The 144179-nt window shown below is 39.3% G+C and overlaps 5 protein-coding genes across 5 annotated transcripts; 3 read left to right on the top strand and 2 right to left on the bottom strand.

Moving 5' to 3' along the window:
- Positions 1 to 33924: 33924 nt before the first annotated feature.
- Positions 33925 to 50188, bottom strand: mfng (MFNG O-fucosylpeptide 3-beta-N-acetylglucosaminyltransferase). Its single transcript, XM_079264863.1, has 8 exons — positions 49606 to 50188; positions 43521 to 43566; positions 42519 to 42621; positions 40089 to 40242; positions 37340 to 37425; positions 36283 to 36448; positions 36095 to 36180; positions 33925 to 34306 (listed from the first exon to the last, which is right to left on the bottom strand). Exons 1-8 carry the CDS (start codon positions 49978 to 49980, stop codon positions 34255 to 34257), a joined length of 1068 nt encoding a protein of 355 aa, XP_079120989.1. The 5' UTR covers positions 49981 to 50188; the 3' UTR covers positions 33925 to 34254.
- A 14156-nt stretch (positions 50189 to 64344) lies between these two features.
- LOC306773289 (E3 ubiquitin/ISG15 ligase TRIM25-like) lies at positions 64345 to 74570 on the top strand (the record flags this gene model as incomplete). Its single annotated transcript, XM_079263060.1, has 8 exons — positions 64345 to 64944; positions 66985 to 67080; positions 69390 to 69470; positions 69740 to 69892; positions 70290 to 70449; positions 70529 to 70567; positions 72265 to 72435; positions 73849 to 74570. The coding sequence occupies 8 exons, from the start codon at positions 64345 to 64347 to the stop codon at positions 74388 to 74390; spliced, it is 1842 nt and encodes a 613-aa protein (XP_079119186.1). The 3' UTR covers positions 74391 to 74570.
- A 1628-nt stretch (positions 74571 to 76198) lies between these two features.
- man2b1 (mannosidase, alpha, class 2B, member 1) lies at positions 76199 to 92154 on the top strand. Its single transcript, XM_079238149.1, has 23 exons — positions 76199 to 76301; positions 76537 to 76639; positions 78711 to 78884; positions 78957 to 79150; positions 79906 to 80038; positions 80145 to 80290; positions 81200 to 81399; positions 81510 to 81630; positions 82061 to 82139; positions 82412 to 82521; positions 82767 to 82874; positions 84286 to 84402; positions 85755 to 85937; positions 86445 to 86542; positions 86693 to 86810; positions 86976 to 87094; positions 87279 to 87380; positions 88251 to 88338; positions 88535 to 88615; positions 88893 to 89117; positions 89342 to 89491; positions 89666 to 89768; positions 91365 to 92154. Exons 2-23 carry the CDS (start codon positions 76561 to 76563, stop codon positions 91466 to 91468), a joined length of 2832 nt encoding a protein of 943 aa, XP_079094275.1. The 5' UTR covers positions 76199 to 76301; positions 76537 to 76560; the 3' UTR covers positions 91469 to 92154.
- A 421-nt stretch (positions 92155 to 92575) lies between these two features.
- On the bottom strand, positions 92576 to 105379 carry trmt1 (tRNA methyltransferase 1). Its single transcript, XM_079265190.1, has 16 exons — positions 105271 to 105379; positions 104181 to 104526; positions 103532 to 103721; positions 102079 to 102266; positions 101037 to 101152; positions 98939 to 99051; positions 98080 to 98228; positions 97624 to 97707; positions 96918 to 96987; positions 96537 to 96671; positions 96242 to 96327; positions 95195 to 95303; positions 94972 to 95048; positions 93609 to 93728; positions 93329 to 93443; positions 92576 to 92770 (listed from the first exon to the last, which is right to left on the bottom strand). Exons 2-16 carry the CDS (start codon positions 104513 to 104515, stop codon positions 92696 to 92698), a joined length of 1962 nt encoding a protein of 653 aa, XP_079121316.1. The 5' UTR covers positions 104516 to 104526; positions 105271 to 105379; the 3' UTR covers positions 92576 to 92695.
- A 14841-nt stretch (positions 105380 to 120220) lies between these two features.
- nacc1b (nucleus accumbens associated 1, BEN and BTB (POZ) domain containing b) lies at positions 120221 to 129952 on the top strand (the record flags this gene model as incomplete). Its single annotated transcript, XM_079265041.1, has 7 exons — positions 120221 to 120361; positions 122616 to 122858; positions 124005 to 124214; positions 126802 to 127255; positions 128788 to 129085; positions 129344 to 129441; positions 129624 to 129952. The coding sequence occupies exons 1-7, from the start codon at positions 120236 to 120238 to the stop codon at positions 129950 to 129952; spliced, it is 1758 nt and encodes a 585-aa protein (XP_079121167.1). The 5' UTR covers positions 120221 to 120235.
- Positions 129953 to 144179: the final 14227 nt, after the last annotated feature.

The following is a 144179-nucleotide window of genomic DNA, read 5'->3' as shown; positions in this document are numbered from 1 at the left end:
TTCTTTTCCTATTTTTGTTTTAAAGGAGAATTGTCTGACAAGGGTCATGATTTTCTGCAATTTTTCATCTCATATAAACATAAGTCTAGAACGAAAAAAAAAAAGTTAGATTAAAAGATAACCCCCCCGGAGATTCTGCAAATGTCATCAACACTGCAGTCAAATAAAGTCTGATGAAAAAGTAAAACCAGCTCTTATCAATTCATCATCCATCCATCTGTTAAAACCACTGTAACCTGTCACAGCGCTTTGAAATCCCAATGATCCAAGTCTAGAGAAATATTTCATAAGCTTCCACAGGAGCAGTATCATCAAGTACTCTCAGCGCCCATTAATGCTGACATGTTGGCGTCATATCAGTTCATTCAGACGGCTCTTACAGGTGCTTTATGGTATGAGAAAGTGATGCTTTATGATGTAGTGAATTATGCTCCAGTCTTTGCTGAGAGTTGCTTTATTTAGCACAATGTTTTATCCATGGTCAGGGCCTTCACTATCTTTCAAATTCAGTGGATCTTAGAAATGTTGTATTATTATGCATTTAATAGGCACCACCAGCCATGTGCTAAGACACAGTAGAGCCAGACATTTGATGACTAGCTGATGGCTTACTCCTTGCTATAAACTGTTTCACTGTGGTTTTGAAGAACTACAGGGGTAGAGCAATTAAATCCCTGATTATTTGTCTTTGAGGTACAAGATAAGCTGTGTTTGAGATCCAATCACCCCCTTCATATGTGAATAGAAGCATGGTCTCATTGAAAACTCATTCTGGATGGACCGTGCTCAAAGCACAGAATCACTGCATTTTATTCACAATGTATAATTTCTTTATAGCTTAAAGAGCTTTAAAACACTTTACATTTCTATTTTCTGACAAGAATGTGAATTAGTTAGAGGGTTTTCAGATGAACTACAGACCCAATAGGCAAGTCCCAGTGGGCAAGGCCCGCCCATTCATAACTCAGCTCCTCCCATCCAGGGAGCTGTTTATTTAACAGCTATTAGTGGTATTAAATCATCATAATTCCTGTCTCTGCCTTTTTGGCGCTGAGGAAACGAATCTGTCCAGGTATTTGAAAGTTGAGTGCATTTCATAGACTGTGTGTATGTGTGGTTGTATATTAAATCGTTTACGTGCCTAAGCAGCTATCAAATTTTATGATAACTTAAAAGACACATTTTTTCTGCATTATTGCAATGGATGGATGGGTAGATGGATGGAGACACTGAGTTTATTCCTAATTAAGAAAGAGGAAAAAAGTGCCCTCCAATTTTTTTTATAATTAGAAGCCATATGGTTTTTAACACAGCTGCTTTTTCTCTTTTTATCTTAATCTAAATTTCTAATCATGTACATTGAGTCTGCTACTTGCATTTGATGCTTTCTGCCGAGATGCTATGATATGGAAGTTGTCTGAAGTTTTATGGAAAGCTAGCTCGGTCTTACATCGAACAGTCTTTTCATTTGAATTGATTCTGAAATTATCCCACAATTAGAACACACACACACACACACATATAAATATAAATATAAATATTTATTTATATATATATATATATATATATATATATATATATATATATATATATATATATATATATATATATACATTATATATATATATATATATATATATATATATATATATATATATATATATATATATATATATATATAATATATATATATATATATATATATATATATATATATATATATATATATATATATATATATATATATATATATATATATTATATTAAGGGCTAGGTTCCACACCACATTGACAGGACCCTCAAGGCACTGTGACAAGGGCAGTAACCATGGCAACAACCCTGGATACTAAGCAGGGAATCCACTGGTGTGGAGAATCCCCAGGAGGAAATCACAAGAGTTAAAAAGTAAAAAAAAGATCAAATAAATTTAAAAGTAATAAGAGGAGATGAGAGCAACAGGAATAAAGATACAAATAAAATTACAAAAAAATATTGATACCCAAATCCATTTGATTCATCACTTGTGTATTATTTAATTGTCTCAATCATGTTTTCAACTTGTGACATTAGGTAGTGCCTTCCGTTGAGAAAAAAAAGGCATTGAAAGCATCTGAGGCCAAACTTATGTTAAATGACTTTGCTAATTTAAAGTTAGGTGAACAAAGCAACATATTCAGACTTATTTGCACTTGCAGAGACCTCTTATCTAAGGCTAAAGGTAACAATGGACCACACAGATCTGAAAGACAGTTAAAACGTGAAGAAAAATTAGAAAAAAATTAATTAAAGTATGCGAACTAATGCAGACACAGAGTTAATTATCAAAGATTGAATTACTGTCTGAGGTTTTACAGCAGGAAACTTTCCAACATCCAGTAGAATAACCAATCCTCAGATCGGAGTGACAAAACATTTCAAAAACACACAGCAAGTTCAGTTGTCTTCAGCCAGCTAAAGCTAGAAATTTCAAGGATTAGGCAAAAACTGAAGTAGATTGAGGGGAAAATTACGTAGGAATGTAATTGGTTTGGGAACGCATAGAGGATAGAAAGGAGGTAAAGAGTCCAATTCATCTGGAATAAAGGAGACAGAATTAAAAAAAGAAGCAGCAACAAAAGGTAAGAAAGTGTGAAGGTTGGAGGAGGAGGTAAACGTGTCACAGGAGCTGTCAGGGTGAGCCCTGTAGGGTAGCTACTATATCATCATCCTGCAGGTGAAGAGGGTGCAGAACCAGGGGGTGAGAGATGAGATGGAAGAATTTATAAAAACAGAAAAGGAACTTTTTTTTAAAAGTAAGAAATGCATGGGATAAAAAAAAAAAAGCCTTATGTTTCTAAATTGCCTTATTTTTGTGTGTAGGAATGATAACTTGTACTACCTCGAGGCTTGCTGCTGTAATGCAATCTTACATGCTCCCACCCACGCATACACACACTCTTATAAAACGTGCTGTAGGTGAGTGGTGGAGGAACTGGGGAAGCAGTGCAGTTTACTGGGTCATTGTTGATTCCTCGCTGGTTGAAATATGTTTTAATTTGTAAACTGCTAGGGGGACAGTTAATAGAAAACCTCTGTTTTCTCCCCAGAGAGCAAAAGCAGGGTGAATGAGAGGGGAAAAAAAGAGAGGCAGGAAAATAAGACAAAGAAAAAAGGGGTTTAATTGAGATAGATAAAGTGTTTTTAATGGTGGGAGGAAACTAGTTTCAACAGTAAGTACAGTATAGCAGAGACATAGGTGGTCTTCAAGGATGGGGAAGAGAGGAAGAAATGACAAATGGGAGCCTTGACAGTCAAAACTATGCACATTAACTGTAACTTCAATACGATTAAAGGCTAAATCAAAATGTGTCAGTGTTTACCAGGTCGAAATGACAATGCCTTGAACATTGAGGCAGTAAATAGTGTTAATGTGAATCCTTTTTTCTTGTTTTAACTGTCATAAAATATTTCTTCTATAAACTTCACACTTAAAGATAGACTCTTGTCTTTCAGATAGTCAAATGGAAAAACAGAAGTGAAAATCCTTGAAGGTTCATTGGATTAAAAGGAAAAACATCACGAGATCAAGAAAATGTCAGATTAATAGGAGCTAAAATCCTGACATGGAATTTCTGTTTTTGGTTGGGTTTTTCTGTTGGCGTTTCAGGCTGTCTGTGTTAGCTTAGTTGCGTTAGATCTCTGTTTCTCAGTCTGCATTTCCATTGTTCAAACACAAACGTTTGGTATCTTGGGGGTTGTGGCTCAAAATGTTTGGAAACCACTGGTCTAAACAATTAACTGATATTGTCTTTTGCTAAGATTCTTCCCTTGAGCTTTTTGAAAGGGGTCAACATCCAGTGAGACGGTTGCTGAGAATTTGGCAGAGGTGTATAATCTAGGTGCCATAAAGTAAAAATCCTGTCCAGCAGCTGTTCCAACCAGTCACTAAACCCGCTAAATTGAATTAGCTCAGCTCCACTGTGAAGTAGATGAGCCTGTTAGAGAAAGAAACCTGTTGTAAATGTACAGGTAGATCCAAAAACTGACGTTTACTTTATGACACCTGGCGTTTGGCCACACACCGTGATGTCATGCAGCACTGGAACTACACAGCCATTAAGGTCTTGTCCACACGTAGCAGGGTATCTCACAAAACAAAGATATTTTTCTCTGATTTTGCCTGCCATCTACACAAACAAAAGATTCTCTCAAAAACCTCCGGCCAAAGTGAAGATATAGGAATACTCTATTTGCACACCTGCATGTGGACATATATAACTGGGGTTTTAGGTTTTGAAGTGTCACTGTCTGTGACAAAAATACCATGACGTCACATATGCGACCTTTGTTTTCAACATCATGGACGCCCACCAAACTGTGTTAGCATTGCCCAGGCGCTTTGTGTTGATTTGTTTTTACACGACCCTCAGTATCGCTCCACATAGATGACTAAAAGTGAAAGACGAGATTAAGGACAGTTATTTTCCGTCACATAACCTAATCATGTTAGAGGCATGTTTCATGTTTTGTGGAAATGACGTTGTGAAGCGAAAATGGTTTTTCTAATTGGATTGGATTGTGGCCTAAAGCTTTAATATGCTTATGAATGTGCTTAACAACACGGTTATGCGGATAGGTGTGGATGGATTAGTTTTTGAAAAACAAGGTTGTGTGAACTCTTTGATTTTTTTTAACTGGCCAAAGGGGAAAGATATTTGGTTTAACAAAAACCCAAGTATGTGTGTACATGGTGTAAATATTAGAATCTTATACGATGTATCCTCTGTGTAGTAATATGATATGTGTGAGCAAAACAAGTTATGAAATAAAATTGGATTTTTTTTATCAAGCTATAAATAAAAAATAAAGCAGGTGAACAAACATGAAAGACATTGTTGTCTAAGGTGATTTACACTGATTTTTGGCCTAAAAAAATCACTTTTGGTATTACTGGATAGTTAACATGAACATCTCGTCTCGTCTTCGTGCCGCTTATCCAGGGTTGGGTCGCGGGGGCAGCAGCCTAAGCAGGGAAGCCCAGACTTCCCTCTCCCCAGCCACATTTGTCAACTCTGCGGGGGGGATCCCAAGGCGTTCCCTGGCCAGCCGAGAGATTTAATACCTCCAGCGTGTCCTGGGTCTTCCCCGGGGTCTTCTCCGAGAGGGACGTGCCCAGAACACCTCACCAGGGAGGCGTCAAGGAGGCATCCTAACCAGATGCCCGAGCCACCTCAACTGGTTCCTCTCGATGCGGAGGAGCAGCGGCTCTACTCTGAGCCCCTCCCGGATAACCGAGCTCCTCACCCTTTCTCTAACGGAGAGCCCAGCCACCCTGCAGAGGAAACTCATTTCAACAGCCTGTATACGGGGTCTTGTTCTTTTGGTCACGACCCACAGCTCATGACCATAGGTGAGGGTAGGAACGTAGATCGACTGGTAAATCGAGAGCTTCGCCTTCTGGCTCAGCTCCTTCTTCACCACGACAGACCCACGCAGAGTCCGCATTACTGCAGACGCCGCACCGTCTGTCGATCTCGCACTCCATCCTTCCCCCACTCGTGAACAAGACCCCGAGATATTTAAACTCCTCCACTTGAGGCAGGACCTGACTCCCAACCCGGAGAGGGCAAACCACCCTATTCCGGCTGAGGACCATGGTCTCAGATTTGGAGGTGCTGATTCCCATCCCGGCCGCTTCACACTCGGCTGAGAATCGCTCAAATGAGAGCTGGAGATCACGACCAGATGAAGCCAACAGGACCACGTCGTCTGCAAAAAGCAGGGACCCAAACCTGAGGCCACCGAGCTGGATCCCCTCAACACCTCGGCTGCGCCTAGAAATTCTGTCCATAAAAGTTATGAACAGAATCTATGATAAAGGGCAGCCTCACCGGAAACGAATCCGACTTACTACCGGCAATGCGGACCAAGCTCTGACACCTGTCGTACAGGGACCGGACAGCTCGCACAAGGGGGTCCAATACCCCATACTCCTGGAATACCCCCCACAGGAGCCCCCGGGGGACACGGTTGAACGCCTTCTCCAGGTCCACAAAGCACATGTAGACTGGTTGGGTAAACTCCCATGCCCCCTCCAGGACCCCAAAGAGGGTATAGAGCTGGTCCACCATTTGAGCCGCGGCCAGGACGAAAACCGCACTGCTCCTCCTCAATCCGAGATTTGACTATCTGGCGGACCCTCCTCTCCAGGACCCCTGAATAGACCTTACCAGGGAGGCTGAGGAGTGTGATTCCCCTGTAATTGGAACACATCCTCCGGTCCCCCTTCTTAAAAGGGGGACCACCACCCCAGTCTGCCAATCCAGCGGCACTGCCCCCGATGTCCACGCGATGCTGCAGAGGCGTGTCAGCCAGGACAACTCCACAGCATCCAGAGCTTTAAGGAACTCCGGGCGGATCTCGTCCACCCCCCGGCCTTGCCGCCAAGGAGCTTTTTGACCACCTCAGCGACTTCAGCCCCAGAGATTGGAGAGTCCACTCCTGAGTCCCCAAGCTCTGCTTCCTCAACGGAAGACATGTTGGTAGGATTGAGGAGGTCTTCGAAGTGCTCCCTCCACCGACCCACATGAAAGGTAACATGAACATTTTTATTTAAATTTAGGCTCAAATGGTTTCCTTTCAATCACAGACAACAGTCCAGTGATCTACAGTAATGGAGATAAAAGAAAGAATTGGGACTCTTTGTCAGGTTTTCAGAGAATTCAAAGAGCTGTTTTTAGAGCTGCTACTCCAGGTTGTTTTTTAGGCCTTGTCCACACGTTGCCGGGCTTTTTTAAAACCGAATAGCTTCTCCCCTCCGGCCAGTAAAAAAAAATTAGTCCACACAATGTTTTTTATTAAAAAACAAATCCATCCACACACATCCACATAACCACGTTGTGAAGCACTTTCATAAGCATATCAAACGCTAATCCTATCCAATCAGAATAACCCTCACAACGTCACTTCCACAAAACACGAAACATGCCTCGAACGTGATCTGGTTAATTCAATTCAATTCAATTCAACTTTATTTATATAGCGTCAAATCACAGCAATGCCATCTCAAGATGCTTTACAGACAGAGGGGAAAACATAATGAAGGCCAATTCATAACAGCCTATATAAGGAAACCAACAGATTGAGTTGAGTCCAACTCAATCTCCCATCTTGAGCAAGCACACTGGCAACAGTGGGAAGGAAAACACTCCCTTTTAACAGGAAGGAAACCTCCGGCAGAACCCGGCTCAGGACAGGCAGCCATCTGCCTCTGCTGTGTGGGGGGAAGAGGACAGAAAGACAACAGACAACAGGAACTGCTACTCCCGGCCAGGGAGACCTGCTGAGACAGGAGACATACATGTTAATGATGCAACACTGTTATGGGGGGGATAAAAGAGAGAGATAAAGAGAAAAAGAAAGAAGCTCAGTGTATCAGGAAATGTCCCTCAGCAGTCTAAACCTATAGCAGCATAACTAAGGGATGCTAACCATCCCTAGCTATAGGACTTATCAAAAAGATAAGTCTTCAGCCTAGTCTTAAAGGTGGGGAGGGTGTCTGCTTCCCTAACACTAACTGGGAGCTTATTCCATAAGAGAGGAGCCTGATAACCAAAGGCTCTGCCTCCTGCTCGGCTCTTTGAGACTCTAGGAACCACAAGTAAGCCTGCAGTCTGCGAACGAAGTACTCTGCTTGGTATATAAGGAACAATGAGGTCTTTGACATATAGTGGTGCCTGGTTGTGGAGGGCTTTATATGTAAGGAGAAGGATTTTAAATTCTATTCTAGATTCAACAGGCAGCCAATGAAGAGAGGTTAGGTAGCGGTAAACAATTGTCCTTTTTGTCGTTTGCCATTGGTCGTTTATGGTATTTGAGCTTGTAAAACCAAACAAACACAAGAGCATGGACAACAGATAACGCCATCACAGTTACAAGGACGTCCATGCTGTTGTCAAATAGTGTTAATGTGTTCAGTAATTAGGGTGCCTATGGTTATTTTTTTTAAAAAGGCCAGACAGGAAGTCTGCTCTATGTTGTTGGTGAAAGTTTGACGGTGCTGACTAATAATAACAGACGTTGGCTGTGCCAGTTTCACAGAACTTTTTCATGTTTTTGTTTCATATATTATAAAAGTATAGGAGCATGAACAAGACCCTCAATTTACATGAACAACATGTGACGTTATGCCATTTTCTGTCGCAAATGATCACATTTAAAAACCCAAAACCTCTTGTTATATGTGTTCACAAGCAGACGTGCAAACAAAGTATTTACAAATCTTTCGTCTGAGGTTTTTTAAAACCATTGTTTTTGAGTGCATAAATCTGTGTTCTGGTGTGAATGAGAGGCCAAATCGGAGAAAAATATCTTTGTTTTGTGAAATACCCTGCTACGTGTGGACAAGCCCTCAGTTTTGGGAAAACAAAACCTCAGTTCTGTGTACACCTGGATTCAGGTGTGCACGAGAGTTTGAGTCCTGCAAGTGATGGGAGTTTCCCTGCTGCAACACACCTGACTCCAATCAATGGGTAATGAGCAGCCTTGTTCAGAGTTTGATGTCAGGCTCTGCACAAGTCTGCTTCATAAGTCTGATGTGTGGCAGGTGTTGCAGCAGGGTAACTCTCAACACCTGCAGGACTGCAGGTCTTGTGGACCTGAGTTGGCCACCCCTGAGTTAGTAAGTTACCACCACCTGCCCTGTGTTAACCATTTGTTTGCATCATATAAATTACTCCCTGGTTTCCTTTTTCTGTCCAAGATCCTTGTCACTGTCGATACCTCTGTGTCACTGTCTGGACCAAACCAGGCCCGTTTAGCTTTGTCCTGTTTGGATTTCCTGTGCGTGCAGAGTTTGATTTTGCTAAAGTACTTTTGTTTTTTCTCGTTAAAACTAAAGTGTCATTAAAGGATATAAAAGGATTTAGTCCTTCAGTTAGGTCACAGTGAAATGCACAAAAATTTATTAACCTGTAAACTGAGAAACATGGCTCATGTCAGTTGTTACAATGTGGAAAAAACACAAGCCAAAATCAAGCCAAGCACCACAGAGCATATTAGCATTGGCATAGGATGTATTTCCAACATGAACTGGCAAATATTCAGACTGTTAATTGCAAAATCAACGAGACAGCATGAAACGTTTTACTTAGATTTCCAATTACTTTGACTGACTGGGTATTAAATTTAGGAGAAGGAGATAGGATGGGAGAAAGAGAAGGAGCAAGGAATTAAGATTCAAGAGCAGTAGATCATGGTTTACAATAAAGAGGAGAAAATAAGCTAAAGAGGGATGAAGTGAACAACAATCCAAACTGGACAACAAAACAAGAGTGAAAGGTGTGACCTGCAAGTGATGGTATCAGGAATTTCTCAGCAGGTGATGAAGGGGGTGGGTAAGGGTGGGACAAGGGGAGAGACATCTGAAGAAGAGAAAGGAAAAAAAGAGGAATACGAGGGAATCTCAAGCGCTGCTCTCTTGGGTTCAGCCTGTTGTCATGGTAACAGCAGCCAGGCAAGACGAATGGCAGACAGGCAGATTCCACTGTTTCTTGATCTCTATGTCTCTTTATGTCTCTCACCCAGGCATTAGTGGACAGCTGATCTTAGTCCCTGGTTGCTTCTGTCTTCTTTCCCCTCCTGATGAAAAATGGATTGACAGCAAGGAGACCACTACTTCACACAAACACCTACAGCAATGCATGAGCATCGTTCTGCTTCTGTTTCTGTTGGAGTTTTACATTTGTCTGGAGTTTAGGAAACACCTCACACTTACCCTTTCTGTTTTGAAAGTACATAGAAAGAGTTTCACGAGGGACAAAAGCCCCCTGTGGAGGCGCTCCAACCCACCATTATCAGTGTTCTGTGTTGGTCAGCCGCATTATCTTTAAAAAAAAAACAAAAAAAAAACAGAGAAATGAAACTCACAACCATCTCATTGAGGATCGAAAATATGAAGTTTTTCTTTAGATTTCTTCATTTGAAAGAAATACCTGAATTTACATTCAAATGTAACTAAATATGACAATTCATAACTAATCCAAAAGGTAAAATCCTTACAGTGAGTTGTAATAAAAGTGACTATTAGAGACACTTTTCCAGACTAATCTCATCACTAATCATGTCTTGGTTCACAGCCAGGACAACAAAACATAAAATGGAAAACAGTGAAATAAAAAACTTTATGGAAATGACCACAAATTCTGCATTGTTTCATGTTTCAAAAGGGGCTTTTGATTGTAATTTATTTGTTTTATACATACAGTTTGTGTGTCCATCAATCTTTGTTGAGGAGAGGGTGTGGGATAATGTAGCAGTAACTAAAATTTGCATGTTGTATTGTACATTGTTACGGTGTGTGTTTTAAATGCCCAACCTTTGCAAGGTAGATTTTAATGTTTAAAATACCAACATAATACGGAGAGAAAGTGCAAGATAGTGACCAGAATAGAATCCATACACGATTCTGTACAACACCAATCCCCAGACCTTGCAGCCCTAAAATCTGGATTTTTTTTGCCTGTTAAATTTGAAACATTCATTGAATTTATTGAGCTTCATGTTATAAGCACTGACACCTGACAGCAAAGAGGTCGCTGGTTTAATCCTCAACTAATACTTTTCTGTTTTGAGTTTGCACGCTTTCCTCCTTCATTCATAGATTCTATGAGCTCAGTCTAAAGCCATAAATAATTTACAGCTGTAAATGAGTTTGGCAAGAAGAGTTTATGATAAGTTTATGTTTGTAAATCAAGCTTTGCCAACCTGTAAAAAAAAATCTGCTGAGAATTCAAGTTTGTGAACATGTAGAAAAGGTTTTGGAGGTTGGTATGTATTGCATATGTGAGAAAAAAAAATAGAAGTCTAAAGTTGCAGCTGTGGATTTTTGGACATTCTTAGTTTATAGATTTTAAGGTCAGATGAAGTTGAGACTACCTGTGTGTCAGAGTGAAAGTAACATACCGATATTACTCAGTCTGAGGCTGTGGGAGTGGGACTGTTTCATTGCAAACTGCCATTATCAAACTGCTTTACTAGGGTGATATTGGTGGTCACTTTGCAGCCAGATGAGAATGAGGCGAGTGACCAATAACCAGGTTTAGGCAAAAGTGGCGTTTGGCAAAGAGGGAGTCCGTGCACACATTTATTTTATCATTGAAGTTGTTGCACCCAGTGCCATTTGGACCACTCTGGTTTCAAAATCACCACCTTTAAAATCTACAGTGACTACGGTGTGGCAGATGGACACGCAGTCATCTCTTCTCTGATTGGAAGGTTTGATTTGCTTTGTCACCATCCAATCAGATAGAAGGATGGTGGATCTGCAACTTCATAATCATTAACCCAAAATAGTTTATAATTTTCCCTGTAAAAGAATCTTTTAGAGCCACTCAAATCCTTTTCTACACATTCACAAGCTTGAATTTCTCTGGCATTTTTTAATACATGGTGACAAAACTTGATTTACAGCTACAGCCTTCAAAACGGTTTGCAGACAGTCACAGGTGAAAACCATGCAGTTCTCTTCAGATGCTCTGCCTCCCTCCTAGAGTCCAAACAAACATGTGATTGGTTGTTTCAACACTTACCCTAGGAATGGCATTTCATTCAAGATATTTCTTGCTCCTTAACGGCTAGCTATCGAGGAATAACCCTCATAGGGATTTTGGTAAACTTCCATCAAACCAGCCAAAATAGTTTAATGAAGTATGTCGTTTTCTGTATCTGTTGACATCCACTTATTTATTTATGTGGATGTATTATTTCTGCTTTCAGGCATCATAGCTTGAGCCCAGTATATAACCAGCAGTGGTACCCTGCCTTGCAAAAAAGCTCAGTTCATTATAGTTGTTGAATCAGAATGGCTGAGTGGCTCATATACTGACGGAAAAAAAAAAAAACCTTTCAGCACAGTGTTGCCAAGGGAGATGTATCACCTGCATCCCCATACGCACTCCTGCAGGTGCTTAAAGCAAAGCAGCTCAGCAGAAGTGAATGCGAGCCTCATAAAAATGTCTTAAACACAGTAACAAATTGCACAGCAACTCTGAAATGTGCAACAACAGCAGAGCTCTATGGTGAAATGGTGTAGTATCATGATTAGTACCCCGATTCTAATCAGAGTGAATAAACAGGATCTTGTGAAAAACAGCTCTAAAGCTTGATTCAAGTTGGATTTGTTCTTTCTTTTTATGACTGTTTATAAACTGATCATTATTCGGCAGACCTCTGTGCAGCTCACAGTGGCCCTGAACTGCAGTCCAGGAAAAAAAAAAGTCATTTTCTTGTTGAAACACACATCTCTCGTGTTCAGCCTTGAAACACAAGCTTTTAAAACTGCACATTTAAAATCACCCAATGCTCAGAATTCAGAGATGGTTCATTTTTGTCGAACAATTCTTTATAATGATATGCCAAAAGCTTAAAGTGCATTTTAAATGGCACATGAAAAGAGCCCAAGGTGGCGAGCTATTAATATGTGTTGCCCTGAGATCATGTTGGGTGCAGAACAAGAAACAAGCTCTGCCTTTGTCGATGGTAAATTACAGGCTCCTGCTTATCAACAGGTCTGCTTATTTGTGTCTCTATGCCTATTTGTGCTGGATAATTTAATTAAATAGTTTTTTTCTTGTATGCATCACAAACACATTCTGTGGAGAGTTGGGGGTGTTGCAGATTGTTGGATTGATGCAGTGTTTCTCAGTTCCAGTCCTCAGGCCCCCCTGCCCAGCATGTTTTATATGCAACCCTACTTTAATGCACCTGAATGACATAAAGGGCTCATTAACAGGCTGCAAAGAACTTAATGAGGAAGTTCTTTTTTGTTTGTTTGTTTTTTCTTTTTAAGCTGTTGTATTCTATGTTCTGTTTGTATGTTTATGTGTGATTGTGGTGCATGGTGTATAAAAGTGTTGACATAATTTGTAATGTAATACAGAGGAGACCCCAGGAAGAATAGTTACTGATGTTTCAGTTGCTGATGGTGATCTTAATAAAAGAAAAAAAGTTCAATAATCTGACTCAGGTGCTTTGGAGGAGGATCATGTCTAAAACAGGCAGGGCAGGGGTGGGTGGGGGGGGTGCCTGAGGACCGGAATTGAGAAACGCTGGATTAACGCAACGTTTTCATATGTTGGTTGACTCACTACCTCCCTGCTGTCCTGACCTTAGTTGTCACCCCTGCTGAGGACAAATCTTTCCCTGCTGATCTTCACTCAGTCAGTCCCACACTTAATCGTAGGAACTATTTTTTCAAGCAGAAAACAACAGCTGTGACAGCTGCTGTTGCCATTGCTCAGCAGACGTTAAATCAGTTCGTTTCATGTAATTAAAGCACGACTCTTGCTTTTTTTTTTTTTTTTGTCAAATAGGCTAAAATGACTCACTTGCAGTTACTGGACCAGGCTTCATGGTAATTTTTTCCAAGTGTGTTTCATATTATCCGAACTGTTAACCCTTAAAAGCCCAACCTTAGAATCACAGGATCCACAGAAAAGTCCAAATGTTTAAAATCTGATGTCTTTCTTTGGTCCTGTGTTGTTGTTGTTGTTGTTGTTGTTTGTTTTGTTGTTGTTGATGTTGTTGGGTTTTTGTTTTTGTTTTTTTTTGGGGGGGGGAGGGGTTATTGCCTCTTGTAGATAGATATATTGAAATAGTTGTCAATTCACTCAATTCTGGATGTTTGTTTGAAAAAGACATATCTTTTAACTATATGTACAATCTTTAGAATATGTCGGATGAAGTTATGAAAGGGTTAAGATGACTAAACCTTTTGTAATGGCAGAAAACATTTAAATCTGGGATTTTAGTTACTTTTCTCTCATAGAAGCTCCTTAGTTCAGGTCATTAAAATTTCAGTGTTTTATAATTCCATGAATGACAACAAGTTGTCCTGGCAAACATGCAGCAAAACAGGATCAAACCATTATTCTCTCCATGTTTTACAGATGGAATCAGGATCTTCGCTTAACTCAAGTGTTTGTTTTTGTTGTTGTTTCTTTCTTTTTGTTTTTTTTTTGTTGTTTTTTTTGTTTGATTTTTCATTCCCTGCTATCATTAGTGGTTTTAATCATTTTGTGGCAAATTTCAGCAATGTGAAATTTTGAGCATACTCTGGCGTTCATGTGGAACGTTTCTAAACTTGAATTAAAAGAGATACAACGTGATTTCTTTAAGCCCAGGTTATTTTGTTGGTTTTTAATGATTAGAGTCACATTGATTCATTCATTTTCCGAACCGTCAGTCTGCTTTGTTATGGATGGATGCTAAATTACCATGGCTTGTATTTCCCATGATCAGATTTTAATTATTTTATTCATGACTATAATTATTTAAAAGATCTTTCCAAGAAACTGTTTATTTTTGTGAGTCAGATGACTAATGGCTTTCATTCTGAAAAAGATAAAATCCAAATCAAAGCAGTCCATCAGTGTGTGTAAATGTGGCTCCATTGCTTTCATTGCTGCTAATAAATAAGAAGAACTGGCTTCCTTTCTGGAATTCATGTAATATTTTGCAGAATAGAACACCATTATAACAGGGATCTCTAACTCCAGTGTGAGATATTGTCCTGCTGGTTTTAAACATTTCCCTACTGCAACATACCTCACTCAAATGAACATTTTCTCACAAGTCTGTTAATGTCCCATTGATCTGAGTCAAATGCAATGCAGCAGGGAAACATTTAAAACCAGCAGGACAGAAGCTCATGAGGACTGGAGTTGGAGATCCCTGATTTAGAGTTTTAAAATAGCAAGTTATCGTATGAGGTATATGTGATTAAACACATGAACCAGTGGAATAACCCATTACCAGAGACTGAAAGTTTAAATTCCAAGGATGATTAAAGCAGCAGTAAGTTTATAATGCTGAAATTTGTCAATTTATAGGCCTCTTGGGAAGAGTATGGTAGTTTGAGCTGTGGGCCAGTAAGCATTGTTGGAGTCAAATTCATTATTTCACATATTATAACGTAATTTAAAGGAAAGATAAAAATATACAAAAGGATTTTTAGCTCTGAAAATTTCATTCATTCATTTTCTAAACCACTGAATCCAATTCAGGGTCGCGGGGAAGCTGGAGCCTATCCCAGCTGGCTTTGGGCAAAAGGCAGGGTACACCCTGGCCAAATCGCCAGTCCATCGCAGGGGCACACAGAGACGAACAACCATTCACGCTAACACTCACTCCTATGGGCAATTTAGAGTAACCAATTAACCTAACATGCATGTCTTTGGATGGTGGGAGGAAGTACCCGGAGAGACCCACGCATGCACAGGGAGAACATGCAAACTCCTAAAACAGCTCTGAAAGTTCATATTTGCTAAAATGCATAATTTTACATTTCTTAGGTTACCATACATCACTGGGAAGTTGCTGATTAGTCAGATTGAAGCCAGAGACGTTAGAAGCAACATAGTTTTTTGACCATGTAATCCTGTTTTGTTATATTGTTCTTATTAAAACTAAAAGAAAGAAGAACTGGTCTCCTCGGGTTTCAAATACAAAGTTGCTAGACTGACTTCAAAGTGGTGGTAAAGAAGAAAAACTTAGTGCCACTGCGAGCATTATTGTCTCTCTTAGATAGTAGCATTTTGTTTGTCTGACATTATGTCTTTTGGGACAGGTAACTGCTGAAATAAGATTTTGTGTTCTATAATATAGAGAAGACTGATTAATAGAGCCTCTCCAAATTGGATGGACAGGAACCAGGCTGGCCAAAGGATTCTAATCCTGACCACTGGGCATCTTGGACCAGTCATGAGGCAGTTTTACCAGAAGCAAGACAATGCAATGCAACTGGACCATCCAGGCCATGGGACATGAGTATACTGCAAAGCATGAGATGTGTTTGGCTGGGATACCTTATGATATGAGCATCTGTGGGCCTGGAGCACAGCAGGTGTCTACTGGGGAAAGGAATAAATGTCAAGAGAGATTAAGTTGGAAGTGCGATGGGGAAGACATGGAGGATACAAAACAATCTGGAGTCATGGCATGGACTGTATGTGAGCGTAGAGTAGACAACTTTTTCTGTGTCCGCATGCAAGGGAATAAGGATTTGTTAAAGTGTGTATTTTTATGCCTCACTGGTTTACAACTCCCCAACTTGCCATTTTTTGGTAGTGTGTATGAGTGTGCGTACATGTGTGCACTCGCAAATGATGGATAAGAAGACATATCCTCTGTTATTTAAAAAATCCTGAGGAAAAAAAAAAAATCCTGAGGCACAGGAAAGATTTGTTTTATGTTTTGATCATTTAAGTGTTGGACTTGTTTAAAACAAAACTAATTGCAAAGATTTCTTTTTTAAATAAACATTTTACATGTGTATATATATCTGTAATATGCTGCATTTACACGCCTGCAGCCATTCCAACTTTTCCTCTGACACATGATCCCTGCAGTGTGTGTTCCTTTTTAAGCAAGGAAAGAAAATCCACAGATTCATTTGGAAATCAAGAGGTCTTTGAAAACAGCAAGATTTTTGCAATAAAGGACTTCATGAGGATCGTGTTGCAACAGTAAAGTGTACATTTTTCATTCACAAAAGTAGTTCAGCAGTAGTAATCTTTACTTCACTTGTCCTTCCTCATCTCTCAATCTGAGCAAGTTCACCTGCTTTATCTGAAACAGAGATGAGAAAACCAGTAGAAAAACCAAAGTGGAGGCCTGCAAACAAGCCTGTGTCTCTACATGCAAATGTTAAAGTTTATTTAAATTTGCTTTCCATAGCTTTACCCACACTGTGTAATCTGAAATTATTGGCTCCTCATCATGGCAGTTGTGTAAATCTCCTTTGTTGATCCTGCTTTTGACAGTGCATCCAAGAGGAAATTAGCTACGGTGTTAAGTGCTCGTATCTGTTAGGTCTGCTTTCAAATAAACAAATCATTGGCATGCTAATACTCATGACAGTTTTCCAACAGTATAACAAAACACTTCTGTGTTTGTTCCAACAGCAGTTAGAAAATGAACTGTTATAAAACCACACATGACCATTCATTTGTTTGTCAGCAAATCAAAGGAAAATTATGCATGCAGATTTAGATAGGCAGACGTCTGAACTGGAACGTAATGTAACTTTTGCAATAATACTGTTTACATTTGTTCATATTTTTTTAAAAAACAGATTTACTTGTTCTTGACCATATGTATTTTTTGACAAACTGTTTCTGTTAAAATGTGTTGTGACATTGCTTGTTCATTAATCTACTTGTCAGGCTATAATTAGAAATGAACATCAGTTGTGTTCCTTATAGAAATGTTCCCTTATCTATTTTAAAGTCTAAGCATGACCCAGTTTAAAAAGCAGTGCAAACACATGGTTTTCATGACTTACATGGAGGAAGAAGAGCTTTTACAATTGGGTGCACTCAAATGATTTACATATTTTGTATTGATATTTATTTCCTATGTTTTGTAAATACAGTACATATTATGTAAATATGTATGTTTGGAGAGACAGATTGTTAATTAGGTAGTGGAGAAGGGGAAGGTTTAAACAAGCTTCTGCTTCATCCTACTCATTTGAGGACATTTTGGGTTTATAATATCATTATTATTCTATTGCTTTTTTTTTTTAATTTGTGTTGTCTGTTTTTCAGCTTACTTTCTTATGTTAAAAAGTGAAATGTGCAAAATTGTAAGCTGTAGCTGCTCAGCCATGAAGGGCAGGCTCCCTGCACCCTGAGGTGTCCTTTATAATTGGGGCAGTCTCAGATCTAGTGTCAACATTTGGGATGAGATGCTGCCTTTGCTTCTTGAGTCACTGACAGAGCATCTTGCATTAGGGAATACAGCTATTTTAAATTTCCCAAGCCATTTTTTTCTGCCTTCAGTCCAAGGATTTTCTGATATTTATGTTTCTGATGTTTAACTGCTAATAAATTGGTCTTTCAATGGTAAGGATAAAAAGTTGATTTTGGCAACATAAAGGCTGCGCAATCATAGAATCATAAGATGTACACAAATGGAAAGGATACATCCTCCCCACTTTAGATGGTTGTTACGACCCCAGTGGTGTCTAGGGGAAAAAGGGGGTTGCAACACAAAAGAGTGGCAACTAAAATTTCACCAATAAGATTTATTTACAACTAGGTGAATTTACCAAAACAATAAGGGATAACTCAAAACTTCCCAATACAAAAGAGATAACTTAATACACTAACACAAAACCCAAACAACTCTAATCACAGACAAAATACAACAGGTTCTGTAACTCTACAGCAAGTCAAAAAAAGTCTTAATAAAACAAAACCCAAACAACTCTGTAAACACAGACAAAACACAAAAAAGTCCCAGAAGGCAAAACCTCAGCAAAACCCACAAACAGTCCAAAAGTGGCAAACTGTGTTACACTCAAACACAGCTGCCCTGAATGAGGCTGATGATGTCCCTTAAATAGGAGAGTGGCAGAGGAGGTAGCCGAAGTGATGGAGGGCCAAGAGCAGAGACAGGGTTTCCTTTTCAATGGTGGAATAATTAAGTTGGTGCCGGTTAAACTTGCGAGAAAAATAGCAAACAGGGTGGTCAGTTCCGTCACTACTAGTCTGCAGAAGGACGGCACCAGCTCCTACAGCACTGGCATCTACATCAAGTTTAAAGGGTTTAGTCAGATCAGGTGCAGCAAGGACAGGAGCATGCACCAACAATGACTTCACACTGTCAAAAGCATGTTGACAGGCTTGGGTCCACTCAAATTTCACTTTCGGGCTCAATAAGGATGTCAAAGGGTGTGCCACTGTAGCAAAGTTACGGCAGAAGTTGCGGTAATAACCTGTCATTCCGAGGAAACGCCTTAAAGCTTTCCTGGTATCCGGGACAGGGAAAGAGCTAACCGCAGCAATCTTTGCCTCTACTGGACGCACTTTACCTTGTCCCACCTGCCTGCCAAGATACGTCACAGTCGCTTTGCCAAATTCACATTTGGCTAAGTTTAAGGTAAGCGACGCGCTCACAAGACGAGAAAACACTTTACGGAGCACAGTTACATGTTCTTCCCAGGTAGGGGAGTATACAACCCAGTCGTCCAGATAGGCATTGCAATTTGGGATGTCAGACAAGACCTTATTCACCAAGCGCTGAAAGGTGGCTGGTGCATTGCACATTCCAAAAGCCATTACTGTGTATTGCAGGAATCTATCTGGTGTGACAAAAGCTGATATTTCAGATGCTCGGGCAGTGAGGGGGACCTGCCAATATCCTTTCATAAGGTCCAGCTTACTGACAAAACAAGCAGCACCAAGGGTATCAACACAATCCTCAATCCGCGGTAAAGGATATGCGTCGGTAACAGTTACAGCATTCACCTTCCGATAATCAGTAATAAACCTGGGGGATCCATCAGGTTTCGTCTCAACAAGGCATGGTGAACTCCAAGGGCTAGAACTATGTTTGGCAAAGCCATGTTGAAGCATATAGTCAGTTTCACTACTCATCTGGGCTCTTTTGGTTGGATTTGCTCTATAGGGATGTTGTTTGATAGGTGTTGCATTACCAACATCAATGTCATGTTCAATAACAGTTGTACGTGTTGGTACATCACTGAACAGCTGAGAATGTTCATGCACCAGAGACATAATGTCTGTATGTTGCTTTTCTGTCAAATGTTGCAGAGAAAAGGGCAGAGACTTTAACATCTCTGAGTTTGACAATCGCGGAGTCAATCTGGACACAACCCGAGTGGATATACTCTCATCCGGGGAACCTTGAGGGGAGTCTGCTATGATGAGAGCGGAACTATGAGTAGCCATTGGTGTTGAAACTGATGGAGACGCAACAGGATCACGTGTCACATAGTGCTTTAGCATGTTAATATGGCACACGCGTGTTTTGCGCTTTCTGTCAGGGGTAGAAAGGACATAATCAGTGTCACTTAACTTGTTTTGGACAACGTAAGGACCAGAGAAACGAGCACTTAAGGTCGAGCCAGGCATAGGCAATAAAGCTAGAACTTTATCCCCAAGTTGAAAACCACGTAAAACAGCAGATTTATCATGATGATGTTTCATCACTTTCTGAGACGTCCGTAAAGTCTCAGCAGCAAAGGCACGTGAATGATGTAAACGCTCACGAAAGGAGGAGACGAAGTCCAATACATTACTTTCTGGTGATGTGTGGGATTCTAGTAACTTCTCCTTGAGGACCTGGAGGGGTCCCCGAAGCGTATGGCCAAAAATAAGTTCCGCAGGACTAAAACCCAACGATTCCTGGGGAGCTTCGCGAACTGCAAACAGCACAAAGGGGATGCCTTCATCCCAGTTTCTGTCTTTCTCTAAACAATACTTACGTAGCATTGACTTTACTGTCTGGTGCCATCTCTCCAATGCGCCCTGACTTTCAGGATGGTAGGCGCTAGAGGTCACATGCTGAACATGTAGTTCACGTAGTACTTGTTTAAATATTGTTGACATGAAATTAGATCCTTGATCCGTCTGGATTACACGGGGAAGACCAAATGTGGAGAAGAATTTTGTCATTGCTTTAATCACGGTGCGCGCAGTAATCCGGCGTAAGGGGATGGCTTCGGGGTACCGAGTTGATGCACACATTAAAGTGAGCAGAAACATATTTCCCGATGTAGTACGAGGGAGTGGACCCACACAGTCTATAATGAGACGCTCAAATGGCTCACCCACAACAGGGATTGGATGAAGCGGGGCACGGGGAATGGGTTTGTTTGGTTTCCCAGCAATCTGGCAGGTATGACAACTACGACAATAGTTAGTCACATCAGACTTAAGACCAGGCCAGTAAAAATGCTTTAGTATGAGCTGGTAGGTTTTGGTAATGCCTAAATGACCCGACCATGCGCCATCATGAGCCAAATGCAGCACCTGGTGTCGGAAAAGCAATGGCACCACAATCTGGGTTACTACATTCCAATCAGCATTTGGTAGCACCACAGGGCACCAACGTCGCATCAGAATGTCATTCTCAATGTAAAAACCAATAGTATCTGCACTTGCTTTCTTGGCACTCACCACCTCCTCAAAATACTTTTGCAAAGTAGGATCCTTCCTCTGCTCGGCACCCAGCCGTGCACGTGAAACCGGAAGTGTGAGGTCAACAGGGGGTTGCAGAGCTTTCTGAACTTTTACGTCAGACACTGTTTCATTCTCCGCAGTACCCTCCTGTGTAACTCCACCTGAAAGTAGTGACATGAGAGAACTGTCAGACAAATCAATTTCAACATTTTCTGTTTTCTTTTTATGCTTTTGAGCACGAGTGAGCACACATGTCGTGGATATTTTGCTTTCAATACCAGACTTTACTGGGACGTCAAGAACCTCAAGGGCAGGAACTACTCTGCCACCTGCAATGTCATTGCCTAGAAGGAGAGAAACACCGTCAATGGGCAAAGCTGAACATACAGCCATTGGAAAACTTCCAATCACCAAATCAGTTCTCAGATGCACCAAATGTACTGGTCTGGGTGCATATCCCATTTCCACACCTCGGAGAATGATACTGTACCCAGCATATGATGCATCAGAAAAAGGTAATGTGTTAGCCAATATAATAGTTTGGGATGCACCTGTATCACGCAGAACACATACCTGTTTTTCCTCAGATGGGTTATTAGCCAGCGACACTGCTCCGGTAATTACAAAGGGCTGAAAACATGGGTCAAGGGTGCAGTCAACTGAGTTCATCATACCTAATCCTGATTTTAACAAACCAACACCTTTAGGTTTTGATGGAGAGTTGTGAGTTTTATGCTTCAAAGCCAGACAGTTGGAGATGAGGTGTCCAGTTTTGTGGCAATAAAAACATTCCCTCACCTCTTTTCTCTGTGGCTTCAGTACAACAGGAACCGTTTCATGTACAGATTCAGCTTTTGGTACGGTTGAATGAAAAACTGTTTTATGTGTCAGCGTATACTCATCTGCCAACACCGCAGCAGAAGACAACTCATGCACTTTCTGTTCATTTAGGTGAACCACAAGACGTTCAGGAAGACAATTTTTGAACTCTTCTAACAATATCAACTCTCTTAGAGTTTCAAAGTTTGTGATGCCACATGAAGAACACCATCTGTCAAACAGATTGCCTTTTTCCCTGGCAAACTCCACATAGGTCTGAGTGGGGCTTTTCTTAAATGTTCTGAACTTTTGCCGATAGGCTTCTGGTACAAGCTCATAAGCTTTCAGAACCGAAGCTTTCACAATGTCGTACTTTAAACTGTCTGTAAGAGGAAGTGCTGCTACTACCTCTTGAGCTTTTCCGTGCAATTTACATTGGATGAGAAGGGACCAAACATCCTGAGGCCACTGCAGTGCATGTGCAATGCGTTCAAAGGCCGCAAAATAACAGTCCACTTCAGATTCTCGGAATTCCGGAACTAAAGCAATAAACCTGGTTATGTCCAAAGGACTGGTAGGCTGTACTGAGGCTGCAGACCCAGTAGGTCTAGCAGAGGGTGGTGAGAGCCCAAGCCTTGCTTGGGAGTCCAGCTCTAACTGGCGTAGTCTCACAGCTTTCTCAGCTTCAATTTCCAGCTTTTTAATCTCAAGCTGCATTTGTCTCTGCTGAGCTTTCTCCTGGGCTTCCAGCTGTAAACGGGCTAGCTGAACTCTTATACGTGCCTCAACTCGTGAGCCATCAGAGCTGCTGCCAGAGAGGGGATCAAAGCGGGGAAGAGTGGCAGGAGTCACCGGCTGGCCATCTCCATCTCTTTTTTTCACCTCCGGTTCCTCAGAACCCAGTGGAGCAGCAAGCTCGGCTTGATCACACACCGCCGCAGTGGAGGGAACCAACCTCACAGGCGACACAGCCTTTGTTTCAGGAGTTCCAACGTCAGTCACCACCAGAAACTGCAACTCCACCAAGCGTTTCACCACCAAAGCCTTAAGATCCTTCTTAACCAGTTGCTTAGAACACGGAATATCAAAGTGACCCGCTATAAGGAACAAATCATAACAAATCAACACATTATAGAGGTAATTATAACATCTAAATACAAGTCACACTGCAAAAAAATCAGCCTTAAAAAACAAGAAAAAAACTACACAAAAATTAGGTAAATGTTGCTTAAAATAAGATAAATTATCTGCCAACAAAACAAGAAAATTTGGCTTGTCAAGACTTCCCAAAACAAGTAAAATACTCTTATCTTACCTTTAAAAAATAAGCATATGTGTAATCAATATATGATTTTTAATCTTACTTAGATTTCAGTTTTTGCAGTGCATGAGAATGAAGTGCACTGATTTTTATTAAAGAAGAACTGCTGAACCTTGCATATTTCCTCAGTAAGGGGTTGTGTTTGTGTTTTATTAATGAATCCTCCTCTCTGCATGTCTACTGTGGTCAGTGTCTTGATTCCTGTCATGTGATGTCGTACATAAAGCAAAACTGTAAAGTGATGCAGCATCCGAGAAGCAAGTGTCTGTATTAAGCAATGCTGTAAGGCAACACTGGTGCTACTTTGGCAAAAAAATAACGATACCTTATTTACCTGTATGTCTGGAAACCTTTGACACCAGACTTAAGAGGAATCTGTCAGGCAGTGCTAAAAATAAAAATTATTTTAACAGAAGAATATGGATTTAAAAGTGATGCGCCGTAATGTGACCTGGTGCACTTATAATCATTGAGCTCATGCCCACCAAAAGCCTTCATTTTCATCTCTGCTTACCTTTGTCATGATTTTAAATCCTCTGAGCATTAGCATGAGCTTTCAGCTCAGAATATCAAGTACTATATGCGTGTCAAAACATCAAAAGTATCAGATGAGGTATTTCAGTAGTTACATGGTAACAGCAGAAGTCATGGTAGCATTTTTAAATGTCAGTCGGAACCATTTTTGTTGACAAAATGGGCCTGCACTTAACCTCAAGGGAAGATGCTACAAAGGAAAAAAATCACTTTTACCCTCAGTTGCTGTCACATCACTTGTAATAGAGGATAAAAGCCTTATCTGAAACTAACCTTTCCTCTGTAATTACTGTTGGCTCTGATGTCCATAAAAGTCCATTTTCTTTATTGAATAGATTTTTATTGAAATCTGGGCAAATCTGCATATAAGGACTCAACATTGAAAGAAACAACATACTGTCAAATGAGAATGTAAAAGTTGACTTTCATGTTGAATTTGCAGTAGGAAACATTTTGTCTGAACTCCCCAACCAAATTGAATGTCTTTATCTTAAAGATATCGATGCGACAGACATCAGAGCTGGCCTCAAATTGCGACATGGCTTGTAGAGATAAGACTGCTCTGTTGGCACGGCAGTGGTCTTTCACCAGCTGGTCATCCTTTGAGCTGTTAACTGCCGAGAGAAACCGAGTCTCTCCTTTCAGAACTTGAACGGAATTTAAAGGAAGACAAAAAAACATAAATGTATGAATTCAATAGCGTCTCTATTTTTCATTCAAAAAAGAATTTTTTAAAAATCAAGATGAATCCGTTGATAAATAACATAATCCTGGGAAATAGTAGCTGCTTCTTTATAATGTCAGTCTAGACAAGGTGAATAAAGATCCATCTATTCATCAAACCTTCATTGATATTATATTTTTTTTCATGAATGAACTGCTGTTTTTTTCTGGTGAAATTGAGACGATAATAAAAAATTAAAAAAAAAAAAAAAAAAAGGACTAATGCTTGTGGACAAAGACTATGACAGAATGAATTAACACTTTCATCTATAAAAATTAGACAAACATTTTTGGCAGCAAAAACATGCAATCACACCAAATTTGGTTGCGTGGAAAGAGAGGACAATTTATGAAAGACCCTGTTAGACTCAATCTGTGTGTTTAAAGGATAAAGGCACACACTAAATTAATGAGCAAAATGTCAACACTTGCAAAAAGGAGAGGAGCCAAAACATGGATATATATCACATTTCTGAAGTTAGATAAGATTCTTAGTAAAGTATTGGAAAGCAACTAATACTAGCGAAAATATAGCAAATATTAAAAAGTATTTTCATACCAGCAATCTTAAAATCCTAAACTAAGCATGCCAAGCTGACCTTGATGTCGTAATTTGTAGGTGCTTTTGGAGGAGCGTGAACTTAAAGGTGTAAAATATAAAGACTGAATTCTCTAAAAGCAAAAGCCAATAGGTTGGTTAAATCCCAATAAACAGACACACAACAGTGTGTAGTGGTCAAATCATCCCCCTGAAATTTCTAGGAGGGCCACAAGGTTCCATACCTGGACTAATTTTATTTTTCTTGTACATCCGGGATTTACCAAGCATACCGTGCTCTGTTTATTTCCTCATGATGTTGTAATTTTAATGTCAGAGAAAAATTCTGGAAATCAGTGGTGTCTGAAATCCATACTGTCAGTAAATCTTGTCTTTTGCAAAAAACACTTTTTACAAAACTGGGTCCTCATGGGTGTAATTGCTCGCGAAGCTGTACAAAACAAATCTTTGACAGGAAAAACTCTTCATTTCACAGCGGTGATATCCTCACAAGATTGTAAAATTATATTGATCCTCAGTAAATTGTCATGGATCTGATATTCCTGGCAGTGTGAGTGTGTAAGTGTGTGTGTTTCCTTTTGCAGGTGAAGCTTTTAACTCAGCTGACAACGATCATCTCATTGCTGCCTCAGTAAATCTTCTCTGGTCTGATCACTGGTCTCTTTGCCAGATAGTTGCTTTCCCTCCTGGGGTCACATTGGGCCTCTCCAGGATTTTTTTTGTTTTTATCCTTCGTTGAGTTCAGTAAAATGTTATTCACCTTATTAGTCTACCCAGAATTTCTTCTGAAGACCTGCCGCTGCAGTGTCCCACTAGTTTCCTGACTGCCAACCTGTCCTGCCACTTATTCATTTTCATCCCACAATAAACTGCTCTTACTCCAAGGTTGCTGGTCTGCTTTTGGGTTCTTTTATCGTCCATGGCATGGATACAAGGGTTTTATCTTTTAAGAATTAGAAAACATCTAAATAAGTCTATTCCTTAAAGTATGGACTGGAGTTGGGCCACCACCACTGAATGAATGGGTCAAACTAACTGGAAGGACTACTAGAACCACCACAAGAGGAGAGTGTGAGGTCCCCCATAGCTGTACTGCTTATGGAATCTGTTCTGACGGTGTGAGGTAGAAGTACCTTGAACAATATACCATCTGTAATTAGAAAACACACCTCATACACCCCTGTAAATCCAATTTGGAAAAATTGGCTCATTTTAATCAAACCTGCTCTTACAACCAGCTAGATGTACTGCAGTGCACAGATACATATATGGAAGTAGCTGCACTCTCTGCATGCTTTATTGCTGTGTGAGGGAATTGTACGTTATTTTAGTGTCTCTGTTTTGTCTTGTATTTTCAATATTACACTGCAACAAAATTCCCTTTAAATATGCATTTGAGTACTTTTGTGAGCCGCTAAGAGATGGTCAGGTACAAATTAGCCGCTGAATGTTGCACATTTGCAAATACCTTCTGGTCATTAATGTGCTATTTTGTCCCTTTTCAAATAAATGAAAATAAAATCAGCTATTTAAAAGACAAGATGTCGCAGGTGTTAACCTTACCAAATCCAGATGTAAATGAATGATTGATCTGAAATGGCAATTAACAAATATTCATCATAAAACATGTTGACATCAGTGGGTTACTGAGTACCGATCACAAGTTAATAGACTTTGACTAATACTAAATCAGAATTTGCTGTAAAAAATAACACTGAGAAGGAATGTTCTCCCATTCATTCTGCTTACAACCACTGCTACTGGGATGCATTTGTTTAGATTTGGCTAAAATGGAAAAAGATTTTTGAAGAAAGAGAGATGGATGATTTTAGAAATAGACTAATAAGATGGAACATACCAGAAATAATTAAATATTGCCACTAAATTTCTTGGAACAGATTCTTCATAATACTTCCACATGCATTATTAATTTGAATAATGTATGTTAAACTTAAAGTTGTTAGGATTCGGAATGGACAGTGATGTGCATCAGAGGATTGGTATTCAGGATCTGTTCAAAGAACTCCCTCATAGTAAGCATGTATCTGAGCAAACCAACACATGCTATTGACTTTTCCATTGGACAACTGCACTAATTCAACAACAATTAGCACCTCCGGTAAGAGCACTCATAAATGCCTCCCAGAGTTCAAGCAGACACATCTCAGCATCAACTGCTGGGAAGCTACTGTGTAAATCAGGTCTTTGTGGACACACTGGTGTAAAGAAGCCATTAAGCGCGCAGGAGAGCTCCATGGAGGAGAACAAGTGGCAACCACAAGACCAGTGAACATCTGGAGTGTGGCCTGATGAGACTTTGATTTCAGCTGCTGTGTTTTTGTGTAAAGGTGAATGGATTGTGTCAGCATGTGGGAGCACCACAATGCAGTGGTGAGTGGTGGGCACACATGGAAGTAAAGAGAAATAAGAAATACAGTTGAACTTGTAGAATACCTCAACTTAGTGGTTGATTTTTCAAGCTTTTTGTTGGTAATGTTTATACTTATTGAAAAACTCATTTTAAGCAAGTGCACTCAGCTTTTTTTTTTTCCTTCAACTACATTCGTGTTTGTGTCATCTAATCTTGAGTCGCGAGCTGTTGCCAGCAGGACAATGTAACCTCAGCTCCCCTGGTCGAGCACCACTCATGTTGAAGCCTGCCAGAGCAAAACATGAATGGAGAGGCTAATCCTTGGAAATCCAACAGAGTCTGAGTGTTTTGCAAGACTCTCCTGCCTCTGGATTAATTTGAGCTGAAATTAAATCTGAAATTGGTTCGGTTATTGTATACTTGCCTGTCCCTCAATGGTAAATGGAGAAGGGAGAAGGTACAGAGAGCACAAATACACACACACAAAGCATCTTGATTACTTTCTTCCAGTAGTCTTTTGCAATGTGCATGAAGGACAGGTCAGACTGACATGACATATGCAGGTGTTTTTAGGGGGAAATAAAACTGACCTTTTGTGAAAATGAGTACATGAAGTACAGGAGCAAATCTGGGTAAACAGCTGCATCTGTGGAGTCTGGAGTGGTAGAAAGAATTTATTTTCCTCTTTCTTTCACTCCACTCACTTGTGCTTCTCTCTATTTTGACGTTTTCTGTCTCCATTTCCCTGCCCATCGTCCTTCAACAGTTTTTTTTCCCATTTTTCTGTTTCCCTTTTTACATCTTGCTTCACTCTTTTTTTGTACCATTAGGTTTCCCTCCTTTGTGTTGTTTTCCATTTTTATGCATGGATGTTTCTGTCACTCTGCACCTTATTGTCTCCCCTCCCCACCCTTATTTCCACCACCACAGTCGCCTAAGAAATCTCTAGAAATCCACTCCTTCCATTTCCCACCCGTCACTGGTGATCAGACTTTAAATCTATCCAATCCACCAATCACACAGGAATTCACCGTGACCATTTGATAATGTAGACAAGCTTATTCAAGCCTCTCTCACCCACTGGAACAGGACCATGTGGGCCTCCATTTCCATTCCCTCTCCCTTTGAATCAAGCTTTCTTTTTCTTTATTAATTAGTGGATGTTTGTTGGCGGGCTGCTGCCTCTTGGTGGCTGTTGGCGGTACACATGATGCAGTTCACAGCTGGAGTTTTGTGCTTCATGGGGCTTTCATGATGGGAGGAGAATTCTCCCAGTGCCTTCCACCATCTGTTTACGGGGCTTATCAGCATTTCCCAACTGAACCCCATCTCCCTGCCTCAACCTTCACCTTCGTCAGCCTCTTTGTTTTTCCTTTCCAGCCCTCTCACATGTGATAGTACTTATCATTGTAAGTGTCTAAAATGCTTTTTTTCTTAATCATCTATTAGATAATCAAAGAACTTCAGCAAAGTATTGTTGATCTGCATCCCATCAATGTGATGATTATGTATCTTACTAAAAAGAGATTTGTTAAATACTATAAGTGAAGGGTCCTTTCAAGAGATTGTGTCATATTTCAGAGGCATAATCAAACTGAGAAAGCTATTTTTATTATCTTGTCAAAGTATTTGTATTTTTTTCAAACAAAGCATTTCTATGTGGAGAGGAAACATGTGCATGCTAATCATTAGTTTGATTCTGAATTTATTCACAGCATGTGCCTGTCTTTTGATCTCTCACACTGTCCTCCTACATCATTCCTTACTCGCTTTTTTTTTTCTTGTTCATAGAAAAGCAGACTCTTCACATGTTCATCTGAAACTGGATTTTCATTTGATCCCCATTGCACTGCACATACCAAACATGGCTTAACCTATTTAAAGCTGATTCTGCATGTATATTAGTTCCCATGTTTAAAAGGTGTCTTTTGTCTTCATGTCTCAAACGGCTCAAAGCTAATATAGCTTATGTAGAAGATGATGCAAAAAAAAAAAAAAAAAAAGAAAAAGATGATGCACAACTGAAAATCTGCATAAAACACATCATGAGGAAAAAGTATGATTTTTTTTCACATTTTCTGTCATATAAAACTACTAATAGTTGCTAAGGAAATGAGCTGCAGGATAAGCTTGTATCTTAAATGTCCAAAAGTGCTGTTTTGCTAATTTAAGTAAGGTTTTAAGTCTATGACCCCAAGTCTCAAGTCTTTGAGTGGTAAGTCTAAGTCAACTTGAAAATCAGCTTTAGTTTGTTATGAGTAATCTGTTTCGAGACACCTGCTGTCTCGTGTGCTCCCAACCCTCAGTTTGAGAACAATTGGCTTACAGGAGAGTATTTTAGTGTCCAATAAATACAATTTAAATGTTTAGCTTAAACTGACAAGGGCTCTGTTCCTCTTCTCTGGACATTTTCTTTGCGTTACTGAATTGAAAAACCCTGGAGATGAAAATGGAGACTTATTTAGATCAGTAAATATGCTTTTACCATAATGTGTGCAAGAGTTTTTAATTTGTACAAAAATCTGTCTGAACCCACAGAGATTTTTAAAAACCAACATTGCAATTTATAGCAATTTTTGGTTTCTAAATGTAGCAAAGATAACTTTAAAAGAGGGGAAAAACAGAGCAGATGTGGGCTGAAAAGGTGCACATACTGTAGCAGCTGCACGGTGAGGAACAAAACAGCTGATGCCAAAAGCACAAAATAAGAGAGAGGATGAAATAAAACATGATGGGTGGGGAAAAAAGCGGCATGGTAAATGAATGCAAACAAACGTTAAATCAGACATGTATAAACCACTGCTTCTCTTTTTTAGTGATAATATTATATTGCAGTATTACAAATATTTTACATGTGCACCAATAAAACTGCCTGAAAGAGGACAGAAAGCTGAACTAACAGGCTGGATACAACAGCTGAACATGATCTGCGTAAAAGTCTGTAATGGTTTAATGCCTGTGGAGGTTTGATTTTCATAGGCAAAAAGGATCACATTGAATTTAAATGTTCTGCTCTTTTTACATCTCCTCGTTGTGTATAAAAACCACAGTACCTGCAGAGCAAAGTCCTGGTGGTTCTTAATTTCATAGTCCCTTAAAATATTTCACACAATAAATTTCTCCTTCTTCAAAAGTCACGGTGTCTAAAGGCACCAAGTGTAGACTATATTCACACACAAATATCTACAGTTTTCTAAAATGTCTTTAGATTAGTTTCTGGGGAAAAAAAAGAAAACATTTTAAAAAGTTCATAAATCTTCAAACAATCACGTTATTGTGTATCAGTGTAATTGAGCCTAACCCGGTCAGTTTTAACCAGCTATAGATCCAATTGTTGCACAAGCTTACATTTACATTGCGTTGCATTACATTACATTTTTATTCATACTAAATGTGTTCGCAGTAAGCATTCATTAGTATTTCAGATAAGTATTTCAAATCAAGCTCAGCATAGGATATTGTGATTTTGCAGATTAATTGATGTGAAATTTTTGCATTGTATACATTTTGTCTGTTTACTCTGGACTGTAATCTACCTGGCTGTCACTCTCCCCACTGCCTCTTCCATCATTTTATTCTTCCTAGGCCTCGCTTCCTCTTTGCTGTCTTTTAAAAGACCCCATCGATTTAATGTGATGGACAGAGGAGATGAGAGACACCGTTCCTCTGACAGCTGTAACACTCTGCCTCCAATTGACCTGGTCCTCTGCTTCCACAGTTTGTCCTGTTTATGGACAGCAGAGGCCATAAATCTACTATACTAGACGAGCAGTGAAGCACAGGGGAGCAGAATACAAGTACATGATTTTAACACCCCTAAACAAGCCAGGAGTGCCTGTGCAAATATGCAACATATCTGCACAGTGTATGTTAAAAAGATTCTTCAAGTGTGACAGAGTGTTGCACTCGTTGTCAATATAGACTAATTTGTTTATTTGAGGGAAATTTAATTAATAACAGGAACTAAATCTATCATTTTTTTAAAAAAACAGCCGATTTCCAGCCTAAAACATGTCTCTCTTAATTTACCACCTGCATTAACATATTTATTAGACTCAAGGGATTCATTTGAAAGATCCCATTAAAAATAAATGAAGAACTGAAATGGTATTAAAGGAATACATTCATTTCTGTGTTTGAAGAGAACCTGTTAAATGATGGTCCCGAGAGATGTGTTGGTTGTCTTACAAGTATAAGCTGATTATTTAGTAAATTTAAGGTAAGCCTTTTGAAACTAATGAGATGAAACACACTCTTATAGTTTCCACTTTCCATGATAAAAACAAATTTTCTTTCAAGATAGAGCGAATTGACTTGTCAGTACACAGAAAACTGAAATAAACAGAGATATTTGAAACTGAGACTGTTTAAAAATAATGCAAATTCCTCTACTGATGACTGCATCTGTTGTTTTGTTTTTGTTTTTTGTGTGTTTTTTGTTTTTTTGCTTGCTTTTAGTTAATATTTTAGCCCAGTCATGCAAAGCATGATGCCAATCTTAAACATGTTTTTCTTGAGAAAGGTGATTACATTAATATTCCAACCAACAAATTTACAGGAGATTTAAAGAGCCGTTTCTCTGGGATTGTAAAGCAGAACCACAAGCACATATGGTTTAACTGTGCATCACTGGGAGCTGTAACCAAGTTAAGACTTAACTAATCTAATTCTATGGCATGCACAAATTTAATTTCTATTTAAGTCAGCCAACTGCAGTGACTGTAACCTGATCAGATTAAAAACAGACCTCATAAAGACTCAATGTGTGCAAAGATGGTAAAAAAAATCCTTCTTAAAAATTTTTTTTGACAGTTTAAAGGTGATCACATCGCTATACTATTACCTTGATACCTCTAGTCAAGTGCGTGGCCAGCAGGGTGGACAACCTCAATATTACTGGTTTATTATTGCAACTTTATCTTTCCATTTTATATTAGGCTTTGTGTTTGTTTTGCTTGCTGTTAAGGTTTTCTGCTCCTTTTTTACATTTTCAAAAAAGAAAATTAAAAAAAGGTACATACAGTATGTCAGATGTTCAGAAGTGGTTTTTGAAAGGAAAAGCTTCCAATAGTTGACAGTAACGGTAGTTATGTCAGGCTCAAACATGGTAACAGTAATAAAACACCATTCAAAAGTTATAAAAAATTAAAAAAAAAGTTAAAGATATTATATAATAAATGACTCACTCTTTATGTCAATAAATAAAAGGAAATTACTGTTATTATGTGACTGTCAAATGCTGCATGAGCAACATTGATCTGACAAAGTATTTGTGTCAACCAGCTATATCAGACACCTTTTGTAAGAACTGAGTTTGATCAAATTATGATGCACAGAGGATCCTGATAGCCTTTCTTTTGCCTTCAGTCTGTCTTTCCAATATGTTTTGTCTACTTCATTGGTCACATATGTTTTCAAGCATATTTATCTTTTTATTTTCCTTTTGCAAGTACAAACACTCCAAATGCTCTTAATAGAAAACCACCTGATCTGTAACCACTGCTGTCAATTGATTTCCCATTTGTACTGAACTTTAAGTCCGATTCCATGTTTACTCTAAATAGATTTGTTTAAGTATTCTGAGTATGATGTCTTGAAGTCAGGGAGTCATTCCCTCGCTTTCTGTGTTCTTCAGAAGGGAAGGTGAGACCCAGATGTCTTCAACCGTGTATTTGTATTCATCACATCTCCATTCACACCAAACAAGCAAACTGGAGGCAACCGGCAGCAGCATGTCATCTCCCTGCAAGTGCTCTGCACATGGCCGAGCCTTTTACTCCCCCACCAACATCGGATTGTATGCATATCATTGTGACATTTGTATTCAGAACGTGATCTGTCCAGCTTGATGAGATTTTCCTGCAAATATTAGATTTTTTTTTCTTCTTCAAGAAGTAGTATGAATTTCAGGCTTATCAGTTGTGATCTGCTTCATACTCTAAGCGATTTGTTGTTTTAAATTAGATGCCAAAAATAAATAAATAAATTCAGCTGACTAAACAGTGAGTGGAAGCGTATTTTATTTTCAGGCATGGCCTTCAAGGAGCACAATCGTGGACAGGACTAAGTAAACAGAGAGACGGAGGGAGGAGAAGGTACGGAAGAAGACAGATGGAGGGGTGGAGGATAAAGGTAAGGAGTGAGAAAAGGGAGGGAGGGAGAATGGGAGCTTTGGCTAAGGAGGGAGATGTGTGTCAAGACTGTTCATTGTGTGCAGACTTCATACTGTACATGCAAGGACAATATCTCCTTCAAAGCAGCAAACATAAAGAGGAGCAGTTGGTAGTTAAAAGCTCAAATGAATTCAGCGGTAAATGTTATTTATTTCCCGCAAATGTAGCTTGTTTATAGCTTTCATGGTCCTTGACTTTTAATGATCGTGAAGAAATATGAAAACAAAGATTAACTCTCATCAAAACATTTGTCCACTGAAATGTAACTGATTTAAAGGGGGTGACATTTCATTTAAAAATCACATATTTTCAGTAAAACTTTATTTAAAAAAAATAAAAATAGAAAAACATAATATTCCTTACCATAAGTGCTTTTTTTATAAGAAAAACAAAAAAAACATAATAAACCAAACTCCAGAAATCATTCAGTAGTCAGGACATATTTTACAGCGGTGCATTTAAACATTGGAAAATGCAAGAAGATTTTTATTTACTGTACTTTACATTTAAAGTCCTTTTTATATCCAATATTCAGAAGTTTCCAAGTGTTGACTGTGTGAGAAGACAAGCTGTGACTTCGCAGCTGTGGGAAAACCGGTTTTTACCATTGAGTTTTCTGCTGTACCTTGCTTCAGGCCTGTTTCCTCCTTCTGGTTTCCTGCATCTCACACTGTTCCATTTGATTGAAGAGATTTTTCCTGCATTTAGACAATATCCAGAGGCATTTCATCCAGTAGAATGCCAGCTTTGTCTGAAAAAAATGGATGTCATTGTCTTCTATTTGGTACTCAAGGACACCAGCTGGTTAGAGGATACAGCATGCAGTGGACGGTCTTAAACCTGTAGAAGGCAGAGTTATGAATTATATCTCAGAGGCTACTGTTATTGAAGCCTGGCAGACTTTATCCAAAAGACCAAGGTCGGTCTTAAAGGACCTACATTTTCAGAAAAGCCTTCAATCACTTTGGTTTACCAATCACTTTTTGTGTGTGTGCATGTGTGTGTGTTACACCTCGTCATAATAAGGAGGGAACTTTGGTGTTTTATGTGCAAAAGTCCATTTCATGAAAATATTGCATCTCAAAGAGCTAAATGATGTAAAAAGCAACCGTTTCAATTATCCTTATGATTGATGGTGATGTCATGGTGATGGTGTGATAAGTGGTAGAAGTGAACAATTCATATACCCACAGCCCACTTCTCCCATTCTGAGTCCCACTCACACAGAAACACAGGAGCTGCAATATTTGTTGAAATCTGAATGGAGAATTGTTCCATTTTTATCATGCACCATGTGCACTTCTTACTCAGCTACTGGGGGTTATTCTAATGAAGGACATGGTTCCTCAGAATTAGTTGTTCCACATCATATTCTTAAACCTCATGGCCATCCATCCATCCATCCATCAATCCATCAATCCATCCATCCATCCATCCATCCATCCATCCATCCATCCATCCATCCATCCATCTATCCATCCATCCATCCATCCATCCATCCATCCATCCATCCATCCATCAAGCCATACAACACTGCTTGCCCAGGAACAACAGTATAGGCACAAGCTGTATTAAAAACTGTACTTTTTTGTAGGAGTGGTTATGAGATGCCACCAGCCATTGACTGTCTGCTCCTGTGTGGGGCGTCCCGTTTATCTAAATACGGTCTAATGATACATCATACAATTGAGGAAATGCAGAAAAGGTGATTAATATATAAAAGCTTGCCACCGCAGACGCAATGGTTATATTTACTCCAGGAGGTGGATGGTGTTCATACTGCACCAAATGAATAGTACTATCCCTGGAAGTGGACCACACTCTGTTTAAAGCGGACCAAACAGCAGGAGTGTGAATGTGCCAATACAAGTTATGCATTTCCGTGCAAGCGTGCTGCATTACAGCCTTTTGGGCTTAAAGTGGGAAAATAAATCAAGAGATGAAATATTTTGGTATAATGTCTAGGTATTTGGCACTAGTTCTCTGGACCCACTTCTATGCATATGCTTGTCCTGGCTGAAATGAATGCATCATGAACAAATGACAAACTTGATGGTAACCTGCTAAGGAGGTCTATCCATTTGAAGTAGATTTGTTTTAGGGAAAAATACAGGACATTGACTTCTGTCAACCAGGATTAAGTAACAAAGTTTTGCTATTTCCTTTTAACAAAGTTGTTGGGATCATAGGCAGCTGCCAAAAACATGTAATGGGTTCATTCTTATTTGTATGAGAGTGAAATTGAGAACTTGTCTCTTTATTAAAAAATTCAATGTTTCAAAACTCTCACAAATTTGAGGAGGTAAAATTGTTAAAAGCAAAAGTAAGACAAGGTTTTTATCTCGTCCAAGTCAGTTTGCAGCTTATTTATTCTACAATGTATGGTACATTTGTGTTACCATACAGAAGTGAAAAGAGGTTCAGCAGCTCTCAGAAACTGTCTGATCTTCCCTCATATGAGGAAGCAAATCTTAAAACTGCATCACTTCTCCTCTGCACTAGACAACCACATCACACAGCTACTGCCTGAAGCTTTCTCTGAAATCAAAGAGGCTAAATACACTGATCTGACTATGAATACGTTGCTCATATCTAGCCATTTACAAATTAATGGAAGGAAAGACAAACCTGGAGGGATCCTCTTCCTTAGAGAATCTTCCTTTCACTTCTATGCTGTTCATTTTGTTCTCAAATATCCCATAGCTCAAAGTCACCTGCAAAGCAAAGACGCAAAAAAAAAAAAAAAACAGTAAGAAGATGAGGAAAAAACTTTTTTGTTTGTTTGTTTGTTTGTTCATTTGGTTGTGTGACAATACCTGCCAGGGTATGCTCCTTTGGCTTATGAGTAGCAGGTTTTCTAGATGGGAATGAAATAAAGGACAGTGGACCATCGAGATGCCAAGTCTCTTTTCCACAATGAAACCCACTGTACAGTCATCAGGGAGGCGGATTCTTGCTGATGTCCGCTCGAACTGAGACCCACTGAAATGAATACATTACAATGTTGCACAGAGATATGCAGGCTGTGGCTTATAATGATAATTTTGTTTAAAGGGAAACTTGTCAAAAAGTTTTGAAACAGTCTAACTTTTAACCTGAGGGACATTATTGGTGTATTTGCATGTCATGGCCCATTAGCTATTCATTAAGTGCACTTTAATGCTGACCTTTCCCAAAGAACACCATAAATTTTTGGATTGATTCCCCACCATCAAGCCTTGGGCTGCCATTAGCTCTTTGAGAGCAGAATAAATACAGCCTTGTAGAGGGTTGAAATTTGCCTTATGCTGGTGTTTCATACCTCTCAGCATTAGTCAGCTTTCTTTTTTTATCACAGTCATCCTGCTGATTAATGCCAAGGGGGGGGGGGGGGGGGGGGGGGGGGGGATGGGGGACAACAGCTTTCCAGTTTTACTTTATTTCTACCTTGTTTGTGCATTTTTGCTACAATGTGAAAGAACAAAATTAAATGCAACAAGTCAAGATGGTTTGAGAAATGCAAATCTTTTTAGCGCTTCTGGAGCCTGAGCTGCATCACCGGGCAACTGCTTTATGAGTCCTAAAATGAGCTTTGAGTTGCTCAGTGTGAGATATCTCCTGCTGTTTTTCGAACAAGCTTCAAGTCAATTTTTAGTGCTGGGACTGAAAAGAAGTAGCCGGCTGGGGGAAATATGCACTCAATCTTACAACTGTGAACGTATTAAATAAGTAACTTCAAAGTTTATAACTTTGAAAGCAAACGCAACTTAAAGCAATAAGCTCAAACCAACAAAAGCAGGTTTATTTGTATCTAATGCAACACTCTAACAGCCATGGTCCCTGTCATGTCAAAAGTATATTTAAACTTGCAAGAATATTGAAGGTTTGCTTTACCTGGCCCATGGAGACATCTTCTCTGCCAGCCTTTTACTCAGGCAGAAGCCAGCTCCTCCTGTAGCGAACCAGAACCGAACTTCCTTCTGATAGACACACACAGTTGCCAATAAGTGCAACATAACTGTACTGAACACTTTTGACACAAATGAGGACTTCAATAAAGCAAAAACACAACAAAAAGGAATTTTTTAACTCCTGCTACAACACCGTCCAGTAATCCTGTGCATGTAACAGTCAGTGGAGCATGAAATTATCCCTGCTGCGGGAGCTTGCTCTGGTTGTTAGCTATTGCTTAGCAGTATCTGTAGTTTTGTGAGCGATGGCACAACTTCGGCAGTGCGAAATTCCCACTTCAAGGCAAGATGCTCAATTCAAAAGTATCCAAGCTTTCTTAAAAACTTTTTACATTTATACTTCATTAGTTTAAGTTCTACACAAAAATCCCCGATTCACTTTCCAGTTGCCTGGCCTTCAAACAAAACACATTTAGTCTGCATCTCTTTTACCTTTAATCCAATTACCATCCACTTTCAAAGTATTTTTTCCATCTTACACACACACACACACACACACACACACACACACACACACAGAGGAAATAAGAAGCAGCTGACAAAAAGGAAGAAACACAGAAACAGACATCATCCTCATACAAAACAAGAACAAATCCTTAAAATAGAAAACTAAGTCTTTATACAGAGAAACATAAAAAGACTTACTGGAGTGTTACAAATAGTTAGCAAACTGGTATTTTATCTCTCACACACACCCAGTGTCTGTGACAAGCAGGCAGGGAAAAGGCTGCCTCAGCGCGGAACAAACTCTTAATACTTCAGTCAGCAACGGAGTTCTTTTCTTTTCAACCAGTTTTTTTTACAAGTAACAAGTCTGCATGTGCTATTCCTGTCCTGTTTCTCAGCAGACAACAGAAGTCCTTTTATCTCACTCTTTACAAACAGAAATCTAACTGTGGTAAATGCTTGTTTGTAAGATTTGTAAGTTTAACGTATAAAGAGGGAATTTCAGGGACACCTGTAAAATTTATTTCTATCACCTTACTGAATATTTCTTGTCTTATAATCCAGTTATCACTTGGTAGTCTCCTTTTATTATATTTTTCTCTATTAGGCATTTTGGAAATATTTTTGTTTTGCCTTTTAGCTTTCTGCCATGCTTTTTATTATTTTTCATCAGTGTTTTCTCCTTCATCTCCTTGGATTGTTTGCATGTCTTTCCTTTCATACTTGAAATAATTTCTCCCATGTTTCCTTCCTTCTCCTTGTATTGTTTGATCCATAAATGCTGAGATGGATTTTTACTATTGAATTTTTTTTTTCCTTGAAACTCCCTCTTTTTTTTTCCATCCCTTTTCTTTCCAACCCCTTCTTCGCATGCCTTCACTTTCTTGTTCACATTCCTCCTTTCATTCTCTTCACTGCCTCACAATTACGACAGGAAATTGAAAAAGATGGGCAGGGAGATGTTTAGTAAGAAAAGAGGAGACGGAGGGGAGCCTGACATTTGTTTTTATTTTCTCCTTCAGAAAATGGAAGCAGATGGAAGAAGGAAAGGAAGAGAGAGCAGGAGGAAAACAGGAAGCAAAGACTAATAAGGATCTATTTTTCAATATAAATGGATGCAATCAGAGCGCAGAGTGTGACACGGGGGAGATGAAGAGAGTAATTTCAAGAAATGAGCGAGAGAGACTGAAAACTGCAGTGCGCTTACTGGAATCAGGATGCACTTTAACGCTGTATAAGCATTAACTCTGTGAACTCAGAGGCACACATACACACACGCAAACGCACACACACACTGGTTACATGTGTAGACCTGCATGAGCTTTTAAAAACTCAGCCTCACTCTTTGTGTGCATGCTGATCTTTGTATGAGGGTTCAAACAAAACACTGATCACTTTGTAAGTGAGCAAAGGTTCCACTTTTCACGCAGCTCTGCTCCACCCACACAATTACATCCACCCCTTTTATCCATCTAGCATCAGTGGGAGGAGAAAAAGAAAAACTGTGGGAAATATGGATTATAAATGGTATTGGTTAACCTGTCCAGGTTCAATTTCACAAGCAGAGAAAAATGGAGGAAAAAGGGAGAACAGAAAGAATTAGATGTTCATTAATGGGGAGGTAAAGGAAAGTGGCAAGCAAAAGAAAGAAAGACCCGGCCTAATGGCTTGTGAATAGTAAAAAAAAGCTATTATAGTTAATTTATTCTTTTTGAGGATGTTTACCTTCATGGGAAGCAGGTTTTTTTCTCACTTTGCACATTTTTCTAATGTAATTATCTTCCATATCCGCTTTATGACCATGCCTTCCAGGGGATACTGTGTTGAGGCTCAGTAAAAGCAATTAAATCATTTTAGGTCTTCCCATAGCAAGAGGTATTTACTGAGACACATTCATTTCAGAGTGGGTTTTAAGAAATTTGTACTGATCGTGATTTATTACAACCAACTGATTTATTTATTTTTTGTAATATTTTTCACATATTTCAACTTTTGAGTATCCAATAACATTCAATCAGTATCTATTTTTTTGGCCATCAGAAGTTTTTTCTTGATAAATGAATGAAAGGAAAATAAGAAAATGAGTGTCCAGTAGATATTATGAACTATGTTTCTGCTTTGCAAAGCTTAGACAAGCAGACAAGATTCAGTGCTGAAGCTTTTTCTGCACAAACAAATAAGTTTAGGAGTGTTATCATGAATAATCAACTCAGTGTGTGTGGTACCGTAGTATTCCCTTCCAGCAGTTCGTGAGCGGTGATGGGCTTGTCCAGGCTCGGTTTGCCTATGTAGATGTCACCGTCTTGGGGGAAAGAGGAGAGCAGAGAAATGAGAGCTCCGGGGTTCAAGTAGTTATCATCATCCACATGACAAAACCACCTGAGGAATAACAGAAGGAAAAAGTTTGATTTAATTATTTAACTATATTGTCTGGGTTTCTCATCTTCAGTCCACTCCTCATTTTCTTTTCACTTGATCCATTAATACATTATACCCCGATTTTCCTCTTTGTTCCATCTATTCTTGCAACAATCCTCAACGACATCCCACTACCAAGCAGTGGATCAGTTCAGTTTTTAAATCTTTTTAAGTAAACTTTACTGTGTTTTAATGTTTGTGAGTCTATTTAGCTCCTGAATAACTGACACCTTATGTTCACAGAAAGATACATAATCCATCAGTAAGGACACAGTGTGGAATGTTTTTATCAGTAAATATGTGTTGTTTTTATCTTAACGATAAATTGGTTTTTAAAAAATCCTTTAAATATCTGCAAACTGTCTCCAACATACAGATTTAGGAAACTGATATCTTTGTTATAAGTTCTGTAATTATGAACTGCTGGAGTAGATTCTACACACAGATAAGTGAGCTGCAGTAAAGACAGAACAAAAAGGCACAAAGAATGGAGACTTTTCTAACAGCAACTCCCTAAATAATGTCTCTGGTTACAATTCTTTGTAGTTGCTGATCACAGAGACAATTTTTCAATCATTTCTGTCCCTTACAAGACATTAAGTTTGAAAAAAAAGGATCAAGTTAAAAGGAAATAACTGATCTTTAAGTACTTTAATCTTTTTCAGTGTTGAACTCAGATGTTAAATGTAAAATCATTTTCTGTTTTTCATTATCATGATGACAGAGTACTAACTAAAGTGTCCATTATTATTAGCATGAGATTTTATTTTTGCATCTTATAAAAACAACAATGAGTAAAGATGAGGCACCAAAACTACTTGGTTCAGTTTACAGATTAAAAGCACTGTCAGATTTATAAAAGCATCATGGTTTGGGTTCAGAAACACCCTTTGTGAACATTACCAACATGTTAGAACTTATTTATGCTCAATATTAAACATGCATGTGTGCACACTTAGGCAGTCAATCCCATGGCTGAATGTGGAATGGGTAATTACAAGGGTCAAAACTTCTTTTTTTTTTCTTTTTTTTGGGTCATCCTCAAAGGATCATTTTCGCCACATTATTAGAAGTCATTATACTCTTTGATGTTTTCATTTGTATTTATTTTCTGACAACTTAACACACATGATGTCAGATCTTCTTTCCAATCCAAAGAGACAGCAAACAAGAGCAACAAAGTCCAAATGACAAATCTTCTGGTTTCAAACTTGTTTTTGCTGAGATCCTAATGGCTGCTCAACAGTGCAAACGGCTTCCTTCCAAACCAAACAGCCTAAATCCTCCGTTCCATGGGACTTCAGTGAAGTTGGACTGGTTCCTCTGGCATTATAACCAAACTGAAAATACTCTTTCATTGTCCATGCCATCTTTAAAACAGGACAGTCATCAGTGCCTTAGTCAGACACAATAAACACAAGCTGTTAGGTTTTATTAAATGTGCAATGTAGATTTGAAATTTCATCAGCTATGTTTAGGGTTAAAAGTAGATCTTGTTCCAGAGGTATTTACAAGGTGCTATGAACAGTTTTCAGAGCCTCATGTGTTTCAGGTGAAGAGAAAAATAAATTTGACACTCTGTGATTAAATGAAGTATTAAGAAGTGATGGTGAGTCCAGAAGTATACTTTCATAGCAGGTGATGGTTCTAATAAAACCAATGTGACAGCCTGCTCTCACAAGAAAACCAGTAAGTATGTTCATGCCATGATTGATGGTTGCAAGTTGTGAGATCACAACATTTCTCTGGGCTGTTGTCTGTCGAAGTGCTCACATAACATGACAGAAATTGCACTCCATGAATTTCAAAATGCTTTTGTCCTAAAAATGCCTGACACACCAAAACTGGTTTCACTTCCAATCTGAGTGTTTAAGAGTGTTGGTTAAAAGAAGCTCTCTCCCTTAGTTTTTTTTTTTTTTTTAAACTCTTATTAGGTTGTACTCCTCCTAAGGAACTTTGGTAAAAAAAAAAAAAAAAGAAAAACCAGGGTCCTGAAACTGCAGCTTCATGAGTCTCTGCTTAAATCAGCATCAGCGGGACCCGGGCAGTGTTCTTGCATGTGGACTTTCATGTAAACTTGTTTTTTTTTTTTTTTTTTTACTTCTTTGATGTCTTTCTGCTAAACCTGCTGCCCTTACCATCAGATTTCCACACTTAGATCAATAAAACTTGTAATCTTAATGCAATCTTCAAATCCAGTGGAAGAAGGATGGTAGATGAACAGAAATCTGTCTCACCTTTTGTTCGAGGCCATGAAGCCGTCGTACTCGGCTGACATCTTGCAGGACAGAGCCTGCTGACTGTGATCTGAGTGGCAGCCAGTTACCACCATGTTATAGCCTGGACCGAGAGAACAGAGGAGAGATCTATTCAGAGGAATATGTTTTCATTCAAAAGGTATCACTACCATGGATGGTAATGCAATCTGTACAATCTATTCTTTCTTTTTTTTTTTTTTTTTGCAATTTTACCCAAACAATCCTGTTTCTGTTTAATGAATAACTGAAAGAATGTGAGAAAGCATGTAGAGAAAGAATGAAAGGAGAGAAGTGTCCAAAAATAAACAGATCAGAGGGAAAGAAGATGAACAGGAAGAGAAAGAAAAGGAATTGTGGAAGGGAAAATGAGAAGTAAATTAAAAGGCATGCATGAAAGAGTCCGATTGAGGGAATGATGAGGAGTGGACAGCAGAGTGTATAGATATACACATGACCCAAATGTGATTGCTGAATTCCAAAGCAAAACTCATCAATATCTTCTACTAACAGCAAAAAAAACAAAAAAAAGAAAGCTTTTGGGTCCCGTCCACAGGGATCTGCTCCCATTTGCTCACAGCCAGCCACTGATGTAGGATGATAAGGTCTGGCTTGCACTTTGAGTTTAAATTGACCATTCATTAGTTGTCACATCAGCTGGTGAAATAGGCTAGAAACAAGAGACTGGATGGAAATGAGAAGCTTGTTTCAAGCAAAACAGCAGATGTCAAGCAGCAAATCTGCTGCTGCTTCATTGCAAGCAGCATATGTGCAATGCTAGATTACATAGTTCTACAAGCAATGTGTTTGGACAGTGTACACACCCGTCTGTTCTCATAAGCTCACTTTTTTGCACTGAAACACTATGATATGTTGATTTTGGCTACAAGCATACAAGAGATGTGTCCACTTTTGAGATGGGTCTAAGTGCATGGAGCCAAAAGGTTTACAGAAATTTAAAGTGTACAAATGAGATTTTCTTACCTTGTGAACTTAAGTCTTCATCTTCTGTGTCTGTATAAATAAATGTCTAAAGGAAAAAAAATGGAGGTTTGATTAGGGTCATTTAGGATAAACTTATTAACAAATCATATTCCCACTATACTGATTTCCTTTTAAATAGTGTTAACTCATAAGATTGTCCATTGATGGATTGGATAATACCTTACATATACACATAGCACATGTACAAAAATGCACACCAGTGATCAAAGGAGCACTACATGGCTAAGTCCATCTTGTCCTTGCCAGATGATAAATCGTATATCCCACACACTCACTTTTTACAGTATGTCCCTGACATCACAGCTTTCCCTGAGTCTGCAGCCGTTCAGCCACACAGACACACTGACAGACACACAGACTTATATACAGAATGATGTGTGGTGAAATACTGACATCTCCTGGTACACACCTGTAAAGACCATGTGTTGATTTCTTTGGGAAACTGTATCATCTCCTGATACATTTCCCCTCTAAATATCTCTTTAAAACTAATCCAAATAGAAGTGCTTCACTTTCCATGTAATTCAAGTCAAGCTGATCCTGCAGACACTCAACAGGGAGGATTTTAATCTTTATGGTCTGCAGGTATCAGAGATTGAGGTTTGCATCAGTGATTTGAGCAGGCCGCTCCATCTTCACAGCCCCTCAGGCTCAAGCATGCTGGGTATTGGACTTTCTTTGCCAGTAAGGCACCAGATAACTTCAGAGTAGGACAAATCACCAGTTAGATGAGATAAAAACAAACCATAACTTATTCATTCAACTCAAGGGGACTGAATAAGTGTTTTAGCTACAATACAAGAATAATAAAAGATGTTTATTTGTTTTTGTTCTTGGCAAACACTTCATAAGGAGTGATCGTCATCAAAGTGGGAGAAAGTTGACCTTCCTAACTATCAGTCATATTTGGTAAAGTTTCTCTATAAACAACATCAAAAAGACACTAGGAGGAAATGTGACATACTAACATCTATAATGTGTGAATCACAGAAATCATTGAACAACATTACTTCTACATTCACAACTAAAGCAGCAGAATAAGAAAAAAAAAAGTAAACTGTAATTCCAAAACTTCTTAAAAATATATCTGTGTTGAAGTGAATATGATCGGTGGAGGTGTTTTTAAGATAGAGAGAATGTGACATCTCATTTTGTTCATAAACTAGAAATTTGCACAACAGAGGAGAATAGGCCTTGAAACCTGACCTATCACTGGAGCCTGACATCTTTCTAATAAATAACTTATCTTCATAATTACCAACATTACACAAGCAGTGAATTTAGCTAATGGAAATAGAGACGCGGGGGGAAATTATTTCACAAAATTTTTTCAAGAGAATTTAAGGGTTTTGAATGGAATCTGTAGAAGCAAATATTTAAAAAGCCATGATCAGCTGGTCTTTTAACTATGTCCATTTTTGTTCTTTATACTGTCTGTGGGTGAGTGTATGTGTGTTTTATAATAAGAGATTTTCCATATTAAGCTCCCTGTCTGACATTAGAGCCATCTAATGACTGTAATACCAGGATTAAAGGATGGGAGATTAAAAAAAGGTGTGTAACCTGATTAATATACTATATTTTATTTTCAGTCAGTCATTTCCAAAATGCTTATGCCACTTCAGTATCACAGGAAAGCTGGAGCAAATCCCAGCAATTACCAGGTGAGAGGCAGGGTACACCCTAGACCGGTCGCCAACCAATCACAGGGCCAACACAGACAGGCAAACAACCATTTACACAAAATTATATAATATAATACTATATAATATAGTATTATATAGTGTTCTATTATTCTGGGATAGCAAAAAGATGGGGTAATGTATTGTTGCTGAAATAAAATTTTTGTATATTATATTATATTATATTATATTATATTATATTATATTATATTATATTATATTATATTATATTATATTATATTATATTATATTATTCTGGAATAACAAAAAGATGGGGTAATGTATATATTTGCTGGAATTTTTGTCCCCTCACCAGTAAATGGTGACAAGAAAATACATACCCTTTAAGCTTTTACCGAATTGCTTCATCCTGGAATGTATGATTAAGGCTCTCACCAAGCAACAACTTTTAGGGGAAATTCATGGTCAGGGAGTATTTTCAAAAGGTTAATTTGTTTACTGGTTATAACTGGTTTGACAAAGTCACTACTTTTCGGTTTATTTCCAGTTTTTGATGCCTTTCATATATAATTTATTTAACCGAAGTGCGATGTCCTCATTTTCAGCTCAACATTTTTTTTCTTTTTATTCTGGGACTGGAGCAGCTTTGCATTTTTTATAGTTCAAAAGATTTTTTTTTTCTTGTCTGTTGTGTTAAATAGGAAACAAAGTGTTCAGATTAATTATATGTGTGAATGTTCGGGCTCCAAGATAAGTGAGAGAGCTACTGATACACAATCTGCAGTATAAATATAAGTAAACTGGATGTTATGAACAACAGAAAGTAGGTCTTTTTGATGACTGTACAAACCTCTTTTAGCTTAATTAATAAATTTAAAGCTGGCCATGTCACACTATGACTTGGTGCTTGCAACACTTTCTTTGCTGTTTTAAGAAAAAGCTGCCTTCTGTTAAATCCTTTCTGTGACTTCAAACAATTTGGTCATTTTAATAAATATGACCCCCTTTCCCTCCATCACTTGCTGCCCCAAAGACTTCTTCTTGCTTTTGTTTACCCTCTCTCTCTGCCACTACACCATCATCGAGTCAGGAGAAGGATGAGGGGTAATAAGATACCTGTATCAATCCTTGTCTCCACTATCACCTTGTCTCCACTATCACCACAACAACCAATGCCACAAAATTCCCTTGAGGAAAATCTGCCACCACAGTACGAGTTTGCTCATAAATCAAACCAAACCACCTGAACTAAAATCATTCAGTCAGATGAGCAAAAGAGACAAAGATCAGACTTGTAAACAGGTTGTAAACATAGTTTGTGAAGAACTTTACTGAGGCCTGTCAGGAAAACATAGATTGTGTTTTTTTGGGGTTTTTTTTACACTGTCAAAGGAATATTAAATAAAACGTGTCTCTATAACAGAAAGTGTGTGTCAGTAATGATTCTGATCAAAATAGCAATAAAAAAAAAAAATCTTTTTTTTTTTTTAAATATCTCATTAAGATTTGCTCATATTCCACTGACATCCTGAGGGACCTTGAGGGATCTTTGCTGAGAGTGAACATTTCAATTCATCAAGATATTCCTTTTTTAATAAATGCAAACAATCAGAAGATGCTGCTGTAAATTTCAACTCCAGACACTTATATGTGTAGCAATGAAATGTGACAAAACATGTTTGGAGAGATGCTAAATCTTTTTTATCAAGTTTTCTGGATGCAACACAAAACACACTAAACATGACCGTTCCCTCATTTCTCTCATTTCTTTGTTGATCAGAAAATGCATCTTTAGCACCATCAGTTCTTTCCTTTGGCTTTAAACCCTTCTTTTTAATCCTAAATAATCAGCAACCTCCAGCCCATCACTGTTGTTCTCTCACTGGAGCTGCTTCTGGAAAGTTACTAGAATGTTCAACAATGCAGAAACATTGCTACACGTGGTGTTGCTGACAGTAAAGTTGAGCATATAAGTCTTAATGGACACATGACATGAGACACTGTGCACTGCTTTCACTTTTTGCTGGCAATGACCTCAGAAGATTGTGTTATTTAGCAAGTAATTACACCCAGCATCCACCAGTATAGAACACAGATTGTTCAGCTGCTTTGCAAACAATCCAAACTCTGCTCTAAGTTTAAAGGCCCATATATGCTCCCATGCACTCGTAAATGGGAACATCCATTTCAAACGTTGCCATTGCCATACGTTGTGCGTCGTTTACATTGCCATTGTTGTTAACTCCACTAGTGAGTGATGTTGATTTTGGAGTTCACGTCACATTTTGACACTGACTGACTATACTAATACTCAGCTATGAAGTTGTTTACTGTAGAAGACAAAAACTCCAATGATTTTTGATGTTTTTAACTTCTTCTGTCTTTTTTTAAGGGGCTTTTTATGTGCTGGTTTCTGTATTGTCTTCTTCCTGTTCCTCTTCTTCTGCAGTATATTCCATTTCCATGTCAGCTATACAGCTCAACACTGTATTGTGGTTTCCGGTTGGTATTATTCTCAGACAGATAGCTAAACTTCTTAAAAACAGTCCAACTTACAAGCTTAACCAACAGAGGAGACAGGCAAAAATGGCTTTCTATCTGTGTATCTGTCTTCTGTATCGAGTCTAAATGGGCCTTAATGCGGTTTAGCATGCTAAAGAAAATCAGAGAACATAATATAGCTACGTGTTAGAACATATTTACTGTACGTATAGAAAGTAACTTAGCAGGGTCTTATTCTTTTGCTCAGAGCCTTTTGCTGTTTCTAAATTCCTTTATTTTTTTTTTAGCTCTTAACTCGCTGGAATTATAATTGGTCATATGGTGAAAGGAACTGTGCTTTGTAAGCGTGATGAGGTTCTTTCTGCTCTCCAATCTGCCTCTTTACTTCCTGTTCTGCAGCTTCCGTTTCAGTATTGTTAACAGAGTCACTGCATGGCTGCTGCTTCCCCTCAGCCGAGACAACCTGCCTGCACAGCTTCCTGTGTCTCTCTGTGTGTTTTCTTACATTGCTGCCGAATCCTGCATTTGTATTTGTGTGTTTATAAGACTGTTACACGTGAACAGCAGTTCTGTTTTTAATGGGTTTTCTCAGATACAATAACCAAGGCAAAGAGGAAGCAAAATAAATAATCCAGTGTTTTTAGAAAGACGAGCACTTGACTCAGTATCTTCCTTTTCTGGTCTTTCTGTCAAGACTTTCTTCTCCAAGACAGAAGAGCGGTTGTGAAATGCTCACCTTTCATCTCTTTTGCTTATTTAAAGAAATCATCACAGGAATTATCTTAATATTAAAGTTAAAAACGAGAGTTTTGTGGAATTTATGACATATCTGGTGTTTATTTACATCAGTGAAATGAACAACTAAATTGTTCTGTCATTTGTCACGAAATGTTTCCCTGTTCGCTTTCAAGCATATGAGTCGATGCTGGTTTCTGCTGCATCGACAACATCAACTCTACACTGTACATATTCTTCACAGGGATTAGCTTGTTTGATTTTGAGCCAATTTGGACCGCTGCAGATAAGAAACTGCGTACTGTGAGATAAACAGATGCTCATGGTAAAGTGTTTTGATGTGCATAGATATAATGGAATCAAACTTCACTGAGAGGTCAATGAGAATACAAATGTGCATGTACAACAATCTGACCAAGAGAAAACACCTTTTTTGTGTTATTTTTTTATTTAAAATCCTGCACTCAGTGCCACAACTCTTGTAGCGTACTCTTGTTAATATTATCTGCTGCAAAACATTTTAAACAGAATACCAGATATCCTAAAGTCACTCCAACAGAATTGTGACTTTCTCATGAGACACAGTAGCAATACATGATCTCATGCTCACCAGGCTAAAAACTATTAAAAAGTCTCAGTGAGGGAGTTTTGTAGTTTGAAAAATCCCTAAACGTTTTAGATGCAGTTAAAACTTCTAGGTGAACTGTCACCTGAGACCAATTAGAATATTTTTTAATTGATTCCCTTACGACTTGTGTGTTTTTTTTCTACCAAAAGTAAACGGGCTTACAACTTTATAGGATCACAAGGCCTCATGGATCAGGCAGCTTACCTGAAATAAATACATGTTGACTTATGAGTGGTTCATGAGCCCAGCCTGGAGTCTAACTACTTGGTCTGTTTTATCCTAAGATTTTCACTTAATTGTGCTTTTGAGAAAGGAGAAATATATCCTTCATAAATCATTATGCCAGCCCATGTCAGGTATCAACATGCATGATTTAAACACTTTATGAAAGTAGTCTATTTTTAGTTTCTCTTTTTCCAAGGGGGGGGGGGGGGGTTTCCAAAATTACCACTCAGGTCATTTGTTCCTGTACAACTTATTACTTTGTTGGGGGGGAGTATCCTCCTACAGTTAACTTCTAGACTTCATGGGTGAAAAAGTTTCAGCCAACACTCACGTGCGTCTTGGTCTTTGAGATCCATGTCTTCAAAAGAAGCGCAAGTCGCGTGCTGTGGAACTTCCCGGTGGTTTTAACAGCTATGAAGATGTCCTCGAGCTTCAGGTTCGCCTGAGTGACATGTGCAGCTTCGGGCAGAGGGTCTCCTCCAATCTGCTCATTAAGATGTGCTTTTTCTCCGCTGCTGCGATTGGAAACCGAGATCCGTGTGTTCTCCACCGCACTGGCAACCTGCTGCTGCGCAGCACTTGGCGCTTGATGGCCGGAATTTAGTTTGGGAAAGTTGATCGTGTGTAATTGAAAATCCACGTAGACAATTAGGAAGAAGGTGACAATCAAGACAAGAAACCTCCGACGTATCCATCTTTTGTACATGGTAAAGCCCAAAGTTGATCAAATCATCAAAAGTAATAAAGTGACGCTGCGGGTTTCTTCATTTGCTCATCCAGATGTTTTTCATTCGTTTCGATCTCATTTCATAGCGGTTCCTCCATCACTTCTTCGTCTTCCTCCTCTGGTGATTTCCTTATTATAAACTCATCATTCCTATGATGGTATTTTGGAGATCAGACTATATTAGATCTGAGCATTTAGTCTAATCTCCAGATTATTTTGCTGCCAGTTGTATAAAACAGCTCGACCTACACGTGACTGATTTCCGATCATTTTCTACATTTTTTTTAAAGCTTCCAAGCTGTATCTGTCTTCGGTCACAGTGGTGCCCAGGCGGCTTCTGTGGCTGTTAAGTTAGATGGAAATCACGTCAGCGGATGTAGTTTTTCAAAATAAAGCAGAGTAGAGACAAACACACTTACGGTTAGGATTTTTTTCTCTTTCTTTTGAAATAATAGTCATGGGTGATCTTACAACTAGAGAAACTTATGTACATGCATTAGAGAAAAATAATGTGCTCACTTACATGATGCTTAGAAGAATTTCTAAAATAAATAAAAAAAAATAGAAAAAAGAAAAAAAAAGATCAGTTATTTTTTATTGCATTAAATAGTGTTTTTAATGGCGTGGTTTTGCTCATTTTTTGTCCTTAAACCAAGATTTTCAATCCCTATAAGTTCCGTTTTGATCTAATAGTAACTGTAAGAAACAAAAAACACATCATTCCTAATTTCAAATACATGTATTACATGTTTGTAAGAAATATTAGTATTTTGATGTATTTTGCACAAAAAGAGGAAATGTTTTTTGGTGTAACTGTCATTTCCACCACACACGACATGTGACCTTTTGGATTTTCTTTTTCTTTAAACCGTTGGTACACTTGTAACCACAGACAGCGTCGTGTGACGAGACAGTAGGAGAGTAGAGTCAGCTCCATGGAAGGGAGTTAAAGTAGAAAACAAAAACAGATAAACCTTTGCGACACCAAGAGTAGGATCATCATTTCCAAACAGGTAGTGTTTCCAGTGAATGTTGAAACAATGACAAAACTATTTTTTCAAAAGGTGTATTTTGTGTATATATTAACTATAAAACTAAGATCAGCATTCCAACACACTGGAAGATTGTTTTTGGAAAACAAAAGTTCCACAATGTAATTTCCATAACAATCCTTTCCATTATTTTGTTGAGTGATCAAAAAGACTTTTGATGGAAATGACAATGCAATTGTTCAAATGCCTTACATTTGGCTTACATCACCCTTAAATCCCTTCTATTCACATTTACTTACAAAACACTTGCCTTTAACTTCTGCAAACTGCAGTCCAGAAGGCCACAGGAGGCCATGACCCTCTTTTTCAGCCAAAAACAGCTAATTGAACTTCTCCTTTCCTCCTTAGCATCCAGATCCACTGTTGGACAGCCCTTTTGTACAGCTTTACTAACAAATACTGCAAAAGTGTTTGTAAAGGGGAAGGCTTAGAGGTCTCATTACAGTCTCATTTTAAGCAACACAGGAAAGAAAGCCAGTTAACATTAATTTGCTAATATCTAAGTAAAAAGTCATATCAAATGATAGCGCCATAATAGATCTCAAACTGGATTTTTAGGGTGACCAAACATCCTCATTTAGCCGGAAATGTCCTATTTTTAAGAGTTTAAAAACGCAACTTGCTGGAATTTCAAAATTTTCTGAGATTGTGTTTCACTTCCGACATTCGCTTATTTTTGGTATGAAATCTCCGACAGCAAGAAACAAGAGCAGGAGAAGGAACTAAAGCACAGCACAGAGTTGAAGTAACTTTGTGGTTGTTACACAACTGCAGAGATATCCCCAGTCACTGTCCGTTTTAAGTTAGGGCTCTCCAATTTCGGCCCTTTAGGGTTGGAGTTCTGCGGATATTGATGGTGTCCCTCCTGTAACTCACTTGATTCAAATAAATTTCATTTGAATCAGGTGTGTTGTTGCATGGATGCATCTAATACCTGCAGGATTCTGATTTTTGAGGACTTGGATTTGGAAATCCCCGTCCTAAACTATGATGGGCTCTCCACTGGTGGATCCAAAGCCATTCAGACTTTCTCAGTGAAAGGTTTCAACTTCCTCATCTCCTGTGGTTTTGCATTAACACCTTTATAGGACAAGCTAATGACAAGGTTCTTGTTTTGGGCTGATGACTTTGATAACTTAGAGAAGAAGCTGTTCAGAAGTTTTGGATATGAGTTTTTACTTTTATGTCCAGTAAAGATAGAAATGTCAATTTAAATTCACAAAATTCCCATTTCATCGAGGTGGATATGCTCAGAGCATGGTATGCAAAACAGGGTGCTGGAAGCAGACATCAGTTCAAAAAGTCATAGCTTTCTTTTTTGCTGCAAAACTGTAGCATAGCTTTCTTTTTTGTGTCTTTATATGCCTCAGTTATCACATCATTACGACATGCTTCATGTATGTCGGCAGAAGCCCAACATGCTCGTCTGCTTACTGCACAGTTAGGTGGAAGTAAGCTACTCCCTTTGATTGTTCCATTTGTGATCACTTGTTTATGCATTTCTGATTTCTTGCTGAGTTTCTGCGGTAAACACAGAAGAGGAGCTTTAACCATAAGTTTGAGACAGTGAGCACAGTGTCAAGCTGGATTTATACCCATGTGGTGTCTGCATAAGGTTGGTGATGGCATTGTCACTACATAGGAGGCCCAAAGGTCATATTGTCCAGACCTGACAAACAAGGGAGCGGGTTACTTCAGTACCTGAGGTTCCAGCTCCTGTAATTGGTCGGTTTGTGATGATGTGTTTCCACATTTCTAGAGCTTTTTACTGAGTTTGTACAGTAAACTCCAACAAGACGGCATAACCATACACTTGTGTGATAACAGATTTCAGTACTCACAAGTATTTAAATCAAGCGTTATACAGACACCACACAGGTGTATGTCCACCTTTAGTCAGGCTTTCTTAGAATTTATCCAGAAATACTTATCAAGATTTCTTGAAAGACATCGCAAAACTCTTCTTTAACTTGATTGTGTGTTTTGTTCCGTTTATTCACACTGAGTTAAGAATCATTATCTGCCTTTGAACTGTACAAAAATAAATTTAATGTGCTTCTCAAGGAAGCATGTGATGATTTTAAATCCTAAGTGGTCAAAGAAAGATGCAGTCAAAAGTTTATGGTATTCTGTTAAATTCATTTAAATCTTAAGACTAATGTTAGAGAAATACAAGCAAGGAAAGGATGAAGTGTGAAATCAACAAGCGGATTGTTGCAGTAAAGTGGACTCTGCACCGGTCTGTTGAGGTGAACAAGGAGCCGAACCAAAAGGCAAAGCACTTGATTTAGCGGTCGGAATACGTTCTTAACCTCACCCATGGTCACAGGCTGTGGTTAGGGACTGACAGAACGAGATCACCAATACAAGTGGTTGAAGTTTCCTCCACAGGTGGGCCAGCTCTCCCTTAGAGAGGCCCCCTCATCCAGAAGGGGCTCAGAGTAGAAAAGCTGCTCCTCTGTATTGAGAGTAACCAATGAGGGGGCTTGGGCATCTGGTCAGGATTCCCCCTTACACCACCCAGGTGAGGTGCTCCGGCCAATACCTACGGGAGGAGACCCCAAGGAAGACAAGGGATTATAGCTCTCGACTGGCCAGGTGATCCTCAAGATACCCCTCAATGAGTTGGCAAATGTAGCTGGGGAGACAGAAGTCTGGGCTTCCCTGCTTAGGCTGCTACCCCTGACCTGACCCCAGATAAGCATCAGAAGATGGATGGATGGATGGATGGATGGATGGATAAACTGTTCAGGAAATATCTAAAAAGTCAATCTCAACTGTTTACCTTTCATAAGATCCTCTGTTCCCATAAAGGTTGTTCAGCTATACAAGCATGCAATATTTTTTTACATTTCTTGTATTGAGTTTTGGGGGTCAAGCAAGTCAGTGGTGATATTTCAATTTTTTTTTAACATTTTAGATTTTAAAAAAAAGCATTATTTAATTTATTAAGACATATCATTTGTTGCATTTTGCTTATTGAACATGTTTTTATAGTGTGTGTATTTTGCTCTTTCCCATGCATGTTTAGAAGCTTAACCTGCAGACTGTAAAGTAGCCATGCCGAAGTCTTCCATATATTGTGTTACTTCCTTGTATTTGGAACCTTCAGTTTATTGTCACTGACAACAAAAGATATGTGTTATCATTTTGACAAGTTATTCATTTAAAATGGAAAAATTGTCAATAATGTTATTATTAATAATTTTGACCTCTTTGAGGGATCTGTCACTGTATGTGGCTCCTGTTTCCTCTGGTTTTCTCACCACTTCTTTTCTTCTCAGTGATTTTGAACACTCCAGCAGTTTTTCTGTTTTCCATCTTTGAGAACGGCTTCTTGACAGTCATTCCTATGTGGAGTCGATTTCTGATGATGCTTCAGTAAACGATAGATGGATCTGTTAAAGAATCAGATGCTCTATGTAGGTCCAGTATCATCTCTTTACAGATATTTCTTCATCTATTATTAATTTTTCCATAAGGACATAGAGATTCTTCCCAAGCTTCTCTTAAATATTCTCATCCAACCTGCTTTGTAATCACAGACTGTATACGTTTCACCTGATAGTTGCCCCTTTACAGTGAAAAGGCTGGATAAAAGTAATTCAATTTGGTCTTGAAGGGGTCAGAATGTCTGAACTAGATTTCATGGCAACTTACAATGGTCAGCTTAATAAAGTGGAAAAAGCCTGTAGATAATCAAAGCAATTGGTTTAAAGGCTCCTGGAGTCATGGCTGTGTGTAGAAAATGTAGTACCAATCGATCTATGAAATGCACTGACTCTTAGAAAGCTGTATGAAGTCCAATACTGTGTTGTCTACTGTTCCTCTGCTGCTGTCGTGGGAGACTAAGGTCAAAAAGAGAAAGAGTTTGATACAATTAATTCACCTCAGACCCTCATCGCCACCTTTGTTTATTTGTCCTTTCTCAGCGTTCTCGTTTTACACCAACCCCCCCATCCCCCCTCCTTTCTCTTTCTCTTCCTCTTACACTGACCAGCTGCTTTCCTTTTCTCCTCTACTCACCATCTACGCAGGACAAGTCCTCCCAGCCCCACCCCTCCTGGTCCCGCAGGTAAACCAGAGACGCCCAGGGCACACCCCGGCCAGGAAAGACCCAGGATCGCCTTACGGCCTAGCTGAAAAGTCCTCTTTCTAAAACAGCAAGTACATCGCAGCTCCACTTTGAACAAAGAGCCAGGGGAGTCAAGGGACCAGACCCCCTTTCAGGGCTTTGTCTGTCTGCCTGATTTAAGCTCTGAGGCAGACTGAGACTTGGACTGCACTCAAGAACTGGGATTGGAGATAAACAAGTGAGGAAGTCATAAGATCAATGGCTGCAACCTTTGAAAAAAAAGAGGAAACTTAATGAAAAGAAGCCTTTACAAATAACTTCTTACTTAAACAGTATATTTATGGCTGATTAACTAAAAAAATAAATAAATAAAATGAAAAAAAATTCAAATTAATAAATGAATAAAAATGTATGGCTGATTAATTGATTAACCATTGATACGAATATCACAGACAACAGGCAGGCAAATGTTGATATGTAGATATGTGTTCATGTGTGTGCCTGTGTTTACAAAAATACTCCTCTTACTTTCTAATCTTTATCTTTATCATACTATACAAGGTATTTAATTGGCAGGAAGCAAGTAAAAAAAAAAAAAAAAAAAAAAAAAAAAAAGGGAGTTTCATCCAGTATACTTTTGTTGACTAAAACTAACCTGTGATGTTTTCTTCGTTGGCCCAAAGAGGGGCCGGCGACCAGTTGATAAGGAATCTAAAGTGTGCTGAGGAAGAAGACATAAAACACAGGGAGCCATGAATATTAGAATCAAGCTCGCTGAGAACAAATGATGAAGCATATATACAAATGCATACAATCATTGTCTAAACAGAGATGTTGCAGGAAAGTTCAAATGAGATTTAGTTCAATAGTAAAATCAAATTCTAATTCTTTGTTTTTGTTTGTTTTGGTTTTGTTTGAAAGGAGAACAAGTTGTCCACCCCAGTTTTTTCAGTGTTACGTTAAGGCAGATAAATATCTGATAATGGTGGATAAAACTTACAAAGTGCTTTTTAATGTACTCAGTGCAATTCATTTAGAATCCATGTTGTATTCACTCCACATTCATCCATATCATGGTTACAGCTGCAGTCAGACAGAAGCCAGTCTGTCACCACAGCCCTTCTGACCACCACCACACATTCAAACAGCAGCTATGCCAACACTGGACACATTGATAGAAACATTCAATTCAGAGGATGTGAACCTAGAATTAGAAAAGACAGTAAATTTTATTTCCTTTGCACTGATAAACAGATTCAAGTATTACAAAGAGACCTGCAGCTAATTAAATGTCATGTGTAAAGTGCCCATAGGAGCACTTTTATATTTTTTATTAGCTTTTTATTTACCTGTCTATACAGTTCCTTTTTTTTTTTTACTCTTATGAATGTTTAAACATTATGAATATATTGGACTATTATTTTTCAACATTTTGATAATGGTTAAGGATTCAATTGTGTCTTTTTTGTGTCTAAGTTTGACTTTGTTCAACACAATTGTCATATAGATGCCGGTCAACAGAGGGCGATATCAGCTTTCTGTAGCCTAATCTCTGCTTATACTAGAGACCTTTCCCCAAATTGGCCTATTTGAGTATTTTCTGAATCAGAAAACTTTATTAATTTCAGACGGGAAAATGAATTATCATAGCAGCAACAACATGTTCAAGGTGCAACATTAATAGAAAAAATAAAACTAAAATGAAAAACTCTACATGAAACATTATAAGCATCACAGCAGCGTGCAGAGGACGCATTAAAAAGTACATTAAAATGAAGCTTTTAAAGTGTATAAAAAAAGAAAAAAGAAATAAAGACAAAAAAAACTGAAATAGAGTAAACTAAAAGGAACTAAATAAATGTGATAGAGTGAGGGATTTTAATTTTTATTTTATTTATTAAAAACTAAGAGTTCCAGCAGACCTGCAGTTTTATGGGTGTTTGCTCAAAATATGAGGAAAATAAAATTTTAATCCTGCCTCTCCGTGTTTAGCTCTGACTCTGACAACAGAAGGTAAACTTGAGGACCTGGGGCATCAAGGGGTCTCATTTATAACCGCTGTATATGCATAAGATGTGGTCTGAAGAGCTTAAGTTCATTTGATCATTTTGAGTATAATAAATAAATCATTTCTGTTTGTTAAAAGAATTTTGTAATCAATTTTTTTGTTATTTGAAATGTTGTTTTTGTTGCTCATTATGCATCAACACGACGTTGCATGATATCCTGTCAGTATTAAGAAGAGTTTACAACAGCATGCTAGAAAATCAAACAACACTTGACACTGAAGTCTTGTGCCTAAGGATGATTGTTTTAACCCCCTTTTGACTTCATGCGACTGATAAGGTATACACACACTCAAAAATAGAGGTACCAGCTTGTACCTAAAAAGGTACAAATGCTTGTCGCTGGGGGTGTACTCTTTTGAGAGACATTTCTGTACCCTTCAGTTCTGGTCTATTTTTGTACCTTATCAAGTTCAACCTCACCTTATCAAGTTATGTTTTTTATGTTTTCCCCCAGCATTAGGCCTGGTCCATGCCACTTAGAAATATTATCTCATTTTTAATCTAGAAATAATCTTCAAAAACTCAAATTCCTGACCAGACATACACTTAGTTTGCAGCATCTGACCTTCATTGTCTGGTGTAGTAAATGACTGTTAAGTAGTACTACTGTCATCACTCAACTCTGCTCTAGCTTGTAACATTACAGCCATTAACATTACATTTTTCAATGCTGCAGGTACCCTTATGGTCAAAATGGTACAAATTTGTACTTTGTGTCATTTTGAACCCTTTTTCGTACTCTGAAGGTGTGCTTCTGGTCTCTTAAAGACCAGTATTGTACTTTTGAGAGAACATTTCTTTAAAATGTACCTATAGGTACAGAAATGTCCTTATCTTGTACCTCTATTTTTGAGAGTGCAGACAACACTTATGGTACAAATCATATACTTAAGAAATGTGTAACTCATGATGAACTAATGCATTTTTTAACAAAGACTTTATCATGAATTCCTGTTGCTCATCAAGAACTAATGATGATGTCAATGTTGATTATTGTGTTAACTTTATCCTTAATTGATCATTAATTAATGACCATCAGTTCACTGTTAATACATCAATATGTTGACATATTTGCCAGTTTAAATAGAAACATATAATTTAATTCCCTGCTACTGAGTTTCTTTTCATTTTTATTTATGCAAAACACACTCAAAGAAGTTAATTTGGGTAAACCCATCCATCCATCCATCCATCCATCTTCTGCCGCTTATCTGGGGTCGGGTCGCGGGGGCAGCAGCCTAAGCAGGGAAGCCCAGACTTCCCTCTCCCCAGCCACATTTGCCAACTCTGCGGGGGGGATCCCGAGGCGTTCCCAGGCCAGCCGAGAGATGTAATCCCTCCAGCGTGTCCTGGGTCTTCCCCGGGGTCTCCTCCCCGAGGGACGTGCCTGGAACACCTCACCAGGGAGGCGTCCAGGAGGCATCCTGACCAGATGCCCGAGCCACCTCAACTGGTTCCTCTCGATGCGAAGGAGCAGCGGCTCTACTCTGAGCCCCTCCCGGATGACTGAGCTCCTCACCCTATCTCTAAGGGAGAGCCCGGCCACCCTGCGGAGGAAACTCATTTCAGCCGCCTGTATACGAGATCTCGTTCTTTCGGTCACGACCCACAGCTCATGACCATAGGTGAGGGTAGGAACGTAGATCGACTGATAAATCGAGAGCTTCGCCTTCTGGCTCAGCTCCTTCTTCACCACGACAGACCGGCGCAGAGCCCGCATTACTGCAGACGCCGCACCGATCCGTCTGTCGATCTCACGCTCCATCCTTCCCTCACCCGTGAACAAGACCCCGAGATATTTAAACTCCTCCACTTGAGGCAGGACCTGACTCCCGACCCGGAGAGGGCAATCCACCCTATTCCGGCTGAGGACCATGGTCTCAGATTTGGAGGTGCTGATTCTCATCCCAGCCGCTTCACACTCGGCCGCGAATCGCTCAAGCGAGAGCTGGAGATCACGACCAGATGAAGCCAACAGGACCACGTCATCCGCAAAAAGCAGGGACCCAATCCTGAGGCCACCAAGTCGGATCCCCTCAACCCCTCGGCTGCGCCTAGAAATTCTGTCCATATAAGTTATGAACAGAATCGGTGATAAAGGGCAGCCTTGGCGGAGTCCAACCCTCACCGGAAACGAATCCGACTTAATACCGGCAATGCGAACCAAGCTCTGACACCTGTCGTACAGGGACCGGACAGCTCATACAAGGGGGTCCGGTACCCCATACTCCCGGAGTACCCCCCACAGGAGCCCCCGGGGGACACGGTCGAATGCCTTCTCCAGGTCCACAAAGCACATGTAGACTGGTTGGGCAAACTCCCATGCCCCCCCCAGGACCCCAGAGAGGGTATAGAGCTGGTCCACTGTTCCGCAACCAGGACGAAAACCACACTGCTCCTCCTCAATCCGGGATTCGACTATCCGGCGGACCCTCCTCTCCAGGACCCCTGAATAGACCTTACCAGGGAGGCTGAGGAGTGTGATTCCCCTGTAATTGGAACACACCCTCCGGTCCCCCTTCTTAAAAAGGGGGACCATCACCCCAGTCTGCCAATCCAGCGGTACTGCCCCCGATGTCCACGCGATGCTGCAGAGGCGTGTCAGCCAGGACAGCCCCATAGCATCCAGAGCCTTAAGGAACTCCGGGCGGATCTCATCCACCCCTGGGGCCTTGCCGCCAAGGAGCTTTTTGACCACCTCAGCGACTTCAGCCCCAGAGATAGGAGAGTCCACCCCTGAGTCCACCAGCTCTGCTCCCTCATGGGAAGACGTGTTGGTAGGATTGAGGAGGTCTTCGAAGTATTCCCTCCACCGACCCACAACGTCCCGAGTTGAGGTCAGCAGCACCCCATCTCCACTGTACACAGTATTGATGGAGCACTACTTCCCCCCCCCCCCCGAGCTGCCGGATGGTGGACCAGAATCTCCTCGAAGCCGTCCGGAAGTCTTTCTCCATGGCCTCGCCGAACTCCTCCCATGCCCGAGTTTTTGCCTCGGCAACGGCCGAAGCCGCATGCCGCTTAGCCCGCCGGTACCCATCAGCTGCCTCCAGAGTCCCACAGGCCAAGAAGGCCCGATAGGACTCCTTCTTCAGCTTGACGGCATCCCTCACTGCTGGTGTCCACCAACGAGTCCTGGGATTACCGCCACGACAGGCACCAACGACCTTGCAGCCACAGCTCCGGCTGGCTGCCTCAGCAATAGAGGCACGGAACACAGCCCATTCGGACTCAATGTCCCCCGCCTCACCCGGGACATGTTCGAAGCTCTGCTGAAGGTGGGAGTTGAAGCTCGCTCTGACAGGGGACTCAGCCAGACGTTCCCAGCAGACCCTCACAACACGTTTGGGCCTGCCAGCTCTGACCGGCTTCCTCCCCCACCATCTGAGCCAACTCACCACCAGGTGGTGATCAGTTGACAGCTCCGCCCCCCTCTTCACCCGAGTGTCCAAGGCATGTGGCCGCAGGTCCGACGATACGACTACAAAGTCGATCATTGAACTGCGGCCCAGGGAATCCTGATGCCAGGTGTACATATGGACACTCTTATGCTGGAACATGGTGTTCGTTATAGACAATCCATGACGAGCACAGAAGTCCAATAACAAAACACCATTTGGGTTCAGAGGGGGGGGACCATGCCTCCCAATCACTCCCCTCCAGGTCTCACTGTCATTGCCCACGTGAGCATTGAAGTCCCCCAGCAGAACAATGGAGTCCCCAGAAGGAGCACCCTCCAGCACTCCCTCCAAGGACCCCAGAAAGGGTGGGTACTCTGAACTGCTGTTCGGTGCATAAGCACAGACAACAGTCAGGACCCGTCCCCCCACCCGGAGGCGGAGGGAAACTACCCATCCACCGGGGTAAACCCCAACGTGCTGGCACCAAGTTGGGGGCTGATGAGAATGCCCACACCAACTCGGCGCCTCTCACCATGAGCAACTCCAGAGTGGAAGAAGGTCCAGCCCCTCTCGAGGGTACTGGTTCCAGAGCCCAAGCCATGCGTCGAGGTGAGTCCAACTATATCTAGTCGGAACCGCTCAACCTCGCGCACCAGCTCAGGCTCCTTCCCCACCAGAGAGGTGACGTTCCACGTCCCTAGAGCCAGCTTCTGCAGCCGGGAATCGGACCGCCAGGGTCTCCGCCCCTTGCTGCCGCCCAGCTCACATTGCACCCGACCCCTATGGCTCCTCCCGCAGATGGTGAGCCCACGGGAGGCGGGGCCCATGTAACCCTTTCGGGCTGAGCCCGACCGGGCCCCATGGGCGAAGGCCCGGCCACCAGACGCTCGCTCTCGTACCCCGCCTCCAGGCCTGGCTCCAGAGGGGGGTCCCGGTAACCCGCGTCCGGGCAAGGGAACATTCATGCCCAGGTTGGTCGTCATCATAGGGGTCTATGAGCCGTGCTTGGTCTGGTCCCTCCCCTAGACACCTGTTTGCCATGGGTGACCCTACCAGGGGCATAAAGCCCCCAACAACATAGCTGCTAGGATCTTCGGGACGCACAAACCCCTCCACCACGATAAGGTGACGGCTCAGGGAGAGGGTAAACATGGATTTAAAAGCGCTTCTATAAATCAACTCTAATCTCACACTGACTCCTTGTGCACACTCGTGCACGCTCTGTTAGCCTGCTGAAGTTTCGGTCTCCCTCATAAGATGCTGTGGGTGGCAGACGTTTGCAGCTGCTTTTTGCATTCGTTAGTCGTGTTTTGACTCCCGGCACAACCAATCTTTAGTTTTATCAGTGTATTTATTGCTCTTTTGAGACGATTGATGTTTAAATTTATATGCCATCTTGATGGATCTTGTAATGGGATTATAAGAATGTTCACCCAGCCTTCTGTCAGTACCATGAGCTACCAGTCTGCTATGTGGAAACACTGGTACACTTGTCTCTTTTAAATATGTTTGTATGTCTGTATTGTTTTTTTTTGTTTTGTTTTGTTTTGTTTTTTTGTTGGTTTTTTTAATGGACCTAGAGTCTGAATAAAGAAAAGAAACTCAACTCAGAAATTCAAACTATTTCATAAGTGTTTGGACAGGATTATAGACTCCTGGTGAGATGGTTATGTAATTTGTGTGTGTGATCAGCAATTCAGCTGTTTTTAAGAATTTCAGTGAGCATGATAATGTTGAATAGTGACCTGAAGACAGATGCTGTGGTTGAAAAATATAAATCCATTCCTTGTGGCCTCCCCATATCAGTTAGCTTGAAAGTTACCAGTGGTCTCCGCTGTTACGCACTCATCCTTCTAATGTCCAGTACTGGCACTCTTTAAACATCTGTTTCATCCTCCATATCCCCCTCAGGCGTGAAGATGTCTTCTCCCCCTCTTGCTCTGTCTCTCCCCTTGGCCTGGCTGGGATTCTGTCCAGCAACTGCTGAATACACCATCAGAAATGCTAAATGAATGTCTCTGGATACCTTGTCCTCTCTTTTCTTTTTCTCTTGCTGAAGCAGTCGCTGGGCATGTCGTGCATGCCGCTGCACATCATCCGGTCTGGCTACATTACATGCAATGATCTGTGCGTCAGTCAAGGACAAGGATGTGGTTGGAGTAACTTATCATTTGTCTTCTGGAGATCGCTGGCCTTGAACCTGAATTTATTTTCAAGGTGTCTTATTCATGCAACAGGAAGTGTAAAATTATTGTGGAATGCCTCAAAGGCCTCACAGAATTTATGAAGCACTGTCAACATCTGAGTTTGCTAAGGGGTGATGGGCTAATGGGAGCATTGCCAGAGAGTTCACCCTGGGTTGCTTCCTCATCACTGTGGTGGATGAAAGAGTTTCCTCTCTCTGCTGGAGTATTTTCTGCAACCTTGTGTGCATGGATTGTGGTGCATTGAGCAGTGGGGGGCAACCATTGGGGTTGGGGTCCATCCTGACTGCTCTGAGCTCTGAAACAGGATAAAGACAGGGTGTGTCATGTGGTTAGTGTGTATGTAAAGTCAGATTATAAATCCTCCCAACAACATAATTAGTTTTATCTTTATTCCCAGTGAAATCCTTGGCTCTGTGTTTTCTCTGTCTTCTCTTTGCTTCCGCATCCCAAGCCTCAAAGCTCTTTCTGTTTTTCAGTCTTCCACATTTTTCCCAAAGTTTTTTTTTCTCTCTCAATCATTTTATCATTCAACTTTTTCAACTCTTTTAAACTGAACAAACTACACTCTGGAAACCCATATTTCTGACTCCGTCCCGTCATGGCTATGTCTCTGTCTCATACAATTCACAATGGATTTCTCAGAAGCACACCGAGGTTTGGATTTACCAGAACCCATTTCCTTATGGACCAGTGTGTACACTCTTTAAACTGCAAACATCTTTACATAGTCTGAGTATCTGTCCCAATGAGTTCAAGCCTTACTCTCTGATTACCTTCAGAGAATGTCTGTTTCTGATTACTCTCAGAAACAACCTCTCTGGTTACTCCCAGAAACGTAACCTTCTCCAGTTGCTCCTGAAGATGCTGAACCTCCCCAATCCCCAACCTTGGACACAAACAACTTTATATCACAGGAATATGAGAAATAACCATAACCTCCTGACTACCAGGGGGAAAAAATGTGTAACTACAAATGTCCACTACGGAGGACATTGCTTAAACTTCTAATTACTTCTACTTCTATTGTGGTAAAATATAGAACTTTATGAGATCAGTTTGGGGATTGTTCCTTCCTGTTCCAACATGAATGCAACCAGGACATAAAGCAAAGTCTATCAAGGCATGGATGATCGAGTCTAGTGTGAAAGAACTTGACTGTCCTGACCTCAACAGGGTACAATTGGGGGAACTTAGAGTGGAGACTGTAACCCAGGTCTTCTTGGTTAACATTAGTGTTGGATCTTACAAATCAAAGGGTGGGCAGGCATCGTATTAAAAGCTAAACAGCCTAAAAAACACAAAAGGTTGATCATGTGTTCATACAATCTGTTCCCTGACAGTCGCCTACATGCCTGTAAGACAGCACTGAGGGCGCGGAAAATGAAAAGCATGATGGGATGTATGACACTGCGGAAGGACTATTTTTGTATCTGTCTTTCACAACAACATACACGGAATTGGGAAAGGTTTTTCTTTTCCTAAAGAGACGCTCAACAGGCAGCTCAGAGGCCGTCCGGCAACTCAGGAGATCCGACCGAGATGGCTCGAGCTAATATCTCTGTGACTGAGAACCAGTTCAGGTGTCCAATCTGCCTGGACATCCTGAGAGACCCGGTGTCCATCCCTTGCGGACACACCTACTGCATGGTGTGCATCAACAACTTCTGGGACCAGACGGAGTCGGGCCAGTTCAGCTGCCCCCAGTGCCGGGAGGCTTTCAGTCCTCGGCCGGTGCTGCGGAGGAACACGGTGCTGGCGGAGGTCGTCGACAAACTGAAGTTAAGCGAGATGGTCAGGGCGCCGGAGCTGTACTCTGCAGGAGGTGGGGGGGTACCGTGCGACTTCTGCCCGGCGGAGGGTAAACTGAGAGCGGACAAGTCGTGTCTTGTGTGTCTGGCGTCTTTCTGTGACCTCCACCTCCTACCGCACCGTGAGGTCGGCACTTTGCGACGGCACAAATTGGTGGCAGCGGTGGTTTATCTGGCGGAGAGGCTGTGCGCCCAGCACCGCCTCGGTCTGGAGCCCGCAGGCGGCTGCTCTGAGGCGGAAGCCGGGCCCTCGCTGAGCGGGGCCTGCCTGCTGTGCGAGGCTGACCAGGAGGAGGTGCGGAATTTGGATGCGCAGAGAGCCAAGAGACAGGTAGGCTACTAGGTGAGAGTCCCTAAACAAATTTACAGGAGTAGTTAGCTACAGTGATACAAAAGTTTGTGCCAGCCTCATTTCTTGACAAACTTTTTTTTTTTTTTTTTTTTTTTTTAAAGGAAGCCTTAATTCTTGGTCTTCTTTTAAAGCGTCTTAAACACATATTTTGGCTTTTTGAAGGCAGCTTTGACTGTTTGTTTTTTTTCATTGCATTTGTCCAGTCCATGTACCTGACATTTTTAGAGGAATCAACCGTTTTTATTTGTCACCTTCGCCAAGGATGTGATGTTTTTTCTGGTGTTTATTCGTTTGTTTGTTTGTTTGTTATCTGTTAGAAACTTTAAGCTAAAAGCTGCCAGTGGGAGCTGAATGTCCTGATTTGTGTTAGTTACTTTTTTTTTTCTGAGAATTGTCCTGGTTTAACTGAGATTTCATTACATTTTTAAAGTGATCCGGATGAACATCTGGAACCAGGAATTGTATCCAGATTCTTTATTTTGTATTGCGAGATGTGACCACTTCAATTTTATTAAAATATTCACTTTACAATATTGGTACAAATCATATACTTAAGTAATGTGTAACTCATGATGAACTAATGTATTAATTTATGAAGACTTTATCATGAAATCCTGTTGCTCAACTTGAACTAATGATGATACTTGAGATGACTTGACCCCTAATTGATCATCAGTCGATGAACATTAATTTACTGTTAATTCATCAACAAATTTGTTGGTTTAGATACAAATATAGAATTTAATTCCCTGCTACTTTTATTTTCATTTTTATTTAAAGCTGGACTGACTCAAAGAAGTTCATGTGGGTGAACATGGATGTGTAAAAGCGCTTGGAGTGAATATTAGGGCTTTAAAGTGACTGGATGAATGCAGTACATTTAACAAAGATATGACACTAGTATGTATGGAAATGCTTTATATCAAATACATAGCTGCTTTAGAAACATCAAAACATAAAAACCTACAATCAACCTTTATTAATAGTCACTCAAAGCGCTTTTACATCCATGTTTACCCAAATGAACTTCTTTGAGTGTGTCTTGCATACATGAAAATGAAAAGAAAGACAGTACATACTACAAGATATATAATACAATTGTATATTTCTATTTAAACTGGCAAATATGTAAACATATTTCTGAATTAACAGTGAACTGATGTTAATTAATGATCAATTAAGGATAAAGTAATCACATGAATCAACATTAACATCATCATTAGTTCATGATGAGCAACAGGAATTCATGATAAAGTCTTCATTAATTAATGCATTATTTCATCACGAGTTACACATTACTTAAGTATATGATTTGTACCATTATTGTAAAGTGTTACCATTTATATGTATATAACTCCACAATAAATGGTCATGGTGCCAAAAAGCACAAGTTCCCAACAAGGTTTACAAGATATCAAACATAGATCTGGATCCCTGAAAATTTGGATAGTAATGGTCCAGAACAGGAAAAATAGATCTTTGGCATTTTCATAACTACAAGAGAACAAACTGAGGTATAAACATGCAACAAATGCCACAATTTAGTGAAGACACTGTGGATATCAATGAATCTCAGATTCTAATACTGTATACATATAAAATCAATGTAGGAAATGGACAAAGGGTGGAAGTCACAGTATTTAATGAACAATCAGATTGGCAAAGTTTTATACACTTCTGTTTTTATAGAGGTGCTCATACTTACTGATGAGTTTATCTAGTGCATGTGATAACAGCACTTGGCTGTAACTTCACATCATTTTATCAAAGCAATAACAGTCTATATGGTATTCACATGGTGAATTTATATTCTGGCTGAATTTTTTTGTGAAATAATGAGACATTGTGATATGTCATGTGTTGTTTTCTCCTGAGGTTTTATCTACCTAACTTTAAGACCACATAACTTTAATGAAATGCTTATATTTATAACATTACAACTGATGGCAAGTAACTTTCTTTTTGTCATGACTGTATTAACAGTCGGTCTGTTTATCTGTCTGCCTGTCTGTTTGTTAGCTGACGCTCCAGGAGTCTCAGAGGATGCTCCAGGGGAGGATACGGACAAGAGAACGAGAGCTGGAAGAGTTTCAACAAAACTTAGAGTCCCTCAAGGTGACACAAAAGCAATCACACATGCACGCACACACACACACACACACACACACACACACACACACACACACACACACACACACACACACACATACACGTAGGCATGGATGCCACTGTTTCAGCTAATTCAATTTCTATGAACAAGCTATGTCATCAGGAGCAGAGCACTTCCAAGAAATGAGCTGGTTCCTTGTAGCAGGTTAAGTCCCAAGACATAAGACATCTCTGAAACATCATCTGTGCAACTGATCGCTCAGAGAAATCAACTAGCACACATGAGTTTACCTGGAAAAATGTTACACTTGTTATCTGAGACCTTCATCTTTACCTCACAAAATCACAGTTTAAGGTAACTTAAACTGTATGCCCCCCTTCTTGACATTGTTGTCTATTTTTCTCAACTTTTGTTTTAGTTGGTGGTCATTTCAGCTGTGGTATTTATTATTAATTAATTTTTTATTTGTTTGGGACAATGCACGTAAATTAACAAACATGATAGAACGCATGCATATAAACATGTCGGCTTGTTGCCAAGGGCTAGTTTCCATCCGTTGTGTTGTAGCAAGTCCCATGAGATTTTGCAATACCTCTTCTTTTTGTTAATAAATTTGTGACCAGTGTCTTTTGCTGTTAAATGTCTATTATATTCTGTTGATGAATTTGGTACCTTCTGGTGAGCCTCATGGCCACAAGCATCCAAGCAGCTGCCAAAAGCTGCCATAAATCTGTTAAATATATAATAACTGCAGAAAGTTGTTATTTCATATCTAACAAGAAACTTTGTCTGCAGCAGACGGGGTGGCCACGGCTGGGTCCATGTGTTTAGATGCTACATGCTGTGAAAATAATCGTACTTTCTCACCACCTTTATCAGTTGTTTTATTAGAACAATCTATTTTATCTGAATCTGCAGAAATGCGAGAGCGGCAACTGTCCGCTTCCATCTTTTCCATGTTAACCACGCCCACCTCAAATGTTCAACCAATCACACGATACTTCTCAGAGCCCCACAAGAAAAAAGTTCCACCAGCTTGATGTGTCAACAAGTCTTTTCTTTTTTTTAAATGAAAATATAAATTGGAAAAATATTGACATATGATGATTTAATAGCAGTTATTCCTGTGTGGACAGAAAGGGCAGATGGTCACAGAGGGTGCCATAATTGAGGAGGCCACAATGGTTAATTATATTTGTGTGACATGACGCACCATCAGTGATTACCTTGCAACGAAATAAACTACATTTATAATTGCATCTATAAATAGATATTATTTTTGTATAAAATGATGTCTTGTAGGCAATTGCTGTACATTTACGGTGTTTTGATACCTAATTTTTAAAAAAAAAATCTAATTAGTAAAAGCATTCAGTTTGATTTCTATCATTTCAATGAAAATTTGAAATATGTGGGAGTTTTAACATTTAAACTTTTTTCTATTATAGATTTTTAATCTGTGTTAAACAGTCCCATTCGGTTTGTTTACCTTAGTGTAATTATGATTATGGATCTTCTTCTGCTCGAATACAAATAAACTAATTACATATTATTCTGAAAACAAAATAATATATGATAAAAGGGTATTTTTATATCAAGATTTGTGATTTTGAATCAGGTTTTGTGCTCTTAGTCACTGTGATGTTTAACTCTGCATTATGACACAAACTGAACACACTCATGACCCCTCACGGCACATACAAGGAAGAGCTGTCTCTTACTCACACACACACACACACACACGCATCCTTCCTCAGAAGAATTATCGTGTCAGATTTCAGAGTAAAACTAATCTATGCCCCAGTTTCTGAGAAGCTCATTAGGTCTTCTAAGAAAACTTTGTCCACTGCATCTCATGGGCATCACGTCCTTCCTTCCATCGTGTCCTACCAGCTCTCATGTCTTTCACTGTTTAGGCTCATGAAAAACAGACGGAAACATTTTGTCTTGTCTCTCTCAAGATGTACAAAGAAATGTTGACTTAAACATGGACCTACAGTCTATTTTTCTTTAAGGGAAATATTGTCCATCAAAATTGGCCTGGCCCAGTCCATCTCACTGCATGAAGAAAAATTAAATATATATAATATAATGTGTGTATACACACACACACACACACACACACACCAGTTGGGATAAAATAAGATTACAGCTGAAGGGAGTTTGGCATCAGGAGACAGAGTTCTTTTTAGAGGCATGTATCAGGTATCAGTTGATGAGATAAAGTTGTTGGGTTGTCACTTAATACTTCATTTTTATTCCAGAAAGTAAAAGCTGTCAGGGTGATTTTCTTGTCTGTTTTGTCGTGTTTCAGGTGTCAGCAGCAGTGGTTCTGGAGGACAGCGAAGCCCTGTTTGCTGACATGGCTCTCCACCTGGAGAAAACAAAGTCTGAGGTGAGAAGCAGGATCGAGGAGTAGCAGCTAAAAGGCTGCCAAATTCTAAAGTTCTAGTAAAGGTAGCTTAACAGCAACAAAATTAACAGAAGTAATCAAACTATTTTTCAATTGTCCTCTAATTGTACTTTTGATTTTAGACAAGTTACTTCCCTTCCCTTAACTTGTTATAAGTTATAAACTATTCACAATAATGTTAGAGTGAATGGATTTCTATTTTGCACATCTTTGAAGGAGTCATGGGCTGTAAGGCATTTTGTGTGTCATAGGTTCGACCAATGCTTGAGGCAAAGGAGCGAATGGTGGTGGGACGAGCCATACGAGACGTAGACCAGCTGAAGAGAGACCTGATGGAGCTGAGGAAGAGAGATGAAGAGATGAGCAAGTTGCTGCAAACTGAAGACAGTGTCCACTTCTTACAGGTGAAGAGAAAAAGGAGAACAATATGTAGGACCATCACTAGTGGCTTAACATAATTCTGAGGCTTATTATTCTTTTTATCAAGGTTTCTGAAATAATTAGCACAATGATGTTCATTTTAGCAAGATAAGAACACCTACTGCTTGATGAGCCGGTTTTGGCTATGGCTATGTCGTCTTGTAGAAAGGATTAACTTTTTGTTTTATGTTTGTAATTTTTGTAGAGGTTTTTGTGGTACTTCTTTTACTGCAGCCCCAAATAAAGACCCAATCATATTAGTCTGTAATGCAGCCTAAGAGCTGTTTTCAAAGTCCAGTTGTGTGAGGGATTAAGAATAGAAAGAGGAAAGGCTGAAGCAGCAATGTATTTCTTTACTCATTGTTTTTTTTACTGGGTCAGGCTGCTCCTCTTCTCTGCATCCCACCTGCAACCAATCAGCCATCGGAAGTCTCTCGTCTGCCAACTGAGGCCTTCAGCAGTGCCAGAAGGGTGCTGTGCCACCTCCGTAGTCGTGTGGAAGAAGTCTGCAGGGAGGAGGTTGACAAGCTCAGTTGTGCAGGTACATTAAATTGCCTGCATTCTCTCACACAACACACTTTCCCACTCAATTTCACTCTTTTATTATTTTTTTCTTCCAGTTAATGAGAACAGTGTCCCGAGTAGAGAGTATGTAATAGGTAAGCATAAGAAACCTGACACACAGACACAGACACACAGTCTTTAGGAGAGTCATGTCTGAGGTTTTACATGACAAATAACACTGCGATGAACAGCAGACGTTTAAATATTGATGTTTAAAAGCACAGGATGTCGTCTGATCCGTCACTCTCTGCCTCATGTCCAGCTGTTCAGCTTAGATCCATCCTTTTAGACCAAATGAATGTTTTCTTTGGGATTTTCAAGAAACATGAAAAGTAAACTGAATAATTGTCAGCTTTTGTTATTAGCTGTTTATGTCTATTTTCTCCCAAATCTTCATAATTGACTAGTGCAGGGATGCTTTTGGATGCCATGGGAATGACTGGCAGACACATGGCAGCCAATGCATGCATACGACTTTTCAAACTACCAGTGAAACAGTCATACACATTTATACACCAGTGATGCCAGCACAGACAGCAAGGAGGGTGATGTGTCTTGCATATGGACAACCCTGACTAACTGCTTATTGACCAGTCTATCACTGAATAACAGAGTTAATGCTGGTTATTATTATTTTTATTATTATTGTTGCTATTATTATAATTTTTCTTTATTATTATTATCATTATTAGCAGTAGAAGTAGTTGTAGGAGTAGTTGTTGTATTCTTTATCCACCCCATTTACATTTCTATCAACCCATCAGCCGCCCTTTAAATCAATTTCTCTTCTGAAGAAGCAGACATGCTAACATGCTCAGAATTTGACTTGATATAAAAGTGCATCTAGACACATCATTCTGTTTTTTAGCCATTCCAGAAGCCTGGCTTCATCGGCAATTTGCAACACATGATGGGAACCTGAGAGAAATCCTTCTATCTTTGTCCTTAAAGTGGCAGCGTGTTGTATTTAGTGACATCTACTGGTTAATTTGCAACTTGCAGCTAACTGAGCAGCCTCGCCTCAACCTCCTCTCACAAGCATGTAAATAAAAAAGCTAAAACTTCCTAAAAGTTATAATGGTTCACACTAGGTCTGGATTGTCATTTCTGCGCTCCTGTAGAAACCTGGCAGCCCAACATGTTGGACTAAATGGGTCATTAGAAATAAAGAGCTCACCCTGAGGTCATCTTCAAGTGACTCCATCGTAACATAGTTATGCAAATTCAGTTTATGCCAATAGAGCTCTCCAAATATTACATTATTGATATTTGATATGTCATTTGTTATTCTGGGGAGCTTTTCAAGTTGTAGTTTACCTTAAAAATGCAGATTTGTCTTTTTTTTTTACTTTGAAACCTAATTCTGATAGAAATAGAAAGACTGGACATCACTGATGATACTATTAGTTGTATTGACATAGCAGCTAGGGCATAGATATTTTATTTCTTGTTGTTCAGACTCTTCTTTAACTTTAATAATGTTTAAAAAAATGCTTTAATTAAAGGAAAAGTGAGTGAAAGTACAGATTCTCTTCACAGTTTCCAAAATAAACCACTTATTGTATTGTATTGTATTGTATTGTATTTGGGAAGGTGGTCTGAATCATGGTGCAGAGAACTTCAAACCTCAACAAATACAGGATACCAATAGAGGTAAGAGAGCCATATAAGATAGAATGGCGATTCTCTCTGAAAAAAAACCTGTATGGCACTGTGGGAGAAATTCCATCTAACCTTGTTGTGACAACTGTGACACTGAATAGATGGTTGCTATTCTAGCATTCTGCTTTAGATAATAATGCCATTCATACATATTTATGTTCTGTAAGTCTGTTACACATGTTTTACCACCTGCTGATTTTTATTTTGTCACCCCTCCATTTAGAAGTGCCAGTCTCATTCCCTCTGTCCACTGTGTCTCTGCAGCCAGCTGATCAGAGAATGAGGGCATCTTTCCTCAGATGTAAGTACATCATCTTTCTTCTGAGAGGTGGCATATACCCAAAGACCATATATGAAAGAGTTGTTGTTACCCAGCTTCTGTTTCAGTCATTTTCGGTGCATGGCTTCCTCTGCTGTAGAGAGGAACATGTTATTTTAAAGGTCCGTTTAGGACAGCGGTTGTCAGTCCTGCATGTTTTCCATGTGCCCTTGCTCTAACACACCTGATCAAAATCAAATGGATCCAACAGCCTATCAAGTTTAAGTTTAATTTAATTTGAAACTGGTGTGTTAGAGCAGGGACACAGCGGAAGCTTGCAGGATGAGGGCCAAAGTTCCCCACCACTGGTTTTAGTCTCAGTCAGGAAGAAGTTTGTTTTTTTTATTAGATTAGAGGGTATTTGCAGCAAAATCGGAAGCAAAATTTAAGAAATACAACCTTTTGATATGTAGCTGCCTTTATTTCAAAGGACCAAAAGTAATTGGACTTTTAACTTTAAGGCTATTTCATTGGCTTCACTAGCAATTTACTCCTCAATCCATCATTCATCAAGGTCTGGAGTTGATTCTATTTGTAGCGTTTACATTTAAAAGTTGTTGGCAAGAGAAGTGGATGCTTCTAGGATTCTTTCTGTAGTGATGGAAACCCCCTTCACCCATTTTTTAAGGCAAAGAAGTAGAATATTCTCTCATGGCTGAGCCAGTCATCAGATATTAAGAGGGAGTTAGTAGAAAGACCTGAAAGCAACAACTAAAGACAGCTGCTGTCCAGGTTGACCAAAGGATCACAAAGGAGGAAACCCTGTGTTTAACGATCTTTAGGGGTTCCAACGAAGTATTAAAAATAAATATTTCATTTACAGTAATTTCGATTGTCCAATTACTTTTGAACCCCTGAAATGAGGAGACTTTGTATAAAAGTTGCAATTACAAAATGCTTTATTTGTAACAGGATATTTTGTTAAATCCCTGATTTACACCAAAAGCTCAGTACTTCAATTACATTTTAGTTGTTTCATTTCAACTCCAGTGTGGTGGCATGTAGAGCCCAAATCATGAAGATTGAGGTTATAGTCCAAAGATTTCTGGGCTTAACTGTAGATGACTTTGTGCTCTGACTACTTGATTGGGATAAATGGACTTTCACAACAAATTACCATCAAGTACTTTGCAAAACTATTAGCAAGCTACTATTTTTGTCAACTGTGTTTAAATTGGGATCCATCTAAAACTTGTCGAGGAGTGTGTCTTGAGGGACCAAGATAGTAAACACATTAGAAGTTTACATTTCTTGGAAAACCATTCAAATGAATGTTGTGCACCAAAATGACTCCTGCAATCTACTGCACAACATTTTTCTGTTGGGAGTGTTAAATATCTCAATGCTGCCTCGTGATGTCTTCACCTTTTCTCCTGTCTGTGTCTTTTCTTGAAGTTTCACGTCATCTATCAATGGATCCTGATACAGCCCACCCAACTCTAGTACTACTGGAGGGACCTGAGGGTGTCCATTGTGGTGAGGATCCACAGTCCTATGTCCCTCATCCCCAACGTTTTGATTCAGTGGCCCAAGTCCTATGCAAGGAGGGCCAGTTTGGTGTTGCCAGCTACTGGGAAGTGGAGTGGAGGGGAGGAGGATGGGTTGACATTGGTGTCACCTACCGAGGAATCGGACGCAAAGGTGGTGGAAAGCCTTGCCTTCTTGGGCGCAACAAGAACTCTTGGCGACTGAGGTGTACACATGCTGGATATGCTGCATGGCATGATAACCGGAAGACCACAGTGGCTGCCCCACCCTGCCCCAGGATTGGTGTTTTCCTAGAATACCAGAAAGGTGCCTTGTCCTTCTACAGTGTGTCGGACTCAGTGGTGCTTCTGCACACATTTTTTTGCCAGTTCACTCAGCCATTGTACCCAGCTTTCCGTCTGTATCTGGATTCCACACTGCTGATCTGCCCTCAGGAAGGGTCTGTGTGACAGGCTGTATACACTGTGTGACAAAGAGCCAGAAGGCAAACTTAAAAATACCAATATGCTTGTACTTTATTTTATCCTCTATACCCATTATTTATACTTGTGCTTTTCCGTCTGTGTCAGTGTTTGTAATGAAAATGACCCATGCAGCAAATTTACATGTAGGGATATTTAAAATTTCCAGTTGAGACATTTGTCAGTAATATACTAATAAGTATTCATTCACATTTGGTTTTTACTGCAAATCTACTCAAAACCTTGGTAAATATGAGAGGGTTTTTTTTTTTTTTTTTTTTTTTTTTTTTTTTTAACTTTCTTCTGGATTAGATGCACTGAATTGTAGCATGGCAAAACTTACATCCATCCTTCCATCTTTTTTAATTCTGGGAAGGGATAGATGCAGCTTTTCAGAAGGTGTTTCTCTTTGATGATGTTTCATATCTTGTGTAGGCAGTTTGGTTTTTTTTGTTTGTTTTTATTTCAAAATCAAATGCCATAAAAAAAAAAGCAATGGTCCCAAAAACATACCTCTGTCTAATCCTGTGACTGGGAATAGTTTACTGCTGGTTTAATCTCCCTTACTCCTCTTTCTAGAATCGAACGATAAGCTTGAAACAATTGTGATGTAAGTTTCCATTTATCTTGTCTTCACTGTGAAGACTTATCTGCCTTTTTGTTAGTAATGTCTTTTTTACAGTGATTATTATCTTGATTCAGGAAAAACTGTGCACTGTTAGGATTTCTAAGTTAGACAATCAAAGAAAGTATATTAAACACTTGAACTCCAAAGACAACAAAACCAGACTGCATCATCAAAGTACTCAAGTCATCTTGAGATTGCCATCCATCTGACAGTAATTTACTTGGCTTGACTTGTTTTTGTATACCATTTTTCTCCTACTATATTCATTTGTGAAATTTATTTGTTTGGAAATGCAAACCAAACTACCTATCCCTACTTCAGCCACAAAGTGCATTATCCTACAAAATGTCGTGGTGAAACCTGACAGAACAGCCTATTCTGGCCTTTAAATTTTTGTATTCTTGTATTTCTTGACCACAATTGTGCCTCTGTTATTGTTTTCTCCATATGAATTCATAAAATAATTAAGCATCTTTTCAGATGAGTTTATTTCACTGTCACTCAATAAACTGGCTTTTGTAAATTAGTAGTCTGGCTATTTTTGTTAGCAGTCTGAATTATCAGTCTGAGGATATTATTATGGTTGAAGTTGCTTTGACTCAGATGTTGAAGTAAGCCAAGTAAAGGAAGCTTAACAGCGCACAACCCAAGATGTGTTCATTTGTGTTTGTGTGTCTACATTCAAATGCATATTCAAATGTATATATATTTCATATAATATGAAAAGTCAGCTTGCCGAGGGGACACACCAGACGTGAGAGCGTGCATTTATGTTTGTGTTTAAGGTGTTAACACACCTATGTGAGTGAGTGTGTGTGTGTGTGTGTATGTATGTATGTTGTTTAACCTTTACTGAAATAATATTAATTCTAAAAGTTTGGGAGGAATTATCCTGCTTGCAAATATGGCTGATAATAGATAAACTAGTTTCATAGTATTTTAAGTTTCCTTCTTAAAAGTGTATAATCTGGAAACCACAATTTTCTGACCAGTTTTAGTTTCCTTGAAGTGAACACCGTTCCGATTCGCTCACTGTTGCCTGAGAGTCTGAACTGAGGGAAAAGCTACCGCTAAAATTTTGTACATCCCATGTGGAATTTTATCACGTGACCTCCAGTTTTTATACACATTTGTCATATGATTTCGGTCCATTAACCAACATGGCTGTAACATTGCAGGTGTTGGGTGTTGCTCTTCTGCTTCTTTTCAGCGGGGTTTTAAGTTTTCCGCTCAACCAGGAAAAGAAACCCAGTGTGAGCTGCGGATACCAGGTTAGCAACCTTTACGTTTTTTTTTTTTTATTGTTTCAGGGTTTGTTTTGTTCGCTAAGTCTGCTAAAGATAATTTCAGTTTCACTTATTGTTTTAGTGCGTTGTTAGTTTGAGGAAGTACTTTTTCTGCCAATGTGCACTTATATGGGATTTAATTTAATGCTTCTTTTACCTGCTTAATATCACAGTATACATGTAGTACAGTGTAGTAAAGCGTTGCTCTTTGTGCCTACAGTCATGTCACGCCACCAAGCCCAACATGTTGAACGTCCACTTAGTACCACACACACATGATGATGTAGGCTGGCTTAAAACTGTGGACCAGTACTTCTATGGAGGTAAGTCTCATTTACACAACTCACATTCAGTTCAGTGTTTTCATTGAAAATATGCTGAATATTTAAATGTGATGTACAAAACAAAAACTAAAATGTTTTGTTTGTGAGTTATTCATGGTATGTTATAACTCTGTTATAAAGTATGAGACAAAGGAAGATGAAGCCCACCCTGCTAAAACACAGATGAGCACAGACCGCCAAGTGCGGCTTTTAAAACGTCTACATCTACAAAAACATCACCCTATAAATCTTCAGATTAACAATATTTCCTCAGGAAACCTGTAAAAATATTAATACTTTCCTAATATTCTTCATATTTCTGAGTGATCTCTGAGTGATTTCTGAGGATCTTGCAATCCTCGCGATGAAAGCAGACATGTTTGTATAACACAAAGAAAAGCTTTTCTCTTTTCATGAGTTATTTCCTGATCCAGGGCTCCACGGTGGCGTAGTGGTTAGCACTGTGGTCGCTGGTTCGGGCCTCAGCTGGGGGTAGGATTGAATGGTGACATTTTCGTGTGGAGTTTGCATGTTCTCCCTGTGTATGTGTGGGTTTTCTCCAGGTACTCCGGCTTCCTCCCACCATCCAAAGACATGCATGTTAGGTTCATTGGTTGCTCTAAATTGTCCCTATGTGTGAGTGTGAGCATGAATGGTTGTTTGTCTCTCTGTGTTGGCCCTGCGATGGACTGGTGACCAGTCCAGGGTGTACCCTGCCTCTCGCCCAGTGATTGCTGCAATAGGCTCCAGCTTCCCCGTGACCCTTAACTGGACAAAGCGGTCAAGCTAATGAATGGATGGATTTCCTAATCTAGTTTAGTCTGTTTTATTGATTGTTTGTCTGCCAAATACCCTCCAGTTAATCATATAAGTGACAGCAGCTCATGTCATCTGCTCATGAGGAACCAGCTGTTGTTTTGTGACTGTTCTAATGTAAATCCAGTGAGAAATGCCATAAGAGGAAGTCATTTTAATATGAGAAAAAAATGACGGCTAACATGAATAGGAAACTTCATTGTTTACATGAATACCTTACTGCAGCGAGAGTTTGGATTTTAAGATACTTTATTAACAAACAAAAGGGAAGAAAGACGAAATTGCAGGACCTTAACTAGAGGCAGTTTATCTATTTGGGCCTCAATTACTGGTACTTAGTTGTGAATGTTTGAGTCAAAGGTCGACTCGACTCAGAAAAAATGCATTGAGTATCAAACATTCAATACAGGTTTCAATGCATTTTCAAGAAAAATGCATCTTATCAGGAGACCCACCAAATTTCTCCCAGGTTATCAGTGTCCAAACTATCTCTACTCACATTTAAACAAAAGAAAATGCGTAAGGGTTACTGTGTGCATCAGGGATATTGCCAAGCAAGCTTTTCCAGTTTGTTTGTTTTGTTTTTTTTATTGTCAAGATAATCACGCTGCATGTTAAAAATCTTCAGACTTTACATGTCGGCGCTCTTCTATCCTGTCTTCTGTCAGCAGTTTTAACATTTAAAAACATGAGCTTTTTTATAGTTTTACTACAACTGTGTGACTAGCTTGTATATTTTATCCTCATGTCTTTAAGTAAGGCATGTGATCTGCAGGTTTTATCTGTTATTGGCATGTTTGTGTTAAAAGTAAGCATATTGCCATGTTGATTTGCAACCAGTATTTTTGTGGGATTTTGCATGCATTCAGATTTGTAATTAGACTAAAGACTTGAAGAATTTTTTAATTAATTTCTTAATGTTTTAATTGCATCCGATAACTAGTGGAACACCAATAAAACAGTTGATAAATGAGTAATTGGTGTAAATACTGTTGCAAATCTGATAAAATATTCTTTTTCTGTAATGTAGAAACAAAATGATTACCTCATCATTACATAATCCATTCCTTTCTTCTCAGTCCTCATAATCAACTGATTACATGGGTATTGTTAGACGTTTATATGTATGAAGGTATGCATATAAGTATATATATGTATATGTATGTGTGTATATTTGTAGGCATGTATATGATTGTATAAGTATTTTGACCTGTCTGAAATAAATCTATGAATGATTGTGTGCATCTAAATGCAGATCGTAATGACATCCAGCATGCTGGGGTTCAGTACATCCTGGACTCTGTGGTGGATCAGCTGTTGAAGAATCCAGACAGGAGGTTTATCTATGTGGAGACGGCCTTTTTCTACCGCTGGTGGAAGAACCAGAGCTCCAGCATGCAGCAGACAGTCAAACAGCTAGTTAATGAAGGTACATAAATGAGTGGTGTTGAGCTTCTTTACACTTCCTGTGTGAGTTTTGACGAAACGCTTGTTCCTCCAGGCCGTCTAGAGTTTGTTAATGGCGGTTGGTGTATGAGTGACGAGGCTGCCACCCACTACAGTGCTGTCATTGACCAGATGACCCTGGGCCTGAGGTTCCTTAATGACACTTTCGGACTCTGTGGTCGTCCCCGCGTTGCCTGGCACATCGATCCCTTTGGCCACGCCCGTGAACACGCCTCCATGTTTGCACAGGTAGTTTAACCTAAATAAACACTTTTTAAAAATATTAAAGAAATAATTTGTGTGCCTGTGAAATAAATTCAATGATAGAAAAGCATAGTTGAGAAAATGTACTAAATAGATATAGTATTTAAATTTTAAAAACATGCATTATTCAAAGATAAGCTTTGATCCAGAACAGTTTTAAATTCTAATTTCATATTTGATTATCTTTTGATACTTTTTATAAGCCATTAGAATTCCCCTTCCCAACATTTTAGCATCCCAGTGAAGAGTACGATCCTTTGTATGTTTTTTTTTTTTTTTTTTACAATAAGTAAATATGTCTATAAAATAGAACAAAGTTTTTTTTTCTGTAAAACAAAAAAGGAAATAAATACATAATTTATGATAGAAAGATATACAGCAGTTGATATTTTCAGTAAAAGTTTTCCTTTTTTTAAAGTAAAAAAAAAAAAAGTATGTTGAAAGTAGTTGTTAAAGTGTTGGGTGGTTCTTTTAAATAACCATTTTATGTAACATACTCAAAAAATATATTATTCAGTAAATCAGGACACAGATTTAAACCTGAGAGAGACCCAGTTGGACTTTAACTTGATATTCTCCGTACAGATATGATGCTCTCTACAACAAATGAAACAGTTAATTCACTAAATGTTGTATTGCGCTGAGTTGTAATGATCTAAACTGTAGAAACTTGTAAGTCAGTGCTTTCTCAGTGAGACATCCACGTCAGTCTTAAATTTAAAATGTGTGTGTTGTTCCAGATGGGATACGATGGCTTCTTCTTTGGTCGCCTGGACTACCAGGACCGGGCTCACAGGATGAGGGAAAAGGAGCAGGAACTTCTGTGGAGAGCCTCCGACAGCCTCACACCACCAATGGCTGACCTCTTCACTGGTAACAAACAAAATCATGCAATACTTTTACATGTTGGATCAAGACAAGAGACCATCTGCAGCAATGTTTGTGAAAACCTTTTAACTTGTTACCATCAAACAAACAGGAATCCTTCCCAATGGGTACAACCCTCCTGAAGGATTCTGCTGGGACCAGCTCTGTAGTGACCCACCAATAAGAGATGACCCTGATCTGGAAGACTATAATGTCAATGATGTGGTGCAACGTTTCCTTGATGCTGCCAAGAGCCAGGTTTGATACACAAATGCTTTCTTTGATTGGTGTGTTTATATAAATTGTTATCAGTGAACAGCGTTCTGTTTAACCTTCACGTTAACAGACAGACTTTAAAAGTATCACTGATGAAACCTGCCATGAAGTAGGACAGCTGTGTGATTCAGCAATAATTAGAAATCAAATTAAAATAAAGAATAATGCATAAAAGCAATACAATAACTAGTAATGATATTCAACTGTTGGCTCATGTTCATTTTATCCCAACAGAAAGCCATTTTTACGTGGTCACCCTTTTATTAGAGCCAAATTAAAAAAAAAATGGATTAATTGATTTAGATCGATCCACAACACTGCAGTTGTTTTTATTTTTTATATATATATATATATACCTTTCCTTTTCTGATGAAAACAGTGACCCTACTTTTGCGTAATTTGCTGATGTTCTGAGAGATCTTAGCATATAAACACAATTTAAAGGTGACCTCTGTCATTTCTGTCCAAAATCAGCTTCTCTTGCCAAGATAATGCCGAATTATGACTTTTTTTTTAATGCACCGTGAGATTACAAGAACCTGTTAACTATTTAGCAACCTAACACCTCTCATATTAGCAGTTAATATTAAGATTGTGGGTTTCGCTGAGTTCACGAAACACTGAATGTTTTAAGAAATTCAAGGAAGTATCGTCACATTACCAGATGGCTCAGTGTTTCATAAAAATAGTTTCTAAAAATGTCTTTTATATTCAAGAAATATTGGTGTTTACACATAAATATCTGTAAATGAATTGATATTGATTCAAATGTTAATTAAATCAAATTTAATTAGGCTGGTGTGAATGGAACCAAATCGAATTGATTCAGGAAGTTAGTGATGATACTGAGTGCTACTTATAATAAGCATTACATCTCTAATCCTAACTCAGGCTATGGTGTACAAGACCAATCACATCATCATGACAATGGGCTCAGACTTCCAGTATGAGAACGCCAATCTGTGGTACAAGAACCTGGACAAGTTGATTCACTACGTCAATGCCCTGCAGGCTAACGGTACCAATGTCAATGTCCTCTATTCTACTCCATCCTGCTACCTCCAGGAGCTGCACCGAGCAAACCTCACCTGGTAATGTAACCTTTGAATAAGCAGTACACTTTGCTTGAAAACTGGAATCATTGTAGAGACACACATCCTTATTTGTTTATTAAGTCAGTAACTTTCTCTCTTCTGCTCAGGACTTTGAAGACAGATGATTTCTTCCCCTATGCAGACAATGCTCATAACTTCTGGACTGGCTACTTTACAAGCCGACCAGCTCTGAAGCGCTATGAGAGGATCAGCAACAGCAACCTGCAGGTAGTCTGAGTTTTATCTCCTGCATATATGTTCCATTTGAATTATAAGTCAAATTCCTTGTTCCATATACAAAGCTTTGCTTACATTATGTCTGAGGGATTAAAAGATAAATAAAAAGAACCTCCTTCCTGTTGTGTTCAGTTCATTTCAGGTTGTTTTGCGTCGTATCAAAGCTGTATAAAGTGTGAATGTTGGCTTTAGTATTAAATTTAACCTGGACAGTAAAAACCACATACTAAACCATTAGTCACAGTTTTTTCTTTTTAGAAAAAGGTCTGTGGCCCACTGATAATAGAAACTAACCCTGTAATCTTTTGGATGTTTGGATACTGGCACTACTTCAGAGACATTTGTAGGATGGAAATATTAATGGGATCATTGTTAGAAAACATTTTAGAGACTTTCTTAACTGTTTGTGTTTATTTGATAGATATGTAACCAGCTAGAGGTACTTGGGGGTCGAGTTTCTGGGAAAGGACCGTTTGGAGCGGGAGACAGCCATACTTTGAGTGAGTTTTTTTTTCTTTTATAATTACTATTAAAGGTATGTGGCTAGTGAAGGTCATTTACTGTTTATACGTCACTTAGAATAGATTCTTTACTAAATACTAATACACTTTAATGATTTTTTATTATTATGGTACATAAATTTCACAGTGATTTTCCTCTATTACATTTAATTCAATTCTTTATGTCACATTGGTGTTAATGTTTAATAAAACCCAGTGAACACCAGAGAGATGAATGACAAATAGCTGTGTGTTTGTGTATTGCTTCGCAGGGAAAGCCATGGCTGTGGCACAGCATCATGACGCTGTTTCAGGCACAGCTAAGCAACATGTGGCAGATGATTACGCCAAGAGACTAGCCAACGGTTGGCAACACTGTCAGGTATTTTAAACTTTAAAGAATGAAATATTTTCTGTGTGTAACTTCATTATTATCAGTTTTAACGTTATGTACAGGAAAGTAGAAGTAATGTCAAATAAGAACAGATTATTTCAGAATAGAGGTAAACATTACATGTTCATCATCCTGGCAGGATTGTAACATTTTACCACTGTACTTGTTAGGCCGATGCAACTTCTTTTGATCATTTTAAATATAATTTTTGCATCCACTGTTATTCTTGCCAGGTTTTGGTCAGTAACAGTCTGGCTTCTCTCAGTGGCTACACTGCTGAACGAATCTACTGTGACAACCTCAACATCAGCGTGTGTCCTCTGACCGAGTCCAGCAAAAAGGTGACACACCTACCATAACCTGGATGTTTACATAATTGTCAAAACTTGAGCTTGGCCAGTTTGTAATACCAAAACAAGGTGTGAGCAGACCTTTCTAAAATTAAGTTGGTTTCAACTAAATCTGCTGTGAAAATAATAAATAAATACCACAAAATATCTCTGGATTTCTCTCAGAGAAAACAGATAGAAAAGGCTACAGGACCTCTACCAGGGCTCTGGATGCTTCTTTCTGTTAACTACATTGTAATAATGTTTTTGTACATTTCTTGTGAAAATGAGTCTAGAATTTAGAAACACAGAAAAACACATGTAGCTAGTTTTTGAGCTTCAGCTGTCCTTTCACCTGTTTCAAGCTCAAATGATACTAATATATATGGAAATGAATAAACATGTCCATATATCTGTGATTAATTGCAACTCACTGCACATTGACAACAAAAAGGTATTGACCTTATTGTCAGGTCACTATGTTTATACAGCAAAACCGTCAGGCAAAAACAAAAAGATGTATTTCAGTTTTTCTCATGCTCATAATGTCATGTTCAGAGAATGCTGCTGGATACATCACATTGCTCTAGAAGGCCAGCCCTAGTTGTACATAATTACAAAATTGTAAATAAAACCATTACATTGCACATATGTACACTTGGTAGATTAAAAAATGTACCGTGCATTCACCCCGATAGCTAGTTGTCATTCTGCCGCTGGTGAAATGCATTCACTGTTTTTCCTGCGTTCTGTGCAACCTTGTACTTCACACATTACAGACTAGCAAGCCATCCCCCTCAACTGATACTAATGACCTCCGCTATGAAGGTTATGTTTCACCCAGCATTTATCTGTTTGTTTATGTTCAAGATAACTCAAAAAGCTATAGACAGATGTTCATTCAATTTTCAGGAGTTGTTGGAAATGCGACAAAGAAGAACTGATTTAATTTTGGTGGTGATCCGGATCACCGCTCGGATCCATGAACTGTTTAAAGTGTTCTTTAAAATTGTGCTAGGTGGAAGTTTCCGGTCTCCGAGTGCTTTTCTAGTTGACATCTTGGTCTTTTGGAAGGTTTTTAGTTTTAACCAAAACAGTATGAAAAGGATGACTTAATCTTTATGTTTGGTGGGAATAACTCTTCGCACCACTGGTGTAAAGTAACTTTGTTTTCATTCCATGCTGAGGTTGCACTAATCTGCCATTATGGTTCAAAAACATCATTTATTGAATGCAAGTTAAAAAAAAACAACAAAAAACTAGCCTTCTGATTAAAAAAGATGTGGTGATTAATACTGCAATTAATTAGGACATGAAGTAATTGTGACATCCAGACTGTGAATACAAACTTATAATGCTAAATAATTGTTATGGGTGTTAATAATTGTCTTAAATTATGCTAAAAGATTTCTCTTTCTCTCAGTTCTCGGTCAGTGTGTACAACCCTCTTGCTCGGCCTGTCACTTGGCCTGTCAGGCTGCCGGTGAATGGAACAGCATACACCGTAACAGATGCTAAAGGCAAATCTGTGGACTGCCAGGTCTGTATGTGTAAACACATTAGAAGTGATCAGATTTTGCTCAGTCAGGAGGTAATAACTTCACTTTCAGGTTCTCTAACACTCAGTTTAACAGCCTAAGTGTTTTTAAAAAGGATCAGATTGTAAATACATTTTACATTGCCCTCATTTCTATTTTAAAATGCTTTATTTAGCCATTATGTCTTTAAGAACCCTCTCCTAATGGGCTTAGTATGATTAGTTAACTGGTTATATATTGCAGCTTGTGAGACAAACAAGCTTTGTTTATTTTAAAAGCATGCCTAAATTAGCCATCTGCCAGGAATAACCATCAAACAGGTTTGGAGACAAGAAGTTTGTTCAAATATGAGAAAATGTCTGCAAACATATATTTCAGCCTTTTAAGGAGGGGAATTTTCTTTAAAAAGAAACTGTCTTTACTGTTAAAATGTTTCATTCACAATAAGCAGTAATCCTTGTTTGCTATGTTAACACACACACACCATGAGGCAGAGTTATTCAGGTGGTTTGTGGCTGTGCTTATACACAGTATGGAACAGCTTTATTTCAATAGTTTATTTCATCCCATGTCAACACACTGTGCTTCACATAAAAAGAACAAAAAAGTAAAACATATATGCATATGTACAGTGCATACTCTGTGATATACATTCACACACACACACTCACACAAGTGCAAATTCACAGGAATACAAATATACACAAAAAAAAAATCAGTCTAGTTTTGTTCAATTTTATTTGTGTTTTTTGTATAGTTACATTCAGTTAAGATACAGAAAATGCATTTCTATTACTAATGAATTACTATTAGAAAACAACAAATTATTTCTAATAGTGGAGAGTTTTGTCTGGAAAAAAGTTGAATAGTTATTCCAGTGGGATGTGGAAAGAAATTTAGCTGGTGGGAATTGGAAGGCATAATAGGTTTATCATTACAAAAGAATAAAAAGCCTGAATTAATCTGTTAATTGCATTTAATTGTCATTGTAAGGAAGCTCACAGTTTTCTAGAAGAATTTGTTATTTATTTGAACTATATCTCTTATATAGCTCTTTGCAGCTCTCAGCAGATTCTGCACATTTGAAGTACAGTTTAGGTGTACAATGATTATTAGGTTTTTTTTGTTTTTTTTTAATAATAAAGTGAAATGGATTTACCATCTTCCTTGGTAACCTGTTGAAGTGTTCAGCTTTTAAAATCACTGTAGTCAGTCTCAAAAGAGCGACACAAATGTGTAACATTTTTCTTTCTTCAGACTACATGCAGATTACATAGCATGTTATTATTTGACGCAAATCTGATACAAAAAGAATGAAACTATGTGACAACTTTGCTGTGTCTGTATGTTGAAGGTGGTTCCAGTGTCTGAAGCCATTAAGGAAGTGAGGAGGAATCGGGGTTTCGCTGTCAATGAGCTGGTGTTCCAGGTTCAGGCTCCTCCTCTTGGTTACAGCACCTATTCTGTGTCCCTGCGTCAGAATAGGAGCCAACCAGCCACCAGACAACATGGAGCTCCCACATTTATCCAGAACAAGGTCTTACCACAGAGATACAATGCACATCCTTTATTTTCTGCCTGAGGAAACTGCATTAACAAAAGACATTTGTAAATTGTTGTCTCACTTTTAAAATGATGGTGCAATCTTCTGGCCTCAGAACTCGGAGCTGGGAATGACGCCATGAATGAGTTGAGCTTGATCCAACTGAGGATTGGAAATGTTGTAGAGTTTGTTCACTGTTTTGAAAACTGACCCGTCTACATATCGACATTACAAACTAACAATGCAGCACACATTTTCACTACTACAAACACTGCATCCGTGTGTTTTCTGATCAAGGTGTGGGTGACCACCACATTTTATATGCTGGATTTTGACGTTGGTGTTAGTGAAGTTCCTCTCATGTTTCGACTTGAAAATCTGACTTCAGGCAATGTGTTCTTTTCAACTGTCTTAAACTGTCTTTAAGCAAAAAGGCAAATGGTTATTATGTAAATAAATTAGTATTCACTTTTCAGAAATATTTATGTTTGTGTGCTACAGTTCCTGAAAGTGACCTTTGACCCAGCCACCGGCCTTTTAAGCAGCCTCAGCAACCTGGAAACCAAGCAGAGCATCAAACTAACGCAGAACTTCTTTTGGTTTGTGTTTCCCACTTAATAGAGATTTACAGCCCAGAAAACAAAAACAAAAAAAAAAAAAGAAAAAAGAGAGAGAGACACACACACACATTTTGAACTTGAGCAAAGACGTGAATACGCCTGTTGTTGTTTGTGTATTACATAACACAGGTACAACGCCAGTGATGGGAACTCAGAAAGTATACAACCCTCTGGAGCCTACATCTTTAGACCAAACTCTTCGGTACAGTTCATGATCAGCAGGGCGGTCAAAACAGAGAGCATTCAGGTAGAAATGAAGCAGCTCACTCTCAACTTGATCTCTTAAAATCTCAACCCAGAAAAAAAATCTCATTCTACGGTGTTAGTTAATTACAGGCTGATATATCAGCTGTTTTATATTACATTTAGATCACTGTATTATCATTTAACATTATGTTTCCCATCACTCCAGACCTCAGTGGTGCAGGAAGTGAGGCAGTGGTTTGCTCCATGGGTGTCCCAGGTGGTCCGTCTCTATGCGGACAGCAGAGCTCTGGAGCTGGAGTGGACAGTTGGACCTGTGCCAGTAGAGTAAGTGTGAACCCATCACACACACACACACACACACACACAATATATCACCAGACTGAGACCTCAAGAGAAGTTTGTGACATGTAGGTGCTTTCTGCGCTTGTTTTTAGACTACTTTGATGTTTGATTTGTTTTGTTTAAAAATGCATGACTACCTTTCACAGTCGCTCTCTTCATCTGTTAGTGACAGCCTGGGAAAGGAGGTGATCACGCGTCTAGACACCAGCATCAAAAGCGCTGAAATTTTCTACACCGACTCCAATGGAAGAGAAGTGCTGCAGAGAAAGTATGTTGAAGAGTTGGTGAAAATATCTTTTAGCCGTTAAAAGAAAAACATCTTGCAAGTATTTTAAATGGAACTGTCTGATTTGAGAGTGAAGGTGCATTCCAGTTGTGCCGTGGTTCTCAGTGGTTGAGAGTAACATCATTACTGGGTGGTGACGTTCCAGTTGCACCCTTGGCTGGATTATTCAGTGAGCATTATGGGCACAGGCCCACGCCCCGGGGGCCACGCCTACTTTGGGCCCAAGTAGGGCAAACACCGGCAGTTTGGACATGAAACAAAATGTACATAAAAGCCAGATAGTTACACCACTAGTCTAGTGTGTTGCTATTGGTACCATTGGCTGAGAGATGTTAGAAATGTTGTTTCACATTGAATCTTTCAAAATTTTCATAATGTTGCGGTGGTGAAGGGGGCCCCTGAAACACTTTTAATCCGGCCCTGGTTGCACCAACCTGGAGCCATGAACGCCTCCAAAAAGCCAGTTTGTGAGCATCAACAAAGCCTGAATGAAACTTGAAAATGACAAACCCCTACTGTAAAAATCTGCACCCATTTTGATGATTATGATTAATAAATCACACATTGATGTGATTTTTTTTTTTTTTTTTGTGACCAAGACTACCATAGCATCATATTCAATAACAACAACTGACCACCAGTGTTACACTAGAAACTTAACACACACAAACTATTTTACTGGGTGCATCCATCATTAAATCTGGAATCTCTGCATCCTCTGAAACTTACAAATTTGCTGTTTAGAAAAACTAGATCTCTTCGTCATTTTCGGCTAATATTACTTTTAATTCAGAATTACATGGACAACTGGAGCGCACAGTGAGATTAGTGTGTGGTTGTTGTTTTCAACAGGAAGGACTTCCGGCCCACCTGGCAGCTGAAGCAGTCAGAGCCGATTGCTGGAAACTATTACCCCATCAACTCTCGTGCTTTTATCAAGGTGTGTTTCTGCTGCAATGAGTTTTGTATATTCCGAGCAGAAGCTATTTTCTAATTAATTAACCACTGAAAGGAAGGCATCTTTGAGAATTCTAGTTTATTCAATGGATGCTTCAGCTTTGCTCTCATGGTGGGGGTCCGGCTTTAAAAACTTGTCTTTGATCATCCTTCCTTTTGTCATTCCTATGATTTTTAAGGATGATGTGGACCAGCTCACTGTGGTGACAGATCGCTCTCAAGGAGGGGGCAGCATGCAGAACGGTTCTCTAGAGATCATGGTAAGACATCTGGAAGTAAGGCAGACGTGCTTTTCCAGTTTCATTTTTTCACAATCTATAACATCACAACGCAGCTGTGTTTGGGTCAGGTGAGATGATAATCATGGAGCTACACTAATTTGTTATAGGAGCAATACCAACAAAGCAATATCACATTAGCAGCTGGCTTATATTTCTGTTTTCGGTTTTTAACTAAACAGCGATACTCATGCAGATTGTGACGCTCCAACTTCATTTATCGCGGTACATTCACGCTGAATTTTATCTCGCTCCTCAGCTGCACCGCCGGCTTCTGCACGATGACTTCCGTGGTGTCGGTGAGCCTCTAAACGAGTACTCTGACATCTTCCCAGAGGGGCTGGTGGTCCGTGGTCGCCTGCTGCTCTCCCTTGATCGGCCACCCAGCGCTGCTGACACACACCGGCCCCTGGCTCAGGAGGTCGTGTTTCAGCCGTTGCTGTCATTTACTAATGGAGATCTGCCCCAAACCACTCGACTAGAGGTCAGTGGAGGAGTTTGTTTCTTTTGTTTGTGAGGGATGTTGCTGTTTTTGTGTGAATTCTCTAAGCTGTTATTTTTTTTGTTTTAATTGTGCGGACTTGTTTTGATCAGTGATTACAGAGAAAGTCAGACTAAAATGCAGCAAGCAATTCATGTAACATAAAAAGAATGAAACAGAAGATGGGATTGGAGTTACAATAATTTATCTTTTTTTTTTAAATGAAGTTTTCAGGACTTCAAGCTGCTCTGCCCCCTGCCGTCCACATCCTGACATTCAGCCAGTGGGATGAAGAGTCGGTATTGCTGAGACTGGAGCATCAATTCCAGAGCTGGGAGAGCAAACTGAACTCTCAGCCTGTTACAGTCAACCTGCAGGTCAGACAGAAACATGCTTTCCAAGCAGGTTGCTATGAAGAAATATTTATGAACCATTGACATTATACAATCATTTCTTGCCTAAAGCTCTGATGAAAGATAAAAAGTCTGGATTTTTTTTTTCCCTTTTTTCGGTCACTGAGAAATGACTATCTTTATTGCATCTTTGTGCAGAAGCTTTTTTCCACTCTGGATATTCTGGGTGTGTCTGAGCTAAACCTGTCAGCCAATCAGTGGAAACAGGAGATGCACCGCTTTGAATGGACTCCTCAGAAAGGTTTGGACACCTCCACCTTTTGTTAAATGAGCTCTAAACATGCCTTGAGTTGGTGACGTCAGAGCACAGATTCCACTTGGCCTGCGGTGGCGTCACTGAACGTCCAGGTGTCTGTTGCTGTCACGAAAAATTCACTCATTCATTTTTCCTAAAAGAATAAAATAATAGAGGTAAAAAGGGTGCTGCAGGGGAAGTAGTAGTCATCCATTCATTTTCTATACCACTTATTCCAACTTTAATTCAGAGTTGTAGGGAAGCTGGAACCTTTCCCAGCAATTTGCAGGCAGGGAGTCTTTAGAGGGACTAATTAAGCTAAAAGCCTGTCTTTGGGTGGTGGGAGGAAACCAGAGTACCCAGAGAAAACCCACGCATACATGAAGAGAACTTGCAATCTCATCACAGACCCTGTTCAAACCCCTCCCCAGCTTAGGCTCAAACTTGTGCCCTTCTTTCTGAACACCACACCACTCAACTCTAAGTTGCAACTTTAATAAACAATTTTTTCAATCAGTCAATCATAATTTATAAACTGCTTTTCATACAAAAAATGTAACGCAAAGTGCTTTCATTAAATACATAATCAAATTAAAAATGGGGAAAATGTTTCCTCCTCAAATTTAAACACAACAGAAGCCATCACAGTAAGCTGCTCACTCAACACACAGCAGCCATCAATGACCAGATGGCTACACTTTTATACCAGCAGATGGCGCTAAACACCTTCCACTGCAGAGACACAGGCCCAATCAGGTCAGATGGAAAAGAAGAGCAAGTACCAACCCTAAACCAGGACCTGTTCATTTTAAATTAAACAATAAAAGACACTCAAAAGTATCAGGATGAAAGGCAGAGAGCACATGGGCCATAACACTGATGCTGAAAAGATGCGTCAGCTGACACCGGTTTCCTGCCCAGTATCAGTTTGTTTACTTTAAGAGTACTTAGTTTAGTCTGTACTCTGCATGGTTTCTATTACTTAAATGGGTTTCATTTCAGTGAATTGTGGCTGTATTAAAAAAGAAAAGGGCAGCAGCATTCACATCATGTAACTAATACATTCCCCAAGCAAAAAATTTAATTTTTTAATGTCACCAAAACTAAAATACATCTGAAAGACTATCAGCATTTTTTATTGAGCCAGTGATAAATAATAAAATGTATAACAACTTTCAGTAAAAAAAAAAAAAAAAAAAAAAAAGAGAGATTGAGAAATACAATAATCACATAACTTAAAAAAAAAAAAAAAAAAAAAGGATGCTTCTAAAGGATTTAAATTTTTCTCAAACAGCAGCTCAAATGTTTGTCCTAATTGTGTCATTACTGGAGACTCCATTAGACTAAATGAAGTTATTCCATTACAGAAAATTAATTTTAAAAAATGGATTTTTGCCAAAAGAAAAATTAGACAACTTGCCATCTTGTTTTAAAAGCTTCCCATCCTCTGACAGTAAAATTAAAATAATAGAAAAGCACAAATACAGCTTTATTGGAAACTCCATCTTTTTAAGAGTGGATCTTTGTGACTGTTGAATTGTTTGGACATTTGTACCAATGATCAATGTCTGGTCATTTTGACAATTTGCATCTGTCTTTCAGAAGAGAAGCCGCTGCTAAAGACGAATGAAGACCCTTCTGCATGGGAGGTCACCCTGAAACCAATGGAGATCCGAACTTTCCTTCTCCGGGTCAACGTCAGATAACCAATCACCAGCATCAGAAGTTTAAATAATTACAGATAATGTTGCCTTGGTCAGTAACCGAGTGCCACTTGATTACATGTTAAAATCCTTTGAAGGCAAAAAAAAGAGAAAAAAAAAGACCTGAGAGGTGACACACATTGTTTTTAGTCTGATCACAGTAATCAGCTGGAGTCTGAAAAATCAGAGCAGCAATTTTGTTTCTGCTTTTAAAAGAATTGGATTTTAACACTTTATACTTGGTGACCTTGAATTTCTTCTTTCAGTTCTTCTTAAGAATCATTTTAAAGTTATGAAGTTGCTTTTGGTACCATATTAATATCGAAAACAGCAAATTGAATTGCCACTAAAGAGCCCCTTTGGACATTTTTTTTTTTTTTACCTTTAAAGAATTTTACAGCATTTTTTTTCCTACTCTTACTGTAATTACAAAGCCCCTACTTTGGCCTGCTAAAAAGGTCATGTCCAAGCCCTTCTTCTCTCCAGTTCTTTTTACACACTTAAGTTTGTAAATCCTGGTACATTTACATTGTTTGGGAACGGGTATTTTGGTTTCTATAAAAATCTCATATTTTCTAAATCATGTCAAACCTGTACTGACTGCCTGATCTGTGCAATAAGTGTATATAATTCTGAAATGATTTTCTATTGTTTTTCAAACATGTAATAATAAAATCAGTCACAAACTTTCTACCTTCATGTTATTGTTTCAAGTCCTGTTCAACATCACACTGAAGCTGGATTTCCTTTTCCACAATTTGACATCAGACGATTAAAGCAAATCAAGCTGTGACTTCCCAGCTTTTCTGGAATCAGGAATGTCCCTTTTTCATTTATGAAGTTGGATTAGAAAACCTTTTTACTGCTGCTATTACAATTAAATACAAATTGCGGTATTATATAAGAAGTTTTCGGCCAAAAACATTATGTTTTGTATGCAGCTGTAAATATTAACAGATCTGTTGCTACAAAATGAAACTATCAAAATCAATTTCACTTAAGATTCACGGTGGTTTAAATAGAAAGCATTTAAACTCAGTGTCAACTTTATTTGTATGCAAGCATGTTGACAACAGTTGAGGAGAAAGCAAGCATAAAACAACAGAAATATTATGTACACACAGGTTCTTGTTGTCGTTTTGCATTGTAATCTGATAGCAGAGCCAGGCTAAACTGAGCTGTTCAAAATGCAGAAATAAAATTACCTAAAAGCAAAACTCAATAAGGGAATCAATCCTTTTTCTCTTCACTTGTCTGCTCCACATCATGGGAATAGTAGCATTTGTCTCCATGTGTGCAAGTTCCCTGAGGGGGTAGAAAGAGGAAAGATGACAGCAAATGAACAGAAAGATTCAAAGAGGCATGTTTTAATGACTAAAATCAGTTGAAAGTACATTTTGAAATGCTGTGTAATGGTTTGGTGGTAATGACCTGTCGTAGCCTAAAGTACAACCTCTCGATTAGTTGGACCCATAATATCAGTAATACTCAGTAACAAACATGCTCTCCACTGGATTTCATAACCATGTAAAGATGTTGATGTTTATACTATGATTTAAAACATAAAAATCAAACAATGAAGCCATCTAGAAAGTTGAATGGGGACAAAGAGAAGAGTTGAAAATGAACATTTGGTAGGAAGCCTGGAAGACGTACTGAAACCCCAAGTATTCTACGTTTTCTACAGTTGTGTAAAAAAAATCATCTGCTTCCACATTTACATCTCCAGATCTTATCGATTTGGTATCCAGAGAAACAACTAATTATTTTGTTCTTCATTTCATTTTAACTACACATACCACAGAAAAAAAGCCTCATGCAGCCATTATTTGGACATCAGTGAGTCAATTTGACAAACCTGACCTGTTTGAATCTCTTGCAGGGAAAGTTCTTTAACTCGGACGAGTCTGTGATCTGGTTCTTTCTCTTGTTCTGACACTTCTTCCTCTTGTCTTGCAGGTCAGTTGCAATGCCACCACTGGAGGATACGACATTAAATTATACATATATATATATATATAAAAAACTAGCAAAACACTTTCTTGGAATTTAAGGGGTTAATCTGGATCATTTCTCCAAACTGCGAGAACTTTAAATTAATTAGTCTGTTAATGTGTGTATTGTGGGAGTGTGTATTATTCACCCAGCTTTGGCACGAGCTTTAGGTCCCCAGAAGGCCTGAGGATTCTCCTGGAACCGGGTCAAATGGCGTTTACGGGACTGAGGGTTGGCATCCTCCCTTACAGTGAAACAGGCCTCCAAGCTTCACACGCATGCACAAACACACACACACACACACACACACACCCACACATAATTCAAAACAAATATCTTAGTATGCCTGCCTTCTGGTTTAAAAAAAAAAGGGTTTTAATCCACAACACACAGTGTACATATTGTGTTTCTTGATTTGCTTTTTAAATAAAATCTGGTTGCCTCAGCATTATACAAACACTATTAGAAAATTACCAAGTTTACTAAAAATGCAATATACTTGAAATTTGCAACTTAACAGAACCCTTATTAAATCTTTAATAAACAAAATGTTTAATATTCTGAGAACCTTAACAATTTCATTGCATTTAGAAAATATAAAAAACATCTAAACTTTAATGCCAGAAACACCTGGAAAAAAAATAGTTATAAATGCAAAAGAGGAAAAGAGTTTATCAAATACATTGTTATGGAAGATTCTATAATTAGACGAATTAAGGAGAGAGGAGAGTGTCAGGATTGGGTATAAAAAGGAGCCTTTACCAAAGGTTTAGTCTATAGATGCAAGGATGGTTCATGGCTTACTACTTTGTACCAAACTGTCTGAACCATCAGTAAGGTCCTAAATATTTCTCCATGTATGACTGTGAAGAACATTATGTGGTGTTGCATCTATAGTGCATAATAATGTGAAAACCTCTCAATCAATAAAGGTAGAAACCATCCAGCCATCATGGTTAATATAGTTGTCTAAACTCAGGAATATCATGTATTTTTACTGAAAGTTTGCCATTGTATCCAGAAACGTAAACTAAAACTGTATTTTAGTTTACGTTGTGAGGATGAAGATCAGCTCTGCGCAGAAATGCTACAAAATGTTCTGTTCTGTGGTCAGATCACTCCGTGTTTTATCTGAAAACACATGAAGCTCTAAGAAAAGGAGTATCAGACGACTGCAAACTGCTTATCAACTGAAGTCATCTGTCACATATGAATGTGTAACAAATTTGTAACAAACTGGAGAACATATCCCTATTAACATTTTTTTGTGTTGCTGGTCTAAGATTCTAGATTTCTTTACATTTTCTTAAATTAAGGCTGATCAGTGAAAGTCATCTAATCGTGTATGTTAAAAAATATTACTCCACAAAAAACTACAACTTTAAACTTCAAAACGTATCTTGAAACAGGGTTTGAAGGTTTGCTTCCAAAATGTTTAAAAACACAAGTATCATTAAACTGATCACAAAGATCATGGTTGGTCATGAGTCAACTGGTGGGACTGGTCTCACCAGGGTTCAGTAGAGAGGATCTTGAATGCAGGGCTTGTCGGAGACAGCTTCTCCCTTTTCACCGGGTTTTTTTTCTCCTGCAGCAGATGATCAAGCGAAGAGAAACATCTTAAATTACAATTCTACCATTTTTCCAAGCAGTCTGATTTTTTTTTATTTATTTACATGCATTTCAAACAACAGCAGGAACAAGAAAAGATTTTCTTTTTCTTTCCATATTTACCCAGCATCGCATGATGTCCCAGATGGCTGCAGGAGGAGCATCTGTTTTAACTGCATTTTTACAGGCGTGAGAGAGAGAAACCCTGTGGCCAGCATGAAGGAGAGCAGACCTGAGGAGGACAAAAAAAAAAAAAGAAGAGATAGGTTCATTCAGCTCAAGAAAAACGAAGGTCTGGACAATGAAAAGAACCAGTGTACAAGTGGAGAAATCTCTGTATGTGACAAAGCAGAACATGACCTGTAACTTTTAGAGCAACTGGTTCTTAATCTGGTGGTTTTTGATGTTGTAGCTGCCTTGTGTTTCAGCTTTTAACCCACAAATCATAAAAAAACAAAACACCTCTGACCTCTCATGTCATTGCTCATGGGCTGAAATTCACAAACAGTGATTATAAGCCAATGAAAACTAAGTAAAAACAACAACACAAACAACAGACTATTAAGCTGCTACTTTTATTCATGTGTGACTGTTTTTATGCCTTCTAACCATTATGTTTCAAATATGCCAAACAACCATTTTAAAATTTAATTTGATTCCTGGAAATTGTTTTCAGACCAACGGGATGTCTTGTGACACACACGCCCACACAGACCATGCTGCTCTATATGGGCGTGTGTATTTACTAGGGGTGGGAAATTGAATCAGAAAATCAGATATTGAGATTTTTGCTTCACAATTTTAAAATAATTTTTATTTAGTTAAAAACAAAAATTGATCTTTTTTTCAAATAAATACAAATAGTCCATTAAAATTTTTTTGTCATTTTTATTGTTTTTATTAATCTTCTTTTTTTTTTTGGTCTTCCTGAGCATCATAGCCGCAGAATAATGGTCTGTGTTGTTTATTTCCAAACTGAAATCAAGAAAAAAAACCTACAAAAAAAGTTCTGCACATTTTTTTGTTTTGTTTAGTCTATAAAAATCAGCAATTTCAAAGAATTGTGAGAATCTCAATTTTAATTGAATCAGCATCCAAAAGATTCGGAATGGAATCAAATCAAAACAGAACAAAAGCATCTCGTCCCAGCCCCAGTATTTACATGTTTACCTAAACTGGAGCAGTGGTGGAGTATTACAGTGTATTGTGCTGCTCAGATTGTCCACAGTGTAGTAAAGAGGCACATCTTCCAATTCCTGAAACAAACACATCACAGGGGGTTGTGCATCAGTCTAGCAAATAACAATTTAAGCACCAGTCAAAACATTGGTTCAAAAAATAATTTGGTTAACACTCATGGCATTTAAAGCCACTTTATGCCACTAACCACACCCACATGACAATAGAAAAGAGTGATATCAACGCCCATAAGACGGCATATAGAGTGGAAAAGGTGCATGAATACCTCAGTCACCATGCTGAGCATGCCCTCTATTCGTTTAGACGTCCCAAACCTAGAAGGGTTCCCAGACACTGCAGACAAAACCTTTTGGACAAACCCCAAGTCATGTATGGGTTCAGCCCAGATGGGACCACCGAGCTACAAAAAAAAGAACAGACTTTAAATCACTTATAAAATGCATGTTTGCAAGGACACAACCACAAACCAGAGAAGTATTCACACAGTCTGAAACTCTGCAGGTAATGAAGTCAGAGACAACAGGGAGAATTAAAAACACTCATTCAGCTCACATCATTTTGCACGTATTGCTATGACTACAGCACATGATGGGATAGACTGCTGTGATTTGGTGCATTTGTACTTCAGTGTGTTTCTGGGAGCCACCTGATGTCGCTGTCCACAGTGCTCACACTCTGGTCCGACCGGGGGTCCTGTGGCAGCAGAGTACTTCATACTGAAATCACAAAAAAAATAAAAAATAAAAAAATCAACTTAACTACACACACACACAACCATGCTGCGTCTGCAACACACACAACAAGGAGAAATGATGAAGGGAGGAAGGCTCAAGCCGGCACAGCACTATTTAGAAAACTTGAAATTGTAAACAATGAAACAACCTCGAGAAGACTTAACTTTTATTTGGCCAAACAGCTGAACCAATGCATGCCACCTAAATGATTTGAGTGGCTCAGACAAATGGCCCTTGAGCTGGAACTGTTCTCTTTCCTTCTTACTCCAATTTTCCTTCAGTGTCTCAGGTTCTGTTGAGACTGCAGGCGACTTGGATTTGTTTCTCAAATCTGATCTTCAGGACAGACCGTCTGCACTGTTATTTGCAAGTGAAAAAATATCGTTTGAAGCTTTTGTGGCAATCCAAACTACAAAGACTCAATGAGGACACCATTTAAATACAGCAAAATATTTTGTTTTAAGGCAGACGGTCTGACGGTCAGCCTTTGTGCCGACTTATCTAATCATACACCAGTGTGGAAGGGCGTTTCCTGCAGGACAGTTTGCTAACCAGCACACCTTTATTTGATCATCACATGCAAAACATCTAAGACCCAGCTCGACTGTGTGCACTCACTGTTTTCCATTGCTTGTTCTCCTGCCCATTCTCTGCAAGTGGAAGGACCCACAGCCGACACAGTTGTAGAGCATAGCCTGCTTACTGCAACACCAGAAGAAGAAAACTTTATTTAATGTACATTTCTGACAGATGCAACCTTTTCTAAGACGATGCATGCACCTTCGGTACAACAGCTCGTGTGTACATTTGCATCCATCTGCATGCTATCATTACCCCTTTCTTTAGGCTCTAAATTTTAAATATTACATTAATAATGTATTTACTGTATAATAACACATTTATGAAAGGTTTCATTGTCTTTTGCTCTTACACCTCACCAAGTTCTGCAACTGACATTATTTCCACATTTTGTCACTGCAGTGACCCAGTTTCAGGATCATTCATCTTTCATCATAGAGTACATCAGCCTTTGTTAGGAGACAGTCTGTGTGTGTCAGTGAGTGTGTGAAGCACCTGGCTGAGTTTTTGACTGTAGCCTGTCCTGTGAAGACGCGCACAAAGACCCGAATGTAGAAGTCGGCGCTAACAGAAAGCAGAGGCTGGATGTATCGCTGGTACACACCAGCCCGCTGATCCAAACTGTGGAGGATGATACGAAGAGCCTGCAGATTTAAAAATATATGCACAAAAAAAAAAAAAAGAATATAAAAAGAAATTATCTTCCTCTTAGGATAATAAACTTTGAAACATTTCATTTTTTTCAGGATTTACAGAACATTAGGAATTAAAAAGAAGTCACATGAAAGCTAGTTGCTGGTAAATTAAATTTGACTCTTCCCCTGACAAATGCATGTATTTAACCATATGCTGCATTACTGGGTCCTGCTTATAAATAAATAAGCTAATTTAGAAACTTGATCAGCAATGTAAACAATGTTCACACGTTCATATGCTGCTTTTTGTTGGTATGAAACACTTACTGAAAATGTAAGTTAGTGTCTAAAACTCCTAAAAGGATTAGAGTCTTCCAGATGAAACATGTTCATTTTGGCAGATTTAAAAAAAAAAAAAAAAAAAAAAAAAAAAAAAACAGCTACCTGACCAAACATTAGCCTCCATAAAGAAATCTCTTAACTGCATTGCTGTTACTGACTCACATCGTTATTATATGCATTTGTGAACAAAAGATTGAAACACTGTGAAAGTGAAAATACCAGCATGTCTGTACATGTGCCTCGTGTGCATTTTCACAGTTCTGGAAGAGTGTGTGTGTGTGTGTGTGTGTGTGTGTGTGTGTGTGTGTGTGTGTGTGTGTGTGTGTGTGTGTGTGTGTGTGTGTGTGTGTGTGTGTGTGTGCACTGTGCGCACTCACCATCTCATGACAGTATTTAGCTTTGATGGAGACGGCACCATATTTGCTGTAGCAGGTTTCTCCATTGTTTCCCGCCATCACAGCCATGTCTGTACATGTTACACACAACAGACCTGAAAGGAACGGAAACAGATGGGAAATTTAAAAAAAAAAATCACTTACTAGGTCTAACCACTGCTTTTGTGCAATCACCCCCAACAGAGGGTGAAGAAAGAAGTGTTAGGTAAAGCAGGATTTAAATTGGTTTAAAACTGAGGCAGGAAAAGAAATGTCATGTTTTTACAACATGCATTTATTACAATACGATAAATCTATAACAGACTCATTAAAAAAAACTCATTGAATATGCTGTTGTGTTTGGTCTTACGGCTGTAAACACAGCTCTATCATGCTCCTAAAACAGAATGAATTTAAAAAAAACAAAACATCATTCAAGTAACAAGACATTTCAGATTTCAAAACCCAGATATTTTAAGATGTGGGCCTAATATGTGTTCTTCTACAATGTTTACTTAAAAGAACAATAAGCAGAGATTCATCATTTCTGAATGGAAGGAATCTAAATTTGTGTAAATTAATGCAGAGGTGCAATTTCAACTAAATAATATCATGATGTCACACACCGTCTCTCTATGGTATCTCTAGCCCTGTGTTCACCAGCCAGTCTGGCCACGCATGCATGTAAGATCATGGGAATTGCCGCCTCCCCTCTCCTCTCACAGCCCTCCCTATTTATAAAAAGACTCCAGAAACTTTCGATTTAACACTTGATCCAAGTCCCGACCCCCACCTATGGCAACAAGCTGTGGGAAGTGACTAAAAGAACAAGATCTCAAAAACAGGCGGCTGAAATGAGTTTCCTGTGCAGGGTGGCCGGGTTCTCCCTTACGATAGGGTGAGACGCTTTGTCCAGGTGTTCCAGGCACGTCCCTGTGGGAGGAAACCCAGGATGTGCTGGAGGGATTACATTTCTCAGTTGGCCTAAGAATGTGTCGGGATCCCCCTGATGAGCTGGCAAATGTGGCCAAGGAGAGATAAGTCTGGGTTTCCCTGCTTACGCTGCTGCTCGCACAACCCAACCCCAGATCAGCAGCAAAAAATGGATGGATGGATCAAAAGCAAATGGTCATGTGGGAAAAAAAAAAAATTAGAATTTTTAAATTTTCCCTCTCAAGTTTCAAGGAAATAAGCTTCTCATCTTTACTTAATATTAGGAAAATACAAGCTGAAAAAAACATCACCACATACATCAAGCTCTGTCAGCTTTTATGACTAAAAACTTCACAACTGAATATTGACAGATTTTTGCACTTTGCGGGCTGCTTACGATTACAAATTAGCCGTCAGTCTTGCATCCTGCCTCTTCTCTGAGCTCTCACCAGTCAGTAAAAGTCAGTCAGGTGTTGACTCTTGTTTTATGTCTCCTTCTGTTTCTCACTTCTACCGACAATATCTTCATAGGTTTTCTTTAATGCTCAGCCCTGTAAACATGTAAGTGGCCTAGTGTCTTGATACTGCCGGCATGTAATGCAGCACAGCAGAGCAAAATATAGCCGTGACATGATACACTGAGCTGAAACACAAATTTGTGAAGAATGGTTAATCTTAAGGTCCCAACACAGTATTTGTGACTTAGCCAAGCACTTAAAAGTTGACTGGATCACTGACTTTTTATTTGTAGTTATTCCATTTTAGGACTTGGTCAATTCCAGGTATACTTCTATTTCATATTACTGTAAAATCTTTGTCATGAAAAAGGGTAAAGCTGTCTTCTTCACAAGTGTAGCAGCCCATGAGACAAAGGCTGCTTCGCTTTGTCTAAAGACCCTGAAGGTAAATAAATAAATAAGCTAATTTAGAAACTTGATTTCATAAACAACAATTTTTAGTTTAATTTCTCTGAAACACACAAAACAAGAAAAAAAGCATACTTATCACCTAATTGTTAGCCTCCCTTTTAGCTCACATTAGTTTTACATCCTCATTTAAAACAAACAGTTTGAGCTAAAGGCTTTTATGGTTAAAGTGGCATTTGTAGAAATGTTAGTCCTGATAGGTTGACGATGTCTATAGTTACTGTTAAAATGAAGATACCTACCTCCTTCACCAACGGCCTGCACAGCAGCATCCAGGAAGGAGGCGGGACTACCATAGGGATCCAGATCGATGACATCATATCTCTCCTTTTTCCCTCGCATCTCATACATCAGTATGCTGGGCACCGAACAGAGGAAGATAATAATTACTGAACCATATTGTACAGCTGGAAAGAAAAAAAGAAACACTGCAATCCCTCATGAGAATTGAAACATGATGAATCAGCAAAAACTTTCAAGGAAAACTTGTTCGGAGCAAGCATGAGGAGCAAAAAGAACAGGAAAAAAGCTGCAAGACGACAAAGAAAGGAGAGAGACAACATAATGATTCAGGAGTAGTCAATGTGAATGTGGCAAAGCTTTCTCTTGAAGTAGTCAAAAGCATCGTTTCCACCAACGGGTGTAGGTCAGGTCGGGACGAGAAGGGTTCGGATGCGGTCTGTAAAGTGTAATGTTGCTTTCCCACAGTCATCTGTAACCTCAGCTGAAAGGCAGAGTCTCAGGCAGCGGTTAGCAATAGATGCCTCAGCTACGTAATAGCATGATGCCACGGCATGGCAACACACTCCTTTAAGTATAACCAAAACATGACTCAGAAACAAAGGAGGCGATGGCGATTATTCAAAGGTTTGTGTTCTTTGTTCTTTACCCTGAGACATTCACAAAATGGTGCTTCGCGATGGCATTTTTAACGGAGATTAAATAGAAAATATGTTTCTTTAAACAAGGAGCTATTCCGGTTTTGTTTTTATGTCAGGTTGTATAGGAATGTTTTGTTGTTTTTTTTCTTGTTTTTTTTTTGTTTTTTTTTTTTTTAAACCAATCAATGAATCGTAGCATGTCCAACTGCATCTTTTATGGTCATATCGGTTACAATGGTATGCCAATGGAAGAGTAACAAAAAAGTAGGACAGTCCAGGTTAGGTAGGATAATACGGTACCCATCCCAGTTTTTGTGTGGGAAACACACAAAAAAAAGCATCCCAACCCGACATAAAACCGTCGGAGCAAACGGGGCTAAAGCTGAAGATTAGAGAATAATACCTCGCATCCTTGCAGCTAGCCTGGAGCAGGTGGTTAACTCTGTTGTACTGAGCATTCCTTGCGATCAGGACAGCCGCTTTGGAGGAGAAATCATTAGCAGTGACGCTGTGCAGACCGGGGACCTCGAGCGTAAAACGCACCGAGCGCAAACCCGATGCTGCAAGGCCCTCCAGAACCCGAAGACCTTCCTGAAAGAAAAGATTTGAAGATATATACATGAGCTGCATCAGGATACAAAAGAGAAGATGAGCTAAATATATATCATCAACTAGACAACCAGTGGGCTAAAACTTTTAGTTTTTAATCAGTTATATATATATATATATATATATATATATATATGTAGAGTGAGAACCATCTATGGCTGCTGAAGATCAGGCAGACCACAAGAAATTTATGTGGCCCTGTTTACGCTGGCAGGCTACTGCACCCAGAACTAAACTCATCTGAAAGACCCGCAACTTAAAATCTGCAAAGGGTAAGAAGAAACTTTGAGCTAAAAGATGTTTAAAAGATGTTTAAAAGGTATTTAAAAGTGCAGTGCAAAGTTCCCAAGCAGCTTCATCACGAGGACAAGTCCTTCCACCTCTTCATTGTCATCTGATTCACAATGTTGCCATGATACTGATAAAAGCTGCAACATTTGTGTAATAAAATGTTTCTATTACTGCCCAAAATCCACCATGTTTTCTCTTTAATAAGGATAAATCAATCCAAACTATAAATTAAATACTACAGTCCAACCCTGCAACGACCACAGAACTAACTACAGAGGAGAGTTCAGTCTCCTGTGTTTAGTGGACATTAATGACAATGAAACGCTTTGAAGTTTTATAGAATCTTCTCAGTTTCCCTCTCTTTACCACTTGGGGCCAACAAAGTGTGAAATTACTTGGTACATGATTAACATAAGCAATTTGGCAGAAGCTCTCATGCAAAGTGGTCTGAACTGGAAACAGTATGTGTGTTTTTTTCTTAATAATCCATGCTTGTATTGCCTTCCTATAACATAATCAAGGTTTGTCCGAGGATACTTCAGAGAAATGCACAGGCTGAGTATTGAACCACAAGTCAGATTGTAAGATGTCCACTCCGCCACTGGAGCCACAGCCTCTCAGTGTAGCAGCCATACTGAAATCAGGAAGCCTCAGCGGAGGGGAAAACAATCAAATAAAGCCACTGTGTGTGACTTTGTTAATGTTTTACTTCAAGCTACAGAAAAACAATCACAGTCTCTGCATGTCCACATTTGAAGCCACCGTTTATGTTTATTGTGATCAACAGCTTTTACAGTAAACCATTAACACCTGTGAACCTTAACTACCGCATTATCGCTTTGCCACATTCTCGTGAGAAATTATCATAAAAGAAACTTCAGTTCAAACTGGATGATCTGCAAACCTACACATTTTTTATTCATCAATTCATCCATGGACTGATCAGCCTTGCGTACCTCACATTTCTCCCCTGCTGTTGCAGTAACTTTAGGTTCCTCTTCACCATGTTTGTCCTCAGTCTGTACATCTGCCTCATTCTTCTCCTCTGTCAGAGAGACCACCACCCTCTCCTTCTCTCCAGGCACCACCACCTTCACCCCGCGCTGCGCCAGCATTTCTCTGGCAAACTCTGTGATAACTGCACATCTGAAAACAAGAAAATAACTGTTTCTTTCTGTACATGTACTATGGACACAGATAAAAAAAAAAAGGTAAAAGAAGAGCTAAATACCGAATAAGGACTCAAGTTCAAGAATTCCTTTTTCAAACATCTTTGACAGTAATTCTAAGAGCTTAAACAAACGTTGTCCTCTTTTCTTGATCACAAGAAAAAGATACAACTTTTTTGTCCTCTTTTCTTGATCACAAGAAAATAGGACGAAAAAAAAAGGCTCACTTGCTTTTGTTCAAGTTCTTAGGACTGTCATGACCAAGATGACTTAAAATCACACAACAGACATTTATAACCTAAATTATCTGCAGCTCTGTGTTCTTCTTTTAGATCTGATGGGCCTCAATGTCAAAGATGATCTAAGCATATCTGATAAACTGAAGCTATGTGATGGACTGACTGTGCAAACTGAACTTAAGTTAAACTTTGCTTACGTTAAATCTCTGTTAAACTCCTGGACTGGGTTGTAAAAAACTTCATTAGCATTTGGAAACAATATGGCAGCCTTTCCTTCTCTGACCACTGTCTCTCCAGGCAACAACTCCACTTGAGGTGTTTCCTCCTGGCCTCCAGTTGCATCAGACTTCATGCCAGCTGCTGAAGAATCAGCAGGTGGGAGTGAGGGGGTGATGGTGGAAATGCCAGGGTCCATAGATCTCAGTCTCCAGCTGGTAGCGGGACCAACACTCCACCAAAAACTCTGTCTGGCTGAACTTATGCAGGAAGGATGGGAGAAGAGGCGGTACAGTTGAGCAGTCCGCACTGACATAAAGGCTCAGTCTGCAAAAAACACACATTACATACAGTGCAAATTGTTTCAGGTGGAAGGATTTCTTGATTTTTATGTTTTAACAAACATAACTTGCATAACCTACAAATTAGGGCTAAATTCCACTTAGAGGTTTAGTTCAGTCTGTGTACATGTTCTACCTTTGACCAGCATGTGGAGGAATAGAAATGGAACGCTGTCCTTGTTAGTACGCCTGAGCTTAGCACATATTTTTGTGTTACTTTATTTACATTAAAATGTTTTAGAGCATTTAGAAAAAAAAAAATAGATAAGATATTCAAGTATGTGTTTTTGTCGAAAAACCGAAAAATCCTAAAAACATTGTCTTATAAAAGTAAGCATACAAACACATTTTAAAGCTGTATACACAGAAGATACAACTTTTTTAGTTTGTTTGTTTACCAGCTTTTCAAAAGGATGAGCTGTCATGGCTATTGTTGGGATTTAAGTAATGTATTCATTCATCTGAAATGCCTTTTTAACATTTTAGCCAAACAAGCTGTGGTTTTTTTTAGATGCTTTTCGCGTTTAACATTTAAAACCTCCAGTTTAGCTATTTAATATGAGCAGGGGGGTTAAAGGGGAAATCAAAAAGATCTAAAAACGTACTTTTGGGTTTGCTGATTCAAACACTTTTCTGCTGAGAAATGTTTCCTAAAGTACACACAAGTTGCATGCCAGGTTATTACCATGTTTACTAGCGAGGCTATACGAATAGCGGTGAACATGTTTACCTGCGATATCTCCACTACGTAGACACTACTTCTCCAGTTTGTTAGGAGTTTACCTGAATAAACTAGGTTGGAGGTCTACAGATGAAGCTGTTTTGCTGCTATGTTGGAGTTCAAGCTTGCTCACGTTAGCGCATGGAAGCAGCCATGTCTGGAGCGACTCTACGGAAGCCGGTGCGGTCTTAAATGAGATTTTTTTTTTTTTTTTTTTTTTTTTTTCCGGATTTCACATGTTAAAATGATAAAAATGATTTTTTTTTTTTTTTAAATTCCGGAAGAAGAGACTACGTTATTGTGTGGGCAATGTACTGAACTCTTTCGGACATGAGTGTGATATTTTACTATTAACAACTGGACGGAATTAAATAAGTTGTTTATATTGTTTACAGTGTGTAGTTTTGATTTTTCTGTCTATTTCCTGTCTTGTATTGACTGTGGTTATATTTAGGTAAGTGTGAAGAAATTTTCACCTCCTTGGATGTCAGCTGCCTTTTGCTTTCTGTCAAGATGATCCTACACTCAGGGCCGGATTAAAAGTGCACAGGCTCCTGGGCCCAGAGTATTCCAGGGGCCCCCTTCCCCACCGCAATTTTGTTGCGGTGGGGAAATTGTAAAAATTGTAAATAATACACTGTGAAACGGCATTTCTAACATCTCTCAGCCAATTGCAACACACTAGACCCTGTGGTGTAACTATCTGGCTTTTATGAACATTTTGTTTCGTTTCCAAACTGCTGGTATATGCCCTAATTGGGCCCCAAGTAGGTGTGGTCCCCTGTGCCTGTGTCCATAATGCCCTTTGGATAATCTGGCATTGCCTACACCAGGGGTGTCAAACTCCAGTCCTCGAGGGCTGGTATCCAGCAGGTTTTTGTTGTCTCCTTGCTCCAACACATCTGACCGAAATCCATAAATATGTTGACAAGAAGCTGCTGGATCCATTTGATTTGAATCAGCTGTGTTGGTAGAAAGATTGTTTCCTTCTACCAACACAGCTGATTCAAATCAAATGGATCAAAAATCAATCAATGGATCAAAAACCTGCCGGATACCGGCCCTCTAGGAATGGAGTTTGACACCCCTGGCCTACACTGTTTATGTAATGTTAAGGTTCAGGCTCCTGAGATGCAGCACACTGTTACCACTGTTTTTAACCCATTTCTTGCTCAGTTTGACATGCTTCAGCCTTTTCCCCATGTTCCCTTCATTAGAATGATTTCTTGACAGCCACCAGCCATGCAGACCATTTCTAACAAGATTTCAGGGAACAGTTAGATGGGTCAACTGAAGGGCCACATGCACTTCTCAGGTCCTGTATGGTGTTTTCTGGATTTTATCCTATTTTGAAAAGGTGACACGTGAAAATACTGTTTATTTGTAACTGATAGTTGTTCAAGGTTGCCAGTCATTTTGTCCAATGCTTCCAGTTTCTTGTACAATTTGCTCAGTTCTTAAGGACACATTCAACACAAGCCAACCAGTTGTTTCTTAACAGCTCTTTGAAAACCACTTTCTCGGTGCAGAAAATACAATTGTGTGCCTCTCACACTGTGTTATTATGGTGTTTCTAATAAATGAGACGAAAGAAACGGAAATAATTATGTAACAGCCTCACAATTCCTAATATAGAAATTAAAATGCTTCTTTTGCTCAGTTGGCCCATTTTTAAAATTCACAAAAAAGTCTGCTCATTAAGGCTGATGTGTATCAAGTGTATTACAACAGAGAAACTCCAAACACTTGCTTGACTGCAGGCCTCGAGGACTGGAGTTGTCTGGAGGTTGATGGTTGCTGGCAGAAATGATCTAGTACCTTTCTGTCTTGTATTGGACTGGACGATGCCTCTCAATAAGCACACTCTTTTGTTTCTTTGCTGTGTTTTACAGAGCAGGGCGACCTAAATCTGGTCCTCGAGATCTACTATCCTGTTCCTTTTAGATGCATCCCTTCTCCAACACACCAATTGGCTGAATTCCCTCATCTGCGTGTTATTCAGCTCTGCAGAGGCCTGGTAATGAGCCATTCATTTCATTCAGGTGTGTGGAAGTTGGATGGTAGCTAGAGATTGTGAAACATTCATTATTTTCAGCAGCTTGTGAAGCATTCCTTTCTGAACAATCAGTTTCAGTGGGTCCGGACAGGGCCGGATTAAAAGTGCACCGGCCCCTGGGCCCAGAGTGTTCCAGGGGCCTCGTTCCGAACCATAACATTGTAAAAATTGTGAATGATACACTGTAACACAACATTTCTAACATCTCTCAGCCAGTGGTACCAGTAGCAATACACTAGATACTGTGTAGCTATCTGGCTTTTAAACACATTTTGTTTCATGTCCAAACTGCTGGTGTTTGCTCTATGTGGGCCCCACATGGCCCCCAGTGGGTGTGGGCCCCTTGGCCTGTGCCCATAATGGCCATTGGATAATCCGGCTTTAGGTCCAAAGTTATTCCCAGCACAGAACTATCCTTCTTGACCACTGTGTTGAGTCTCTGGTTCTAATGCTGCTGTTGTTCCTGCAGAGGGCTGCAAAACTGCGTTCACTTTTCACAACAAAATTACAAAAGATATGAAACATCTTGGTTCAGGTATTTAATTATCTTAGCAGACTCAAGAAGTACAGTCTGCTCTGTCCTTTTTTTTGTGGAAGTGTATGCGTTGCATTTCCAGTCCAGTCTGTTGTCTAGATGAACTCCAGTACTTGCCTTCTTCAAACACACACACACACACCTCTTCTCCCAGGATGTAAACAGTGTTATGTTTGGTCCTCTTCCTTTCGAAGTAAACAATCATCCCTTTTGTTTGGTTAGTGTTCAAGGTGAAGTGAATATTTCCAGACCATCTCACAAACTGACAGATCAGTTCTCTGTGCTCAGTTTCTTGTCCATCACTGACGCCCCACAACTGCTGAGTCATCAAATGGACGTCTGAGGTGTACAGAGTGAAGAGAAATAGTGAGAGTACAGTCTCTTGTGGCGCTTCGGTGCTGCTGACCACCGTCTCAGACACACAACCTTTCCGTCTCATCAAGTGTTGTCAGTTTGTTCATTCATTCATTCATTCATTCATTTTCCGAACCGCTTATTCCAATTCAGGGTCGCGGGGAAGCTGGAGCCTATCCCAGCCGGCTTTGGGCGTCAGTTTGTTCAGTGGTCATAAATTCGGGTAGTAGTGGAGGTATCCACCTGGAATTTATGGAGCTTCTCACATGTCAGAGCTGGCTGAATTGTTTTAAAAGCACCTGTGAAATAGTAAGAATAAAATCTTCAAAATTGGTGCCTGATTGGTCCAGATGAGCATTGACTCTCAGAAGCATGTATATGAATGAGCTTCTAAACCAATCTCATTACAATAACCAAACTGTAATGGGTCCTTAAAGGTGTTCAACTGTTTACTGAGGTGAGCCAATGATGTGAGATGTAAGGGCAACTGAATTGTAGTGTAACTGCACTGAGAAGAATTTCTGGATCAAAATCTAGTTTGTAGAATTACTTAGAAAAATGTTCTTCTGTATGACATGTTTCTAAAAATGAGTTTGATGAAGCAATACATAAATCTGCAGTATTGAAAAAGCTTCCATAAAACTTGAGATCCCAAATTCCATATTGCTCTTTCCTCTTATGCAGCTTCCTTTAAGAGGAGAGTATTACATCTTACAAGCGGTTTTCCAGTAGAAATACTTCATATCTAAAAAAAAAAAAAAAAAAAGCCTCAGTTGTTATTTAGAAATCACAAACTAAAATGACTTATTTGCATCAGATCAGGGGTTCCAGCCTGTGTTTTGTCGCTGCATGATGTCTATTCTATGATATATTTTAACTTGCAATCCAAATAGACTATTGAGCTGCTTTTGTAAAATGATGACTATTACTTAACTATTAACAATCATTTAAAACTTGAGTATAACTACTTCTCAATAATAACAATAATAAATTCTGATGTTAGGAGTAAGGGATTAGTAAAACACACACACACACACACACACACACACACCTACAAAAACCCTTTAATAATAAAAATCTGAAGATGTTTTTGGGTTTGTTTGGAAACTGACCTTACAGGGTGGTGCAGGTCAGAATACCACTGACAGGCAGTATATTCGAGTGTGTCACTCTTACTGTTGGACCATCTCAACATGTGGTTTCATTCACTGGATTGCAGCAGTTTTAATAAAATGAGACCTGGATGTCTGTGAGTATGTGGAAATAACCGCCTGCCTCTGCTGAACGCCAATCTGCACAGAAGCCTGAACATCTGGATGGGGGCGCTGTGACAATGAATGCCCAGAGAGCGTGGCGCTATACATCTGACACAGGAGAATTATAGAGTTAATAGTATTTGGCATGACAGGGAGAGAGAGCGGGGAGCGCAGTGCCGTGCCTGAATGCAGTCTCATCCTGTTTAGTATTCACTGTGCGCAGCGCCTGAAGGCCCCGGAGGGCTCACCTGCCCGGAGTCTAGACACGATAACACACACCCACACACACACACACACACACACACACACAGAGAAGACAGCGGGACTGAACTGCCGGACCCCGGCATCACGGTCCGTGTGGCGTTGGGCAGGAGGAAATCACTTCCACCGCCGAAGACACTCCGGTGAGTGAACGGGTTCAGTGGGTGGACTGGTGGGTGGGGCTCAGACAGTCGGGTCGGCTAGGGACGCTGCCTGCCTGTCTACCTGTTTCCTGCGGCGCGTGGACCCGTCTGTTATTCGTTATTCCTCCAAGTGTAATCTCGTTACTTTACTATCACCAGTTCCATTTTTATTTCTTACGTTACTGGCTACTTTCCCGCCAAAATTTGATCCGCCCATTGTTTCTATGGCAGACAAAATAATAAACAAAATAGCAGGGTATATTATATATGTGTGCGTGTGTATGTATGTGTGTATAGATAGATAGATAGATAGATAGATAGATAGATAGATAGATAGATACTTTCTGATTTTTTTTCCGGCGATTAAAAGAATGAATTTCACATGGTCCATAAATGAAATAAATAACTTTTGTTTGGGAGCTTTAATGACGGAAGTCTGTTTATGTAAACATAGGTGAAAGTAGGTTACAATTAGGCCACCCGAGATTTTTGTTTATCGTTCATTATCTGACAAGAGTGATGATATGCAAGATGAATTTGAAGCAGATTAGTAGGAAGTTGTACAGATAACTCATCCAGACTATCATATCAATATCAAAATTGATGAATTTACAGTTAATGTCATATGTTATTTCCTTTTATTAAAACAACTTGCAACCTACAGGGCAGCCTGCAGTCCCCTCTCTGCCTGTCTACCTGTCAGACCGATCAGTAGCTCTGTGATCTGACTGCAACCCCTGGGAGGCTTTTTAAGAAAGTCCCCGCTCTGCTCCTTTTCTTTGCCCCCCTCCAACGCCTCCATCTCCTCCTCCTCCTCGATAGCTCTGCGCTCTTTTCCTCGTCTGCATGTGTGATTGCGGGCACGCAAGCGCAAGTGTGTATGCATGAATTGTGCGCGTGCTCCGGTTGCTGGTTCACAGCATACAGTCACAGTGAATGAGTGTCTGTGGCAAGGCGGAGGGAGACATTAGACCGCTTCTTCTGCGCCGCTCCTCCATTGAAACCATTTCCAGCGGAACACAGCCGAGGGGTGAGTTAAACGCTGCTGGTCGCCTCGGTTCGGGTCCGTTTAGGATGTCCTGCTCTTGCACCGTGTGCGTGTGTGTGTGCGGGTTTGTAGTGGTGTCTTCTTGTATTGGGTGCTTGGTGAATAGAAGGAGGTCTAAGGTCTCCAGCGATGTGCTGAAGTGGAGGTTAGGCTATTGTTTTTTTTTGTTTTTTTTTTAATTGTTGTTTTTTTTAGTAGGGGTGCAGGGTGTTAAAGTTGAGCTGGCTACTATGGGGGATGGGCACACTGGGACAGACCAAACTTTAACCACTTCACACCGGCTTCATACTTTCTGCCTCCCCTCTCCCTCTGTGACTGACTTCATGAGTTCTCGGCACATCTTTCTCCCGCATTCCTGAACTTCCTCAGAAACTCCTTCGTGTGTGGAGGTGAAAGTCCTCTTTTTGGAACATCTGTAAAGCGCTGGTGGCCGTCGATTCACCAAATATCACGATGTCCTGTCAGTAAACGGGTTAAGACTTTTACAGCCAACACCTCTCCTCCCTCTTCCCCTCCTCTCTCCTCTCCCCCTCGCCATGCCGGATCTATCCCTCCGTCTCGCCCACAGTTGCAGCGCATTCGTGTCCCGGGATGACCTGTTGATGTCGGTTAAAGATGGAGACTAGCTTTAGACCACTTCCTATTTCTACCCGGTAAAAATACTTTGGGAACCGGAGTTTAGCCAAGTAAATCTTATTGCCCCAGACCGGTTTTTGATTTTTAAAAAAAATTGTTTTGTGGAGATGAGATTAATAATTAAGAATTTGTCATACATCATAAACGACATCTTGGAGAGGGGTACCGTGCAGCTGACCCGTACCAGTAGCTGCCATTTGGTTGGAAAAGAAACCTTTGGTCTGAATGGACATCACGCCGTGCTGGCACCGAGAAGGGGCGCGCGGAGAGCACCGAGCGACTGAATATCAATCCTGCTCGACTCGAGGGGATATGACACTTCTCATATCCCCTATTGCTCGTATTAGAAAACATTTGTGCCCGTGCATTGAGTGAAGTTAGACAATCACAATAAAAGAGGGAAAACTCTCCTTTTGTCCCTTCCCCGGCCCCGCTGCCGCCCCCTCCCGCTGAACTCACGCTCACACCGGCCCGGGCCAGCGGAGGACTCCCAAATCCTACCGGGCATCGAGGCTGGCACACGGCGGGGCACCGAGAGCTCTTCGGCCGCTCTCACTGCCCTCACACACCGCTGGTGTCGGGATCTTATCCTCCCGAGGCGTCTGCCAGCGAGACATCGACCCAGCCACGTTTTCATGTGAGATTAATTGATGTTTAATCTACGTGTCTAAATGATGTTTCGTTTTTGAAGTTTCAGCTGAAGTGCTGCTCAAGGGAGGCTACATAACAGCGACATTATGGTGCCTGTCTGTCTGTGGGTGTCGGTGAATTTATTATTGTTGACCGTAAATGTCTTTAAACCAGAGGCAGGATTTTTAAAGCATGTCATTCATGACACGTTTGTTACTTATTTATCTACGTGAGGTGTGCTCTTATAACTAGCGTTAGCTTTAGCTTTAGCTTGCTAATTGCTAACAGGCCACCTTTAACCTCCCTAAACCACGAAACTGCATCATTTTGGCTGTGATTGATGATGGTATCAAGAGCTCCAGTTAGAGGTTGTTGCTTGCTTTTGCTTTGCGTGATCACAATAATCAGTTTTGGTGTGCTTGGATGCTAGCAGGGGCATGTGGCCAGTGTGGAAAAAGTAATTGTAGCACTGTGAAGAACTTAAAAAGTTCCACATACACAAACTCACAGATGAAGCCACATTTAGTTTAGTATTGAGTGAGAGCATGAAATGGGACATATGTTGACTGCAGGTCAAGAGTCAAGTGGTATGCATTAACTCTCCCTTTATGTCTTGGAAGTTGACGTGACCTTTCTGACCTGTTTGGAGGAAAAGGTGGCGGGTAGGATGTCATTGGAGTGACATGTCAGTCCTCCGCAGTGTGTTCAAAAGAAATCAATCAAGGAGCACAGAAGAAAATGTTTGCCTTAGAATAATAATAAAAAAAAAAACACATATCCACTTAAAATGTTCACAATGTGCCTTTATTGTTGTGATTATCTGCATAACTACAGACTTTATTGTGTCCCTACTTGATGAGATCTGTACATTGTTTTCACCTTCGATAGAGAGATTTATTTTTTTTTGCTTCCCTCATACATGCTTTGTCTTAACAGCTGCCTGCTTATTATTCATATGATTGCACATATTTACACCTGGAAACAGCCACAGGCATCCATTATTGGTTGCTGAGAAGCTCCACTGGGACACTTGTCATTTCATATTCCTCACTCAAGGCCTTGGGAAGTGCAAATGTAAAGGAGAAGCTGGTGCATATCATGCATTTCCTGTACCTGGATATTTTTCCCTAGTAATCGCAGAGACAGCAAGCAGTCACCGTTAGTTGAATCTACTCATTTTTTAAAGTGCATGTCTATTAAAGTAGAACTAATATATGCAAATAAATCTTGGGTTACTCATACAATGCATAGAGAAGAAAATACTAATGCCCATTTTAGTTGCTTTACAGTCAATTTAATGCAGTGGACATTGATTTCTTTACACTGATGCATAAATTCAAATCACAGAAACATGTCGAGGCACAAGGTGAAGCAAAAACTGACTTCCTTTCAGATGAAAACATATTTGATTAAAATAAGTAAGTTAAAGAAGTAAAATGTAACAATTTAATTTTCATTAGGTGATCGTTTGTCGCAGTAAAACTGTTCCAGATCTGATAATGTAACTATGAGAACATAATTTCCCAACAATTTAATAATAATATTGTTACAATAATTATACAGATGTTAAATGTAATAACAAGCAGCTTTTTAGTATCTGATTTTCTGGCTTCCTTTGAAAGAATCCACGGATGTTACATTAATTGTAGTTACTGATACAGAATTATCAACAAAGAAAGCCTAACCATAAAATATGGTCTTTACCATCTATAAATATAAACAGCTTTTTTTCAGCCCCTACCTTACTTACTGAACTATGCTTCTATTTATCTGAATTAATCAGTTCCTATAAAGTTGAAAAGGAATTTAATTAAATGCTGATGGTCCTCAATTCTCACTGATGTCCTTATGTAAGCCAGAAGCTCAAGACTGCTTTCGCACACTTTATTTTTCAGCAAGGGAAGTTTTGCTGAACATGCATCCCACAGTACCCTGCTTCACATTCACACCTGGAAGCTTCCCATTACAGCCACAATCTTGTATTGTTAGCCAAGAAGCTGCTCTCCTGAAGCAGTTTGGGTTGAAAGAAAATAAAAAAACAGCTTGAGATGTTCCTGTAATGTTTTATTTTGGAGTAGGACAGGAGTTAGTCATTTTGAAAAATAAAATAATAAAATAACAATAACATTTTTGCTGCTTTGTTATCTTACATGTGCAAAAGTCACCTCATCTTTCTTTCACAGAAGGATTTCAGTGGTTAGGGCTGCTTTTGTGCTGCATACTGATTGTGTGGCTGTAATGAAAGATTTGCAGCCAGAGACATTGTCGTGTGTTTTGCCGAGTTGTTTAGTCTACATTAAACCTGTCTCCAGCAGATCAACAGTTTTAGGGTTTGTTGCAGTGCACAGAACTGTGCTGCTGATTCTGGTTGTGTACAAATCTGCATCTCTCAGTACCGTTATGAAATGCTGGCTCTACAAAACGCCCTTTGCACTTTAAAAGAATGACAAATTGACATTTACCTCCGATGTGTCATTGTCCTGTTAACTCACTATGGTTAGGCTGATGCTTGTATGTTAAAGTTCTCTACATTTATCCTCTTTCTGTGTCTCCATGGAGCTTTTCTCTGAGAAATCTGGTTAGTTGCTAGTTACTGAAGGACTGACTTCATTTTAAAGACCTCTTAATATTAGTGTTACTAGTTGCAACCAGTGTTAACTGGATTTATTCTTTGTCCTCTGATTAAAGCTATCAATTTATGGAGGTTCTGCTGTTGAATAATATCTTTATAGGTAGGGCCAGCTGTGCTGTGGATGAATTGTGTAAACAGTTGACAGTGGCCATCACATTAAAAATTAAACTGGACTTGGTGGAAATAAGAGTCTTGTAGAAAGAAAGGACTGGAGATGGTTACATCAGATCATAGTCACGTCTTCTCATAAGTCAGTGAAGGCATCGGTGTTTATTTTCTGTCACACTGGTCTGAGAGATTAAGACTTTTGTAGTTTCTCTTGTGATGACTTCATAGCATCTTGTAATGTTTGTTTATGATGAATTTAAGACTTCATGTATTTGTCTTTCTTCTTTCTGAAAACCTTACTATGAGGCAGGACTTCAGTTTAGTATTTATTATGAAACATTTTTGTTACATAAGCCGTAGTTATTGTTGACCACATAATCTGAAGGTCAGCAGCTACATCAGATCTTAACCATCACAAGTAAAAATATTTGACTTTGCATCTGAAAGTTGGTTGCAAAGAGAGCAGTCGTTTCGTGGTGCAGTGTGTTGCATAGGAAGGTTTAAACTATTTTTTGACACACACACACGCACACACACATATGTACACATATATGTATATATATATATATATGTATATATATATATATATATATATATATATATATATATATATATATATATACACATATATATATATATATATATATATATATATATACACATATATATATATATATATATAGAGAGAGAGAGAGAGAGATGTGTATATAAATATATATATATATATATATATATATGTATATATATATATATATATATGTATATATATATATATATATAAATATATATAAATATCTAAAAAAAAAAAAAATATATATATATATATATATATATATATATATATATATATATATATATATATATATATATATATACATACATATATATATATATATATATATATGTGTGTGTGTGTGTGTGTGTGTGTGTATAATTTGATTCTGGTATGACAATATAATATATATATAATATACAGGTAATACAATTGGCATTTTTGCTATTCCACAAATAAATGTTTCCATTGTTTTCAAGGATAAGGTGAGAAACAAATTTGCCAGTTAAGAGCATCATGAATAAAAATGCCAAAACGTCTCCACAGATTTAGAAAGGCAGGTGTTACATATTCCCAAGAGGATTATTGAGACTAACAACAAGTGTACAAGGGAGAAATAGGAAATTTATTAACCTAGTTTAAATTAACAGTTGTTGTAGAGTGAAATAGATTTGAATATGTTAATATTTTGATAACTTGATTTGTTGCAGGGAACATGTTTTGGAATTTTCACTATGAAGTAAGCAATAAGAGAAATAAAGGGGTGTTTTCATTGATAGAGGAAGTCATCAGTTGCAGTCCAGGACATGTATTAACAAAAAATTGGCTGTACAGAATTAATGATGGTAATTGAAACACAAAGTGGATTTAAAAATGTTAACATATAGTGTAAAATGTAAATAAAACCAAAAAGAAATATTTAGCAATTTCCAAAACCAATATTTTATTTACAGCAGAGCCGAGAAAATAGCGAGATGTTTTATTATGTTATTAAAAATATGACCTCATTTTAAATGTGATGGTAGCAGCATCTTTGATAAATCTGGAAGGAGACTACAAATGCGGCAGAAGCAAGTGGTGCTAAATTAAAAAAAAAAAAAAAAAACAGCTGGAGGAACATGTTGCAATTAATCAGGTTTAATGACAACTGATCAGTAACATGACTGGATCCAAAAAGACCACCTAATATAGGCAGTCTCTTAAAAGTAAAGATGGGCTGAATTTAACAATCGGGATAAACATTCATTCATTCATTCATTCATTCATTCATTCATTCATTCATTCTCTTAACCGCTTAGTCCAATTAAGAGTTGCAGGGAAACTGGAATCTAACAACTATTCATTCTCAAATTCGCTGCTAGAAACAGCTTAGAGCAGCGGTGCCCAAAGTCACTCCTCGAGGACTGCTGTCCTGCAGGTTTTCAATGTATCCCTGTTCCGACGCACCTGGCTTCCATTAAACGGATCCAACAGCCAATGAAGTTCTGCACAAAGAGTGATAAGTTTGAGTCAGGTGTGTTGGAACAGGGATACACGGAAAACGTGCAGGATTGTGGCCCTCGAGGACTGGCGCTGGGCACCCCTGATTTAGAGCAACCAATTAACCTAACATGTATGTCTTTGGATGGTGGGAGAAAGCTAGAGTACCCAGAGCAAACAAACACACAAGCTCCACAAAGAAAGGCCACTATAAAAACCTCCCCTCAGCTGAGGATCTAACCAGCAACCTTCTTGCTGCAAGGCTACAATTCTAACCACTTCGCCACACTCATATTATGAAGTGATCTTTTGATAATGCCCCTAATTGAAATTGGGGAACATTTTTAACATTAAACCATGCACAGTACATGACAAAATAGAAAAGGCCCTGAAACCTGGAGACATGTCTGTGTGCAAGGGACACAAGTAAAAATCATACCTGTAATACCTGTGACATCCAAACATCAGGTGACATTAGAACTGGGCTGGATTCTGTCATGAAAAAAATAATGGGCCCAGAAAGGAACTTAGTCCAACACTCTGTCATGCAAAGAAGAAGTCATGAAGATGATCCAGAAATGCTGCTGTCTTCTCAGAGCCTATTTAAAGTTGACCAAAGTGGAAAACAGCTCTGTTGTTACAACTAAAATGTGAAATTCTTTATAGAAATCATGGATGTCATGTCCTCCAGACTTGAGAGGAGAAGAACCATCTGGCTTCAAGTTCTAAAGCCTGCATCTCTCATGGTTTGGAGCTGCATTAGTTCCTATTGAAATGGCAACTTGCACACATGGAAAGGCACCATCAGTGCTGAAAGATGTATTCACGTTATAGAACTTATGCTCCTGTCTGGACAAAATGCCTTTTTCAAGAAAGGTTTTGCAATTTTTAGCAAAACAATATGAAATCACATCCTGCTTTTAATTTATTATGTCTACTATGAAGCCATGATCTTGGATTGTCAGTATGAGTATGTGTGTGTGTGTGTGTGTGTGTGTGTGTGTGTGTGTGTGTGTGTGTGTGTGTGTGTGTGTGTGTGTGTGTGTGTGTGCGGATTGGCCTTCCTGCCCAGACCTTTCACCAGCTGAAAACTGATATGGAGATTCTGGACAAATACAGAGAAGCCAGAAAATTTGTGTCAATGTTTGTCTTGATAAAACTAATATAATTCTACACTGATAATACTAATAAGCCACAAGAAGAGTCAGCAGGGAGATCTGCCATTCAGTTCCTTATATAGGTCTAAGCATCTCACAGATAATAGATAATAAAGAGCCCTTTGTCCCTCTTCAGGCAGAAATGATAAGACAGCTTTTTCTAATAGCTCTTAGCATATATCTAATGACACCTCAATATAACTTGGCAGATAGAAGATCTCTTGTGCTAAATGTATTTGTGAAGGGCCCAAGGGGGGTTTAAGAAGTGCTCTCCGGGGTGTGACACTGGGGAACAAGGGAATGACACAGATTTGTCACCATTTTAAGTCTACCATACAGAAGCTTAGAGTTAGAAACACGCAGTCTGGACTTCAGGCATTCATACATAATGGTCACACCACACACAGGACACAGGCATCATAAACTGAATGGTATTAGATATATCGTACTATATAAACAAACAAAAAAATAACCTTACAATACATCGAGATACACGGAATACAAAAAGTATTAAATCTGAGTTTTCCCCCTGTAAAAAAAGCATTGCTTCATCATAAAGACAGAACAGACAGGACAACAGAAAAAACGGGACTATTGAGCAGTTAGAGTCCTTTTATTATGTTTATTATGTCCAAGAATTTGACATTCCTTTCCAAAACATCTAGCATGGAGGTTAACTTGGTCTCTGTGTTTTTGTGATGTATCGCTGCCATCATGTTTAAGATAGGACGTTGTTTGATGTATATATAGTCAAATGTTTCATTTTAAACCTTTAATATGCTTTCCATGTTCTATTGTGAAGAAAAAATTGGGTTTAAAAGTTTGCAAATAATTGTGTTTTGTTCTTATTGACATTTTACACAACATTCCACATTTTCAAATTTGGGTTGTGTCTTCTTTTTTATAAGGCACAAAAAAGTAGACTTTTCCAATACAGATTATTTGTAGGTACTGAAAGACTTTGTGACCACTTGCCTCCCCAGAATCCATGTATCATGTCTGTGTTCTCTAGTATTTATGAATAAAACTGAAGGTGATTTTAAAGCGTACTCTTTGGGTTACCGGGTTTTCTTTGTGAGTCTTCCTCCCAGTGGAGGAACAAGGCTAATCTGTTAAATATTGGTGAGATTAGTGGGTTGTTTTGGGTTGTAGCCAGGGTAGGATGGAGCGTATCACCGTCTACTCATTACAAGCTATGCTCCAAATACTTGTTGGTGTCAGCAAAGCTTGGCGAGCATCCATCGCTCGGAGGCCATGATCTTGCATATAATGTATTTGTTCAACAGACTTGTGACTCACCTTTGTGTTCTCATCTGTTTACTTCTGCTGAATAATACTTGGCATGAGACTTGTTTTATTTATGTAATATACATTTATGAATAAAAAAAAAGATGCACTCAAAAAGTGATGCATCTAGTCTTTGGAATAAAAAAAATATTTTGGTGATACAGTCCTTTTTTTTTCCCTGTTCCAAGCCTGACAAGTTTCCCTTCTTTTGATCACAGGCGTCTTTGTTGGATGGTGAACAATTCGAGTGAAATAGATGAGTTATGTAAGCAGCTGTGTTTTGACTGAGAGGGAGTGACAAAAAAGTAACAAAGTAGGGCAAAAACCACCAAACTGTTTATGAACTGTGGATTAAATGTGATGAAGCGAGCTTAGGAGAAAGATAAAGGCTTATGTAAGTGGTGGTCCAAAATTCTCTTTCATTTGAAAGTTTAGAGTGTTGAATTGAAGTTGTTTACCAAATACTTAATTAATCATCATACACTTGACTCACCCTGTTTCTGTATTTTAAGTCTTATTCTATTTAGATTCCCGTCTTATCTGTGAAACTTCTGTTTTTCTTTTCCCTTTCTGATCTGTCATAACTTTTTCTTTGTTCTGTTGTGCTTCCTTATCATGCCCATGATTTTAATCACTTTACTAGTATTTCATCATTTAGTTATTCCATACACTTACTTCTCTCCTTACTTATTCCCAACATCCTTGTATCCATGCACCCCATTCTATGTCCTTCTCTAAATCTATAGTTTATCCTACAGCTCTGTCAGTGAACCTGCTTTCCCTGGAATAACATCTGCCGTTATGTTTCCCACAGACCCTGTGGTGCTGGGCAGAGCGTTATGGCTCAGACGCTGCAGATGGCGATCCCTAACTTTGGCAACAATGTCCTGGAATGTCTGAATGAACAGCGGCTGCAGGGCCTCTACTGTGATGTCTCCGTGGTTGTCAAGGGACATGCCTTCAAGGTTATTCTTTTACTATTTAAATTTTTTACTTAATCAATTAATGAATGAATAGTATATTAACTTGAAAATCAACAGTTTGTGTGAGGATGAAGTGAAAGAAAAACAGCATGAAACCGGGGAAATTTCAGTTGTGAAATGCTGTGAATAGTTAATACATGTGAGTAATGTGTAAAAATGCAATAGGGCACGTTCACATAGCTGCTGTTTGGTCTGCTTTAAACAGACCACGGTCCTCTTCCAGGGATTGCACCATTTGTTTGTCACAGTAAGAAGCAGACTCTGGTCCGCTTGAAAGCCCGGGGGCTGCGGCTAAGTTGCAAATGGACTATCCAGTGACCAAAAAGAAAGTGACGTCTTCCAACCACAATAAAGCATCAAGAAGAAGAAAGAAATTATGCAGATTGTTGTTTGTATCGGAGTAAAAACAAAGCCAACAACTTCTGTTCAGAAAACATGTTCTCCAAACCACAGCATTATAAGGAGCCCCAAGACCAGAGTCCTGTACGGGTCCAAATTTACCAACCTGAACCCACTTGTAACCAAACCCCGACCTGTTTAATATCTTCTGTTAAAATCTGGACCTGATTTGTTGAATGTATATCACATGACCTGACCTGCACGTTAACACATAAAGTAAAGTAAAAATTATAAGTATACACCCGCCCCTCCAATCATTACATTACTTTGTTACATTACACTATAACTACATTGTTATTCGCTCTTAATTTTAACGCAGTGAATGTTGTTTTGCACTGTTTTTCATTTATGATTGAAGGTTTATTTTAAGCAGAGCATACTCTTAAGATTTTTTTCAACTTGCATAATATTGCTGCTATATTCATTTGATTGAAAGAATGTTTTAATAAAGCACAGATCATCCACCATCCTTGGGTTCAGCTATGTTCCCTGTTCCTAAATCACTGAACCAGCAGCAGAAAAATATGTTACTGGCTGCACTGGATGCAGCTTGATGGCAACAACTTTCCTCACATTAAGCTTAAGGTTTGAAAATACTTGCAAAAAATTTGACCCTGGTGCTGATCAGTAAAACACTCGTCATTTCCACATTAAAAAAAAAAAAGAAGGAAGGAGAAAGAAAAATAATCTTGTCCTGCTCGTGTTAAATACACACCCACCATTCTGATATTTAATCTATGTCATTTTTACCCAAAAAGCTGGGTTTTAGTGGGAGCATCACCTCGTAGCGTGGTCAGCTGTCCAGGCACTTTGGTCCACTTGAGTTAAATGCAGTTTGAACACAAACAGAACCAAAGGAAGATGTTACATTTTTTGGAAATACCCCCCCCCCCCCCCCCCCCCCCCCCCCCCCCCCATCAGACCGAGCCAACTGGACTATACTGGTGTGAATGCCCCCACAGTTACCATGTGTAGGTAAAATGGCTCCCCAGAGAGAGCAAGTGTGACCCACCATTGAAGGCTTCTATAAGTTTAGCACTTCAGGTGCAGCTTATTCACCAGTGATCAACAATGACAAAGACACAAGAAAACTAAGATGCTAAGGCAGGGATGCCCAAGTCTATTCCTCGATATCTACCATCCTGCAACCTTCAGATGCAACCATGTCCAGCACAGCTGAGTCAAATAGCTGAATTCCTCTTCTGCATGTCATTCAGCTCTGCAGAGGCCTGCTAATGAGCCACTTATTTGATTCAGGATAAGGGTTGCACCTAAAAACAGCTGGATGGTAGATCTTGAGGACCGGACTTGGGCACCCCTGTGCTAAGGTATCAACAAGGACCAGAACCGCTTCTCTCGATCCGGATTGGAAATTCTTTCCGATCAATGCCACTCGGATCATCTGTGGCGTTTACGTGAAGCAATTTCATTCAGATTGGATGTTTGATCAGATTAAAAGGGGCCCATGTAAACACAGCTATTGCCATGTAAACAGCCAAACTCCTGCAATACATTGGGAAATTAGATGTTCACAACCTGGCATACATTGTAATGCTTTTGAAAATTAATTTGTTTCCATTGTTCAAGAAAAAGAAAATCCAATTAAAGTCAACTGTTATCAGAATCACTGGCTGGTGATGTACACCCAACCTGCTACTTCATTTGTTCCTTTTAGTTTATACACTGAGTAAATTCTAAATAATTTTTCTTGTATTTTTCCAGCTGAAAACCGCACTTCATGATCCTAACCCTTTATAAACTGTATATAATGTATTACATCAGAATCTTTGCGATTTAAACCTTGGTGACTCACATTTCCCTGCTGTTTACCCCTCAGGCCCATCGTGCAGTGCTGGCAGCCAGCAGCTCCTACTTCCGGGATCTGTTCAACGCTGGCGGGAAGAGCTCTGTGGTGGAGCTGCCTCCGGCTGTGCAACCACAGAGCTTCCAGCAGATCCTGGCCTTCTGCTACACAGGACGCCTCAGCATGAATGTTGGAGACCAGTTTCTGCTCATGTACACCGCTGGCTTCCTCCAGATACAGCAGATAATGGAGAAAGGCACAGAGTTTTTCCTCAAGGTAACCTGAAAAAGAAGCTCTAGCCCTATATATATGATATATTACAGGGTAATAGCTTCATAAGTAAGAAGTTATGTAAATTGATGCTAACCACTAAGACATAAGCAGACACAAATGAAGCAGACCTTTCAGTGCTGCCACAGTGTCTCCATGAGTAATACCATGGTGCGAAATCAGGATATTATGTGGGTGACTGTGTTTGTTGACAAGCTGCAACTTAGGAATAATTGAAACATCGTAGTTACGCTACGGCTTTCATCTATATTAGTGCACGATCTGATTACCTTTGGAGTGTTTGGCTACATAAATCTGCATGTTAATGAGCAAAACCAATTTCTGTCAAAGTTCCACTTCACACCTTTGATGTGTCCCTTTTAAAAAAAAAACAAACAAAAAAAAATATATACATATTTCACCCACATGCACATTTATTGGTTAAACTATTGAGGTGAAGTTGGGATGAGTGCAGTTGAGCGTTGGCTGTTTCTGGTGCAGTATTTGTTGGTTCTATAGCTTCTTACATGTAGTCATTGTAGAAAAAAGTTGATGGATGGGACAAATATCGTCCTTAGTAATGCTGCATATTATGCTGAGAAGCTGCAGGATCTGTAGTTGTCCTCTGGGAAGGGGTTCAAGGGGGGGTTATATGTTATATATAGGTTATATGTTAAGTATGTCAAATAAAAACTTAAAAAGAGAAAGAACTTTTTTGCAGCTTAGTGTTAGTTAACTTGCAGACATAAAATGTGCTCCATCATCAGTACGACAGAAATATGATGTGGTTTTCACTTGGAATGTCAGTTTAATCATCAGATGACAGAAACAATGACAGAACAACTACTTTTGATTGTTAAATAACAGAAATAATAAAAACTATGGCAGAAATTTGGTACTAACTGATTTCAAACTTGTTACAAATGAATGCCAGAGGTAGGCCTGTTGTGCCTGCATATAAAAAACCCTTTAACAGCCTGCTCAACGTTTGGTGGACCGAATATTTCAGTGATTGTAGTACATTTTATTTGTGGGAATAAACCTGTCTGCACTGTCTTACTACTTGGTTTGGGTATGGCCAAGTGTTTGTTATTCCATCACTCTATAAATTTTTTAAGAAATCTATTCTTCTTCATATGGTCTGACCTCCAGGTCTCCTCTCCAAGCTGTGACTCCCAAGGCCTTCACAATGAGGAGACCCCATGCTCTGAGCCTCAGAGTCCCATCACCCAAACAGTAGGAGGGGGTGGAGTCAGTGTTGCAACTGTAGGAAGGCCCAATTCTTGTCTGACGCCCCTTCCTCTGGTATCCAAGGTGAAGACTGAACAAACAGCACCTCAGCCAGCATCGCAGCAGCAGCAGGTTGGCTTCAGATGATGATCTTCAAACAGAACAAATATTGCTTCGGTGTACAATTAACTTTTCAATTAATTTTATTCTAATAAATAGTAAAAACTGGCATTATATGTTGACATAATGTGAAGCATAGCACCATGAGTACTATTTATTCTGAAGGTCAGCAGTCATCTGTTCTAACTCAATTTGATAATTAAATTTTAAGTCACAGTGCCTGAATACTGACAAACACATACAGTGGGGCTCCAAAGTTTGGGCACCCCTGGTAAAAATTTATTTTAATGTGCAAATAAGGAGCTTTAAAAAGATGGAAAATCTTGAAAAGGCATCAAAGTACAGTTTAAACATTCTTATAACATGTAAAAAAAAAAAACAGTTACATCCTATTTCCATCATTTAAACCTTCAAAATAACAGAAAATAAAAGATGGCGTCTGTAAAAGTTTGGGCACCCTGCAGAGTTACTGCCTTGTACGCCCCCAATTTGACAACAGAGACCTGACAGTGTCCTGGATTGTTTACAGTTAGTGTCTGGAAAGACCAGGTGATGTCAATCTCAAAAGTTTTAATTGCTCAGACTCATCTGACCTTACCTCAACAATCGGCACCATGGGTTCCTCTAAGCAGTTGTCAAGAACACTGAAACTGAAAATAGTTGATGCTCACAAAGCAGGAGAAGGGTGTAAGAAAATAGCAAAGTGTTTTCAGATCCTAATGTCCTCTGTTCGGAATGTAATCAAGAAACGGCGGTCATTGGGAACAGAGGAAGTTAAAGCAAAATCTGGAAGACCAAGAAAAATATCAGACAGAACAGCTCGCAGGATTGTAAGTAAAGCAAGTCAAAACCCAAGTTTGACTGCACGATCCCTCCAGGAAGATCTGGCTGATACTGGAGTCATGGTGCACTTTTCCACTATAAAGAGGTACTTGTACAAATATGGCCTACATGGAAGAGTCATCAGAAGGAAACTGCTTTTACGTCCTTACCACAAAAATCTGCATTTGAAGTTTGCAAAGGAACATATAGACAAGCCTGATGCATTTTGGAAACAAGTTCTGTGGATTGATGAGGTTAAGATTGAACTTTTTGGCCGGAATGAGCACAGGTACGTTTGGAGAAGAAAGGGCACAGAATTTAATAAAAAAGAACCTCTATCCAACTGTTAAGCATGGGGGTGGATCAATCATGCTTTGGGGTTGTATTGCAGCCAGTGGCACAGGTAACGTCACGAGTAGAAGGAAAAATGGATTCAATGGGATTTGAGCAAATTTTGGATGCTAACCTAATGCCATCTGTGAAAAAGTTGCACTTAAAGAGAGGATGGCTTCTACAAATGGATAATGATCCTAAAAACACCTCAAAATCCAGGGTGGATTACATCAAGAGTATGAACTGAAGGTTTTGCCATGGCCTTAACAATCTCCTGACCTCAACATAATTGAAAGTCTATGGATAGACCTTAAAAGAGCAGTGCGTCACAGATGGCCCAGAAATCTCAAAGATCTGGAAGACTTTTGCAAGGAAGAATGGGTGAAGATACCTCAAACAAGATTGGAAAGACTATTGGCTGGCTATAAAAAGTGTTTACAAGCTGTCATACTTGCCAAACGGGGGAATAGAAGGTACTAACTATGCAGGGTGCCCAAACTTTTGCAGAGGCCATTTTTTGTTTTCTGTTATTTTAAAAGTTAAAATGATGGAAATAAGATCGAACTTCTTTTGACATGTTATAAGAATGTCTAATCTGTAATTTGACGCCTTTTGGAGATGTTCCATCTTTTGTTAGCTTCTTTTTGGCACGTTAAAATAAATTTTTACTAGGGGTGCCCAAACTTTGGAGCCCCACTGTACCATTAAATTTACTTTACTTTTATTTTATTTAGTGTGCTGTTAGTATTGTAACTTTTATTATTGATTTTCAGTTTCCAAAATTTAATGAAACTATGGAACAAATACTAATACACCACATGTAGTCAGGTTAAAACTTTGACATTGACTTATACAGCACATAAAACACTAAATATGTTACTCAACAAAATGTCTGTATTGAAGTTATTTAACTAAAATACAGACAGAGACTCAAGAAACATTTTAAAAAATATATATTTAGAGGAAATTCTTTGTTGCCTGTTTAAAGTGCTCACTATGCAATGTCAGGTGTTATATTAGTATAACAATGTATTTATTCCTCACATTTGGAACAGAAGGTGTGCTCATTAACACACACTACTAATTTAGACATGCAGTATTGAATGTTTAATGGGCAATGAATGGCAACTGCTATTAGGCCCACTACATGGTGCACCCAACCATTTCTTTTGAATGCAAAAGATGCGTTTAAACTTTACCTAAACACCTTTTACAGCAGATAAAACTTATGTTTCTGCAATGAGAAAAACTTTATCCTCAGCTCAGTTGTGTGATGTGATAAAAGATTAGAAGCTATAATAAATCAAAGTATGAAACATGGCAGATCTGTTTGGGATATTACTTTATTTTTATGAATGTTTTTGTTCATAATTTAGCTTTTTTTTTAGCTGTTCAAGCCATCTGAGCATCTAATAATCAGTGTTTTTTCTTTGCTTTTCAGCAGGAGGGATCTCCTTACTCTGTGGTCTGCACCCCTGTGGCCAAGAGGCTATGGGAGGGGGGGAACCGAGATGGGGGAGGGGGCTGTGGCGGAGGTGGGGGCAGTGGGATGAGAAAGGCGGCACGCTACTCTTCCTCTTCGTCCTCTTCCTCCTCTTCCAACACAGTAACACAGGATGCCTCTGGGCGTGGAGCTAACGCTGCTGTGGTGGGCAGCGGCAGCGCCACTATAGTAGGAGGAGCTGGACTCAACAGTAACCACAACAATAACAACAACAGTGGCGGGACCCCTGAGGGCACGAGTCCTGGAACACTAAGCATGTACACTAGCGACTCACCTATCAGTTACCATGATGATGAGGAAGAGGATGACATAGCAGATGAGAGTGCCGAAGAACAGTATAGACAGATCTGCAACATGTATACCATGTACAGCATGCTGAATGCCGGCGCAGCAGGTAAGACACCAGATTGCTTTCAAGGGTTTCCATATAAATTTTCTCTCGCTGATTTTCTAGTCCTTTAAGTTTTGTTTTATGTTTAAAATCCTGTGGAGAGCAGATGTCACGATTATAGATTTTCTTGGTAGAATTATTGTCTAAGAAATGACCACAGTTTTATTAATTAGTTTAAGAACATTATAAATGTGTAAAACGACACTCCTTATAGGTCTTTAAGTTTGATTTATTTCTGTTTTGATGCTAACATAACAACATAATAGAGCAACAAAGTAACCAAGAAGTCTAATTACAGCTCAGTCCCCTCTGCTGTGTGTGGAATACACACATCCTTTATATTAAAGCTGGATTTCTCTTAGAGAAAACTGATGCAACCGGCTGCAGGACCTCTGTTAGGACTTGGAAGACTTCTTTCTGGAAACTGTTTAATAAAACTTGTTTTGAACATGTATTTTTAACCAGAGTAGTAAAAAAAAACTATCTAGCTAGCCCTGACTTTCAGCTGTCCTGTAGCAGAATAGCTGCTGTTTGAAGCAAAACCACATATTTGACTTGCTTCTACAGACTATTGCGCACCGATGACTAAATACCACAGCCCTCATGCTGGGTGGGTTATGTTTGAGGAGAGGAACAATCCCTGACTGTAGACATATTTAGTTTTTCTCTCATCTGTATGATGTAATGTTTGGGTGAACGCGTCACGCTGTGCTGCTTGTAGACATAAAAATTTGAGATTGAGTCAAGTTGCATACCTGGAGCTACGGTGGCCCTAAAGTGCAAACCACAATAACACATTTAAAACTAAAAATGATAATAGATAAATAAAAAAAAACAAAAAACTGTCAAACTGAAAATTACAACAACCATAATAAATAAAACAATGGCACTACAAACAATAACATATAATAACACGTTAATTAATGTAGTGTAATTTGTAGATATGGTTTGCACTTAATGGCCACCGTATGTAGATTTGAAGTTGAGTTTGAACGTGCATTAAAGATTGCTGTATGTGTGTGTGTGTGTGTGTGTGTGTGTGTTTGTGTGTGTGTATACATTCATTGTTTTCTGTTTTAATAAAATAAAATTGCACATTTAGCCGTTTTGATGTTGTATGTGTGTGTGTGTGTGTGTGTGACAAGGAAAGAAGAGTTGCTTGTGTGTGTTAAAGGTAATGTTATGTGTCTTTGTATTTGTGTTTATGCTAATTGTGCTGAACATGTCCAACAGTGACACACATTCTACCATTAAATGTGGCGTGGACTGTAGATGCGACACATTTTCATTAAACATGATTCAAGCAAAGTGGTTGGAATTTATTAAACCAGCACAGAACAAAGTATGGAAGCTTCCACGTCATTTTAACACAATTACATGAAAGAAAACCAAAGTTGTAACATATTAACTTTTGAAAACCCGAGAGGGTAATCGTGACATTCCTACTCTGGATGTTTGGAAAACGTAATAATAAGAACAGGTCCTGTTATAAGTAATAACAGTAAGAATAACCATCTATCACCCTGCTTCCTCAGTGGTCGGGGAGCGGGTGGAGGCTCTGCCAGACTTAGCCCCTGACTCAGGGGGTGGGCGTGGAGGCAGAGGGGGGCGGTCCCGGCAGGACCTGGCATCATTGCCTGCAGAGCTCATCAGCCAGATCGGGAACCGCTGTCACCCAAAGCTCTACGAAGAAGGTGACCCCGCCGAGAAACTGGAGCTGGTGAGCGGTACCTCCGTCTTCATCTCCCGCGCCCAGCTCATGAACTGTCATGTCAGCGCTGGTACCCGACACAAAGTGCTACTCAGACGGCTGCTGGCCGCTTTCTTTGACAGGTTTGAATCATCTTTATATGATTCTGCTGACACAAAAAGTCTTGTCAGAGGGAAGAGAAAAGTGAAGCAGAGTTGACCAAGGAAAGTGAGAAAAGGCTGAGATAATGATGGGAGGTCTTGTTAAGGAGTACAAACTGTTTAGGGCAAACATAGTGTTAGAAGGTCTGTCTATGAAAGAATCTTTTAAAGGATTTCAGCATCATCTATTGATACTGTTCTTTAAATAGTTTCATATGTTGTTTTTATTTTCTCATTTAGGAGCACTTTGGCAAACAGCTGTGGAACTGGCATCCGCTCCTCAACCAACGACCCCAGTCGTAAACCTCTGGACAACAGAGTGCTGCACGCTGTCAAATGTGAGCTTTTCTTTCTTTTTTTTCCCTCAACACTGTGAAGTTTTTGGAAATTTTAAAGATGTCTCCCTGCGAAGCTAAAAGCTGTAGAACTGCAGAATTACCACCATCCTTTTCCACATGTCTGTTTTTTTTTCACCCTCTTCTTTTTTTTTTTCTCCTTGTATCATCTTTGATCTCCCCAGTCTACTGCCAGAACTTTGCACCAAGCTTCAAGGAGAGCGAGATGAACGCTATCGCAGCCGACATGTGCACCAACGCCCGTCGCGTCGTCCGCAAGAGCTGGATCCCCAAGCTGAAACTGCTGATGGCCGACAGCGACGCCTACTCCGCCTTCTTGGCTGACAGCGTGAAGATGGAGGCAGACGTGCTGGGGGCGGAGCAAGGCTTTGACCCTGCCTCTCTGGAAGCCGTTACAGCGGCAGCGGCTGCCAGCAGTAACGAAGTGGGAAGCGGAGTCATGCCAGCAGACGCCATCCCGGGAGCGGGAGGAGATGGCAGCACTTTGTTTTGAGTGAGTGATCGGACAGATAGATAGAACGGACAGACTGATGGAAGAAGGAATGGGATTTCTCTGATGTGATGAGTCGATGCCGATGGCCGCCGTGGTCTTGATGGCAGTTATCACTCCTCCCCCCTGGCTGTTTGGGGTCCGTTTCTACTCCTACACCTGTTTTGGCCAGTTTGTTGTGCTTTCCTTCCTTTTGTTCGCATTTCTGTCGCTCTCCGTAGCCCGGAACGTTCCTCCTCGCTTTTCTGGTGGAGAGAGACAGAAGGACATTGAGAAAAGTTGCAGAGTGAAGAGGTAGAACGTGACCCCCCCCTTCCACGTCACCTCATTTCTCTGCAACCTTTTTCTTAAACCTTGTTGTTTCATTCGTTTTTTTCTACATATTTTTTAAAGTGTACATTTCCACTAAGGCCCTTACCTTATTATCATAATCAATCACAGACATTCCCTGGGGAGGGGGGGTGGTGAGGGGTAAATCCTGTTTGAGGAGAGTGACATGTCCTCCCCCAAACTCCGGTAACACTGTTGTTTTCATATTGAATGTATGCATGGCGAAGCATCCAAACTGCAGTGTTGTGAGTCAGCGGAGGCTGAGTGAGATCGTGCTGAGCCCTTTTTTTTTGTTTCTTGCTTTTTGCTTTATATTGTCTGGGTTGGGAGATGAAAGCTTTCAGAGAGCGTGGTGTTGATGAGGTCAGGGGTTGAAATGGATATTGATATGTATATTGGCATGGTTTACAGTCTCCTGGACCTCAGCCTGACCCTGCCAACCCTGCTCTTTTTAAAGGTATGCCGGGAAATGAATCTTAAAAAGAAATGCTGCTGCTCTGACTTTTGACTTGAGCAGCAGGATTTTGACTGGATGGCGCATGATGAGATTTGTTAGCCAGTGAGACAAACTACGGTTTGCTTGAGTAAAACTTTCCCCACCCAATCTTCCCTACTTTGTAGACCTTAAAAAAAAAAAAATCAGTTTACTTTTTTTTGTATATTCCTTTTATGTGAGTTTTGCCAAGGCTCCTGAGGGAGAAGAAATTTGTTACTGATGATTGTTAAGAGTTTGCGTGAGATAAATGCACTGTGTTATTTCCTGCGGTATGAGTACAATCGAACTAAGTTTTTGTACGTGTCAGAAGGAGAAGAGGGCTGTTTTTTATTTTGTAAAAATGCAAAATGAAAAAAAAAAGTAGCTTAAGTCCAATTTCTATCTCTGTTTACCACCTTTTTCTTTTTAAAAAGAAAATCTAAAGGACAGTCCAGATTTATCTGTAAACACGTTTTTGTTGACTAGTTTTGTGTGCGTATTTATGAGAATTCATTTCAGCCCACTTTTAAATTGATTTCCCGAAGAATATCTGCTGCCATGCCGTTAACAACGCAGATTTCCTCAGGTCTTGCCACCTGCTCGTACGCTCACCTGGCATCGACAAAAGTGCCAATTCAGACAGTGCAACATGGCAGGAATACAGTTCTGTGCATACATGTAGGTGCTTGTTGAATTGACACTCAAGCGCTGGAAGTTATAGTGTTTTCACACACACTTGGTCGATTCATTCACCCATCATCAGTGTGATGAGCACTCTTACACACTAATGTGCATTTAGGTGCTGTCAGCTGCGTCAGCCACAGCACACCAGGCCTATGTGGGAATTATAGAGGCATTAAATGGAAGCAAATCTGTGAGGCTGAAGTGTAACTTTTGTTAGCAAACAGCTAAAGTATATTTGGGTTTCTGGAAGATGCTGAAAATGATGGTAAACTGCACTGACTGAAATTCCTGTGTTGGTTAAATCTAAGTATTTGTATGAGATGTTAGTTGTTAGAAAAAAGCCCCAGAATGAAGAATGTTGGCATAGAAACAACCCTGAAAGTTGGTCCACTCATGTTTGTTTTTTTTTTTTTTTTTACTTTTGATTGTTGCATGATTGAAGTTTCTTTCTTTCTTTAAATGACCTTCAGAATCCCTCATACAGCTCATGGACTTTAAGAAGGCTTTTTGGTCCGTGTGAGGTTGAAAACAGGGTCTGTAGGTGAGCTCATGGTTTCATGGTTTTTGTAGTTTGGTCATCGATACCAAAGTGACTCCAAATTCTATTCAAATTGTATTTGCACCAGGTTTTAGCTAGATTTCGGTCTCTCTTGTCTTAGGACACATTAAAAGGCCAACTTTAGCCAAATTAATTTAGTCTGTTCTGTGTTGAAGAGATTTGTTTAATGCTCAAATTCTGTGCTTCCACACCACATGATTAATACAAAGCTTTTTTAAAGAATTTTTTTTTAAGCATTTATGGGAGGAAAGCAATTATAGCCAGATTTTTTTGTCATTTCACCACAATCTAGTGTTTGCTTTGGTAGATTTGGCTAAATCTGTGATTCCCAGAAGTGTGCTCCTGCGAGTCGGTATTACACGCCACAAATCCAGATTTGATCCATTGACTGTAGGGGACAGCAGCAAGCCTGCACCTACTAATAATCATAAAGGAAATACATCATGAAGTGTCCTAAGCCCAGATCCTCATATCATTTTTTAGTTACTTGAGTAATCTGTGCTTTTATTTAGATTGACACTACTGGCGCACATATGGAACCAGACAATAACTTTAATAATAATAGATTACTGTGGCTTTAAAACAAACTATGTAAACATTGGATTAAATATGTAGTCTTCCAGAATGCTTCAAGATTAAGATTTTAAAATGCAAACTAGAAATGGCTTGATGTGTTGCAGTTGTTTTATTTTCCTTCTACTACAATTCTAACAGAAGTCTCGAGCACCTTATTGCCAGCATGGTAAAGTGGGGACAGTATGTTGACTAAAAGATAAATGTTTAATATCACAGCCAGTAGATGTTTGGACTTCTATTAGCATGTACACTTCCTTAGTTTGGGTGAAAGCCAAAAAGGCAAAGCTTCTCGCCAGTAAAACAGAAAGAGTTTTGTAGAATCCCTGAAAAGAGGCAAAAACAAAACAAAACAAAACAAAAAAAGCATTTGAGATGTTTGCTAATCTGAACCCAACCGGTTTTGTAGATCAGTGTTCAAAAATGCTTTCTTAGTCCTGACTTATAAGGAAAGTTGTTTACAAAACTATTTGTTTTTTAATATATTTACATGTATATTTCTTTTTTTTAATTATTATTTCTTTAAAATGGCTATCAGTCAAAGAACCCTTGGAGAAGAGCACCTAAACACCTAGTAGTAGTTGTGGGAAACACATGGTACAATCTAAGGAGACGTAATCAAGTTGAGTATCTGAAAATGGATACTACAACACGTCTGAGTGAAGAAATGGAGAAAAAGTCAAAGGGATTGTGAGAGGTCAAAGAAGTAAGTGGAGGGCTTGGATAGCGTGCACATTTTTCATTTACCTTTTTTTTTTTTTTTTAGAAAACAAAACAACAATGTTATTCCTGTGCTTTATGTGTAAGCTCTGCCTTAAATGAGGAAAAAATAAATGGGCGAGAGATTGCAAGGGAAGGAGAGGACAGTCTAAGCCTCCCTAGAGAGGAGGGACGAATGAATAGGGGGGAGGAGGGGGGAGTGGGGTGGTAGCTGGAACGCTTGGATGATTTGGTGTGAATGCATGCATGCATACCGCTGTGTGCATGTATGTGTGTACTTTTGTGAGAGTGCGCTTTGTTGCAGGGTGGGTTTGGGAGCTGTTTGTCAAAGCTTTGTGTGCGAGTATGTGTGTGTGTGTGTGTGTGCGCGTGTGTGTGCATCTGTGGGCAAACAATGTGTGGGTGTGTTTTTAATGTGTGTGTGTGTGTGTGCATATTAATGTATGTAGCCCTTTTTTTTCTCTCCTTTTGCTTCCCTCTATCTCCATTTATGGCATGTTAATGTCTGCTTCCTCACTAGAAAGAGCTTTTGACAGTGGAACTGTGTGTGTGTGTGTGTGTGAGAGAGAGAGAGAGAGGGACAGTTTGTGATGTTTGTGCACGTATACTTGTGTGTGTGTGTATTGTGCATGCTAATGCCAGGCTTGGTCTGCATCTCGATCTATGTGCTGCATACGTGTGTGTCTGGCTTCATACAGCAACTGCGCATGTCTGTCACAGTGTGTGGGTGGTTTGGGTGCTCAGCTCTACAAGGTCTGTGTATATATAAATGTGTGTGTGTGTGTGTGTGTGTGTGTGTGTGTCTGTGTGTGTATTAGAGAGAGAGTGGGTGGTATGTGCACAGAGGTTGAGATGAGTGCCTGTTTGTTTTTTTTTTCTTTTCTTTTTTTCTGCTTAAGAGAGCAGCATACCTTTCTTTCCCCCAGCCTTAGACACACACACACACACACACACACACACACATCTGCAGTCACATATTCATAGCACAGTTTCTACATATGTGCTGTATACAAGCTGCAGATGGATGGCGGCCATGTTGCATGTCATTACTGCAGCTGTACCGTTCTCGCGCAGCTAAAACGTAAAGGGAGCGCTCCCGTTCTCTCCTCCCGTCTTGATTTCATGCATTTTATATTTTAGATTCCCTCCCAGTGAAAAAGCTTGTCACTGCCAGGTCATCGTCCCGTACTCCTGTACGGGACAGCAGCACAACTGCAGACAGTACACTGAACCCCACTCCCCCACCCCTTTTTTTTCTCACTAAAATTCTCCTTTTCTTTTCTCTCTTTTTCAACTTTTTCTGTCTGTTCTTCATTTACATCTGTGTCTGTCTCGCCTTTCCTCTCCATATGTACATTTCTTTCTCTCCTCCTTTCTCTCCTCACCACACACACACATACACACACACACAGGAAAAGAGCTAAATAGTGTTGGTCCCTTGTTGCTTCATTACGTGAACCATCATTTTCCATCCACCGCTGCTTCATTTCTGTCTCGACTCCATATTCTTCACAGAATGCAAATCCCTGCCAAACTCTCCCCCTGTATGTCTGGATGTGTGTGTATGCTGTCTACAACAACAGATGAGCCTGCCAAATACATTGCTGGCCATGTGTGTGTGTGTGTGAGTGTGTGCATACATGTGAGCTGTTTGAATGCAAATATGAGAGTCACTGGGCGTAGGTACATCTGATCAGATTCATCAGAGCTGTGCACGCATGAGACACTGTGCACCGTGCATTTTTGTGCTTACCGCACCTTTAATAATCAGATTATTAATGAGGAAGGTCTGTCTGTCCCCGTGTTCCCAAGGCTGCAGCAGCCGACCAATCACAAAGTCCACATGAGAGAAGCAACCAATCATGAATATCAACCAGACTGTTGAACCAAGTGACCAAGTGGGTTCAGAGAATAAGTCTAATTATCTTGTACTTGAGCAGCAAGGCAAAGAGGAGGAGGTGGTGCTGCTCTTCCCGAGGAGGAGATGTTTGTTAAGACTCTCCCAGGACAGACGAGGCATTGCGGCATTCTGCCGTCACATGAGCGAAGCTTCAATCCAGACAAAGAGTGAGAGGAGAGAAGAGAGACTAATGACTGAGAAGAAGAGGAGGAGGAGGAGGCGGTGGATTTCTCTCTGTTGTTGTGTGCTAGCAAGATAAAAAACCGTGGTGCTTGTTTGTTTATGTAGCATATCATTTTGCAAAGAGGTGGCATGTGTGTGAGTGTTTTGTTTTGTTTGTTGTTGTTTTTTTTTTTTGGAAAGAGACATTGGGTGGGGTTAATTAATAAATGATAGATTTCCCCAAATCCCTCAAAACAACACAAGTTGTCATCAAGTGGACACTGATGGGGATCTGGGTTTGTGAAGAACACCCCCCCCCCCCCCCCCCCCACCCCCCCACCCCCCCACCCCCCCACTCCCTAAGAGTTAACATTGCACTAATGATACTTGGAGTATTTTTTCCAGATACATGTTTGGTTGAATTATTAGAAGCACTGCAAATACGATCATTTGGCCTCAACTGTGGAAGCGTCTCAGCCAGCATGCGTTGTGGGAGTTTTTACTACACATGTGGACTTAGCAAACTGGTTCCCAACCATTTCTAATTATGATCTCTTTTATTCGTCAAAATTTGGGTCTAAATGTGGAGCGTCACATGTTGAACTGAAACAATAAGTCCCGCTCGGGGAAAGTTAAATTGAATCATTCAGGAGGTCAAAAAGAGCAACTGAACATGAGAAAATGAATTGGATTTTGTCACTGCTGGACTCTCTGATTTGTGCTTCTGTGGTAACAAATGTAAATATTTGCTTGTTTTCTTAGTCTTCTATGAGGCTAAATTGAATATTGTTCGTTGTGTGGATTGTCGGCCGAACAAGACAAGCAGTTTGAAGGGCTCAAAATCGTGGACATTTTAATCAAAAAGCATACCCATCTATAGTGGCAACCATTGTAAAACACTTCAAATTTTCATAGGGAAAAGCAATAATATGTGTAATTGTGTGTAGCAGAGATTGTAATGTTCTATATGGGAACAGGCTGGGAGCCACTGAGGTTGCAGTAAATCAATGCTGTTTTTTTTTCCTTTAATAGTCTGCACACCAGATTTAATCATCTAAAACAGGACTGCTAAATAATTTAACCAAGTTTTGTCACTTTTAGATAATTTTCTACTAGATTGTTGTCAGTCGTGATGGGAGAGATTAAAAGTTGTTTTTCCTGTTTTTTTTTTGTTTTTTTTTGTGTGTATGTGTGTAAGGTTAGCCCTGATCATCTGAACTGCTGGGTAGTTGACTGGGCGCACAGGGTTTGAAAATAGTTTCAGAACCAGGCCCTTATATACTGTGTGTGTATATATATATATATATATATATATATATATATATATATATATATATATATATATATATATATATATATATATATATTTATGTATGTATGTATGTATGTATATACACAAATATAAGCCTAACCCTATGTATGTAGGGTATGTATGAATTTGACGTCCTTGCACTGAGCAGTGCACGAGCGACATCTTCATCAGTCTCCATCAGTTTAAGGTGCAGGAAAAGTAGAAGGTCAGCTGAGTGCTATTAAGACACAAAAAGAGCAAATGGTTTTCATAACAAATGTTTGAACTATCGTATGACCTGCTAAGAGACGCTATTGATGACATAAAACTTTTTCAAAAGGCTTAAAAAATTGTCAGCGGGTTCCCTTTGACCTTTTCGGAGTTATTGCATTTAGCAGTTTTGTAAAATCCCTCCCCTGTGTAGGGCAGCTATGTCTGGACACAGTTTTGTCTGTCAAAAGGTTGAGTGTTGCCAGGTCAGATGTTTCTTTTTACCTTTTTTATTTCTTTAGTGTACTGTAGTTCTCCAGAGTTTTTTTTATTTTTATTTTTTTTAATTAAGAGATGCTACTAATAATTCCTTTTTAACATATGTATATGTATATGTATATATATATATATATATATATATATATATATATATATATATATATATATATATATATATATATATATATATATATGTAGGGTTGCCAAGTTGTGTGAAAACAGTACAAAAGAGAAAGGTGATACATGGATAGCTGTAAAATAGTTTAGAGAAAGAGAACCACATATTTTTGCATTGCAATTGTTTTATGACTGAGGTGCTGTGGGCTGGCAGGGTAGTGGGTGGGAGGGAATTTGATGCTGGACCAGATGTTTAGTTTTTACTGTACTGAAACTGGTGTCGGGACAAGCTCAAAGGCCAACTGAAAATGGATGGACAGTAAGAGCAAACACAATGCTGTCAGGCTCACAGCATGTTAAGGCTCCAAGTCTGAATGTCTGCTGAAACAAACCTCTTAATGAATAAAAATTGGCTTTAGTGCCGCGTACATTTCTGAATCTAATTTTTACAATACATTAGAAATCGACCAAAAGTAAGTTTACTTGACCTGGTTCATGAACCAGCTTTTTCCTCAAAGAATAAGCTACTGCTGCTTGAATGTTTTATTCTCCTCACCATATGCCATCTGGTTATCTGATACAGCTTACTGCAGCTTGGGGGGGGGGGGGGCTGCAGTAAATGGCAAAACCACCAGGTGGCAGGATCCAAGGAAGCAGTGATCCAGTAAAAAGCGATGATTGTATTTAAAGAGTCTTGATCACTGTATTTATCGGAGCACCTTAATGGCAGATGCTGGAGGTTTTCTGCTATTCTTTCAAATCTGGCTGTACCTTCAAACCTTCCAACATGTCCACAACAAGTGGAAATGCCAAATAAAGCTGTCAGTAGTTGCAAAGTTGCTGACATGACTCCCAAAAGTATGAGCTCTGCAGCAGGTTGTTTTACATTGTGTGTGTTTTAATTTTTTTTTTTGCTCTGCTCCATCCATGAATAAGTCTGGCTGTGCTTGACACCTGGTTTCCTCGCGGCTGCCAATCCACAGAAAGGAACAACAGTGACTTGTAGAGAGTGGAGTAGTATTCTTAAAATGCACCTTTGGGTGAGAGCTCCACTGTCCCGTGGAACCAAAGCCCTCTGCACCTTTCTGAGCACACTCACTGTGTCACTTCCTGTGGGTTGGATGTTGGGATCTGAAGTGGGACTTTTGTTGATTTTTGGGGGGGGTGGGGGGTGGGGCTAAAGATGTAATGTGAGGGTTTTTGTTGTTTTTTTTTGTACAATTGTTGCCTTTTTCATTTTTATTTTCTCTTCTAAGATATTTGTTGTTTACTGTAAGAATGACAAGGGTGTGATGAACCTGTCTCCTCCCAGTTAAGGTGGGGTGGTAGGGGTGGACCAGTTGGGTGGAGGTGTTGTTAAAAAGGGTTCCTACACAGAGCTTATATCAAGCATTTGGGGGGTTTACTGATTACCAGTAAACTGATTAACAATCATGTCGGACATTTATAGATTTTTTTTAAAAATACAATCCAGTCAGAAAGAAAGAGAGAAAAATCCTGAAATAACTTCTTAAAAAACAATGAAGGACTTTAAATCGTCCCCTTTCTGCTGCATTTACTCTTTTTTTTTGGCCACTCAGTGTGCAGTGGAACAGATTTCCCCAAAAATATTTGGGCATTTGCAGAGTAGCATTACCACCATCAAGTTTCCACTTTTGATCCCAGTTATCTTACTGGAAGAGAAGGTTTTCCTGTGTAGGAATCCTTCTGAAAACCACGAGGAATGTTAACATTTGTGTCATCTTGTGTTTAAAAACTGGCTAAACTTGAGAACTGAGGAGAGCAAGAAGGGGATGCAAGATCCTTTAGAATGAAGATCACGATCCCAAGACAAAGCCTTGAGATTTATCTCTCCGCCTATCCCCCTCTGCCTCGCAGCCTTCCTCTACTTCTTCCTCCTCATCCTTTTCAGCGCTTTCATCTGACCTTGCTCACCCTTCTCTTGGATTCCCTCAAACTTCTCAATTTTGTCTTTCTGCTGTCTGCCACTCTGTAGTCTATCCAAAACCATTTACTCTGCCGTTTCCAAAATCCCCACACACCAGAGACAACACACACACACACACATATATATATATATATATATATATACATATATATAAACACTGTATATGAATACATGAAAACAAAACGGGCAAACCTCTGAGATGCCGAGGCTCGCCCCCTAACCTGCGGACTATGAATGTGTTGCAGGGTGTGGGTGCGTCTTTGTGTCACTGATGCAGTTTCAAAGTAAAAGAAAAAAAAATATACCAGTTTACCTCGGAAGCTCTCAGCCATAGCAGACCTTAATCCATACAGGTATCGCAGCACCGCAAGCGGCTTCGGAACTGCTGTTGCTGTCGTTACAAAGCAGGTTCATACTTAGTTTTTGTTTCAGGAACAAACGGAGGAGCCTCAGCAGAGTGCTCTCTCACCATCTGAATACACACAGTGCAGGGCTTTTACAGAAATGGGACACAAGTCAAGAGTTCATGTCAACGGTCTTACCTCAAAAAAATCATACTACAGAGCAGTGGGTGGGGGCGGGGCTTGCATAACATCACAGCAACCGTGAACGCCTTTTTTTTTTTTTTTTTTTTTTTTTTTAATTCACTTTTTTGTCTCTGGTGTTGTTGGGTGAAAACATCCTGCAGAACTTTATTTTCTTGTTTTCCACTATAAATATATAAATATATAAACTGTACATTACAAAATAGAAGCACTAAGTTTGATTGTTAGATGTGCACTCACAGCATGAGGTATTATTCTTTATTATTCTTCATAACCCAGAAGATTTACAAAGTAAAATAACCGTTTTTGGAAGTTTAAAAAAATGAATGAAAAAAACAAAACAAAAATAATACGGTAGCATCTACTGATGTCAAAGAAAATACCCAACCTCACCCCACTCCCCCCCCCCCCCCCCCCCCCACACACACACACACACACACACACACACATATGCCAGACCTCTACCCAAGCCCTGCCTCCTCCATCAGACTGACTGCCCTTATACTCCCAACCCAGCTGCCCCCCCCCCCCCCCCCCCCCCTCCTCTGTACATGCCAGTGTTTCCCTCATGTGTTTCAAGTGCCAATAACTTTGTGAAATCCTAACTGTGACCCAGTAATAAAGATAATTGCACATTAACTACTGTAAAGAAACAAAAGAAACCAGACTGATTTAAAAAAAAAAAACAGGAAAAAATCTGAATATCTTAATAAAAGGTTTGTAACAAACAGGAAAGCTTTCTGCTGTTTTGTCTTTATTTTCCTCTTGTGTTGTTTGTTCTTAACTCAGGACAATTAATAAAGTCCACAGCATATATTTTCAACAGTGCCAAGGAGGAAAGACATCAGATGTCCAGCTGCTGCTCATCAGACTAGAAGGATTATAGGACCATTTCCAAAGAATGTCAAATTGATCCGTTTATGTGGGGATATTTTATCTCATACAGGAGTGTCCCGCTCCGGTCGTGGCTGCAGGTTTTAGTTGCCTCGCTGAACCAGTACACAGATTCAAATGAAATGTTTCTCTGCAACGACTTGTTTATTTCTGCCCATTAATGCTGATTCATCGTTGGGATTTAGGTGTGCTGCAGCAGGAAGAATCTTGGCGCAGCAGGACAACGGCTTTTAAAGCCCAACTTTGGACATCCCTGATCTAGTAAAAACCTTTCAACACAGTGGCAAGTCCTGCCAAGTACAGATGTCTCTGTGTGTTCATCCCAAGGTCAAACCATGTAATGTCCAGGGAAACTAAAAACCTCAAATGGCACAACTCAGCCTCTACAGCGAAGTTGCTATTTACATGTCATATTAGACACACTGTAATGTACTTAAATACTTTTTTTTTTTTTTAATGAATTTAGTTTTTGCAAAAGTACATCACACTTCACTTTTATATGTTCACTCCATAAATCCAATTTTAAGTCTGTAATAGATCTAGAAAAAAAATACTTTATCAAATTAAAAGGAAATTGGGGACTCATCAATACTTACAATGATGTCAAAAACAAATCACAATAATAGAAAACAGGAGTGTAATGAAATGATGAACAGGTTGTATTTGTTCTCTTATTTTTTCCATCTAAATTTGAAACAAAGCTGTACTTTTAAATTGTCCATCCTTGTCTATAAACAGGTTTTTCATTTCAGTTGTACAAGACCAAACATACAAGCTTTAAGGCTTGACCATGTTTTACATTCTGTACATTACTGCAGCACTAAAACTCAGTTGCAACTTTTTTTCTTTTAGGTCCCGTCAGCTGGTCGGCCAGCTACTGTGGGGAACAAGAAAGCTGCATATTCTTTGTTTGCAATATGTGTAACTAACCACTAGACAATGTTGTATAGCGATGTAGAAACCATAAATGAAGCATTTCCGAAAGCTTGGTCTTGTGGGAGAGAAATATTTGCTTTGGTGGGAACTTTGCAACAATGGGGACCTCATTTTTCATATTTTACTTCAATAAAAAAAAAAAAAAAGAAAAAAGAAAAACACATGAGAGGAAATTTTACAGTAAGTACAGCATCTTTGTTGTGAAAACCTGCTAAATCCCTGCACTACTTTAACATCAGTTTACTCCATTTTATCTTTTTAACTGGATTTATAAAGTTCTTTTCTAATCTGACCACTAAATGTGTTTTACATTTGTACTTTTCACACACTATTTAGCCTGAGTCTAGTTCCAAAGGGAAATTTGGATATGAGGACTGGAAAAGCACCGGATAAAACCACCATCCAAAGTAAGAGTTGGTAAGTTATCGGACAAGTTGATCAATCAATCAAGAATAAGGAAAGTAAATGTTCCAGTACAACCTGCCCAAGGTTTTTACAAACAAACACAGAACGATAATTAACACAGATCACAGAACAGGTTATACTTAGCAGCCAGCTTTATCCGTCGCTGCCTTTCAACAGATAAGAACAGAGGTGATTTAACTTCATGTCCACTGTCACTCAAAGACAAAACTTTGATATGTAGTTTGACACTAAAGTGTCTCTTATTGAATTTAGAGACCTCTGTGATGCCTCTGAAGGATGAAATAGTTCATTTCGCAGTATTTGGAGCGATGCTGTGAGCAAAACTCTGGTAAATTAGTCTCTTCACAAAGACATGTAAACAGCTAAACTTATGCAGTCTTGAAGACTAAAAGTTAAACTGAGTCGTTCATCTGGGTGAATGATGACTCGGCGATGTGTGGCAACATGCAATATCCACATAAATATCCACAAGGCTTTTCTTTGATATAGATGTCAGTGAGAATACATGACAAATGTTTCTCCCTCCTCTTTGTTCTTGCCAGAAGGCATGGCTTCTCAGAAAGTAACTAATGTGTGAATATTGTTGTGGATGTCAGAAGTTCCCTGAATGCATATGGTTGGCCCTGTGATTATTTGAAGGTCATTAATGATATCTTGAATTGATTATCTGAAAATTGGTCTTTTTCAGGTGTGTGAGCTACAGCAGATGACTAATCATTTAAGAAAGTTTGGTCACAACTAGTTAGTCAAAGGTCTTTTAAAAAAAAAAAAAAAAACTCTTTGTAAAACCTTTCATCAGTTTTATAAGACATTTTAAAGCCAGGGCGCCTGCTCAAGTTTGAAAATTGCCCTCAGAGATGATCTTATCCTCCTGCAGAGTTGCCTCTTACATACATGTATACGACTGCCAGTCTCCTGACTGCTTTCTGGTTATTTTCAAAACTACTTGCAGCTCATCAAGCCACCAGACTCACACTCTGCTCATTCCAGCTAAATAAATGTAATTTCACACAACGGTTCTGCACTCAGAATAGTATGTGATGTTTCCACTTTACAGAGTGAGTCTTAATTGAAACTTGCTTGTGTAACTTTTGCAGTTTAGAAAAAGCTTTTGCTAAAAAGGAAAAAAAAAATCACAAAGAAAACATAATTCTGCATTCATTCATGCAATGCGAATCACAAGAAATCTCAGGATACGAATAATAAAACAGTATGTGTTTATGTCAGCTTTATCCAGATGTTTGATCATTTTACTCACACTGGGTTGCAGCAACAGCTGCCAAACATACTCATGTTGCAGATGTAAACGTTAATATGGCTCAACAGTGGGATTGATTTGTCAACATAATTTTTTCAGAGATAAAATAAATAAAATCAGTGATATCTGTTATCTGCTCAAAAGGGCACAATGGCAACCACTCCTGCACAAAATGATGTGGATTTAGATGCCCAGAACAGATCTCTTTATTTTAAAATATGTATGGAATATACTGTAACTATTAGATACACCATGGCATATTTTAGGGCCAGTTCCTCAACCCCATGAGTTTTGTGGTTTCATTTACCCTCTAAAATGTGAAATAAACCTTTTAAATGTGATCCAGACTGAAACATGTTTGGCTTGTCAATGCAGTTAAAAAGCATCATATAGCCTGCTAATCAAACCCATCTTTAAGAGCGTTTTACTTTTATAGTCTGAAACCAATTTCATCATTCCATGATACCCTCTGTTACAAACCTGCAGCTCGCTGGAGAAAAGATGTGATGATACATCATGCTGCTATAAAAGGACACAGAAGTGTTAAGAGCACAAGGCCAATTTCTACTTTCTCATTTCCTCTCTCCATCCTGGCAGACACCTGCACGCTGATGTCAGCTCATCAAAACAAAGGTTTTGTCAATTTGTGGGAAGACTGGTGAGGATACTCATATCTTTAAAAAAAAAATACAGGAAAAGCAATTTTGCTTCTCATATACAAGAAGTCTGTTCATATGAAAATTTGTAAAGTAAAAATAAAATAAAGAATCCTCCTTACCTTTACTAGTCACATCACAGAGTTAAGGATGAAGTGAGAAGAGGACAACATTTTAAAAAAAAAAGTTCAGGATGTACAAATCAGTAAATGGGATAAGAAGATCTGAGTTTTTAACTCTACCCACATAAGGAAGTTCAGTTAAAAA

Source organism: Telmatherina bonti (assembly GCF_933228915.1).
Source record: "Telmatherina bonti genome assembly, chromosome: 3".
Lineage (NCBI taxonomy): Eukaryota > Metazoa > Chordata > Actinopteri > Atheriniformes > Telmatherinidae > Telmatherina > Telmatherina bonti.
Note: the sequence above shows the minus strand (reverse complement) of the source record. Positions and strands in the feature narration are given on the sequence as shown.

What these genes read in the sequence shown, in the direction of transcription:
- mfng (XM_079264863.1), bottom strand. Translation starts at nt 49,980, where the DNA reads ATGTACAAAAGATGGATACGTCGGAGGTTTCTTGTCTTGATTGTCACC. An exon ending in TTCATGGCCTCGAACAAAAG is followed by an intron (nt 40,243 to 42,518) that starts GTGAGACAGATT and finishes GTTATTCCTCAG; the next exon opens with GTGGTTTTGTCATGTGGATG. An exon ending in AAGATGTCTCCATGGGCCAG is followed by an intron (nt 36,449 to 37,339) that starts GTAAAGCAAACC and finishes TATTCATTTCAG; the next exon opens with TGGGTCTCAGTTCGAGCGGA.
- man2b1 (XM_079238149.1), top strand. Translation starts at nt 76,561, where the DNA reads ATGTTGAACGTCCACTTAGTACCACACACACATGATGATGTAGGCTGG. An exon ending in TGACCGAGTCCAGCAAAAAG is followed by an intron (nt 82,875 to 84,285) that starts GTGACACACCTA and finishes TCTTTCTCTCAG; the next exon opens with TTCTCGGTCAGTGTGTACAA. An exon ending in CCACATTTATCCAGAACAAG is followed by an intron (nt 85,938 to 86,444) that starts GTCTTACCACAG and finishes TGTGTGCTACAG; the next exon opens with TTCCTGAAAGTGACCTTTGA.
- trmt1 (XM_079265190.1), bottom strand. Translation starts at nt 104,515, where the DNA reads ATGTCAGTGCGGACTGCTCAACTGTACCGCCTCTTCTCCCATCCTTCC. An exon ending in GCAGGCCGTTGGTGAAGGAG is followed by an intron (nt 99,052 to 101,036) that starts GTAGGTATCTTC and finishes CGTTCCTTTCAG; the next exon opens with GTCTGTTGTGTGTAACATGT. An exon ending in GGGACATCATGCGATGCTGG is followed by an intron (nt 95,049 to 95,194) that starts GTAAATATGGAA and finishes CATCTGCTGCAG; the next exon opens with GAGAAAAAAAACCCGGTGAA.